The 141767-nt window shown below is 41.9% G+C and overlaps 4 protein-coding genes and 27 non-coding genes across 34 annotated transcripts in view; 27 read left to right on the top strand and 4 right to left on the bottom strand.

The window, feature by feature from the left end:
- Positions 1-42552, bottom strand: part of prkar2aa (protein kinase, cAMP-dependent, regulatory, type II, alpha A) — a 42591-nt gene extending 39 nt beyond the window's left edge. The window contains exons 1-11 of one of the 2 annotated variants that reach the window (XM_070840298.1): positions 41876-42552; positions 40683-40966; positions 13215-13250; positions 10058-10194; positions 8344-8450; positions 5329-5470; positions 4668-4769; positions 4182-4256; positions 3978-4043; positions 3328-3466; positions 1-1404 (exon numbers count right to left, since the gene is read on the bottom strand). The exon at positions 1-1404 is cut by the window's left edge and continues 39 nt beyond it. In XM_070840298.1, coding sequence (XP_070696399.1) covers positions 1280-1404; positions 3328-3466; positions 3978-4043; positions 4182-4256; positions 4668-4769; positions 5329-5470; positions 8344-8450; positions 10058-10194; positions 13215-13250; positions 40683-40929 — 1176 coding nt within the window. In that variant the 5' untranslated portion in view covers positions 40930-40966; positions 41876-42552 and the 3' untranslated portion in view covers positions 1-1279. The remainder of the gene's footprint in view (positions 1405-3327; positions 3467-3977; positions 4044-4181; positions 4257-4667; positions 4770-5328; positions 5471-8343; positions 8451-10057; positions 10195-13214; positions 13251-40682; positions 40967-41875) is intronic. The other variant, XM_070840299.1, reaches the window with a different exon arrangement.
- A 2942-nt stretch (positions 42553-45494) lies between these two features.
- mgll (monoglyceride lipase) lies at positions 45495-86227 on the bottom strand. Of its 2 annotated transcripts, XM_070840301.1 has the most exons (8): positions 86150-86227; positions 83980-84115; positions 69002-69108; positions 63641-63777; positions 56844-56954; positions 56226-56315; positions 53160-53375; positions 45495-52223 (listed from the first exon to the last, which is right to left on the bottom strand). In XM_070840301.1, the coding sequence occupies exons 2-8, from the start codon at positions 84105-84107 to the stop codon at positions 52092-52094; spliced, it is 921 nt and encodes a 306-aa protein (XP_070696402.1). In that variant the 5' UTR covers positions 84108-84115; positions 86150-86227; the 3' UTR covers positions 45495-52091. The 2 variants fall into 2 exon arrangements, with proteins under 2 accessions (XP_070696402.1, XP_070696401.1); XM_070840300.1 differs by lacking the exon at positions 86150-86227 and having other exon boundaries at positions 83980-84265.
- A 2334-nt stretch (positions 86228-88561) lies between these two features.
- Positions 88562-104014, bottom strand: slc26a6 (solute carrier family 26 member 6). 2 transcript variants are annotated; one of them, XM_070839620.1, is made up of 20 exons: positions 103452-104014; positions 102981-103120; positions 101937-102076; positions 101657-101767; positions 100648-100823; positions 100317-100481; positions 100071-100223; positions 99906-99988; positions 99663-99810; positions 99462-99575; positions 98195-98272; positions 97797-97892; positions 96563-96669; positions 96337-96406; positions 95545-95637; positions 92841-92963; positions 92397-92543; positions 91980-92034; positions 90800-90937; positions 88562-88931 (listed from the first exon to the last, which is right to left on the bottom strand). In XM_070839620.1, the coding sequence occupies exons 2-20, from the start codon at positions 103106-103108 to the stop codon at positions 88918-88920; spliced, it is 2139 nt and encodes a 712-aa protein (XP_070695721.1). In that variant the 5' UTR covers positions 103109-103120; positions 103452-104014; the 3' UTR covers positions 88562-88917. The 2 variants fall into 2 exon arrangements, with proteins under 2 accessions (XP_070695721.1, XP_070695722.1); XM_070839621.1 differs by having other exon boundaries at positions 88562-88938; positions 90810-90937.
- A 1335-nt stretch (positions 104015-105349) lies between these two features.
- On the top strand, positions 105350-105422 carry trnar-ccu (transfer RNA arginine (anticodon CCU)). The gene has a single exon. It is a non-coding gene; the product is annotated as a tRNA-Arg (tRNA).
- A 1036-nt stretch (positions 105423-106458) lies between these two features.
- On the top strand, positions 106459-106531 carry trnar-ccu (transfer RNA arginine (anticodon CCU)). Its single transcript has one exon. It is a non-coding gene; the product is annotated as a tRNA-Arg (tRNA).
- Positions 106532-107137: 606 nt separating this feature from the next.
- Positions 107138-107210, top strand: trnar-ccu (transfer RNA arginine (anticodon CCU)). Its single transcript has one exon. It is a non-coding gene; the product is annotated as a tRNA-Arg (tRNA).
- A 609-nt stretch (positions 107211-107819) lies between these two features.
- trnar-ccu (transfer RNA arginine (anticodon CCU)) lies at positions 107820-107892 on the top strand. The gene has a single exon. It is a non-coding gene; the product is annotated as a tRNA-Arg (tRNA).
- A 603-nt stretch (positions 107893-108495) lies between these two features.
- On the top strand, positions 108496-108568 carry trnar-ccu (transfer RNA arginine (anticodon CCU)). The gene has a single exon. It is a non-coding gene; the product is annotated as a tRNA-Arg (tRNA).
- Positions 108569-109167: 599 nt separating this feature from the next.
- trnar-ccu (transfer RNA arginine (anticodon CCU)) lies at positions 109168-109240 on the top strand. The gene has a single exon. It is a non-coding gene; the product is annotated as a tRNA-Arg (tRNA).
- A 605-nt stretch (positions 109241-109845) lies between these two features.
- Positions 109846-109918, top strand: trnar-ccu (transfer RNA arginine (anticodon CCU)). Its single transcript has one exon. It is a non-coding gene; the product is annotated as a tRNA-Arg (tRNA).
- A 609-nt stretch (positions 109919-110527) lies between these two features.
- Positions 110528-110600, top strand: trnar-ccu (transfer RNA arginine (anticodon CCU)). Its single transcript has one exon. It is a non-coding gene; the product is annotated as a tRNA-Arg (tRNA).
- Positions 110601-111205: 605 nt separating this feature from the next.
- On the top strand, positions 111206-111278 carry trnar-ccu (transfer RNA arginine (anticodon CCU)). Its single transcript has one exon. It is a non-coding gene; the product is annotated as a tRNA-Arg (tRNA).
- A 609-nt stretch (positions 111279-111887) lies between these two features.
- On the top strand, positions 111888-111960 carry trnar-ccu (transfer RNA arginine (anticodon CCU)). The gene has a single exon. It is a non-coding gene; the product is annotated as a tRNA-Arg (tRNA).
- A 609-nt stretch (positions 111961-112569) lies between these two features.
- On the top strand, positions 112570-112642 carry trnar-ccu (transfer RNA arginine (anticodon CCU)). Its single transcript has one exon. It is a non-coding gene; the product is annotated as a tRNA-Arg (tRNA).
- Positions 112643-113247: 605 nt separating this feature from the next.
- trnar-ccu (transfer RNA arginine (anticodon CCU)) lies at positions 113248-113320 on the top strand. Its single transcript has one exon. It is a non-coding gene; the product is annotated as a tRNA-Arg (tRNA).
- Positions 113321-113929: 609 nt separating this feature from the next.
- On the top strand, positions 113930-114002 carry trnar-ccu (transfer RNA arginine (anticodon CCU)). The gene has a single exon. It is a non-coding gene; the product is annotated as a tRNA-Arg (tRNA).
- Positions 114003-114601: 599 nt separating this feature from the next.
- Positions 114602-114674, top strand: trnar-ccu (transfer RNA arginine (anticodon CCU)). Its single transcript has one exon. It is a non-coding gene; the product is annotated as a tRNA-Arg (tRNA).
- A 609-nt stretch (positions 114675-115283) lies between these two features.
- Positions 115284-115356, top strand: trnar-ccu (transfer RNA arginine (anticodon CCU)). Its single transcript has one exon. It is a non-coding gene; the product is annotated as a tRNA-Arg (tRNA).
- A 605-nt stretch (positions 115357-115961) lies between these two features.
- trnar-ccu (transfer RNA arginine (anticodon CCU)) lies at positions 115962-116034 on the top strand. Its single transcript has one exon. It is a non-coding gene; the product is annotated as a tRNA-Arg (tRNA).
- A 566-nt stretch (positions 116035-116600) lies between these two features.
- trnar-ccu (transfer RNA arginine (anticodon CCU)) lies at positions 116601-116673 on the top strand. Its single transcript has one exon. It is a non-coding gene; the product is annotated as a tRNA-Arg (tRNA).
- Positions 116674-117278: 605 nt separating this feature from the next.
- trnar-ccu (transfer RNA arginine (anticodon CCU)) lies at positions 117279-117351 on the top strand. Its single transcript has one exon. It is a non-coding gene; the product is annotated as a tRNA-Arg (tRNA).
- Positions 117352-117960: 609 nt separating this feature from the next.
- Positions 117961-118033, top strand: trnar-ccu (transfer RNA arginine (anticodon CCU)). The gene has a single exon. It is a non-coding gene; the product is annotated as a tRNA-Arg (tRNA).
- Positions 118034-118638: 605 nt separating this feature from the next.
- On the top strand, positions 118639-118711 carry trnar-ccu (transfer RNA arginine (anticodon CCU)). Its single transcript has one exon. It is a non-coding gene; the product is annotated as a tRNA-Arg (tRNA).
- A 566-nt stretch (positions 118712-119277) lies between these two features.
- On the top strand, positions 119278-119350 carry trnar-ccu (transfer RNA arginine (anticodon CCU)). Its single transcript has one exon. It is a non-coding gene; the product is annotated as a tRNA-Arg (tRNA).
- A 605-nt stretch (positions 119351-119955) lies between these two features.
- Positions 119956-120028, top strand: trnar-ccu (transfer RNA arginine (anticodon CCU)). The gene has a single exon. It is a non-coding gene; the product is annotated as a tRNA-Arg (tRNA).
- Positions 120029-120633: 605 nt separating this feature from the next.
- On the top strand, positions 120634-120706 carry trnar-ccu (transfer RNA arginine (anticodon CCU)). The gene has a single exon. It is a non-coding gene; the product is annotated as a tRNA-Arg (tRNA).
- Positions 120707-121315: 609 nt separating this feature from the next.
- trnar-ccu (transfer RNA arginine (anticodon CCU)) lies at positions 121316-121388 on the top strand. The gene has a single exon. It is a non-coding gene; the product is annotated as a tRNA-Arg (tRNA).
- Positions 121389-121993: 605 nt separating this feature from the next.
- trnar-ccu (transfer RNA arginine (anticodon CCU)) lies at positions 121994-122066 on the top strand. Its single transcript has one exon. It is a non-coding gene; the product is annotated as a tRNA-Arg (tRNA).
- A 609-nt stretch (positions 122067-122675) lies between these two features.
- On the top strand, positions 122676-122748 carry trnar-ccu (transfer RNA arginine (anticodon CCU)). Its single transcript has one exon. It is a non-coding gene; the product is annotated as a tRNA-Arg (tRNA).
- Positions 122749-123353: 605 nt separating this feature from the next.
- On the top strand, positions 123354-123426 carry trnar-ccu (transfer RNA arginine (anticodon CCU)). The gene has a single exon. It is a non-coding gene; the product is annotated as a tRNA-Arg (tRNA).
- A 3338-nt stretch (positions 123427-126764) lies between these two features.
- On the bottom strand, positions 126765-141036 carry LOC139209378 (solute carrier family 26 member 6-like). The gene is made up of 18 exons (XM_070839055.1): positions 140741-141036; positions 140490-140629; positions 139577-139687; positions 139121-139269; positions 138275-138439; positions 137157-137309; positions 136345-136427; positions 135548-135695; positions 134394-134507; positions 134140-134217; positions 133617-133712; positions 133322-133428; positions 132662-132731; positions 129707-129796; positions 128975-129127; positions 128393-128447; positions 127860-127984; positions 126765-126873 (listed from the first exon to the last, which is right to left on the bottom strand). The coding sequence occupies exons 1-18, from the start codon at positions 140884-140886 to the stop codon at positions 126844-126846; spliced, it is 2013 nt and encodes a 670-aa protein (XP_070695156.1). The 5' UTR covers positions 140887-141036; the 3' UTR covers positions 126765-126843.
- Between the last annotated feature and the right edge of the window lie 731 nt (positions 141037-141767).

The raw sequence follows: 141767 nt of genomic DNA, 5'->3' as shown, positions 1-141767 counted from the left end.
TTCCTTTTTTAATCCAGGACAACTCATTCAAGGATAATCGAGGAGAAATAAGCACTACTGTTTTTATTAGAATTTTTTTTCTGTTTTTACATTTTGTCAGAGATGGATGGTGAATTTTATCAGAATTGGTCAAAGTAAAACAAAAAATAATAAATGAATATATATATAATAACAATACATTAATAATTAATTCAATACAATGAAGTGTGGCGTCAATGACAGAATAACAATGGCCCAGAAAACGTAGGGTTGTTATTGTTTTCACTGCTTCTTCTGTGGTACTGCAATAATCACCAGCACTAACTCAACTCAACTCAATCAACAACAGTAGAGGAAGAAATGGAGCGCGCCCACAAAGTTGTGCACCCCGGCCTCCCAAAGAGGAAACACTTTTTTTATTTAAATAATATTTTATCAAAGCTTCTGTTTTTTTATCTTCATAAAACGTTTCTAAAACTTATCTTTAAACTTTTCTTTCTCTTTTTTTTTTTTGCATTTTTAATTAGTTTTCCTTTTCAGAGATTTTTTAAGATTTTCGTCTCCATTTTACCACATTGTGTCCATTTTTGCAGGTGTGATAACCTATGTGTCTTTGAGTATCTGTATCTGTACCCCTGTGTGTGTCTGCATGTTGCTGTGTCCTTTGCCGAGGCTTGTCAGAACAACTTTGAGTTGTTTAAGTGTTCAAGTGAATGCAAAGCCTGCACGTATGAAGCATGATGATGTGTTTTAAAGGTGTGTACGGAGTGTGTGCACGTTTGTGTGTACATGTTTGTGTGTGTGTGTGTGTGTTTTATGTCCTTGAACTGCGGTACCTTCATTAAGGTTATTGCAGCAAAGACATTCATACTGAGAGGTTGAAGTTGGCTCAAGCAACAAGGTGTGTGACCTTTATCTAGCTCTGTGGTGTGAGTGTGTTCATCTACGCACTGAGCTTATCAAGGAGTGTGTTGAGCCATCATGTGCGCAAGGGTGAGCAGACTAAGTGAAGTGGACGTTTCTCGGTGCCTATATAGGTGTGTGTGTGTGTGTGTGTGTGAGCGAGTGAGTTTGTGAGTGTGTGTTCATACTGTGTGGGCATTAATGTACTTGCAGGTGGATCAAGTACAGTGTGTTTGCATGACCTGTGTAAAGCTCACTATGAGTCTGTATAGCCACTGCATGATGTGAGAGAGGGCATATGTATATGTGTGTGTGTGTGTGTGTGTGTGTGTGTGTGTGTGTGTGTGTGTGCGTGTGTGTGTGTGTGATAGAAGGCACGGAGGGTGGTGTGGCAGGCTCAGTCTCTCAGGTCCATGCTGGAGCCAAACAGGGCCACCAGCTGCTCTTCATAGTGGGCGATGTTCCTCTTCATAATCTCCTTACAGGAGCCCAGGAGGCGCTCGAACGCCTGCACGTCTATTACTAGAGGGAGAGTGGGGGAGGGGGGGGAGATGTTAGATGGGCCAGTGTAGAGTTGCTCAAACAATCCACTGTGCTCATTGTCAGTGGCTTTAAAAATGTTACAAGAAAGTGACACATATCCTGACAGATGAAGATGTGTTTGGTCGGTTAACTGCTCAGGTTTTCCTCTTTGAGCGCCAGAACTGAGGCAACGACTTGAATCAACAGTAAGCGATAAGCATTGTTTTAAATTGTGCTTCGACATTCGTTTGGCACAGGTAAAACAAGACATTCCTGGTCTGGTGAGAACAATCAGAGTACAACAGACAGCATCTGTTGCTGACTGACATTTTTCTCTGCTTCAAAGCAGAGCAGCTGCTGAAGACGCGCTGTTGTGCTGTGTGTCGCTGTTCTCACCCACCTGTCTGTTTTGTCTTTCAGTATACTTTGTGTTCACTGTACTGTGTGTGCATGGTTAATACTGAACGGGAGACTGTAAGGGAGCACCAAGAGTGAGGGTGACACTACATCTATGAAAATAACATTTGAGAAAACAAATAAAAGCTGCGCAATTAGTGCTAATTAAAAAACAAAAAAGAGCTTAAACAGATTTCACAACAGCGAGAAGAGAGGTGACAGAGAAACGTGACCAGCTGTTAACGATCCTGTGTTCATTTTGAAAAGTGAAGAGCTGCTCGTCTACTGTAAAGCCCGAATTGATGCATCTGCTTTCAAAGCAAAGTAATTGCTGTAGTAAAAGTAATCGACGAGACAGACGAGATGAAGAGCCCAACACAAATTGTGAATTAAACAAAACTCAAATACCATAATACCACAATACTTGATATCCCCCGAGAAACTGTACGTAACTGTTCAATAAGCTGAAATTTAACAGACATTGTTGTAAGGTTGAGTGGTGTAATTATTGCTCATTACGTAGAGGATAAGGCCCAATGAGGTTATCAGGAATTAATTGGCGATTCGGAGGTCATGGTCACTTGCCAAAGAAAAAAAATTTGAACATTTTTTAATTAATTCATTTATGTCTTCATGCGTTTTAAAACCAAAATCTGAAATTTTTCAGAAGCCACAACTTCGTTTTCGCTAATGAGGGCCTGAGGGTTTCAGTGGTGTTACATGGAATGACCATTACCTTCCCATTAGGTTCTTATGCAACAGAAATGTTGTTCACTACTCCAGGAAACAGGAAGGATCATTAATACGACGTGGCAAAGGGAGATATTTTTAGTCCCTCAGCTCATAGATCCCTTTGGCTCAGCTGTTAGCGAGGAAGCTAACATTATGCTAGTAAGAGTCATCGTAAATAACACTGTGCACGGTAGACAATTTCACAATGTGCTTAACTATAATAACAGCTAGCTAACCAGCTATGTCACTGTCGCCAAATCAACATGAAGATTTTCACAGACGAATGAATGGTGTCTAACGTTATTGTCGTCTGCAGCCTGAAGCTGTGAGCTGAATGTGAGATGAAAGTGAATAGACAGTTTCACTGGAACTACTTAGTAGGTCTCCATTAACCCCTTTTAAAAGACACCCAGCAGCCAATTAGAATAGAGTATTCACTCAGAAGCACGAGTGCTGTTAATTTCACACTTTAACTCTGCCAAGGATTTGTTGAATCTGTTAAATTATAACTTTATAAAGACCTTGATGTACAAACTCGTTAAGAATTAATGGTCTGAATGCAACACATAAACACAAAAACCTAAGCAACAGAAATCTTTGAATCTTTGTATAATCACGTAAAAATGTTCACATAGTTCCTGTAGATGCAGGTATCACATTGGAGGAAATCTAATGTTGAAACAAAGCAACTTTACATACACATCTGACCTCGCTATCGTTTTTCTTTGTGAGCAGCATTAGCATCAATGCTGACAAATGTGTTTAGCGAGTGTGTGTGAGTGTGTTCTGTCTTACCCAAACACTTGATACTGCCCACTGCGTAGGCTGAGGCAGCCCGGGGCTTGTTAGTGACCAAGGCCAGCTCCCCAAAGTACTGACCCCTGCTACAGCGCGTTATCTCCACCTCCGCATTGTCTGCATGGTCTGCCTTCGTCTATAGAGAGAGGAGAGGAGAGGAGAGGAGAGGAGAGGAGAGGAGAGGAGAGGAGAGGATTAAAGGTTAGGAACCAGAGAGCGCCTCAATTTTTCCCCTCTCGTGATAAGCACTCAGCAGCTGAGCAGGCAATTGTGACTCCTGCCGTTGCTAGGCAAACCCTGGAGACACTTTTGTGCTGTAGTGGTCTGCAATGGGGCATGTGGGTTGTCACTGTCAAAATGTTCTGCATAGAAACCACCTGGTAGAAAAATATGATCTGTATTTATCCTGTACCAATGAAAACATTTTTTTGCCTTTCATTTATGTAATCTGGCCTTTTTGTTGAGCAGTTGGGTCTTTACATTAAGCTAAGCTGACAGAGAGGTGACTGTAGGGGAAAATGTGTTCACCTACATGGGCCTCTGTGGGATGCCAGGGAAACTGTTTCACCCTTTAAAAACCCTTAAATAAAAATACAGAATGGTGAAATGGAGAAATGAAATCAAGAAGGTGAGGAGGAGTCTCTTACTTTACTCTTCATCATGATCTTCACCTCCCCTGTTTCTACAATATAGAAGCAGTCTGCCTTATCTCCCTGTGAAGGGAAAAAAACAGACAATTAATAAATACATTTAAAAGTATTTATGTATTTGTATGTCGAAATCCTAAACATTTCAATGCTAAAGTCAAGCCTTCTCCGTATGAAACCACATCAGCGGTGTCCATGTCTTACCTGTGTGATGATGCGCTCACCATCTGAGAACTGCTTCATTCCTAACACGTCCACTATCTTCATCCTCTCTGTCGCCTGGACAGGAAAAGAGGGCGGTGAGGTCGAGGAGGGAAATAATGAGAGACACTGCGTGAGCACATAGAAGTCTTTAACAGGCTACGGCCGTGTAGGTCCCTCAATCCCTTCATCTTCTCAACTGCTCTCTTACGCAGCAAGACCATTTTTAGATGTTTTAAGCTAAGTGGTGTAAAAAAGTAGGTAACTAATTCTTAAAAACAGTTATTATCTAAATAAAAGATGTTTGTTGGCGTGCAGTATCAACAGAGTGAGTGGAGAGCAGGACTTTTTCCATCATAAACTTGCTGTTGGCTGGATGGCTAGCTCACTATGTTGTGAGCCTGCGAAAGAGAGAGGGAGGGGGGACAGCTAGAAAATGCTGGAGGCAGTGAGAGGATTTTCTAACAAGCCTACACCCACTAAACTCACCTCCAGTGATTTGAGTAAGGGCACGGACTCAATGAAACACTCGTACATCCTCCTCTTCTTGGCATTGTTCTTCACAATGAGTCTACGAAACGTGGCGCGATCCTGAGGAAAACAAACACGAGTAAAGCAAAGACCTCCTGGGGGCAGATTCTCTCAGACAGAGACCGCTGCTGATTTGCCTCTGCTCGGCCACTAGGGGGAGCTGCAGCAGCGTTAACCACCAGAGCCGAAAACCAGCTCCATTCACAGATAAGGTGACTCCATTCTTAACATGTCTGGGCATCACAGCTCAATGTAATGTGTCTCACAATGCACTTACAAGACAACTAGAGGGAAAAGGAGTGAAATAAAACTGAGCTTGTAAGACCAAAAAAAGATGTAAAAAGGGTGACTGACAGAATAGCATTAGAAAAAATGCTGTGCTGATTGAAATGTGACTGAACATAAATGGGATCATTTATGACTTAAAAGCATTGAGAAAAACTTCCAGGTAATTAAACAATTGTTTACACTGACAAAAAATGTCACCAGAGTATTCCAACTTGAACTAAAGCTGAACTAAAGCCCTGTTAGAACCCACCAGTATAACTTATCCTATTAACGTCTACAAAGGCCTCTGCTGTTGCTGTTGGTGTGTGTGTGTTTATTTGCGTGTTCTTACCAGTCCCCATAGTGCCCCCTCCTGGGTGGCGACGATGGTGGCGGCACGTGGCGTGTTGTACATGAGTGCCAGCTCCCCGAAGCTGCCCTTATTGTCATACTGACCCACGCATTTTCCCAATACCACGATGTCATACACACCCCTGGAGAGAGACGGAGAAAGAGAGGGTCAGGGAAAGGGAAACAAGTAAAAAGCAAACGTGGAAAGAAATCAGACATAAATCCAACACAGAAATAAACTAAAATGACTTTGATCTATTTAATTGAGCCAGGCGTTTAGAGGTAGTTGGTGTTTTGTTTATTGACCTACTGACTGGTTTGAATAGACATGTAATTGCAGATTATCTTTAGCCTCTGGACAGGAGACTGTGCTAGTTTGGCACACTGGGTGAGAAACTCATTGACTATGTTTGTGTGGGTGCACTAGTGTGTATAATTGTGTGCATATATCTATTCAAGTAGATGTTTTCATACATTTAAAAGTGCTTCACGGTGACACTGTGAAGGTGAGTGAAACTTAGCTCATCCGTGAGCATTGTTGTAAATCTGCACGTACAGTAAAAGATGTTTTTTTTTTTTTTTATGTTTCTGACAACAATGCTTCAGCTGAGCAGCTCTGTCTCCCCCCCATCCCTCCCTCCCCCATTCTCTCCCTCTCTCTGTATGGGGATTAAACCTGGAGACGGTAATTTGCAGCGTTGTTTCTTGGCAGGATTAACCAGTCACTTTGTGAGATAGCCTGTCCTCCCATTGGCTGCGTAGCAGGACTAAAACCCTTGTCGCTGGTGGAGTATTAACTTGGGTTGACTGGATTACCATGACGATGGGGACGATGATCACTTCTGTTGTCGAGTACCAGAGCACAGTTAAGCGCAGGCGATCTATGCACTTTTGAAAATACTGTGCTGCTCTTTATTAAAGAAACTAAGCACGTGTGAAAGCTGTAATCATTTGTGTATTTCACACAATAAATCAGCTTGAGCCAAGAAGGACATTCTCTTTTAATAACCATTTTTACTACTCACTAAGCCACGATCAGTTACTACCCTGAAGAAGTTTAAGGTTTAAACTGCTCGAATTTTGAGGTCTTACTCTAAAATGGACGTGCTAGTTAAAGGCTGGAAAGTAAGTGACTGGTATATTTTGAGCTGTTCCTTCCTGCGCTGCCATGATGTGTGCATGATAAGGATTTTCTCTGCCTAGTCAACCCTTGGGCAGTGCCTTCAGGGACTTTTAATCTCTTAAGATAGAAGATGCAACATCGCAGTATTAAGACGTTTAAAAAAAACAAATGTGTCTTTGGGGGTTGAGCTTCACAGTGATTAGATGTTTCAGCGTTATTGGAAAAACACAAGCACTAAAGCTGTGATAAAATGCATAATGCAAGACTGAGTGGCTTATTGATTTCAAAACGTGTTCGTAGCCAATCAGAATCAGAGGACAACAATGATCCTTTTCACACCACACACGTCACCACTCCCACTCCCCTCGTCCCTGAGGGCTTCTGAGTGATTTCCTGTTGCGTCCTGTCTTCAAGGCTTCAGAGCGGGATTGTTTAGGTTTGTTTGTGAGGGGGGCTTGTTACCATTAAGTAGCACACAGGCCAGCTCAGTTGCTTTTTATGCCTCATAAAATTAAAAGACCATTTTTGAGTCAGCTGACAAGACGCCCCAGTCTGTTTAAGTTAGTGGTTAACATTATGATATGCTAACAGGAGTGCACACAAGATTTGTACATATGGTTCAGTTACATAAAGTTTAAATGGGAAACATTTAAACAATGCATTACTCCTTCCTGTTTTCTTTCCTGCTTTTCTTTACTCGTTTCTGTTTATCCCTCCATCTCTGTGTGTGTCCATGCTCCACCCTGCTGGTGACATTAGCGACCACCTACGCTTTTTACAGGCCAGGGAAAACCCCGGGATAGTATATGACCAGGCAGGCGTGCTGCTCTTAAAGGTCATCGCATGTCTCTTGTACAGAGAGCACGCTGTGTTAGAAAGTGTGTATGCAGATGGAAAGATAGCTCACAACAAGTGGAACTAAACTGCTGCGCTGAACTGATATGTGCCATGCTGAGAATGAATAGAGGCCAGAGAGGGATAACAATGACCAGGCAGCAGCCAAACTCTGCTAGGCCCGTTCTCTCTTGGGTTAAACCCTTTTTCTATGCTAAGTAATCGCTCGGGCTAGTAAACTAATGTAGATGTGGCTGTTGAACAAAGAAACGTTAATACCTCCGAGTGCAGTGCAGTCTCACAGATGATCAAAGTTGCCTCCATTATTCAAAAATAATAAATGCAATACTCGAACCTACAATGTTTTCATTTGACCTTTTTAGACTACAAGGAGCTGGGAATGTTATTGTTGTCATTAACACAACCGGCTGCAGCTTGATGCATAATTATATTTTCCAGCCAAAATGTGGGTTTTTTCACATCAGGCATAGTAAGGGAACTGTTTTAAACACTATTCCAGCCCAGGCAACAAAACCTGCCCTGTTAAGGTCTCTGCACACAGCAACAGTTTACATTAGCAATATGACAGGAAAATTACACTCAGCAGGTATAGATGTACACTGTAAACATGGACACAAACATACACACCCCCATAATCATAAACAGTGAAGCGGAAACACAAGCCAAACTGTAAAGACGAGCAAAGAAGTCCCCGCTATTGTTCCCCTAAATACAGCAGTCCTGTAATTAAAGACTTCCTTTTATGAACACATTTTTACGTGTTGTTACTTTGTCAGATTCAACTTCATGGTACAGCCCTCAGATAAACAACAGATTCAACACACCAAAAATGTAAGTATTACAAACTAGGGGTTTACGTAATACGCGTGATTCAATTCTGTCCGATCATTCAGTGTAATAAATACAAACATAATAACAAAATGTGCACACAGGGGTCAGTTTTACACTAACTGTGCTGAAGAATATCGTCAGCTCTATACTTTCCACAAACAGTATTTGAATAAACAAATTTAATCAAATTTGACATTTGCCTCCTACCTTTCTATGACGTAGAAGTTGTCTCCATCGTCTCCCTGGTCGATGACGTGCTCCTGGGGCTGAACCCTTGACTCAAACATGGCGTCCAGCACCTCTGAGAACTGCTCCTGGATGGGAGATGACAGGAAGGACGTCAGATAAGGATGAGGTGGTGGGAGGAGTAGCAACAGTGGAAAGGTTTATGTGGAGTTCAACTAGCAGCTCAAAATGTTAGTGCTGCTCCTGAAGGGAGACGAGATGAAACTTCATTATCCCAGTGGAGGAACTTTGAGAAAGTACACAAGGGAAAGAAGAGGGGACACTTTTTCAATTTCAACAATTTCAGGACAATGTTGCTGTCTCTGGGGTTTGAGTCCATCATAAGGTCACAGATTTATAACAGTAGATGCCAAGTGGTACATGGTTCACAATGCGAACAGATACAGGATTTAAAAATAACAAATTCATTTTTAAGCCAAAATAAATGTGGATAAATTAAGTGTAGTGACATCACACAGACACAGATGATTTGTGGAATTGCTTTATGGAAAACAGGCGAGAAAGTCTACTTGAGTCCAAATACAGGAAGGTTTAAGCCTGGTAGTTTTACAGTGCCAACAAAAATCAAGCACATAATCAAAACACTGTAACATGGCTAACATGTTACAGTGTCATGGGTAACATAATACAGTACATATAGTCAGGTAGCAGCAGGCAGTAGTCTATTACACAAGCTTTTGTTGAAATATTTTCACTCCACTCCGAATGACTTTGCAGAGGCCTTAATAGTTCTTTAAATCTAATAAGTCATGGTATTAATGCCAGATGATCTTGGCCTGTACTGCTGCAGGGATACTGATCTCCACTGTATTACAAGGCACCGTGATTCGTATGGATCCACGGCACATACAGGTGCCTACTTAAACAGGGTGACTACATGCATCAGCGAGGTCAATTTCAGACTTTTTAAGACTTATTTTGTAATAGAAATAAACATCCAATGAAAAAGATATTGTCATGCAAATGCAGCTGGTTAAGGTAAGAAACAACATTTATTGCAATATGTTTATTAATGTAATATACTGTATATATATATATAATATATAACATATTGTATATTATATATAATATATTATATTATATACATATATATATAATATATTATATTATATACATATATATTATATATATATATATATATAATATATTATATATATATTATATATATAATATATTATATATATTATATATATATCATTGACATTAATCTCTGCAACTGTCTTACAGCCGGCGTCACACATGCTATGTTTTCAATGAAGCTGAACTGAAAAAGGGCTGATTTTGTAAATATTCAGGCGTTTTGTTCTTGGTGTGGATTTTACACCAGGCTGACAGCATTCAATAGATACATATTTACCGAGCAGAATTTAAGACTATTTAATACTTTTTAAGGCCTTTTAATAGTTAATGTGAATTCACTAAGAATTTAAGACTTTTTAAGGACCCATAGCCACCCTGTTAAAAGAAAAACCTTATTGAAAGAGTGGAGAAACATAATGAATATGCAGATGCTTTCATACACGGCACAAAGAGTCACAGAAGCTGTTCTGGATGCTAAAATCTCACTAAGACACTTTACGTTTGGTTTTGCTTTGCACCTGTGTGTGCACAATGTTAGTGTGTGTCCAAGTATCTCTTCCAGAGTATCGGACTCCAGTTTGTATGTTTTACTTACCTGATCTAGTGTTTTGAAGAGTAAGATGTCTCGGCAGGCCTCCTGCAGTCTGCAGCGCTGTTCATCTGTTTTTGGGTGAACCACTCTGGGCTCCGTGTCCTCGTCATCGTCATCTGGGTTGAACGCCTCCGCACACACTGGAGGGGAAGACATGTATACTCACGTTACATACTGCATTAACATCTCCTGTGAGATTACACTGTAGTTAGACAAACAATTCAGGTAAGGAAATGTTCTTTGGACACACTCAGACGTGCATTCAGCCACAGTGACAACTAAGAGGAAGGAAATACAAGCAATAACCTTGACAACAAAAAGAGTAAAAAGAAAACTACAAAAAGCAAGAGAACAGGTTGCAAGCAGGTAATTTAGTGACAAACTTTGGACACAAGATGGAAAAGGTGAAAACAAAAAAAAAAGGGATTCGAGGAATCATGTTACGTTTTCAACACACACAAGCAGATGAGCAAAAAAAACCCACAAAGATGCTTTCTACACGCAGTCAGAGCACAGGGAAAGGTAAGATATTACACACACACACACACACACGAGCAGAGAAGAAGATATTGTATAACACAAAATGAGGCGATGGCCTGCAGGAGAAGGGGAGAGAGGACATCACACGACACTGAAGCAGCCCAGAAGTGAGGAAATGACACATGCACAGAGACATGTTTTACCACACTGGATGACAAACACTGACAAGGTCATTTCAAATTGTCACTACGTATCTGTGCTTCCTCCAACTCTGTAGAGACACACGCAACTTCTCACATGACATTTATCGCAAAACACAAGTATCTAAGTGTGCGTTTGTGTGTCTGAAATCATGAGTGTAACATCTTATCTCTCAGCATTCATACCAATCATGTTTGGAGCAGTCTGACCTCTGGTGTGTCAGCTTGTTAACTCCTTTAGTGCAGCTTGATCAGGCAGGTAAATACAATGTACCAAGTAAAAAACAGCTCAAACGTGTGCCTCAGTGCTCTGCCAACCAGAACGCGATGTAGCTAATTAGTCTAAACCAACAAGATACGACCCCAGAACACACAGGTTTAATGTGTATGAGAGACAGACTAAACATTTGTACTTTTTGTGCTCTTCACTGGTATGAATCCCATTAAAAATCATATAAGGCACACAAACGAGGCAGGACCTTCATGCTTAGCTTAAGTTTCAGCAATCAGATGCTTTACCCCTTGTGCTCTGCCAAAACTTGTTACAAATATATAACCAAGTCATCATTTCCACCTCGTTTTCGGCCAAAGAAAATAAACCTTAGACTTGATCGTGTCCTTGTTTCCCATGTGAGAAAACACATTCTTAATTCCTAATAACTTTGATGCTGCCGTCCCTCCTGAATACTAAATTAGCCCTATGTAACCCTCTCATGACACATAACAGGTTTAACTAATCACAACATTCGGATAACTTTTCAAAAACAAACAAAGGACCTGGAAGTGTTTAAACCACCATCAATGTTGAGTCCACCTCAACCCCAGGTCAGGATCTCAACTGTGCCACTGGATCATAACGAAGCAACCACTTTCCCTTAACCTGTCTCATCTACAAATTCAGTTACTGAGTGAGTGTGGACAGGACCCACTGCGTTATTTCAGAGAAACTGACACATAAATTGTAAAAATCACACTGACGTGCAGATTGTTGGACTCTGTTGTACAGTCAGTGGCCGAAAAAAAAAAGAAACTCCCGGATAATATAGTGCAATTCAATACAGTAACCCTGCATTAAATACTACTGCTAAATACTATAAACTAATGCCATTTAAGTGTTTATCACTGCCAATATGCGCCCACACTCGGTTATAGAGAATGAGAAGTGCCTTAAGTCTACATTTCAGTCAGTCTGTTGTTGTACCAGCGCAAGCTGCAGATGTTCAGGAATCATCAACAGGTCAGAGGACACTTATTTATTTTTTTCCTTACTGACGATATGCCAGTGTTTGAGTTTCTTACATGTTGCAGCAAGAACTTTGGCAAAGGAACCACTGCTGAATGTTTTTTGTAAAATGTCATTTTTTTTCCCAAGTAATAATTCTTGGTATGTAAATATTTCTTATTGTGGACATTTTGTCCTGTACATTTTACCAATTATCTCAGAAATATCAAAAATACTAAACTAAACGGGTCCAGGAAAGCAAAGCACATCACACGAATCCCTCTTTAGTCAAAACACCATTAAGGTGATAAAAGGATGGGCTTTTCCTTTAAGCTTTAAAAGAACCTTCTTCCCTTGGAAGAAGTTCAAATGCATCTCACACCACAAAAAAACACCATACGCGTCAGAACGCCTGCAAAGGAAAATAACTTTGTAAAATAACTTACAAACTACAGACGGGAGTCTTTGTAGTAACATCTCCTTGAAACATGAGAATCACAGTGATGCTCTTTTGTTGTTGTATTAACACAATTTGTCTTTAGAACTTCAAAAGGATCATTATGTCTTACATCATAACCACTACGAAGAGGGTCTATACTTGTACCACACAAGTCAACAGAGAAACTGAGTTTGAACAACTTTGTTTAACACATAATAATAACAAGGAACTCTATAAAATCCAGCTGTGTACGGCTACAAAACAGTACAACAAAGTGGACAACTTGCACAAATCCAAACCACATACTCAGCGCCAAGCCTTTATGTCGCTGTGGCATGGAGAGCAGGGACAGTAGGACAGCAGTAAAGATAACCATCAGCCGACACACCCAGAGCCTAATCAAAGTGCAGCTCTCTGTGACGGCTGACGACATTCAATTACTCATATGTAAACACTAGACGGGTACGATGAAGCGTGAGAAAACAAGAGCACCGTACACACAAACCACAGACAAGGACACAGAGGCAGACACTCAAAACCCAAAACACACCGCAGAGATGCCTCTTAACACTGTCTTACATCCATGACATACGCAAATATACTCGTTATGAAAATGCTGCCTAAACACACAAACACGTAAGTCTACCATTTGGCCTCAGCGTGCATGACACACACAATAACGCACACACAAGCTGCAGGTGAGCCACTTAGGCAGTGATGTATGCAATGTTGTCTCTGGTGTGGGTTACACTTAAGGGACATGACGTCAAAGACACACACACACGCGCACACACGCGCACACACACACAGACTCCTTACCTGACACTCTCCTGTTGAATCTGCTGGGTGGTGGAGCTGTGGAGAGAAAGACAGAGAGGTGAAATTAACATCATTGTTTTTACATAATGACATTTAATATGATTTTGAGATTGCTTTGAAATCCTCATTACCATTATCTGCTCTGAACAGACAGTGTTCATAACAATAATTGATGTGAAAGAGGGGGATTTAGAAAAGAAAAAGGTACCAAAAGGCAGACAGTGAGTCAGAGTGACAGTCAGCATTGGAGAGGAAAAGATACAGACAGTCAAACAGATGAAGGCAACAAGAGGTAAAGAGATAAAAGCTCAAAGATATAGGCAGACGTGATGGAAAACAGGCAGACAGAGCGTGACCAGCAAAAAAGATGAACTAAGAAAGGACTTGAAAATGGAAAAAAAAAAAAAGTAGAAGAATTTTCAGTACTGCAAAGTTAATATTTTCTACGTACACGACTGCTACTCTGAGCAGTGGCTACAGCCTCCAGCATTATCAGACACACACACACACACACACACTTTCCCTCTAACAAATGGCTATAATTTTTTGACTGCAAACTGAAAACTAATAAAACAAAACATGATCAAACTCCAGCAGCAATAATCGTACAATGACAGCCTGAAGGCGGACATATATGAGTGGATTAACAAATATCTCAATAATAGCCCTCATAATTACATGTTTATGTGTTAAATATTTATGAGGAGTGATGTACTTGGAGAGAGAAAGCATGAAATTGAAACAATGGTTCTTTCCCCAAACACTGACAGGTACCCCAGCTTCATATTTGATGTCAACTGTTCCCAATTTTCGGTGTTTATTATGGGGTTCGTGGTTTGTTTACATTTTTGCTTGACAAGCAGACTTGTCTGTGCCAGTGCAGCCGGCTGCAAGCTGTTGCAGTGCACTGTTTGGATGCACAGATGCTGCTGGGACACTGTTAATGTTCCTGAGCCACCAGGACGGCACATCTGATGTCGCTCTCTGCTTTCAAATTCAGCATTCAAGGACTCACAACAGCAGGCTTCTGCCCAAATGAAGTGTTTCCTTGAGCAAAACACAGAGCCAGGAGAGCTGTTGAGTAGCTGACCCCATCTCTGAACCTCTTGTAGATCTCTGCCAGAGACATTACTAATATTTCAAATAAAAGTAATATACCATCAAATTCCTGATGGCTTACTGTAAAAAGTCTTATAGCTGAGCCTTGCAGCATGCTCTTTCAGACACTGTACCTCGATCGGACCCTGTAATTGAAAAGTTACACATCTATCCTAACAAAAAAAAAATAAAGCTAAGTAACCACACGACATATCTTGTTCAGAAAGCAAACGCTACGCAAATGAAGGTGTCTGTATTCACATTAACACTCATATTATTCAAGACACTAATCTATTTAATTGTTGGCCCATGAGAACGCGTCGTGCCTCTGACGCTAAGCCAGAAGAACTCATACCCCGATTATGTGAGACAGAAATATAACAAGTGAGAGATGGTGATATTAGTCAGCAAAGAACATATAGCCTTAATTAAGATTTGAATTTCCTAACCTGTTGAGTAAGGGAGAAAGGGATCTTTAAATTATACAGAATATGACACAGACATGTTTGCAATCAGGTTATTAAACTGATTAACGGCCTAACCCGAATCTTCACATTTGAGCACATTTGAGTATTAACAGGTAAAAATAACAGCATCCAATACAAACAAATGCATTTTTATTCATTAGGTTAGTGGGTAACTGTTCTGCTGCTCTTATAAAGTCTGGTTCCATTCATTTCCATTTTCTGTACGCCTACTACTTGCTTTTGCTGGTTTTGCACCCACATGGTGCCAGCCCAACTTTGTTTTTTCAGGCTTTTTCCAACTGAGCCCCATGACTACAGGCCAAAACACAAGCCTCTTTCCGGCAAGCTTTGCACAGGCCTGGCTCCAGGCAGAGGCCGGGGACACCCTGGGGTGAGGTGACTTATGCCCAACTTGGCCGATTAACAAGGGTAGTTTGCAAGTAAAATACTGAAGGTGGTAGATTCAGTGTATATAAAAACACACTGTAAACAGTTCTTAATATCAAATGACTAATGTTTATGTTTCACGTGTCAGCAATCACGTTTGATGACAGAGAACGCAGCTTTAACCAATGTTTGTAACAACATCAAACCAAACACAGGGGGAAAACATCCTGTGCAAGGCAGAGCATAGTTCCTGGAAACCTCTAAACAGCAGCTGTAATCAAGTTTAATTTCTGGTCATGATTTCAGTGCTGTGCACTTGACACTAGACAGTGTTCATCAGGGTAGCTGCAACCTGGAAGGACACTGCTGGATGTGAATATGCATCAGGACTAATAAAGTGGCAACTCAAGAGAGAATTAACTGTGTGCATGAGGTAGAAACGAAACAGCTGTGTATGTATGTGTGTGTGTGAATGTGTACAGTATAGTATCTGTGGTTACACAGTGCAAGTCTGCATTCAGTGTGCATGGCTTGTGGCTCTCTGCAGCGTTTGTGGGCATCTATAGGGGCATCGTGACCTTGTGAACGTGTGTAAACAGGGTGCTAATTTACGCACACAGAGAGTGAGATCAGGGTCCTAAACACCTGCTTTCTAACACTGGGCTGTTACTAGCCAGCATGGACATAGCTTACTGCTGCCACACACACACACACCTACACAGTGTGTGTCCATTGCTACCTTATTACCATCCTGTCAGAGCCCATTAGATCTGGACTGTGAGGACGGGAGCCTGGGGGAAACTCACACATACACACCACTTTCCCCCGGTCACCTGGGGAGATGGACAGAGTTTAACACTCTACTCTCCGTGGAGATCACTCTCACTATCACTCAACACTGATAAAGCAACAGGATGGTTTCAGACACTGCTGTACTGACATTTGTGACATCTGCAAGGGAGATTTTCACAAAAAAAGTTTCTTTTTTTTTTTTTTAGGGAATTACATAAAACAGTCTTGTAACTGAAAGGAAATTTGTTTTGTACAGCACATATAGGAGGAGAAATGCATTAAGTGTGACTTCTACATTTCAACTATTAGTATACATGTGTTAACTCTCACATGCATACAATACATTCAGAGTCGTTTGGCATCTGCTTTACCTACTTGGACTCTCACTGGTCCCGTCCACACGACAGGCTTTAGTGCTGTTTAAACACAGGGCAACAATTTACAACACGACAAGTGGCACTATTGGGGTTGTAACTCATTTGGCAAACACCAGCCAAATTTGTAATGATTTCCCTGCAGGCCATGGTACATTCTGACCATTACCCAATCAAAAAACAAAACAAAAACACGGCTCTATCAAAGTCTGTTAGGCTGGCTCTAAAGCAATGGCAAATAAACTCTTGGTTTCTCAGAAGTCTGGATTGTTAATGAACATTAGTGGAAACAGGAAGAGGTCCATTCTAATTCTGTCAGCACTCGATGCTGGAAGTTCACAGTGAGTTACAGTCTATATGAGACTGACGCAAAACCAATGTCTGGTATAAAGACAAATGCCTTACAAGTACAGTTCACTTCAATTTATTCTAAACAGTAGCATCATTTCCTGTAGTTTTTTGATTTACAGTTTGTATGATTAAACAACATCTAGCCTGAGCATATTTTAGATCATTGAATCAGATACAATGCTGAGCCAAGAAGATGTTAGGAACGACAACAGATACACAATACATACCTAAACTTACCTAAAGGTTCAAAGTCAACATAAAGCCTGTGCCAATGTACAGCTCGAGGTTTTTCACTGGCCTGCTAGATGCTACAAGGCACAAATAATTCAATCATTTTATTGAGGAAATAAGTTGTGGACCCCCTTGTGCGGCTCAGATGTGACATTTGCATGCGATGAGCTGAATCACAAAATTGGGGCCCTGTTGAGACCTGGCATTATCATGAGTCTTTGGAGATCCAACTCAAGCCGACAGCTTTTTCCAATCCCTTAACCACAGTCGGAAGTGGTCTGGGTCGGACATCACCACATTCCTTTAGCACTGTGTACGTGTGTGTGTGTGTGTGTGTGTGTGTGTGTGTGTGTGTGTGTGTGTGTGTGTGTGTGTGTGTGTGTGTGTGTGTGTGTGTGTGTGTGTGTGTGTGTGTGTGTGTGTGTGTGTGTGTCAACTGACTTCTGCATAAGGGGAAGGTACGCCGATAATGAGCCCATTTCAATTAATTGTCAGAACTAAAACATGTTATAAAATAATCTCTAGAATCTGCGTCCAGCTTTGCATTTAGAGATGTTTCTGGTGGAGGGTCATGTCTGCCTGATGGGTCCTGTTAATCAGCAAAAGTGAATTTTAAATCCTTAATGTCTGTTTTCTATGGATCTGATGCTCCTCATCTCAATTCTCCCTATGCCTGCTCACCAAACTTTGCTCTGTGCCCCATCAGAGTAGTTCACATAATGGATATGATTTGGATTGTGACATTACAGTTACGATAATGATATTTAATGGAATATGATGCTGTGACATTGCCGCACCAAGCATAGACACACAGATTTTTAAAAGCGAGCTGTTGTCTGACTAGGAGACATTGCTATTTAATTGTTTTTTAATGTTTTAACATTTTAAATAACTGTTTGTACAAATGATGTACGTGTTTATTTGCATACAGATCTGATCACAAGTGGTCAGTCGAGACTCAATAAAATACATTTTATTGCCAAGTGGACCCAACTCTACACATGAAAACGCTTTAGGCGCCATGTGAACCCAAGCAAAATTCTATTAAACTATTCAAAGAGCAAAAGAAAGATATATGGAGGTGAAATATATGGATTCTAAAAGTACTCACATATTAATGTCTCCTTTACTTTGCTTGACAAAAGATCTGCTCTCTCTTTCTAGATATTTTCATTCAGGACAGCCTATTCATCGACCTATTCCTTCCTGGTCTATGACTATGCATCAGTAGGCCATGTGACGACTGATTTTTCTTAAATCCCACCCAAGTACAAGCTGCTTGCAGAGTAAAGCAAACATCTTGTATCCTTCTAGCCATTATGCTCACAATGAGACTTTACTTAAAAATAACAAAATGCGATCGTTCATAGCAAAGACAAATTAAAAAAAAGACTTTGAATTTGGTCACAAGCCAGTAAAACATAAAACACATGTTAAGATTTAATTCTCCATCAGTGAGATTTTTCTTGTGCATACAGAGGATCTCTTTCTATTTATGTGTCAATGTCAACCCTCTTTCTACAAAGGGAATACAGTGTAAGCAGTACTAGTACACTCCCGTGAGTTCAACACTATTCTCAATTTCACTGGCTCCCTCTTCTCTGTCATTTGTCGTATACGTCGCCCCCTCAGCTGTCTCAAAGGAGCAGACCTTCCTCCCTCGTGTTGCTCCTGAAGCTTCACGACTCCTCTCCCTTCCTCCAGTCTGGTGTCTCACTTTTTTCTCCTTTACCATGGTTCGAACCTCTGGAGTTGGCTGTTGGGGATTGTGATAAGATAGCAAATGCAAAACAGAGACTGGTGTATTGCCTGATAGGTTTCCTAATTTAACATCTGTTGGCTGAGATTAACAGACATTAGCCTCCTGTGCAACGTTGGTGCATAGTAACGTTGTTTACTGAACATTGCAGGCTCTCATGCTCAGCTACAAAATGCTACTCATACTGGATTTTCTTTAGAGACCTTTTTTTGTTTATGTAAGCAAAGGGTAATGTCAATGTGAATAAACAACAATGTCAAAGAGATGACTAGAGCAACAAATACAGAAACATCTCTGCTTTTATTTTGTGATGATCGATGGAAGTTTACATCTTTCAATGAAGACTGAACTGAGGCTTCTTCCCAAATAAAAATCAAATCAGTTTAATAGCAATTCAGTACAGTTTTCCTCATATAGTTGTTTGTACTCTAGGCTAATACAAGCCCACCTGAGCTGTGTGGTGCCAAAGTCATGACTACTGTGTCTGGTAAATTACTTCATATTTACAAATTTTCATGGTAACACAAACAGTAGTCAGGCAGGGCTACCAGATTACAGCTCTTAGACCTGACCCTGACCTTTGACCTTCCTGTCCTTGGTACATGTAAAAAGAAAAACAAGTGTATGCATAGAAAAAATAAGAAAAAGTGTTAGGCTAGATTCAAAAACTCTCTAAATGTCTCATGTTTGACTTGATTTCAGCACAAAAAAAGCAATCAATATATGTCAATGTGTAAGTATGTCATCTTCAAGGGAAAATTAACAAGGCACGCTTCCTAAAAACATACGCAGCAACATATTTAACATAAGTGAACCTTCTACCCATTAGTCATTAGTTATCTATGATCTTATCCTGATGCCTATTCCCCATGACTCCCACTTAACCCTAAACCTCCCTCCCTCCCTCCTTCACTGCTAAATATTTTATTTATCGTATGCATTTCACAATATAAGGGTATTGGTCGTTCAGAAAAAATGGATGACGCCCTGGTGGCCGAAGGGGTTTAGGAGCCACAACAATCCCTGGTTTGTGTTTTGTTGCATCTCTCTCTCTCTCTCTCCCCCTCCCTCCCTCTCTCCCTCCCTCTTTCTAAGAACATGGGGGCCTGAGGAAAGGCAACATGCTGCTCAGTGTGATTAATTACCTACCTAAGCAGAAAGTTGATTTTTCACACATCAATGATATTACCTGAAGCAAATGGCTGCTTGAAAGTTCCAGAAATACATTTATTTTATTTATTTAGATAAAGGTTAGCAGTTAGTGGAGAATCAGCATTTTGTGATAAATAGAATAAAACATGTAACCCTAGGCAGGCTCATTTAATGTTTATTTACAGGAATCATGGTAACAACACCTGGGAAAATAATGAGAATTATAATTTCCCTCCACTCCAAAACTCCATTATCTGCAGCATAACCACCTACCAGGACACATTCCAAACTGCTTAAAGTGATTTGTTTTGATCCAAGTCAAACTCATGAACAGGTCAGATCGCTGCAGGTACTGCAGAAAAGAGGCAATAAGACCAACACACACACACACACACTGTTGAAGATGTACACTTAGACCCGTACAAAGCAGGTCATGCATGGGAACACTGATTTGTTGTGAATCAGCAAAAAGGTGTAAAACCACTTATCTTACAGATAATTGCTATACCTAGTTCAAGTCAATATTTTGCTCTGTATGTACACCTTTATATCTTTATTAGGGTTTGTTGGTTTGCTCTACTTTTACTCTTTATACTGTTATGTACCCTACATTATGATTGTAGCACACAGTAACTGTGGGGCTCGCATTGGTTCCACATTTTTTTCCCCCCGGTTAGACTCAAGGTTCAGGTTACTTTACAGGTTAGCGTTCAGGTTACTTCACAGGTTAGCTCTAAAACTCTAGCTGAACATATTATACAACTGGTGAACCACATGAACACATAAGCCCTGTGTTTGTTGGGAAATAAATAATAGTACAAAATAAACACTTAAGAGTTTGTCTTTCTTGTGCGAGTTGGGCACTTCAAACCAAAAGAGGAAATAAGCTAGCTTAGTCAGCACAGACTCACTCCCAATGTTTCGGGCGATTTGAAAATGAATCATGTATTGTCTCCAACAGCCACATAAAATGCAGTTTTGTCTGTCAAGAGCAGGTGGACATAATAAAAACAGTGTGTGTGTGTGTGTACATGCTTTTGTATGCTTCAATGTGTGGGTGCGTGAGTCTGAGTGTGCAATGTGTGAAGTGCTCTCCCTACAGTCATGTGGTTGGTGGGGGAGGGGGGTGGGGTGGTGGTGGTGGTGGTGGCTGTATCAAGTGTACGCCTAAAGTTGCCTTGGCAACCTAACACAAAGAAGATCTCATCACCATAACAACTATACCCCCTTCACCCTCCCTCCATCCCCCCTTCTCCTCTATCCAAGTGGCAGATCCCCCCCCTCCCGTTCTCTATCTCTCTCCATCCCTCCCCACACACCCACTCACTGTCATAACTGCATTAACAGATGGAGAGAAGAGAAAGATAGAGGACAGAGGGAAAACCAGAGGGGGAGAAAGAAAAAGACAGACCAGAAGGGGTGAGAGAGATATATATTGTGATGTGAAAAAAGAAATAGACAAACACAGTGAGAAAAAGAGATGAGAAAAGACATAATGGCAAATGCCAACACGATGGCAGTAACGAGTAGTAAGCTACTGTGCACGCCTGTTGATAGACAAAGAGAAAGGAGAGATAAAGAAAAAGGAACAGAAAAAGGGACAGAAAGCAAACTACCTAGACGCGTTATGTGTGTAGGGCAGGTAAATAAGGGGATAACTATTGCATGTGATAACTGGTGATTCAGGACATGTGGAGAAACAGTCACAAAGCAAGAGAGAGATAATCATTTAGAGACAGAAAGAGAGAGAGCCCACTGAGTGAATAAGTGAATAAGGGAAAAAAAGAGAGCAATTCATTCGTCCCTGCCTGGTGTTTTCCATTGATTTCCCTTACAGCCATTCTCAGTGTGTGACTGTCTATCTGCTCAGCCCATCAATACATCAGCCAATTAGCTGTAGGGGAGACCAAAGCATGACTGTGTCCACTTCGCCTCAGACTCTTCAAATTTCAATATTTTACATTTTGCTATTTTTGCTTCAACAAAATGGCTACAGAGTGGTTACAGTGGTAAGATGGATGAGACAGGTGGGAACAGACGAAGAAAAACACATGACAGAGAGACAGATCCGGCGACACGGTCGGTGAGGATTAAATGAACCCTAACCTAAACTGAGGAAGCGACGGCTGGCTTTTAAGTGCGAGAGCTAAAGGCTGATAGGCGACGTAAAATAATTTTGGAGAGGCCTGTTATTTGTCCGCCCACCTGTTGCTGCTCACACCTTCTAACCACTCAGTTTCCTGGAATAGAAACAGTAAAACACAGGGAAATTTTGGCTTTTGCAAAGGAAAAGTCTGTCCATTACATTAGCTACTTTGGCAGCGTGTCAACCACCATTTGGAGCCTTTAGTCTATTTGACAGAATGAGTTTGGCAGAATAAAACAGTGGTAGCGGCTGGATCATGTTTGAGGATGGGTGTGCTGTCACTGAAAATAGTCATGTAGACTATGAATGGTGCTTGCCTATTCATTTGTTGCATGAAATGTAGAAGATTAAGCAGTTGACTTCCCAGTTCTAAAATTTCAATACACACGCAAACACACACAACCTGTTCTTGTGACAGTAAATTATTTAGAATGGCAAATATCATAAACACAAGCCTGTGAGGAGTGGAGGCACTCTCCCATCGCTTCAGCAGCTCACTCAGTGACAGTTCTGTCACCTAAATGGCCAATTTGTGTCCATTTCTAGCATCGGGGGAAGCTGACAAATTCTCCAGTCATTTATTGTTCTTCCATTTTACCCTGATTCTTAATACAGTACAGAGCATGGTGGCATTTTTTATTTGCTGAGAAATGAGTACGCAACTAAGTACAATCTGCAAAAAATAAATACCAAATTTTTCTTTTTATTTTTTAACCTGAGATAGTAACATAACTTTTTTCATAGCCTTTAGGAATAGTTTAGTGTTAAGTATAACTTCAGCATTTATATATCTTGGGTACAAAATGAGGTGACACTATGCTTGCAGCAGCCAACCTGAGCTGAAATAACTAATTTAATCATTTGGGGCAACCATGTCCATCTATGAAAATTAAAACTGCTTGTTTTTGCCACTGACCAGCTTAGATCGTTATTCAAAGTGTCTGGCAACATTACGGAAAGGATCCCTGCAGAGACTGACCTGCAGGATCCTTTTTGTTAAACCAGAAACAATGGTTATATCGCTCTCTTGTAGGCCACCAGACTCCATGAGTGTTACACTTGTAGACACTTTCTGGATACAGTCTGTCAAATGTAAAAACCTCATATTAAAATGAATGAATACTCTGGGACTTTTTTGGGCTGCTGGTGAGAGTGAGTAATTAACAGATATTCCTTTGTTCTCTTTTAACTTCTACTTTAGCTTTTCATTTTTAACATTTTAAAGACAAACTGATTAATCAAGTTACAGTCACACTCATCTCTCTGTCCCTTACTCCATCCAGTCCCCCTTCACTCCCCTCACCTACAGCATCCCCCCTATAGTTTCCCCCTTCATGTCCTCAACAACAGCCCCAAACATCTGTTCCTCATCTATCCTCCCACTCTGTCCCTCTCTCTCTCTTCACCTCCTTCTGGCTCAGCCTCTCTTCTCTCTGCTTCTACTTCTTCTTCCCTCTCTCTCTCCTTCAAGATTCAAGATTCCTTCCCATAATACATTATAAGAGTGGGATTCTTGTGTTTTGGCTCCTTTTGATTGCAGCAATAATAACACAACAATAAAAATACAATATAAGTGACAGAAGTAATGTATGGTGTGTGTTGCACTCTCAAGGCCTGATTGATAATACCAGGGTTAGATGTGAAGAAGGGAGCTTCCCTCACATGTTGCTTCTCCTTCAGACCTAGCAGACTCAGACGTCACTGACAGCCTCTGCTGGCATGCACTCACACAAACATTCCCACATGCACACGCACACAGCGGCTTAATCATGCACTTGGGCACACAGTGAAGCAGGCAGAGCCGAACGCATACGTACAGTACATGTGCAATCTCAAACTGACACACAGGAGGTGAAAGACGCATAACGATTGGCAAGCACGAGAGCAGACTCAATAAAGTACATGATCGGTTCCTACTGCACACCCACATAGAAATCCCTCCAGAATCGTGCCTTCAAAATGCACACGTGCAGCTTGTTCCTACAGAGGAGAGAGAAGTGGCAGTGTCTCCTCGACTGTATCAAACAGCAACTGACTGTGAAATAAATGTGATGAACTAAAATAATATTAATAACCTCCACTCAAAACAGCTCATAGATGATTGTTGAAATTAGCAGTTGTGGCATCGCTTTTTGACACTCTCCAAGACTTAATCCAAGTCTTTCTCTTAATTTTTTCCCTTCTGCTTTGTGTCTTCTCTCCCCAAGACCCTTACAGAGAGGAGCAAAATAAATCCTAAGCCTGTATGTCCTCCCCAGAGAAGATATATGTAGTCTGGCTCTACACGTCAGCAGTCAATGCGTGCCGAAGTGCTGACCTAAGCAGCCTTAACTCCAGGTTCTACAGCTACAATACCAGGCTAATGTGGAAATCGAATAAAAAAAAAATAAATAAAAAAAACGCATAATGTCTGCACTACATAAGTTATATAAATTTGCACACAATTGAACAATTATACAAGCAAGCTGCAAACTTGCAATATATGTGGAGAGATGCATAATAAAAGGCACAGAAAGCAGGTGGTACAAAGGAGGAGTTACAAAACACACACACACACCAGCCTGATTCATAAACACCACAGTGCCACCGCAATCTACCGCTGCTTTCATTACTGTCCACCCAAAAACAGATTTTACATTCATTTCTATAACTGAATGTGGGGATGGGCAATATGGAAAAAATCATATTTGTATAATTATCATATCATTTAACTAATAGTGACATATTTTACAGACATAAATGCATCTTTTGGAATGTATATTTAGGTGTTGCAGCCCACCAGAAGTGAATGAATATGACAGAAACCTCTAAAAGTTTGTGTGAGGGATTTCATTGGCTCATCATTTTCAGTTGAAGCTTATTATCACTGCAATGTACTTATTCTTAAAAAGGATCATATCGCAAGAAACTTCACTTAGATTAATTTGGGTATCGTTTAAATATAATCTGTTTTCAACTTGCAAAAACTCTGAAAAAGCATCCATCGTCTTAAAAATAACATTGTTTGAATTGTCAAAGCTCACAATAAATGCATCAATAATCAGATTTATGATGATCAGTGATCTGGATTCTGAGGCAGACAATTTAACTACTACACAAATGTCAACATACATAGATACCCAGAGAGAAGCAGCAGATTGTAGATAATAAACCTGATGCCATCTTTTGTGTCATTCTTGGTAAAATATGTAGTGCAATGCAGGTATCAGGACTGCTGATGCATCATGTCTGCTGGCAGTGGTGCGTCATACCAGAGCCAAATTATGAGTGTGGAACAACATGTCAATTACTCCCTCCAGCAAATTGGGGCCTTACCAAAAGAATTGGGCATACACTCAAAATACTGAATATCAAAACCGTGCTTTGGATAACATCAATAGGATTATGTTGGTGGTGGAATTCTCCTTTATCATAAACACAAGGAGTTATGTGTATCATTAGTACTGGCCGTATCCTGCCAGCGGCACTTTGTATCATATGAGAGTCAGCTGGGAAAATAGACGTCATATCATTGGAGTCGACGGTGAAGAAATAATGCATTGTAATGTGGGTGGCATAGAGCAAGGCAATATGTTCAGTGGAGCTCCTTGAAGAACTGAGGTTATACTGAGTAGTAACAAAGCAACAAAGACTTGAGACAGAGACTCGACAGTGTAGCCAGATAAGATCAGGCACTTTGATCAGCAGAGATGCTTTTGTGACGAGTGCAGATATTTAACAACTCCAAAACTGAGTCCAGGGGAAACAGCTTTTACACATTTGATGATAAAGTACAGTACGTCTCACATAATGACATAGTTTTCTGGATGAAATGGTAGTGTCAGTAGGTTATACCGTACACTCCCTGTCATGTACTACCACTTAAACTAATAGGAGCCTCCCTCTCACTATGTTGGACACATGCAAACACAAATGGCTGACGCTGTAAGCAGAAGACCTGCATGATATATGGAGTATAAACATGAGGACATACATGAGTTCAATAAGCAAACTCACTGTGCCAAGCTACAGCTTCTCAGCTCTGTGATTTATGGTATTGAGAACTTGTTTGAATGTTGAATTTATTACACAGAAGTTTTAAACAAACAGAGATATGAAGTTACAAGATATCCCCAACAGTGGGGAAGGGAAATACATAAATATACAAATGTATTATAACACACATGAATAATATCTGCACTACATATACCTAAATGACAAAAATACACAAAGGCATTCCCACAAAACATCAACGCAGACACTCCACCATGGCAGATGTACAGCAGGGGTCCATTAGATAACTCAAATGATTGCTAAGTTTTCACCCTGTGTGTTCTGGATTTCCCTCTACTCCATCATGCTGCACAAAAACACTTTAGCATTTTTTTTCTGTTGCACCCATTCTTTTCCCTCGTCATTTCTCCTTTTTTCACGATATTCCTATTTGCTTTCTTGTTTGCTGTAACCTTTATGTATCTTTCAGTTCTCTGTTTAAGCCCATTTCATTCTCTCTCCTCTCTCACAGCTTATGCCTCCCTCGTCCTATGTCATCAAGCTTCCACCATTATTCTCACGCTCAGCACTGTTTCTGTTTCAGTCCCTTTTTCCCACCATGAAACTCCCTTCTCACTCTCTTTACCTTTCCCATTATCTAACTCTGTCCATTTCCCTCCCACAAAAACTGTCTCTTTTTCCCTCTCTCACATTCTCTCTCTCTCTCTCTCTCTCTCTCATTGCCCCATATCCGACTCACTTTCCCAGTATCTCACTCTCTCTCTCCCCCTCTATTGCACTCTTCAGAGGACTTAAGCCCTTAAAAGGAAGTAGCCATGTCCTGCTTATAGCTGCATTGGTGTTAACCCTTTCCCAGCGTCACCAGGTTTGCTGATGCCACTTAACCCCTTAAAGCTTAACATGACCCGACACCCTTTTCTATATTTATCACTGTCTATACTTTAAAATGCCACAAGCAGAGGGCAACATCATCATGTGAAATTATGTTCAGTTGTGTATTACCACATAAAAGTAACAGTATGGTCAAAGCATCTGCAGAGGGGATGTGATGGTGTGTTCAAAGTATCCCCGCGGTTACCACCAACCCTAACACTAATGAAAACAAGAACAAACAAAATGGGATGGACTGTGGACAAAACCGTAAATGAACATGGACAAGTAATGTATAAGCTTCAAGCAAAATTACAGCTTTACCAATATTAATAATTAGGCTTTATCCTGATTTGGCTTTTTTAAAGTGCAACATAAAAAAGGGAACATATTCATAAATTACGTTATGGGTATATTAATGTTGCGGTGATGATGGTAATGAACATAGCTTTGAATTCCTTGAACATAGTTTTTAATCCCTTGAACATCATAATCTTATGCGTGTATACTGTATGTATACTGTACTCAATCCCGCATGGCATTGAAGGCGAAAGGGCAAAGCAAGAATTTCATTGTGCGGTGAAACTTGTTTTTATCTGTGCATATGACAGATGAGCTCAACCATTACAGTAGGCATCACATGACCACAGTATTACGGTAATCTCCATAGGCCTAATCTACAGTAACCCAGCTTGGCCAGTAACCCACCAATAATACTTGAATTGCTAGATAGTTTTTGACCAATAGGGAGAAAATACACACTGCAAATTGCAGTTGCTGCAATGAATCTTACGCATTTGTTCTGGCTAACCTGTTGACAAGCTGCTACTTATTTACAACAACACGGTTTTTATGTACCTGAGCTGCATAGAGCTAATAATTGTTGTATTGATTCTCAGTGGTATCTGCAGTTCTAGGAACCCTTGTAATGTGTCCATCATGCCATACCATCCTTATCACTTATACATGGTTTACCGTGTGACCCGAGCGGATAACACTTACACACATAAAATAAAATCTGACTAAGTGGTATACATACAATGAGTAACTCACAAAATAGACAAGTAACCAAGCTTTGCTAAATAAATGAAGATTACTTCGATTACGTCCCTTGCAAATAACATAATCTGATTAAAGCGTTTACATGACTAATCTAAATTATCACGACATTCACACAGAAATTCCACAGGTTGTATAGCCCACACAATATCAGCCGACAGCAGCTTCTGTTTTATGCTTTGGCAGCAGCAGTAATGGTAGTACACACATGCACATGCCATTTAGCAGAGGCTTTTTGAAAGTATCGTGGAGAATCGTGAGAAAGTGCTTATTTAGTGTCTGTGGAAATCCCCATATGACCCTGATAAGAGTTAATACTATGCCTTCCCAAAGTTACACAGTCACAAGCAGAAGTGACTGTTTTACAAATATCATTAAGTGTGGTATTTTCAATTACTGGACGCTGCATCAAAAAATAAAAATAAAAACAGAGCATAGAGACAAACTATGCTGCATGGAAGCAAGACTTAACAGCTTTCATTATCATCTTAATTCACGGGCACTTACTTACCCTGCTAATTCCTGACCTGACTGTACCACTTTCCTACAGAGGACACGTTGCTCTGAAAGTGAACCAAGTAAGGTCACAGTTCATTGACGACTGCAGAGATTACCGTCTGTTCAGAAGAGTAATGGTAGACTATGGCATCTCATCTTCTTCTGATGAAACAGGATATATCACAATACTGCAGCAAGATAGACTGCTTTGTGTGCTTGATGTCCTGTTTCAGAAAATCAAACTGCAAAAATACTTAATCTGTTCAACAATTACTACGCAAGTCTAATATGTGAAGCATGCGCCCTTGACAGCATTTCCATCTTCACTCAGTTTCTGTTCACAAAATCCACCATCTTATCAGCAACAGCCTGTAAGATTATAAACCTGCAGAACCTGATGAATGTTACCTGTCACCTGTTGAATGTGGGTGAGAGGAATTGTTTTTCTGACCTTATCTGGCATTGAGCTTATGAAACTGGATGCTACAGTGTTCCTGCAACATTCACAGTCTCACACCCAACAAATGATTTATTTCTATCCCCCAGGAGCTTGTTTCATTAAGACATATTGCCTCTTTTGACATAAGGAGAACCCACACGAGTTAGGGGCCTGTAATTATTTTGAGGTTCTGACACATAGTTTAGGAGATGAGACCCTGCAGCCATTACATGAACCAGTATTATCCTAGTAGCCTGGGATGTGGCAAAGGAAAACTGAAAGACATTGATAATTACAATGATTTGGGCCTCATCATGTGGGTCTAAAATGCCATGTCCCCACATGACAAGTACAGCAATACATTTTCATATCTGCAGAACTGTGCTCAATTTATTCACTTGGGCTCCCAGGAATTAAAGACTCTACAAACACACAGACTAGGAAATTAATGGAATTAAAAGCACTGCACAATATCAGCTAAAAGTCCTGTGTCATTGTACAAACATCAAACTGCAGAATAACATTTACGGCCAGCCTGCGGGTAGGAGAGCGCAACATGCTCTCATCAAACCACTGGGGTGTAACATAAACAAGGCCAATCTGGTCTCCCGTTACGTGACCATTTACAGTCACAAAAGAACTCCAAACCACCACATTCTCAAGCTTAAGTTTAGAGTTAGGCCGTTACATAGAATTTGAATTGGAGCTCATGAGTACTACTAGCTGTGCAATGGAACTGAAGAATGTACAATTTTAAGCTTATTACTACAACCAGACATAAAAAGACAGCAATGTTTGACCAGGCACCTGAAGCTTGTGTACGACATGCAAATTGGGTTTCAAGGAGCACAGGCTAGTACAGGAAGGAAGGTTTATACAATACACAACTATAAATATACAACCTAAACAGCAGGGGTAAAGAGTTTACAGTTTATGCATGCTCTCTCCCTCAATGACAACTTTATTCATCACAGTAAACAGTGTAACTGCCCTTTAAGAAGATAAATAATAAGAGGGTTACACAAACACACATTATCAGAACTGCAATTCAAAGACAGTGATATGAAAGTCTGTCATATCAAGGCTATGCAAATAAACTGATAAAAATACTGGTTAAAGAGTTCACTGGAGGGCTGTGAACTACTAGTGACCTCCCACACTCTTTATCTGGATCATGATTAAGCAAGGCCACTGCCTATCACTGTCGCTTTCAGCAGTGATTGGTTTAAAGCAGTTTCAATGTCAGTGGTTTCTATGGGGACCGTGGCTGTGCCAGTTTAGGACACTACGTTAAACCCACTTTTAAAAAGATGGGCTGGTCAGGCTTTTCACTAGCTGGCGAGTGGTGAAAACAGCTGGTGGGGTTTGGCATCCATCAGTAACTCTTACTCTCTTATTGGAAGAAAACAAGTTTTCTGTGCTAGCCCAGTCACAGCCCACACTATACAACATTAAATGAGAGGAAGTGAAACCTCTCATTGTCTCCAACAGTGATGTTACGTTTTCAGCTGTCTTTGTCTGTGGTTATTAGCAACATATCTCAAAAACCAAGTAATAAATTTGAATACCATTTGGTGGAAAAGCATGCCATACTGTAGGCAACAAGGACATTTGTTTTTGATGTGTGTACAATATGATCTTCCATATGACCTAAACCATGTGCACTAGGCGTAGTGTTATGTAAAAGCAAAAAAAAAAAAAAGAAAGAAAAGAATTTATAAAATGTACCCCTATTTCACATGTGCTCGACTGTTCAGTTGACGAGTCTGAATGATGTCTGAGGCAGGGTGTGATACAACCATCAGCGACATGCTGGTCTTTGTCTGTTCAGCTGTCTGCTCCAACAGTCAATTTGGCAGAAAACCAGCCATCATCCCTTTCCTAAAGCTCATACTAGCTGGGGGCTGGGAAACTCTTTTGTTTACTCGATACAGACGCAGGTAAACATGAAAAGTGCACTCTGTTACTTAAACAGATGAGGTGAAAAAGTGCAACAAAATAATCACCATTTCCTATATAGTATATCCTGACACACACCATCACATATTTCGTGCACATTGACATAACCTAACAATCTTCTTTTAATGGAATCCACATTCCAAAATGACCCCATGTACCCGTGAGACAAAACATCTTCACAGATGAAGACATATCTGACAAATTCCAAACACCTTTTTTAAAGAGTTTGCCATCACATACCACACCAGAGCTATGCCACCTCTCCAACCTGACCAATGCTCTGAAAGGTGTGATTCAGTCTGTTTCACCAGGCTGGATTTCAAGAAAGCTCTGAACTAAAGCGCTAAATCGGAATTGATCAATCACAATTCTCCTCACACAGAAATCATGTTTTGCTGTGCAGACACTTGAGCGACATGGATAACCCCGGTTGGCTGGAGTGACCGGCTGTCTGTTTAATTCTCAGTGCCAGCGAGTTTGACAAATCTCCAGCCAGCCGATCCACCTGAGGCCGGTCTCTCACCTGTCTGTCCGCGTGTCTCTCTCTAAATGAGTGGGTATACTGGTAGGTTAAGAAGGGAAAAACAAAGTTCACAAGACAAACATATTTTTAGGAATACCTCTCAACAATATCTAAATCCTGTCTGCCAAAGTAGCTGAAAGGGTTGGTAAACTCAACATCTAATGTCAAAAATGTACTGTATTTGGCTGGTGTTTGACATTGGCTCTAACGGACTAGTTTCTCTCTCATTCAGTGTCTTCTCATTCATGTTTTCCTTCGTTCTCTACACTTCTCCTTCTTGTTAATTCTCTCTTTCTTACAGTGCCAAAGACGCTTTAACCCTAACCCTTTCTCTCTCTCAAAGCCATCTTGTCTAATGAGATTGGGCCTGTACAGCGAGACCAACACATGCAGAGCGGGAGAGACGGGGGGATTGAGAGAGCGAGCGAGTAGGTTCAGAGGACAAAGGATAAGAGACTGATGGCCGACATGTAACAACAGACTGACAGACAGATTAAAAACAAAGATGTGACTGTCAATGCTTTGGAACTGCAGAGACCTAAATGTGTCTGAAGGGTGAATTTGGGGGGGAAAAAGCAGCCAGGGATGTGCAAGAGCGTGACAGAACCATGACGTGTTTTGTCAGTCTGTCACTCTGACCATGCTTAAAACCAATGCAACCAACCCCACAATGGAGGACAAACTGAACGTGTTACTGTGACCCGTTTTCACAACCTATTTTTGTACAAGTGCAGGGTAGAAATTTATTTTAAAAAGGAATGCTAAGTAACCAAGTAGTGCAAAATCCTTGGCCAATTCACTCTTATCTCACATTGCTAGGTTGGGAAACACTGACAAACAAGAAATGTCGGTGGTAAGTTTATCTACTCTTACGGCCACCATGTTGCGTAACCCACCATTGTTAATGATGTTCTGGTGAAGCAGGATAAAGGGCTAAATTTTTTAATCCATTCATTGACTATATTTACATTACCAGCAATGATCAAACTATTGATCTTATTCTAAATAGGCCTAGGCCTATTTGTAAGCTGCATCCATGGTTTTCTTATAGAACCACCTCATTTATATTCATGCTCATGAAAAGCCTGATAAATGAGGCCACCATCTCCACATTACAACATTTCAATTTGCCCCTAGTATTCAGCCTTCAAATCTTTGCCATCATTTTTCTACTATGGTTTACCCTTCATGCAAATTATGCAAAAACATTGCCCCAAGCTCCCTTTTTTTTTTTTTTTTTTTTTTAAACACACATGAGAAAATTCAACTGGGAGAGATGATTGTCCCGAGGAAAGACACAGTGGATGGAAAACTGCCACACAGGAAGGATGTTTGTAGAGAATTAAGTAGCGGCAAAGAGTGCTTGTAAATGACAAAACAATGGAAGATAATAGTGATGTGTTTTCGCAAGGGACAATCTTGTATGTATCTGCCATGTATCATAAAACAGTTAGACAACCAGATGCGTAACATGCAGTATCGTTCTAATTGGGTGGAATATTGTTGTGCTTGGAGGAAATGAAAACAACTGAAATAACTGCCATTTGTCAAACAGGATAGTTTAAAGAAAAAAAAATCTTTGTTTCTCATAAAAGGCTGAGGATCTTAAGCTCCCTACTGAAGTCACTCCTCCAGCCGTCTGGCCAAATGTAGAGCTAGTCACAACATTGATTGCTGGAGGACTGATGCTCACATCCTCTGTAATTTGACCACCTCCTCAGTCCTATTCTGTCTTGTTTCTTCTCATTCATTCTCTCTTCATCTCTACATCTCCCTCCCTATCTTTGTTCCCATGACCTCCTCTTTTACCCCCCCAGTTATATATATATATATGTATATATATATATATATATATATATTTATTATCTCCAATAAGTATTTCAGTGAATGCATTAATCAAATTCGCAACTGTGCCGTAATTATTCAGTAGCAAAGTGCTTCCATTATTGCAAAAGCATCTTTTGTGCCTGAATTTATATAACAAAATGTACATTAGTAATAGCCAACTGTTATGCTAATGCTAAGCCAAAGGCTGATATTCAGTTTTAAAATACTGGATTTTAAGATTAGACTTAAAAAGGTCTTACAACCCCTCTCTGTAAGAGCATCGTCCACTGTGACTCTATGCACCCTCCTATCTCACTCATCCATAAATGTCTCTTTTTTTCACCCCCTGCCCTCTATAACAGGGGTCATTTGGGGTCCATGGCCATTCAGTGTTTCTCTTTAAACATCACCCACTTGTACAAGGCTTTGATGCAAAAATTTAACACAAACATCAAAGTTATAAATCGCCATCTGAACCTGGTGCTGAAAGCAGCGGTTCTCCACCAATAATTTGCACTCCATTTCCTCTCCTTTTTCTGGAACACCTTCATCCTCAATTATTTGTACAGGAATTAAAACAAAATTAAAAAATACGCAGGAGATAAGATCGTCTCCATTAATGGGACATGTGGCTTTTATCCCATGTCCCTGTCGTAACTAGCAATGCAGTCTGAGGTCAGGGGTAACTTAGAATGGTTTGTAAATTCACAATAACAAAATGCAGACAGAAAGGAAACACAACATATCCTCTCTAATCTAGATGACCCGGAGTAAGAGGTTAACAAATTTACATAAATGTTTTGGATTATTTTCATTTACAGTCATTCCAACCTTCATCTGGTTCAGTAGGTGGTATGTCAGAGAAAGCTTTAAACGGACTGGCGAGGCAGTGGTCAGACAGCATCATGACCTAGAAAGACAGTGTGTGTTAGATCAAGGGGGCGGGGGGCGTGTGAACTCCAAACAGGGGCACCGGAAGAGGATGCACAGCCACTGGCTAAAGGCCTGCCAGCCCCCTCCATTTCCTTGTTTTTCTGCAGTGCCACTAGAGATGACTTGAGGACAGAAAATGAGGAAGTACCAAAGTTCAAATGATGTCTATCGGTAAATGCAAGCAAACCAGCCCGCCCTCACTGCCTCATCTATCTTTTCTCCATTCTCATGAGGGGTTTTGTCCTTTCTTTTGTCTATTCCAATGTGTTCTTTCATTGGCTCAGGTATCTGTATTTTTTTGTTTCATTTCTCCTGGTTTTGACTCTGAACTCCAGCTTGTCACAAAAGTACTCTAAACTCCTAATGACAAAAACAAACAAACATGCAGCTCTTTTTACGTATTTTCGGCAACCACAAAAATGACAGCTTACATGAAGATTAGATAAAGACGGCTACAATATTCGAAGAATCTTTGAATAGTTCGCAGTGACTACTGAATGGTATTTTTGCTTGAAATGCACATCCCCAGTCTCTAGGCATCATCGTTAAGGAACATGTTAGAAAACATTATTGTAACAAACTGGTACAGACAGGGATACAAATGCAAATGATCCATCCAAGACCAAAGAGTCACGTACAGAAATATGCTGACGGGAAGATACAGATGTAGAAAAATGCAATGGCAAGATAGAGAAGAAGACAAAGTGTGACGCAGAGAAACAGGTGCACAGAGAGGTAAGATTAAGAGATAAGACTAAAAAGAAATTCAAAGAAACGGACTCAAAAAGATAAGAAAGACAAAGGTGGATGACAGCGAGCAGGTAAGCAGAAAAGTAGACGTACCAGCAGAGTGGCTTTCAAAGGAATGACGCAAAAGTAGAAAGACAAATAAGATTAGAGTATAGAGAGTGTGACCAACAGGTAGAGAAAAACAGACATGCATGTACTTTGGTAAGCAGAGGAAACAATATCAGGAAAAGGGACTCATACACACCCAGAAAGTTCAGTTAACAAACATTCAGGTGAGACACTCAACTGGGTGGAGAGCCAAAATGAATGTTCCTAAGAGTTTTCTCTTTCAAATGTGATAAATACATATACGACTGAATGAATGAGTACAGGCAGAGAGAAAGCATGACAAGAAGTCAGAGAGACGGACAGGTACGTATTAAAAACAGTCAGAAAGCCAGGCTGAGTAGCATGAGCCGTCTGAGGGCTTTTCCACTTAGCGCTGTCACTCAGCCAGTCCGGCAGGTCTCTGTAGGGATGCTAGGCTGCATTATATTTGTCTGCAGGCTAAACACACGCTGGACACACACTGCAGCCTGCTAATCAGGTCACCTGTTGCACAACACTGCAATGAGACCAGCCAAACGCACGCATGTACACACACACACACCTATACAGACATACACATGTAAGCACACAGTGACGGGCATTTGCACACGCATGCGCTCCCGCTCCCTTTTAATCGCTCATACAACTGTGAACACACACACACACACACACACACACACACACACACACACACACACACACACACACACAGAGTAGGGAAATTAATACGGACATCTCAGCTCTGCTTATTGCACTAATTACCAGTGCCTATAGGGGCTGACTATAATGTCCATTTAGACTACTGAAGGGAAAATGTCAAAGGAAAACTGGATTAAAAAATAGCAAAGAACTGAATGACAGCAATATGTGGACTGGAAGGCAATACGATACAATCAAAACAGATTAGAAAATAGAAACTAGGACTGATAAAAGAAAAATATAGGGCTCCGTTTCTGCCCTTGCTATGTATGTTATGTCATTTTACTTGATCTACTGATCACACAGCCTAATTGCTATTATAGTGGAGGTAAAGAGAAAGATAAAGAAAGAGGGAAACAGAACAGCAGGGGGTAAAGGGAGGGACAGAGCTATGGAGTCATTGTGACAGAAGCAAAGTAAAAGAGTACAACAATGAGGAGGAGGTTATATTCTGAGGGGGGAGACAGAAAGAGGTCAGAGAGGCAGCATTTCACCACACTGTTTGTGATCATACCCCAACCCACACTGACCCCAGGCTTGACAACAAACAAACACTGTGCATACATGGACGTGTGTTTGTTGGTGCGTACAGTCCACATAGACTCTTGAATTTTTGGCTACACTGGGAGCCTCCCAAACATGGGTAGATGATAAATCTGTCATCAGGCAGACCTTTGCAGCCATGTGGACGCAGAATCTATAAATAACGCTTCGGAGTGCGTCTATTGGTGCATGATGCCGTCAAGTTAACGGAGAAGGACATTTATATTGAGATCATTTATATTCCATCACAAAAAAAAAAAAAAGAACAAAAACACCTGATGGCACATATAATTTCTCACCAGAAGAATAATACAGCAACTGAATTTAAGATCTAAAACCAAATGCTGTGCTGTATTTCAGATCATGTCAAAGTCTTGAACATAGTTAACAAAATTACAGACATTTTAAAACTTCTCATAGTTCTTCTTATAGTTAGTTTTGGTTGAAGTCAGTGAGGAATGGGCCTCGTGTCATATTTTTACTGGAGTGTTTAATAACAACAGAAGAACGCCGACCATCTGGGAAAACTTGCACTTACTGGCGCAAGAGGGCTGCTGCAATGAAGAGTAAACACTTTCCTGGCTTCTGTTGATATCATGCATCTTCCCAAGACCTCTGCTTTCAGAAAGCCAGCGCTTATAAATAATCACAACACAGCACACCTAGGTAGGATTTTGAAAACACTGACTGATGCTTTTTAGGAGAAGAAAATACTCTGCCAAACAGATTAAAGCATTTTGGAGGTAAATCTTCCAAAGTTCTTTGATAAATAAAGTTTGCTGAAATTTCCCATTCAGCTGTGGTAAACACTGCATTGTCCAGGATGAACAAGAGCTAAGCTTAATGTCTGTTATGTATCCAAGTGACTCGTCATCTAGCTACAAAGCTTTGTTATGTTCTGTTGAGAGTTAACATGAGCTGATTTTTTCTAAGAGTCTCAGCCCCTCTCCTCCCTCAGTCGCTTTTTCATATAGCTTCTGCTTTCTCCCTGCTGTCTTTCTTGTAAAAACACATTTCACTCTTTTCCATTATGATTCCTGGGACTCATCTGTCCCTCCATCCATCTTTTAATAAAAGGCCCCACTCATTTAAGTCAGAGGCATCCATTCATCCCCTCCCGTTTCTCTCAGCGAACACACACTGCCAGACTGACACGGGACCGGCCACCTCAAAGGAAAAGAAGACCTCCCTTGTACTGCACCTTTTTGCATTTCCTCTTTGCATAAAGCCTGCACTTTCCTCCATGGCTCTTTGTAACTCAAGTGGACGCTGAGTAAATTGGGAAAATCATACATTTCACCTGGATTGACCAGGTAAGCCTATTTAAAGAAGACAGCAGGTAATATTTAGAGCACTCGGTTTTAGTCAAACTATGCTAAATTCTTTCTTACATCTCTTAGTTAACAGAGCCCATGTCTCAGCCTTTAAGTCAACTGTTCAGCAAAATACAGCAGCTCTGAAATAAACATTTATTTCAACCTGTCGACCATTTGTTAACTGAAGCTCAGCCTCGACACAGAGAGGGTTACTTAAAAATCTTTGGCCCAACATGACTAGATATGATGGCGGTGCAACAGTTTGTATTCAAAACAAGATCTACTTTTGTAAAGCAGCTTAGGCCTGTGTAGTGATCCTGCAGTGGATTTAAGCAGGGAGAGTTCGGAAAACAAAGCATCTAAAATAGGACGTCATGTTTTAGGAGTATACTGCACTATCCATGGGAATACATTACCAGCTATCTAACTCATTTTCATTTTAGGCGTTTTGTCAGAACACTCATACACAGCGATTTTCCTGCAGCACAAATGAAAGGTTAAGAGCATACTGGTGAATCATCATAACTGTAAGTAGGATAATAAAAAGACAATAAAAGGGGTGTCAAGATTTTTTTTTACATACAACAGATATAACAGATGCAAATTATGTTCATGTTACACAACTGGCATTTCACCTGGAAACTCTCTAGACTTTTTTAAACAAATCCAGTCTTAATCATAGATCTAGTAAACACTTCTCCCATTACTAAGGGCTGTTCTTTGCCGTCACAGCTCAATACAATATTTCACAACGGCCATATTTCTTAATCAAGAGGTCAGAATCCAAAATGAGTCATTGGCCTACTTGTAGAGGGTCACTGCCTGGCAAACACAGCATTAGTTTTAATGAGCTGTGCTCTAACAGCGAGCAAATGACTTCCTCTTAACTCTTCAGTTGAATTAGTTTTCAGACCTCTAAAAGACTTTATCAAAGTCAGACCTTAAAGACTGTGCTCAATCTTGACACTAGAATAAAACATAAAACAATATTTTGTTTGGTATGTGCATTTTTTCCTTTTATGGGTAGTGTATGGTGGACAGCTGAGAGCAGAGGAAGAACTGAGATAACATCCAACACACTGCCCAAAACAGACTCACGCCAGGAAAATAGTGGTTACTTTGCCAGCGTCTGAAAACCCTCTGGTACAGAACACCCATATAACTGTATTACTGACATGCTTTGCTTTCAGCTGCATACAGAAGTTCGTCCTTTGTACTCCAGCATTTGTATTCCTGGTAGTGTGACAGTACTGTTTTATTGTCAGTAGACAGTTCTGTGGTGCAAGGGTTGAAACTAATACAATCAGGTCAGGTATGTATCATCGGTGGGAATAACTAAGAATATCCATCCACATTTTGCAATCCCGAGTTTAAAGTTATTTTTGTGTTTTCTTCACAAGACCAAACTGTCTTGGAGCATGTGCTGTTGAACTAGTGGCACTATAGTACTCTTTATACCTATAGGCTACAACAGTGGTCAGGCAGGAGCACATGATGTCTTTCATTATACAGGCCTGTGTTGTTCCCGTCAGAAATGAATGTCCCCTGGGGGCAGTGAACACAAGCCTGGCTGGATAATCTACTGTCATGGAAGTCATGTGTGTGACCCACAGCATCCTGGCAAAAGCCTCTCCCTGGAGCACAACAATATCAGCTTCCTATCTTTTACTGCCACCTTGGATGAGGTGTGGAAAATGCTTAACAACTGATCGCTAATCAGAATGTACTTGGAAGAATTGCTTCATGGCGTCACCAGACTGGAATTTGAACGGGCTTCAAATCAAGCCATAACACATCTGTTAGCCTTCACAAGCATGCATGTACACACACACTCACAGACACAACATGTGTGCGTACATACACACTGCTCCCTGAGCTGAGGTCACAGCTGTTTGACAGCAGCCAAACCCCACTTGTGAGAGCATAGAAACAGAAACTGTAATCCCCCTTTTACCCTGAGCTAGCTTGTACCAATCTACAAGGTTAGCCAATACTGCTGTCAGCAGAGATGCACATGCGGCATGATAAATACAGTAAAGAAATAAAAGTAGGACTAAAGTTAAAAACAAAAAAATACATTGCAAAAAAACCAAACTTTGATGAATTCCTAAATTCACAAAGCTGTTTACTATTTTGCCCAGCAACTAGATACTAGATACACTCCACCAGTGCTTCAGTATCTGCCAGCCATACCGACAGGAGAGCGGCCGTGTGAGCCATAATTAGTCTCACTCATACTACTAGATATGAAAAGCATTGTGACATTTCATCACTAGCTTAAAAATTGTTACTTGCACTTCAGATACACCTACGATAGATTCACATATCATCACATTGGATCATCACAATGGATGAACTCATTGAGAAAACACAGAATCCCCATTCACAAGGTGACAGCCCCTGGCTCCACAGCACACTGATGTGATCTAGGCCACACTACTCTCAGCAGCGCAGAGGAGTTGAGCTATGGGATAGCTTACATCTTCTGCCAGTCTGTCAAACAGAGGGGAGTGATGCAAAAGAGGCATCGCTTCCACTGAACCATGACAGTTAGAGCTACAAAGCAAAAGTTATACAGTTCATGAACTTTGAAATACGTTTAAGAAAAGATGTATGCATCTTATCACCAAGATTTTCTTAGAAATTCCAACTCTACTTCGATCATCAACTTACTACATAAAATGTTAAAGTGGTAAAACCAGCTTGTTTGCTGATAGCAGTTGTAAAATTTGGCTGGGCTGAAATATTTTCCTCACTACTTCAAAAATACTTCACATTTTTTAATCCCTGGTCACTATAGCTCTCAGTGTATCTACAAGTTGACTATTTTACAAGGCTTTTCAATTTCACTAAATTGAAAAAAGTGGAATGCTTTCATGAAGGTGTTGTCTGAAATGGTTCAACTGGAAAGCTATGCTAAATGAAAGGGACCATTTAAGGCCTTGAAACTAGAGAGTTCAAATGAACACATACAGAGTACAATTTTAGATCCTTGCAGCCACATAGATAATGAGAATGGAGGAGACCTAGATTAGATGAGTGGCAGATGAGGGCGGCCTAGCTCAACTGTCTGTCAAGCAGTCCTCACCTTTACCTTGTCTCTTTCACTCTCCAACCCCCCCACACACAAGCACACATACGTTCTTTCATTCTGTCCTGCTCACTCACATAGACGTGTTCAGCGTGACGATCATAACGACAAAACATCAACTTACGCTCAAAGTCGGAATCGTCATCTTCATCATCCTCTCCATTGGACTCTGTTTGCATCGGCTCTCCATCAAACATCACTCCTTTCCCCGTCTTGCCACCAGCACCGGCCCCATCCTGACTTCTGGTGTCCCGCAAACGGGTGAAGTACTGTACTGCAAAATCCACCAGGTCTGACGGCCTTTGTCGCAGCACCTCCACAGTGTAGCCCTGAAGCAGTTCTGTCAACCCCACTGGTATCTCAATACTCATGGCTGCGCGTGGCTCAGTGGCGGCGTTTGCTATCTATCTACAAGAGGAAAGAAAAATGAATAAGACTTTGAAACAGAGTAATACTTGTGTTGGAATAGAGGGCTGAGATGTGGTTATGGATTGGCCAATTGTTTATGTGAGCAGCTGACTTTGACTCCCACTATGCCAGTACACAGTGAGCAGCATGTGAATGTTAAGTGACTGATGACAGCTCTGCATGGCAACTGGACTGATCTGGGACAGCCTGGCTAACTGAAGAAATAACCATCAGGTTTGACAGCTGAGCAGACTGCACAATGACATTTATAAGCAAGGTAGTGTAATGCCGTTCATGAAGTGCTGCTTTGACATTGTCACTGAGCGGCCACTTTATCAAGGGTTGAGCCAGGGAACACACAGTCCCCACAGCTGCACCAAACAGATATGAGCCCAACGTTTGCCATGAAGGGAACAGATAACCAGTGGTCTCAGTAACACTAACAATACTGTTTTGCATCGTCAGGAACTGGACTGTCAACTTGGGTGTGTGGCCGGCTGGAAGTAGCTAGCAAAGCAGCTAATGAGCTAATACTCATGACAACTGGTTTAACGCGCTGCTCGATCCACAGACAGACGAGTTGATCACTTAACTAAATTAACCTATCCAACTTAACTAACAAGGAATGGCTGCAGCAAACGTACAGTTAGTCAAGCTGCGATTCAAGTGCAGTCTCACTTGCAGCCCACCGGGCATTAGCTATCTTGCTAGCTTATGTGCCACCTTCAAGGAAGCCTTTACCGTTAGCTTACGCTAGTTATAGTATGGCGCACAGGCTGTGGCAGCTAGCCTTAAGCCACAGATAAGTGGCAGGCTGGATAAACGTTGCCATGCAAGCGCAGCAAGTTGCACCGGGCGGGTAAGCCGTTTGGTAGGCTAACTTAAGGTTACCAACTGTGTGTCACTTACATGAGATTCTGTCTCCCCGGCTAAACTAGCCAGTCCCCTCCTTCTCGGTGTCTTCCTTGTTCTCTCTTATTTCGCCTCTTCTTTTTAGCCAGTCTCTTTGCCAGTGTAGCGCCCGTATCCCTCCACAGAAGACACTCGTCCAACGGTAAAGCCAGCAATTTTACGTTTTGGCGTCACCTAGCTAACGTTTAGCTATTTTAGCCAGTCCAGCTGTACGGCGATGCTGGCTAAGTTGAGAGGGGGGGAGGAAAAAAAAAAAGCTCTCGACTTCACCGCTGCAGCTTCTTACGACGTCCACGCACTTGGTGAGGGTGGGATTTGCTGTGGCAGCAGGGAGAGCGGGCTAGCTGGCAGGCTAACTGGCGGACTTGCTAACTACTTGTTAGCAACTGCCTGTCTCCTTTTGGCAAGTGCCTCAGCGACTCCACTCCTCCTCAAGACACAAGTAAGTCAGCTGCTGCAGCCGGGTGACAAATCCTAAGCTCAGCGTTTACGGCGTTGCGCCACACGGCCGCTAAGTACAACCTTGAAGTGTCGACGGAGCCCCCTTTTTTATTCGCGTTATTCCAGCAGTATGTCGGCTAATTTACAACAGCAGAAGCCTGCGGAAAATGAAGTGACACCACGTTTTCTCCCTCCCGGCGAAGTACTCCGGCTTTACACGCACGGATGAACCGCTGGCTCCAGCAAGCGTGAGGAGGCGCGGTTAGTCAGTGAGCAGAAAGCGTTTGACATTGATTGGCAGGAAGCGTGGCCAATCAGAATAAGGGATGAAATCACCCCAGCCAATTGGATATAGTTATGTAAGTAGAGGCGGGATCACAGGCAGAGCCACAAATTTTGTACCCTCACATGAGGGCCACACCTACAGAGGTGGTCTTGATGATTTGGTAGAAATCTATAGAAATTATACTATAAGAGAAACATAAGAGCTCAAAAACAAGTTGCAGCCCACGTGCATCGATCTGTAAAGGCTGTAAGAAGGTATGTTTTTAAAAAATGTGTTGTCTAACATGCTTTCTGAGTACTTTCATTTGTGTTGTAATTAGTGGGATGTTTCCTTTAAAATATACTTGTGCTGTGATATAGAAAGGAGTCACACATAACTGTCATCTTAAAGGAAAATGCTCAACTTTGTTGCACCTTAACCCAAGAAACTCATCACTTCAACGTAAGTGTTGGTTTTATTGTTTTTGTAAGTGTGGTTTGACTGAATTGCACATTGATAACACATTATCAGTCAGACATCTTGGTACAGCTGCAAGTCTGCAGCTGAATGCATTTTCCAAAAAGCTTAACCTTAATAGCCTTGAATGTAGACTCAAAACCTCAGATTATCTGCTGTCCTTCTTTAGCCTTATCACTCGCTTTTAAATGAGACATCACACTCTGCTCGTATCCTCAGAACAGAAAGATCAAATCGTCATGTAACCCTCTAAATTGCACTTCATCTGAGTAAATTAATCAGTCTGACTTTCTCTCTATTTTTTGCACACATAGCTTCAGTACATTTCTACTAAAAAATCCCATTCCCCCCTCCCTCTTTCTGCCCTTGTGTTCTGTGCTTGAGTCCAGGTCCAGAGTCCCTTGCAGAAATGAGCCACTGAGGGTCGCTGAGGTTGAATCTATAGGTACCTTCTCTGACAGGTTTGCTGAGCACCTCTACAGCCCATGTAGCATCTCCTCTCTTACATTTCCATTCCTCAGCTGTCACAGAGGTAAAGCCGTTGCCATGGCCACAGCGAGCCCGGATTTAATTTCTCCAACTGTTTTCTGATTGGCTTAGGTCTTTGTTTCTAACAAACACAGAGGGAAAACAGACCTCCAGGCTCCCTCTGCTGGGAGAATAAACTTCAGAAAAAAACACATTCTTGATTATAGTGTAACACTCGTGCTTGCAACCAATTCCAAACTGTGTGTGTGTTTATGTGTTTTTCCCCCAATAAATGGGTCAAACAAAACAAAATAAACCACATAATTTCTCAGTCTCTCAGGGTGGATGATGGAGGTTGATTACACTGCTGAAACCAATTATCTTGTGAACCTCTCTGTTCTCTCTTGTCACGAATAATCATCTCTGTATGTGCTATTTGTGACTTGGCTTCCCATACAAGTCATGTCTATGTATCTCCCATTGGACTGCAATTTTCTGTGGAGGGATTTCCCACTGGACCCACAGCAACATGAACAAGTGGCTGTGCAACCTTTACTGAAACTAACAGATTGATGTTCACATTTACAGTTGGGGCTCTGGTCTTGGCTTTCTTAGGAGCGCCATCCTTTGGGAGCTGCTGCTAAAGTGGTTCCAGCGAACGCCAAAAATGTCTCAAGCAGAGCTGCTAGCCTACATTTTCAGAGAGTGAGAGCGGGAGAATGAGTGAGAAAATGGGGCAGAGAAAAAAGAAAGCAAGGGAGATGGAGATAGATTGAAAAGATAGCACATACTGTACGTGGATGTGTGTGTGTGTGTGTGTGTGTGTGTGTGTGTGTGTAATGTGTGAGTTTTAGTGTCTGTCCCCTCTAAGCATCTCCGTCTTGTACTGCTGATGTACTGCCAGTTTTCTCTTTACTCGCTGTCAGGTGTTGACATGAGGATGGATGAGGGGGAGGAAGATGAGAGGAGAGAGATTTACCAGGAGAAAACAGAGTGATGATGAGTCCTGGATCATATGCTTACAGCGATCCGTCGCCTGGCTTGTAAACCTTGTTGCATTCCACCCTTACTCTGCCTCATCGGTGCAGTCACTCCTCAATGTATGAAGCCAAATAAAAGCAGTAATTACTCATTTAACAATCTCAAACAACACTACTGTCGAATTTGTTGACTCTACATCTAAAATTTCTGCACTGTTCAGAATGAGTAACTTAATTTGTGAGGGAGGAAAACACCACAAAAGATAAATAAAGTAGAGCATGTGCTTGACTTTTTATTTGTATCAAAATGAGTGCTTTGTAAACTACTGCTGGGCTAAAAATGGTCATTAATAAGAGAATAGAGCAAGATTTTATTACATTAGGATTTCAGACAGAAGTCAAAGCAAATTCATGCTATGAGATTGAAAAATTTGAGTCAAAATGAATTTAGAATTTGAGTGTAAATACAAATCTCTGTATTTTGAATATTCAGCTCAATCCTTCATTCATGCCTTTAGTTCGTGTCCACTGATCTGGAAACACAGCTCCACCACTACATTCGTAGACCAGAACTGTCGTCAATGAATTTTGATGCAATGCCACCACCTACTGGCTTACGTGTGACTCAACTGCTGGGACGTTTGAACCATCTCTGTAATCTTACATTGCATCCATCCTCAGTTCTCAACATGAAACACCACAGAAATGAGGTTGACCAAGTCCACAAGCATACAGACCTGAGTCAAACCCACCTTCACTCTGCTGCATGTATTACCTGGTCTGTATCTGATGATTAGTCCCCCATCAGCAGGTCAGTAATAAGAGTTTTCTCTAACACCACAAATAATGACTAATTAAATCATTTGCTTGGAATTTGGGTGAAAAAAAACAATATGCGAGATACCAGATGTTAGAAATAACTCCTCTTGACTTGCGTTTAGAAGCTGTGAAAGTACTCAAGTCAGGCTGTGCAGTTTAACAGTCATATAGTTTATTCTGTAAGAGAGTATGGACATTATGGACATTCTAGTAACAAGCAGTTTGACATTCAGTAATTTGGAAGTAATTCCATTATTACATGTTATAAACATCTTATGTACAATATCTTGTCACACTTGAATTAAATTCTATAACGCTGATACTCAATTTATTATAATAAAATTGATTGATAATATTTAATATATGAGTTTGAGTTAAATTAAGCTTAGGGTGTGTATTGTTTGTAGAGGAAACAGAGGTGGCCAGTTGTTGAACATCTCTTTTTTGTCACTTGATAGTTGAGCATCAGCACTACTCTATTCAACTCAAGTGTCTCTCAGTATCTAATCAACTGTTAAAACAAGCAACGTATTACTTTACAAGGAAGACTGGAGAATGAGAATGAATGAAATGATGCTTCAACGTAATGTTATGTGGTGCTGCCTATGAACACAAACTGACTTGATACCTTGTCAATGCAGGATCACGTTAAGGTCTGATTTACATTGTCCCATAATATCATGAAAAACGGCAGCCTTCTTTTCTCCATCACATTCACACTGTATATCTTGATGGGATGAACATTGCTCTTGACAACAATTCACACTTCTTCTTCCCAGTTTCTATATCACATAGCTGAGTTTTTCTCTACAGCTGATTGAAAAGAGGCATTTAAAAACATTTAAAATATAGATCTTTATCAGTAGCTATGGCCAGAAGTATTAGTTTGTGCATGAATGTTGTGTCACCTGACAAAAGTGCAGAGCAACTGCACAGTATGAGCACTGACAGTGTTAAAGTTTGTCTCTGGTTCTGCCAAAGATACAGGAGCAGGATATTTCAGTGCTATGATATTGTCTAGTTTTAGCTCAAATGAAATCTAAATCATACTTTCAACCTTGGTCCAAAGACATAATCTATCATGGGTTCATTTGAAACCTTTGCATTAACTCAAAGTTTCGAATGTATTATCATTTTTTCAACAGCCTCCCTGTATCTCGACATGTACAAATAACAGCAAGGACAAATAATGAAAGTATTCAATTCAGTGTTATATTACAAACCTTTGATCAGCTCTCTCATAAGTTCCAAATGTTATACAGTCATTCAGCGATTATAGCAACCCAAACAGGGCAAAAGTCTCATCTTTAATGTGAAGTACTGTGTTTCTTTATAATTGTGGCTGTCTTTGGGCAGACTAAAACAAAACAGGTGTTTAAAGGAGCTGGGAGGTATTTATGAGCTGTATCTCAGCCTGTACTGTAAGATTTAGAAATAGTTTTTGACCCAAGTCTGCTTCAACCCCTGACTGGCTTGAAATTGAAACAGACAGACACAAATAGAAAGACACTGACAGCAGACAGACACAATTACTGACCCAGAACCAGAAACAGATGTGATGACAGACTGCCAGAAAACCAGAGTAACAGAGGAGCAGATCTGCTTAACCAGCTCTGCACCTTTTAGCTATATCAAAACACACACACACACTCATGGACTCACTCACAAACATGCTCAGAAACACATTTGTTACAGTAATAAGGCACAAACACTAGACCACTATCCAAAAATAAACATATAATACACAGACCCATAAAAAAACGTCTTTGTCAAATGAATCCGCGGCTTATTTTTCCCAGAAACATCCTGTTGTTGGGAGAAAACCTGAAACCTGTAATTTAGTTCTCAAACATATTTTGACCAAAAGGTTTTATAGATGGAGAGATACTTTAAATCTCCAACTCATGCTCATGATGCCCAAGAAATTTGATTTTCTTTTTTTTTTTTTTAGAAGAGATACATCTAGATTAAAGTGAAAGTTCCTGAAGAGCAAATTTGGGAAATAAGAAGAAGACGTTCCCAAACTTGCAGCAATAACACCCTGGTTGTTACGATCCTGTTACAAGACAAAAACATTTTAATATCAGATGGTTTAAACATTCATTGTTCTGTGACAAACTGCAATGAGACTCGAGTTTTTTTTCAACAAGACATTGACTTAAACACACAGTAGTAAAATACTCTCTATGCAAAACCATATCAGAAACACTGTCATATTTTTTGGGGGGTTGCTGACTGTACATACATACAACCTTGAACCAGTTTCCATCTCAAAAAGTATTATGGAGCTTCATGTAGAGGAGCATCAACAGAAGAAATGACATAACGTGACTGGTTTATGGTATAAAAAGTGCCTTGTCATGATGTGTAATCAATATATAGTATCCTATACATACAATAAATCCTATAAATACTCTAGATAAGATAAATAGAATATTTGTAAAAGACATCGCAGTCTTGATTGGTATATTTCAATCAAGTGTTGTTAGCAATGCTATGCTATCATACAGTGTATTACAATTATGTTCAGTAATCAAGCAGTCTGGCCACTAGAAATAAATCAGATCAGTCATCATTGTGGGTAACACCAGCAAGATATGACTTGAGGTTTTGTTCCAAAATGCAACATCAACCATTTTAAACTGACTGAGGTGGCACATTTTTATAGTCAAACTCAGATTCTCAGGGGAGGAACTTTTACAACTTGGATCATCTGTAATTCGCAGACTTAATGCTGAACTTAAGGTGTTGACAGCATTTTGGAGGAGACCTCTTCAATTCTTGCTGTACACTTAAGCACTGACGCTAGACTTAATTCTAAAGTCATTCCAGTGCAGTTTAATCTCATAAAATTCCAGAAAGACTGGCATGTGCTGCTTTGTCCTCATCATACATAACAGCTCCTTTCTTAGAAACAGTCATAAAGTCGAGATGAAAAAAAAAAAAGAAAAAACAACGGCCCCATTGACAAACCGGCAGGCCAATTACATTTTGGTTTGTTAAGAAAAGAGGCCCAACTAGATTCAGATTTCCTGCCTTTGCTTTCTTTCCTCCCTCACTTAACATTGAACTCTTGTCCTAAATAAAACAAGATATTAACAGTCGAGCGGATTATTACATATTAACAGAGCAATGCATCTGCACATGGCTATCTCTCAGTATGGCATGAACAGGAGACGTACAGTACGTGGCTTTACAAGATGTGAGGAATGTGTCAGGGATTACACACCTTTAAGGCAGGTGAGTAATGAATGAAATGTAATGAAAAAACATTGGATTCTTCCTTAATTTCACTCATTTGTCCACCACTTTTTATCAAGACATGGTATAGATCTGGGCAAAAATATACAAACTCCCTAGAAAAAGAGAAGCATTTTTGCCTTACCATCTCTGAGAAATCCCTTTTTGCTAAAATGGAAATTGTGTGATTTCAGTACGAATGGCAGACCAGCTGATTTGAATTCAGTGAGTGTGCACAGCTCATATTATTCACTGAGAGCTGATGACGGTAATTGTTTGCTCTTATCTCGACACTCACACAAAAGGGAATCCTCCAGTGAGCAGCAAAATGGACAAGCTCTGAAAGCAAAGCAACGTCTGCTGTACATCCTGCACTGTTAATAAATACACTTCTTTCACTGGCTGATTTCAATGAAAAAAAAAGTGCTGCCATGGTTACTAACAGCTTCTCTCCAGTCTCTTTTTCTCTCTTCTCCTCTCACTCTATCTCCACCTCTCTCCGCCCCCATAGCTAACGATAGCAGTAATATGCACCCATGTAGTCTGACAGGTAGAGCTTTTGGAATGTACTGTAACACAGGATCCTGCGAGGCTGACTCCATTGTGCAGCAGGGGTGCTATTAAGAGTCTGAGTGCGGCTGGGACTGTGACGCCTTTGTGTGCGCTGCGCCTGATGCAGCCCAATCAGGAGTCGATTGTGTTTGAAGTGCTTGCGATATAAACCGCTGCAGTTCTGGTTGAGGTTAAGGGTCTGACTCCCACTGGGACTGATGAGCACATTACATCTCAATCTATGTTGGCACCCGTGACAATGTATTCTGACATTTGGTCTGGAAAATGTGTTCTGAAGCCTGAGAAAACAGAGAAGAGGATGCACTTTACATCCCGAAGCCCCTTCTATTGATTTCTCTTGCCTTCCTGTTATTGATTTTAAATATATGTTTAATGTCTTGTGATTTCATTCTTATTTAATGCTTTTTATGCATTATGTTTGTCAAGGAATGTGCTACATAAACTTGCCTTGCTTTACTTTCACCATTGCTCTCAGTTAATGAAAATCTTATTTACAAATGCACCCCTGCAGGTCACAACGTTTTATGTTCCTGAAGAAAGTGAAGTGGGTCGCATACAGCAATAAGCTGAGCAGAGTCAGTGATGTGTCCCCTGTTAGATTAGTGGCCGCTTTATGGTCAAAAGAATTAGAAAAAAGCTAAAAAAGATGAGTAATGTAATCTGTTGCTCCTCTGATAATTGACCACTGGGGACAGTGTGGGTGGCTGTCAGTAGAAGATGCTTGAATCTGTTGTAGAACAAGGGGCTCTGTGATGGACAGAACAAAGACTGGTCACCACAGCAACTAAAAAAAGAAATGAGAAATGTGGTGAAAAAGGGTGACACAGGGTGAAACAGGGAGAGACAGAGAGGGTAAGAGTAAGGAAATAGAAAGTAAGAAGTAAAAAAAGAGTGCAGGCATGAAGCCAGACGCTCATCTCATTCTGTCAGCCTTGCTGTGATCACCCTGGTTACTACACATGTAGTAAGAAAATGGAATGAAAAAAATTTCTGCCTCGCCGCCGGCCTGCTGCCGTGGTTACACGTGAGTAACGGTCACCGTGGCTACCGCACCATGCTTCCCTTACACTGTCTGCATGAGTCCTTTTGAACTCTGAGTGACAGAGACGCTTGATGTGTGTTTGAACTGCCACAAGCATCAAAACGGTTGTTACTTTTCCATGTTTGATGTTGGGGGTGAACGAACATGTGCAACTTTAAAATTCTTGACTCGCTCTGCTGATAACTTCTCATGCTTGATGAATAGAAAAGTTAAGCATGTGTAGCTATACCTGTTAATTGTCTTCCTGACAATGTATTAAGGTTTGCTCAGTGTGCGTCTGTCTAGCTTATCATTAACGGCTACCAAAAATATAGGCTACCACGACATTATTGCTATGTTTTCATTTTGTTGAAAACCAATTTGAGGCCAGAAATGACTTCAAGTACAGAACTCTGCTGCAAACATTGTGAGAATGTACTTTGAAAACATAGAAAGAAAAAGTGAAGACCATCGCTCTAGTCACTCTTACTGCAGGTGGGATTTAGAGGTTTGAAACTCATGCTGCACTATTCCTCTCACTAGTTTGCAGGCATTAAACATGTGCCCTGGGTGGAAGACAGAATTTTAGAAAGGTCATGAGTCAAAGTTCCCCCAAAATGTGACTAAAAGTATGGTATTATTCTTAGATAGGGGTTGGTTTCCTGCTGTGGCCACCCATGCTAGAAATGTATGCCACCGTATTACTGTAAGACGGTTTGGATGAAAATGCACCAAATGGTAGATGTGAACAGAGAAGATCTATTCTTTTGTTCACAGCGTCAGAGCGATGTGTTCTCTCTCGTTCTCCAGATGGGCTCTAGTCTGCAGTCTGAGCCTAATGAACTTGCGGCTCCAGAGAAACACCCCAATAGCGCAGTCAACTGTGACCCTAAAGGTCAAAGGTCACGTAGCGGAGAGCCCTTTATCCTCTCCCCCTAATTCCCACCTGCAGAGAGACAGACGGAGCAGCTTCACCTGGATAATTTCCCTCCTCTTCTTTCCCCCACACTCTTAAACAGATTTACTGAAATAAGTAAGTATAGTACTTCATAGTCTTAATTTGTAAAACAGCATGCCAAATGAATGTAACTATTAGGACTTGATGGATTTGACCCATCTTCATATGTAACACATCAGTGCTGTGAAAAGGGGACATATGGAGGAAGCGGGGAGAAGAGAGGATTTGTTACATATACAAAGAGTCACGTTTACTTTCAGTAAAAGTTTCTGAGTGACTTTTCAAGAGCTGCCTGTGCCAAAACTGGTATTTTAGATCATTCGCAAAACAGTACAATCAATGAGGAAGCAGAGGAGGTGGAAGAGAGTTTGATGACTGAGAAGATGAGCCAAACCAAATCAAAGACAGCGCTGTCCTCTAGCTGAGCTTGACCTCTGACCTGTCTGTGAATGGCAGATGATGTGTTACATTATTTTTGTCATTACTACTTAAAAGATCTGCGTATAAACGAGGAGATGGAGACTTCATTATTGCACGTTCAACCCCAGCATACGGTAGCTTAAGCCTTGCTTTACTTGAGTTGCCCTTAAGTGTTGTCTAATGGGGATAATGAAAATAATAACCCAATACGCCAGCTGCTGGAAAAAAAAGGAGATACATCCCCGGTCACGAGTTTTGCAGGGAAACTCATCACCGCTGCTTACTATCTAAAATGAGAAGAGGTTTCTGACCCCATCACCCAATTGAAATCGGTGTAACTTGATAGGTACACAGGAAAGGTTATACAATAGATACCCCGAGGATAACTTTTTATACTAAGAAAATAATGTCAGTCTATATGCCCAAATGTATTTCCCAGACCAGAGACTGTAGTAGTATTGTTATGCCTGACTACTGGAAAGTGAGCAGGCCTCTTGGGACGAGGTTGGCGGTTGCGTTGGAGCGCTGACTGGGTTGTTCCGGCCACGGTTCTAGGAGCCTTTTGGTTGGGGCGATGTCGTGGCGGGGAGGCGCTCTGTGATCCAGCCAGTCACCTCCTTCAATGCAGACTCGGCCACTTCTGGGAGGTCGTGGTGAAGGGCGTGGTACCCTCCCTCATAGACCTGAACAGGAGCAGTGAGAGAGAGTCAGAGGGATGGGATGGATGCAACAAGGAAGCTGTTCAAAACTCGCTTATTTCAGCTCAAAAAGAGGTAATTTGAAATCTAAGCCATTTGGAGAACCGATTTCCTAATGCTGGCTTGGAAAGCTGCTCACGTGTGGTACACCAAATTGGTCCACTTTGAGAAGACTTGATAAAGCAGCTGCACCTCATAAACACCATTTGATTCTTTACAAATGTCTCGTAATGCTGAAATAGCAAAAAAGAAATGAGCATCCACAAAGATATGAAGTGAACAGGAACTCTCTTTAACTGTCTTCTCTCTTTTCACTACCTCTCATTTCAGCTTTTTTTTTCGCTTTTGTCTGTCACTCGTGATTAACCATGTGTAAAACGAGCATGTGAACTTCCCTCTTTACGAATCCACATCCTCCTGCAGAACAGGGCGAATCAAGCAGCCTGCAGTCAGTCTGTCTGTCCGTGAATGAATTACATTTTAAAATGCACTATTTAATTATTTAAAAGGATATTATGTAGCCAAACGTGTCTATTGCTTCTTTTAGGTACTGGCCTTTCCCCATATGCTGAGTATGTTGCACTGAGTTTTCAGGTGTCAAAAGCAACAGTGAAAATCATTACACTGCTTGAAGTTGCAGTTTCTGTATCAGTTAATTACTTTTTTGCCCTCAAACTGTAGGAACTTCCCATGTGTCATTTAAATGTCAAAAGGCAGCCGTGTGATACATTGTTCCCCAAACAAAAAGAGTGTTTTAAACAAAGGAGCAGTGTGAACAAAATGAACAATGCTCACTTGATGCATCTTTCTTCTTACCTTATTTTACCAGACAGACCCACTGACCTTTCAACAAGCCTTTTAAAAAAGACTTATCTGATAGTGTTCAAATAAAATCTATTGTGAACAAACCACTGAACAAACCTTGATTTTCTTGTCTGAACTCGCAGCGTTCTCGTACATCATCTTGGAGCCTCTGATGTCGCAGAGCTTGTCAGCGTCGCCATGCAGGAGCAGGAAGGGCCAGCTGATGGACGGGATCTCTCTCTCGATACGCGCCGCCGCCCCCATCAGCTGCATGCCGAACGACACCCGAATGCCGCCGTGGAAGTTCAGCTCATCAGCATCGTACGCCTCCACCTGGCAGGACACGAAGAGAGGTCAGCGTTAAGTTGGTCACCTTAGATACAGGCCTGATTCTGATGTAAGCTCTTCTGTTTCTTTGAGTTCACAGACTACATTTTGAAGCCTTTGCACAACACAGAATCAACTCACAGCAAAAACCTTCTTTTTTTCTCTGCTTTTTCACTGAAGACACTTTGTACTTTGTATTTTGTATTCAACTTTTATATTGTTGCTTCAACTTTTGTATTGTACTCTGGTAAAGTAATTTCCTTCGAGATCAATAAAGTTGATCTTATCTTATCTTATCTTACACATGTCTGAGAGGTTAATTTATCCTTTGGTGATTTGCAAACACATTGCTTTTACTTAAATTCTCCATTTCTTTTCCTAATTTGTTTCATAATGTAATCATTATGGACATTCAGAAAGTGATGGTGTGAGGCCTGGATGTTTGTATCAAGCGTCTATATTTAACAAGCACAATACATTTTCTCTTTTAATGCAAATATGGAAGAAAGTCCAGAGAAAAACTGCCTCCATGGGAAAAGAACTATAAAAAGACCTCTGGGAAAAACGATGAGAGTTGTTGGAGAAAGGATCGTAAATAAATGGATGGAAGGCTTTTTGGAAAGAAAAATAAGAGACAGAGGAGGAGAGGGACACAGAAAGATGAGAGTAGATGTGGCACTTTACATTAATTTAAATCAGAGCTGAACAGCGTTTCTCTGACATAAAACATGAATACTTTCAAGTTCCACATGTGTTCCCACATAAGTCACACACACAAACATACACACACACCTATTCAGCCTTTATGTAAACTCAGCTGACGGCCCACTCTAACAGAAGCAGCTTCTCTCAGGAAACACGCGCTGCGGCTTTGAATAATAAATGACTGTAAGCTGAGCTGTGACACAACACGAGCTGCTCAGACGAGTCATGACACTCCTTAACAGAAAAGTTCTCCTTCAGAACTGAGATAACATCATCGTATAAGATCATATCACAAACATGCAGCTGGAATAAATGTGTTTTGAAGTGTTTTTTCTGACTACACTGTACTTACGTTTCAAAATAAAAGTACTCCATCCACAGAGAAATGGCTGCTATATATATATATATATATATATATATATATATATATTATGATATATTTTAGTACTTTTGCAACATGGCATAAGCAGAATTTCACTGTTGTAGCTGGTCAATATGTATATTGACCATATATATGTGTGTGTGTGTGTGTGTGTGTGTGTGTGTGTGTTATCTTGTGATGTGTAGCGCAGTGGAACCCAGTCTGGGGTCACGACCCTCCAAATGGTCACAAGATACCATACAGTTGTGAGATGATGACTGAGAGTGTAAAGAAGAAAAACAAGTCTCCTTATATTAATTTCTTGGACTTTTCTCACATCTTAGCTTTTTTTAAATGAAATATTGAATATTTTTACCTTTTTAGGCATCAAACAATTATGTAAATGAAACCATGTGAGAACTCTAGAGGGGAAATGACCCCCTACAGTGACTGCACAGAACAATCTCATAATCAGCAGTGAAACAAGGAGGATCTTTTTAGCGTGGCTTATATCCAAATGCACATAAGAGAATGTAAACACAGTTAAGAGTTAAGAAAGAGAGGCTGGCTAGCTCAGTCTCTCATTTCCTCTCATTTTTGTGTCTCTCCTTTACACATTCCAGCACAGACTCAAGGACAGTTACTAAGGGGATGGATATAATTAGAATATATAACTAATTAAAATCCAGCTTTACGTTGAACAAATCCAGTCAAGAACATTTGTCATCTGCCATCTTTCTTTGCTGTTAACTATCTTTTTTCTTCCAAAGATTCAAGCGCATTTGAATCTATTGTATCTGTCTATTATTGCAACAGGGAGATGAGCTGACACTACTTCCTCCAACGGACTGTGGGAAGCAGAAGCAGCAGGATGTGGGATCCTATTGTTACTATAAACTGTTTCTGAAAGGCAAGCTTTGGTGTGTCAATACTCACAGACGCACACAGGTATGAAGTGTATACACACACCGCCCCAGCAGTACAAAAACCACAGAACACGCACACACACGCACACCGGCACAAATATGTGCCGGTGTGCGTGTCTTTTGTCTCGCCTGTGGTTCATCTTGAGGTTGTGGTTGCAAACAAACTAAACTGCACAATTTTGTTTTGTGATCGCGTTGACCTGTAGGTGACATGGACGTCATCTGTTTTTATACTTACAAATAACACAATACAACCTTCCCAAGGTATTCCACACACAGAAACATTCACACACGCACGCACGCACACACACACACACACACTACAGTATGTGTCGCTATCTTTGTGGGGACTTCCCATAGACACAAAGTATACTGTTCCTAAAAAACACTAACCTATCCCTGAACCTGACCCTGGCTCTAACCTTAACCATCACCAAAAAATATTTTGACAGTATTAATTTTGTCAATAATAACAACATAGTTCAGAAAAACGATGCTCTCCCAGTGGGGTCCACCCAAATGGCCCCACAGAACACTGTGGGCCCCCATACTGTGGGAGTTCTTCCTGTTTTCTGATCCCATTAAGTATGTAATACAACAGCACGCACAGACACACACACACACACACACACACACACAAACTTGTTTATGTTTGGAAAGGAGCCAACGTGTGTCTTGTGGGGTGGACCGTCTAAAAAAAGTCAGTGCATGGCTTCACACACACATGCATATAAAACACACGCACATTTCCCCCTTGAGACCATTCTATTTTCTGCAACACCCACAGGTGATATTTCAGTTATATTTCAATTACAATACAGCCCTCCCAGCCAAACACACACCCACCAACATTTTGTCTCTCACCTGCTTCTTGTCCCGTGAGACCCATTTGGACTCGATGGAGCCCAGAGTGAGGCTGGGCAGCATGTGGTTCAGGACCTTCGCCAGAAAAACCTACAAACAGTGAAAAACAAAACACATTAAGCGTTTCAGTTTATTTTCACACATCAACACCTCCCTGAAAAATCTCTCTGTCTTTCTTTTCTCTCGCCATCTGCCTTGTGTTACAAAGAGGCACAGTCATGAAATTTTTGTGTGTGTGTGCTGCATAATTTCACTGCTTTCAGTGCGTTTCCACTGTATGTTTATGTCAATGCAGGTTGTAAAAAAACACGTTTTCTCTTGATTCAATGCAGATTCTGACACCACTTTTCAGTGTCTGGCCTTGAAAATTGGACACACCTGTTTATGTGATTCAGTAAGAGACAGCTAATGCTGCTCAAGTGGCACTTTTACTGATTCTCGAAACTCACAAAGTAAAAGGTGTCAGTATTATAGTCATCACCCGCAGCGGGGCTGAGTGGAGTAAGACGATTGATTCCTGGGTACTCAACTGAACAGGGTGACTCAAGTACAAAGGAAGGAGGAGAACAGAAGTGAAGAGCGGCGGAGAGAAGGAGCAGACAAGCGATTATGCGGTACCTTGAACGGTGTGGCTGAGTCTGGGTTCATCTGGACCATCGGAGCTATCAGAACCACTCCAGCAAAATCACTGGGCCTCTCACAGGCCGTCAGGATGGAGATAGCACCACCCTGAGAAAAGGCACAGAATATATATTTCATAAATGAACTGGAAATTCAGAGGATGAGGTATTTTTTTCCAAAGAAGAAAATAACAAAATCTTAATAAAACCCACGCGAGTTTCTTGTACCAGTTAGTTTATATAAAATGATACAAATCTATGTGCATCAAATAATCTACGCCATGTGCCGCAAGCATTCTGATTGTATTTTGATTGATATTTGTGTCAAACAAGAATTGCAAATGGTCCAGTTTCAAGTTATAAATAGCGGGTAACCTGTAAAAGTTAGAAGTTGCAAGATTTTTGTTAATGCTAGTCTACATTATTACATAGTAGGAATTGGACGGAGCAGCTTGAAATGAGGGCAGACTCTGCATGACTTTCCAGATCTTCAAAGGTAAAAAGAACTAGCTGTGAGCAATTAAGTTTCCCAGTGACCTGGACTGATGATGGACAACTACAAAGATAAGACATAGCAAAACACTAAAAAAAAGTGAATTAAAGCAACTTGAAGAGTTAAAAACACAAAAAAACATCCTGTTTCAGTGAGGGAAAGATGATATGTTACAGAGAACAGGGAGTGTCTTTTGTCTTCTAACAGGAGTGGGAAGGTCTTAGTAAAGTAGGTGAGAGGTTCTGATGCTAGGAGCAGTGGGAAAACTTCTCAGAGGTCAAGACGAACATAAAACAATCCGTCTTTTGTCCAAACGGGCCTGAATTTCCACCCTGCTCTTTTGTTGTTGTTGTTCTACAGACTGGGAGAGAAATGCGAATGTGAACCAACGGCCTTCGGGGCGTGACGTACACTGTCTGGCCGCGGAGAACAGCAGCGCAAGGCCACACCTTGGCCCCCACGCTGACATTTGGGATTGTGATTTAAATCCTGTGATGTAGGGCCGTGATAATTAGCAACTCCGTGGCAGCCAAGACTCAAATCAATTTGCCATGGTCCACTTTTTGTCGTGGTTTCACATATGCAACAAGTGCAAATGTCTTGCAGACAGACAGACACACACACATTTGAGCCCAGCGATTCTGCATGGGGGAATGTGTCCCTCTCTCTCTCTCTCTCTCTCTCTCTCTCTCTCTCTCTCTCTCTCTCTCTCTCTGGACACTAATTGGCTTCAACTTTGTTTATGTGAGTGTTCTTTGTCACTTGTGTGAATATTCATCAGGCTGGGGCCAATGACAGGCTCATTTCATGAAAAGAGGCACTAAAAGACAGAACATTTCCCACCAGAAAATCTCCCTTTCTATAGCACACACTCACTCGCTGCTTCCAGCATGCATATGCCCACACAGAGTTAAGAAAAAGAGGCTGGCTAGCTCAGTCTCTCATTTTTGTGTCTCTCCTTTACACATTCCAGCACAGACTCAAGGACAGGCTTAAACTGAAATGTCCACGTGTAAACACCACCACACACACACACACACTCGCAAACCAATGGGGAAATATCTCTTGGATGATTTAAGCTTCCCAAACTGGCTGATCAGCTCAACACATCTGCTTCCCGATAATTACAAAGATGACTGAGTGTAATTTGGTAATTTGGTACAAAAGCCCATTCTGGGTCTCTCTCTCTCTCTCTCACTCTCTCTCTCTCTCTCTCACTCACACACACACACACACACACACACACACACACACACACACACACACACACACACACACACACACACACACACACACACACACACACACACACATTTTGTCTAGTGGGCTCCAATGATAGAGAGATAAGTGTGAATAGGGAGGAGAAGAGAGAGAGAACAGGGACAGAGAAACTCTTTCTCTCTCTGAACTTTGGTTGAGAGGATGAATGCTGGTATTGTATGCTGTCTGTCCACTGACAGTGGGTGGACTTCAGCTGTCAAAAATTGCCTGAGGACCTCACATCCTGACATTATATGGATCATATAGATATCACGCTAACATCGCAAGCTTTAAATAGCACATTGACATTACATGAACTGAGGCTGCTGGTTAATGGACGTCTTAGACTAAATGGCTACATTATATAAATGAACAGCAGATAAACAGAGAAATACACTGACATGTTGCAGGCAGGCAAACTACTGGTGACAAACTACTCCTCCCAGTCAGAATTTGAATTTGAGATCTTATGCAAATAGTATGGAGATGAGAGACAAATCTCCCTCTCAGGCTGCAGCTGGAATAATAATGATAATAATCAATGATTGGGTCATTTACATTTGTGGCTATGTGAGTCTGTGAAGATTTATCTCAGTCATCTATCAATCGATCAGTCTTCATTCAATTAGCGCCAGTTCATAACAAGTGTTACCTCAAGACACTTTCCATAAAGAGCAGGTCTGGACCAAACTCTTTAATAAAGAGAGAGTGGTCCAAGTGGTACAATGTTCAGAGAGCGTTGCCTTCACTGGACTGGAGTTTTAATTAAAAATGTATCACTGTATCATCTGTTTCTTCATAACAGTCAGAAATAAAGAAGCTTTTTGTTTGACAGCAGTCGTGTTCATTTAAAAAAAATGAGTGATTTGGATTCAACAGCAAGATCATTCAGTAAAAACATAAATGATAAATAGGACAACAAACACACACAAAACATGCTAGAAAAACTGAAATACGGTTTAGCATGAGAAGAAACTGAATGAGTAAGAGAGTGATAAATGGTTGAAGAGCTGAAAAACTACGCTGAAGGCCCTGAATAGCGACAAGCCATTACATAAAACTCTGGCACTGAAGAAGTGGGACAAATGAGGCTTGGCCAGAGATACTTATGGAGAAGGAGAGAAATGAGGAAGAGTGAGAAGGAGCCAGAGCTGAAGGCATTTGTCAGATTTCCCATGAGCTGATACACATAAAAGTGCACCACTTCTTGTATTACTGCTTCACTGAACAAGATGCAGACAAAAGTGTGAGATAGTCAGTGTGGTGAACCTGACACAGATGCTGCAAATGTGTAAGTGGAGTTTGTGTTTTGATGAATTCAAGCTCAGTGTAAACCTACTTTGCTGAAAACTGACTACGGTGCAGGTGATGTATGAGGAGTGGGACTTCTTTACTGAATCTACACCGTGACTCTGCTAATTGCTCCACGGTCTCCTCAGGATGTTATCATTGGAGCAGAGTCTCTGCACGTATACAATCCACAGGCGGTTTCCATTGTCCTCATACAAGCAGAGAAGCAGAGGAACAGGCTTATAGAAACAGGATGAAGACTCTCAACACTGGGAAGCTGGGAAATGAAGCCTGTAAAAACACGGTAACACAATATTTGATTTGGGTTGGGTTTCCCAAACTCTGAGACTAGATTTGATTTGTCAAGGAAAGGAGAGTAGAAGAAAGGACAGGGAGGACAAATATGAAGTAGGACGAAAGGAGGAGAAAGAAATATAATGAGAGCATTAAATCAAAGGAAAATAAATGACAGTAAGAAATCAGAGAGGTACTGTGGGGGAGAAGATGACAGGAAATGAAAGCAGATGATGGCAGGACAGGTGGAGGGGCTTACATGACAGCTCAGAACGAAAATCTGATGAAATGACGCAGATGGAGGGATGGGCAGAGGGTAGAAAAGAACAGAGAGGAAATGAGGCAATGAAGAACAGTGACTTTGGTCAGCTCTGCATTAATATTTACAGACTCAAATGTCTAAACAGGCTCTCAGCCTCCATCTGGGAACCCGCAGTTGAATTTACACAAAACTGTTTGCGTCTGTGCTCCTACAACCTCGGATTGTTTTGATCACAGCCCTCGTCTTTGTATAAATAGAGTGCTGCTGCACAATGGGCCATAAAAGGTTAGCAAGAATTAAATGGAGTCATGTGAAAAGCATCTAAAAGTCCAACTGATGGTGATGACCTAATTTACACGAAGAAACTCTCATCTTGAAAGGAAAACAGTTTGATGTCACACATACAGCGTAAAGGCTCCTTAGCAGAAAATAATACATGGGAAGTAAAAAACAATGTTTCTATCTTGAAAACATGCGGCGTCTTTTCACAAATCATTAGACAATGTAGTAAATCCATTAAGCACTGATGGTGTGCTCGCTGTCTGAGAAGGCATTAAGTCTGCAGATACAAATGACAGCAAAATCATTCGTGCAATTTAACGTGTTTCTCACTTAATACGCTATCAGGTCATCAGAAACATTCAAAGTTATTAAGTGATAAATAAAAACTTCTTTCACTACATTATTTGACCTCGACAGGGATGGGTTTTTTAGCAAAAATAGTTTGGTTATTGGTAAAATTGGCAGGAATTTGAACATTTTTGAGAACACAGGATATCCCTAATTCAGCATGATCTTGAATTCCTGAAACAAGTGACAAGCTGTTAACACACATATCTCACTCCAAATGCTTTCTTCCAAACAGGTAGGTGATGGAGCAATCCATGGTGGCAGTCTTCATGATAAATTAAAAAAATATCTAGCTATGAAGACAAAGGTACTGTTATGATGAGGGAGTACATACACTAGGAAAAAGGCATTTCTCTCCAACCCAAAAGTTGTTCTTATAAATGACTTATTACTGAGCTACTGCATTAATGCATCATTTATTACTATTAAGAAAGATACAAATTACAACATATAAACTATGGCTTTATAGACAGGGTTACGAAACAAGTTGTGTTGAAGCAAAACGCTCGGTGTCTCGAACATATAAAGCGTTCGGTCTGTGAAAGTGTTCAAGTACTGTCGCTGCCAACCTTTCCATAACCAGTGCAATCAGAGACATATATTTTCAAACAATGTCAATCTCATTTTTCCACTAAGCTCGTCATATGTGCCGTGAAAAGCGTTTTTTTCCCCACTGCTGAATCCAACATGCCCACTGAGGCACTGCTGTGCTGCGAGATAACAAGGCTCCACGCTTCTCATGGCAGAATGGCTCTGTAATGAATTTGCATTCATCCTCTGAGTTCCCCGCTGAAAACTGTCTTCCAGCTGTGAGCTAAAAGACTAAAAACAGTTTGTTTGTGTTTGGCTGTGACTTACACAGGTGATGCCTGTTTCATGTTTTGTGACAGTGAAGTTTCCTCCTTATGATATTGCATGAAAAAAAACGGTCTTTATGAATAGAGTCTGAACAGAAACAAGTTCATGGGAGTACGCAGTGACTCGGTGTACGAAACACAGAAAGTAATCATTTATTATATAACTCAGCACTACTGTTTGTGCTCTGTTAGCTGCAGGAGGAGTTAGTGGGTCACAGAGCACAACAGTGAGAGGCTGTGTTGTTGGATGCAGCTCTGTTAGAAACTGAATAAACTGATGAGTTGAAAATAGTTCCCTGGCAGGCTGCGATGCTTTTTGTGTCCTCACCTAATGTAATTTCTCTCAACGAGAGCTCTAGTAGAGTGTGTATAAATTTCTTAACACCGCATTTGAGACTTTCTGATGCTGACTGCGTTGAATTTAACACCCGTTTAACTCCCCAAAAAAGCTTGTTTTACATTAAATTCAGCTGATAAAAGATCTGAAGCAATTAGAGGGAAGCTCAAATGGAAAATCATCATCAATCAAATATGTTAGTATGTATGATAATAAATGAAACTTGTGTGTAGAAAGAGTGTAGTTCCTAAAATGTCAAACTATTCCTTTAAGACTTAATGATCAAACTTTTCATTGAAAAATAATTGATGTAATTAATGAAACTAATCCTTAATTGAAGCCCTACATTATTCTCAAAGAAGGAAAGTTACATATTAGATATTTGGACCCCTACTGTTGTATTTACTATATTTCAATAGCTGTAGAAGAGTACATTTTTTGAGAAATTGAGGATAAAGGTGACTGTTTGCAGACTGTGCACACAGTCACCACAAAAGGTCAATAGAAATTACATGACATGTAACATTACATAGACTCCTGAACTGGCTGGGAAAACTGAGCACACACTCTCTGCTCTGTCAACAAGTGCAGCCACGTTGCCCTTGAGCAGGTCGCTGAACCTGTAACTGCTCTGTTGGAGGTTTTCTGTGACCAGCAGGAGCAGCTGCTGCAGGCTGTGCAGAATCTGTGTCACTGTGTAAAAGGTAAGCAGTTTTTTGGAGAAGAGCCAACTTAGCAAACCTTTCCTAAACTGTTTTGCTGGAGATGAAAGGTGGCATTTGTCTGTCACACTTTAGCACTGTGTCTGGTGCTTGGACTGAGCCAAATCCAATCAAACATCATTAAAAGCAGGGTATTAAAGTATTTTAGCACATAATACATTTCCTCCTTGAAAGTGTCAGTAATGTTAAATTGGATTCTATTGTTATTCTGCTGCCATTTAATCCAGACTTCATTCACTTCTGAGCAGAACACCATGCACTCTAGGTTTTCATGGCTGACTATTTGGGGACATAAAAACACATCATTCTGTACTGAGAAAGGAGCGTGAGCCATTGCTCTCATTTTAGAATATCACAGTGTCACAGAAAACCTCTTAACACTGATCTCGGTATTTTTCATTCCTGTGCTTGAGCAGGGCTTGGCATTCAATTTCATGCAGCTGTCGCTCTGTGTGTGTCAAGCACACTGCACCAGGAGCTCTGAAACAATATCATGTAATCACACGAAACAAAACAGGCAAACGGACCTTGATGATCCTTATTTGAAATACAATAATGTGATTGAAATAATACAAACCCACGTACTAACACGACAATCCTAGAGTTTAATTTGCAATTAATAGAGAAATACTGCCTGGGAAGTGTCTTACCATGGAATGACCGACGATGAAGATGGGCAGGTCGGGGTGACGGGACTTCATCAAGTCAATGTGCTGCAGGGAGTCTCTGATGTAAACCTGGAAGTCTTTGATGTTCATCCTGTCTCCTTCACTCTGACCATGGCCAACTGTGGACGGAAAGAGTGAGGAAGAAGAAGAAAAGAAGAAGAATAGATTGGTGTAAGGACTGCTGCAAGATATTTGCATACTCTGTAATTTTACAGTTTTGAGACTGTTTTAAGACCTCTGAGGGACAAAAATACACAATTTCTTTGGCAGAAGAGGCAAAGACAAAAATGTATTTAAGGTTTTCCTTGAATCAGAGCCACACAAGGCTGCACCACCGCCCACTACTACATAACATTTGAACAGCTGTCGTAGATGACTAAACAGAAAAAGCATACATGTATGCAGATGAGTATATTACTTCTTAAACTTGCATAGACAGACATTTGTGCGCCGTTATTAGATGTTTTTGATGTTTTAAGAACTAGCTGAAACTATAAACTAGGGATATCAGAGAAGCTTGAGACAGTTTCTCAGAACAGCTTTCCTACAGTTAAACTTTCGATTGTTGTTATTTCCAATATTCAGCAGGATTACAAAAAAAAAACTCTGTTATGTCAGCCAGATTTGCTCTGCTTTTAAGACATTCTCTCCCAGGGGTGTTTATTTCTGAACATGTGACAAATTGATTCATCTTTCTCTTTCCAAAGTGTAGGAGAGGTGGATGAAAGAGAGGAAAGAGAGACAGCAGTGAAAATAAGGAGGGAGGAAGTAGCAGGGAGGAGAAGGGTGTGAGCGAGATGTATCAAGGGGCAGGGAAAAGTGTGAAGGGAAGCAGGGATGAGAGGCTGCAAATGAGAATAAGGAAGGAAGGAAGGAGGGGTGGGGTGCATCCCAATTCCTTTAACCTCATCCACATTTATCTCACTTTTGTCTTTTTCCTCTTTCAGACGAGGTGTAAATTATATTTCACCTTCAACCATATTTCCACACGACGCCTTGTGATTTTCAGCCTCACATTTAAATGGAAAGGACGCTAACCAATTAAGATGTGTTTATTGCTGAAGACTCGACTCTTGTCCCTGACCGACATTATTATTCGTGATAAATGGGGAAGGTAACAGGAGGTCATGAGGAGAAAAACCTTTCTAATGAACGAAGAAAGTTCTTTATGGTTCAGCTCCACGACTCTGACCTAGATTGGAAAACAAATAAAAGTTTCTCACACTTTCTGTTATTTGTTTGTCCACTTCTGTATAAAACTTCAGTGATGTTGTTATGTGGTATCAGATCAGCCCAATCAGCTGAAGCGTCTGATCGCTGCCAAATTTCCGATAAAGTGCCAAGGTTGGTTTGTGTATCCAGAAATCCTTCCTCGCTCCGCAGAGCAGAAATGAGAGCAGTGGGACAGCCTTCAAGATGGTGCACCGGAAAGACCTCCAATCAAGCGAGGAGTGATCTTATTTCTGCAGCAGATAAAATGATGATTCAAAATGCCAACATCGATTAGTCTTCGTACTTTGCACATTTACTGTTGGCTTTGTGCTACAATCAACTCTAAAATCCAATTAAGTGACCAAGAAAATCTGAAAAATCATGTATATCAGAAGTGGCTTGCTTGTTGCAATCATACAGCAATGGATCTCTGCTCTGTCCTGCAGTGTTTGTACGTCTGTGCATCAGCTGTCTGAATGGCAAAGTGTGCTGACTGTGTGTGTGTGTGTGTGTGTGTGTGTGTTTGATCCAGCGTAATGACAAAAGATGTGGGTTCGGTGGAGTGTGAGTTCATCGATCTGACTTTTCCATCTCCATCTCATCGATATGAAGTCTCGCTCACTGCTGCCGTTAGTGGACATTGATTCAATGAGGGAACTGGCATGCACCCCTGGATAAGGGTGAGAGGAGGGCGAAAGGAAAGAGAGGGATGGAGGAAAGAAAAAAAGGGGGACGGAGGAAACAGGAAGACAAGAGGGTGAAGAAGACAGAGAGCGAGGAAGTGAATTGACGACCGAAAAGAGAAGCCAAGAGACAACGGAGGGAAGGCGGGAGTGGAGGAGGAGCGAGAGGACGAGGAGAAGACGACAGAGGAGGAGAGGAGAAATGCGAGTGACAGATGAGAGGAGGAAAAAAATATATGAAAATGTAAGTGTGCATGCATTCATACATTGTGCGAGCGCTCTCCTCGAGCTTTCTGCAGTAGCGGCGGAGAGGTGAGGCGGGTTGCCATGGCGACTACTGAACCAATAACACCACCGAGCTCCTAAACATTCGCAACATGTGCAGCTCACACCTTCTCGCTCTGTAATCCTAAGTGTGTGCGCATGTATTTATAAACACTGTGCATGTATGCGTGCTGTATATCCGAGGATGTCATCACACTGCATGTTTTTCTCCTCATCATCACAGAGTGGAAATCAATGTCCACTAACGGCAGCAGTGAGCGAGACTTCATATCGATGAGATGGAGATGGAAAAGTCAGATCAATGAACTCACACTCCACCGAACCCACATCTTTTGTCATTACGCTGGATCAAACACACATAAACACACATGCACACACACACACACACACACACAGTCAGCACACTTTGCCATTCAGACAGCTGATGCACAGACGTACAAACACTGCAGGACAGAGCAGAGATCCATTGCTGTATGATTGCAACAAGCAAGCCACTTCTGATATACATGATTTTTCAGATTTTCTTGGTCACTTAATTGGATTTTAGAGTTGATTGTAGCACAAAGCCAACAGTAAATGTGCAAAGTACGAAGACTAATCGATGTTGGCATTTTGAATCATCATTTTATCTGCTGCAGAAATAAGATCAATTGTGCGTGTTAATTACATACAATCAGACATCAACAATCATCACACCCATAAGCGGAGGCTGGTGTTCAAACAGAAAATAAAGGATAATGTAGTAAAAACGGTTAGTGATTGAAATAAGCTGGAAATATTTGAGAGACTGAAACCAGACAATGTTGCTTCATCAGTGACTTAAATGAGCCAATTGTTGTTGCTATAGATGAACTAATTGGCCATATTAATAGTTTCAGCACTAATCATAGCCTCAGTTAATCTTAGCAAAAGCGGCACTTAATGCACTTCAGAGTTATTGTAGCACTGCCATAACAGTCTGTGTAAAAGATGGTGATAAACTTCTAACTGTTTTTCTGGATGTGTGTTTCATGATGTGTTGAGTAGTTGGTGCATACAATGGCACAAAATGATGGATGATTTATAGCTTATTAAATGTCTATATTCCATCATTTTCTTGTAAAGTAATGAAAAAAGAAACATGAGCATCACCAAACCCCATCAGGCAGTTCCTGTCTACTGCTCTCTTATCTGTGCCTCTCCATTCTGATCCATTATGAATATCTCGCCACTGTCTGATACTAAAATGTCAGAGCAGAGGCAGTGTGAGTGTGAGTGTAGATGCACTGTGTGACAGAAACCTCCAGTCTGTGAGGTCTGGAAATGAAAAAGACCTAAAAGTCCTAGAATTAGAGAGAAAAACACGAGATGGGAGAAAATGTGCACAGAGGATGGAAAAGCAAAAGATCTCAACTGCTGAACTGTAACAGGAGCTGCCCAAGGCAACGTGTGTGTGTGTGTGTGTGTGTGTGTGTGTGTGTGTGTGTGTGTGTGAGTACAGGGACTTGTTCCAGTTCAGTGTGACATTTTACTGCCAGTTACTGAACAAACTGCTCCTGTGTGAGCAGCCTCAGCCATCCTCATCATTCACTTCCAGGTCTTTATCTCTACCTCTGTAGATATTTCCACACTTACTGTACAGCTGAGACTTTCTTTGTCTTCTCGTCCTTTGGCTCTATCTTCCTTTTGTCTGTAGTTTGCAGAACACACATGCTGCTCTTTTTCAGCGAGGCTCTTCTGCACAGTCACTTCACTGTTCACACATTCCTGTTGTATCTACGATCTGCCGAGTACAGCCACACACTACAGCCTCTGAGCTGAGCCGGAGGGGGGGGACTGCCTTGTCTTTGAGCACCTTGGTGCTGGACTGTATCAAATATTTACCTAATTGCAATAATCTACCTAGCAAGTCTTTGTGAGACATGAGCATGTTTCATTAATCATATCAACTGAAAAACATGCTTTGTACAAACTGTGGAATTGGTTTCATCCGTTTTCCACATAAAAATAATGACTGAGAGTCTACAGTTACTGAAATTCCTCCCAAGGGGAGACATGAATGTCTGTACTATAACTTCATCAGTCTAACGGTGAATAGACATTTCACCCAGAATCAGATCAGTAGGATTCATCCTCTGGGGACCATGAATGTCTGTACCAAATGTCATGGCAATCCATCAGACTGGACCGAACTGGTGGAGTAAGTGACAAATCAACCTCCTCAGAACCACAGATTTAACCATGATAGATATACACAAAAAGTTTTAGGAAGCATAATCTTCAATCTTGGATATTGAAGTGTCCTTTAACAGACCTTGCATTACCAGAGAACAGTAATATGCGTAAAAAAGGAAAATCACGATATCTATATCACTATGATAACTTGAATATCAGACTGCAATGAAATCAGTGGATGTACAAATGGAAGAAACGAGCAGCGTAAAGACAAACCTCCCATCAGCAGCTGTACAACAGCGTGTGCTGACTGCCTGATTATAACCCCTTCGCTGTGTTTTTGTGATTATTCTGTTACAACTTTCTGTTCATTTTTGAGTAATTTCCAGTTAACAGCTGCTACTTCAGCCCGCTCTCTATCACTTGCCTCTTGAAAGCTTTCATCTACTTTTTACTTGATGTATTATGGATCTTTGGGTTGTTTTTCCTTGTCTTAGTCATCTTCTGCTGCCGTGTGAGCATTTGAAGCCCATTAAGATGCTGTATGATATTGCAGCTTACAAATAAACCTGACTTGATGTGGCCTTGACCAAGGTGCTGAAGTGTTGCCTGCTTATGGTTATTAACTCAGAGCTAAGAGCTAAGAGCCTGGACCACAGTTAACTATGTGACTGGTCTGTCTGGAAACCCGCAGAGAGCCATAAGTTTCACTCACACTCAGCAAACTATCACTTGTAAAGTTTTCCTTGACAGTGCATTCAAAGCCTACACACACACGCAGGCACTGCAGCAGAACAATAGAGCCATGTACCACAGAGCCTAATTAATGTTACAGGCTTTATTCACTCAACAATTACCAAGGACAGAGACGGGGATGATAGGTTTTCTCTGAAGCTCGGCACAAGCTATTCTGTGTTTGAAGCACCGATGAACACATGAACAACCATGAGTGTTGTGTAAATGTATGCATGCATTAATGCAATGTAATGTGTGAGTGTTAGTGACTCACCGTGGTCGTGTGCAAATACCAGCAGGGACAGTTCCTTCAGTCTCTGTGCAATCTCATCGTACGGCCCACAATGCTCCCCGGCCCCGTGGACAATAAACACCAGAGCTCTGATGAGAGGAGGAGAGGAGAGGGAACAGTTGATTCATGTGTTTACAGAGCTACACCTGACTGCTTTTTAAAACAAACAGCATCTTCCTTCCTTGATGTATCAGACTGTTCTGGTTGAGGTACATCTCTCAGATTCCTCTCCCTCAGTACAGGAGGAGGGTAGTGGGATGGAGGAACTGATGGGATGGAGACGAGCTTAAAGCGCAAATGTACATGGAAGGAAACAAATACAATCTGATGCTGCGATAATCTGAATGAATCATCACTTATGGGCTGTTGGGGAATTTACTTTCAGGTAAAATGTGTATGTGTACTGTATATATAAATCTGTGTATCTCTACTGTGGCTACCTGTGTGTTTATGTGGGGGGGGATTAAGAGGTAGGATGATAGAAAACAAGATGAGCATGTTTCCAGAGATTAGCTGTGCTTCTGTCTGCCTCAACACATCCCTGCCTGCCTGACGACTAAACACACACTGAGAGATCCGCTGAAACCCGACGTGGCTCTTTAATACACACAGAGCTTTGACATTTCAGTTCTCTCCTTATGGAACATTCACATCTCCGACTTAAAACTACAGAAGTTATGGTTTGGTCATGTGAGAGTAACAAAGGCTGTATGCAAATATTTCTTCAGGACATTCAGTGGCTCAGTTCCCATATCCACATGCTTTTTTTTAAAAATGGAAATAAACGCTTCAAAATATCTAAATATCCTGACATTTCCTGCTGCTTTGAGGCAAAGCCATTTTGTTGATGAGGAAATGATGCAGGCAATTGCACTGGAATTTCATATCTTCCAAAAATTATATGGTATACTAATTTTTATTCGCATTTTTTTTTTTTTAGTTGTATTTGCTGATGTACAGTAGTTGTGTTTTAAGATGAGTGAGTTAATTCTGTGGAGACATACGTTGTGTGAAAGCAAAGCGGATCTGTGTTTTAAAGGTGTTTTCGTTTTATTATGAAACTGCAAGTAATTGAACTGGTTATTGACATTTCTATAATGAATGTATGAATGTATGAATGTATGAAATGGCAATGTGAAAACAGTGAATGAAAGTGTGGTGATGAACCTGCACGGAATTACCAGCTGAATCTGAAGCTCCCCTCAGCTTTACAGAGCTTTGAAGTGAGTTTCAGCTTATTGCTGTAAGGCCACAACTTTAGGGTTTTGGTTCACTCTCACTGCTCTCATAGTGTTTTCGGCCACAGCAGGTAGCTGTTTTCCATTAAAAGGTGCTAAAACGTATCTTATACTATTTGCTCAGCACCAGCACATTGTTAGTGAGTAACTGGTGAACATAGTGGAGAACAGATATAACAATGAATACAACAAAATAAGAAAGTAAGTGAATGATACTCAAAGGCTATGTAAGTTATATGTATTACAATACTTAAACTGTACTTAGACCATAGACTTGTGCTTTGTATAGGAAGCTTTGTAAGATGTCTGCTTTCTTTGTGCCTTGCAAGTACCTTGACAGTCTCACACACTTTGCGATTAGCACTTTTTCAAACGTGCCCCAAAGGTAAAGCTGAAACCAACTGTCAAAAACATGCTCTTTTCACAAAATAGACACATTATACAAAAGCTAACAGGAAGATCCCCTCTTAATTTCACCTATTACTTCCATTTCAGTCGGGGTAGGGAGATGATGACAGAGAGAATAGAGGTTCAGAAGGTATCATGTAAAGAAGTACATTCTCCAGAACGGGGCTTTAACTTCCATGTTTCCTCAAAAAGAGACACCTTTCTCTAATTAATGCAAGGTTTAGGTTTTACTTTGTCTATTGGTGAATACTAAGCAGTGGAGCAGCAGTGAAACGCTCCAGTGTTCTTCCTCTAAGCAGCAGCAGTGCTGAGAAGCCTGTGAGAGCTTCAATCAGCAGCAGCAGACAATTAGCCCAAATGTATTCAGCGACAGAGGGAAAGGGAACGGAGTGAAACGGGGAGAAAGTGAGTAAGAGAGTGAGGCGCGGTAAGACAGAGCAGAATAAGAGTAGCTGTTCATCAGGCTTCTTTAGCAAATCACTCTGATTTCACTCGCTGCTCTTTTCCTCCTTTTAGAAACCCATCGCCTCGGGCTGAGACTTCCTCTGCACTTGTTGGCTCGGAACAAGTATGTGTGTGACTGTCTGTGTGTGTGTGTGTGTGTGTGTGTGTGTGTGTGCTCTTGTATGTGAATGTGTATGTGAATGAGTGTCTTTGTGTAAGGCACAATGTTCTGTAACACACATGCCGAGGGGCAGCAGGGGATTAATGGGGTTAATCTGGGTTCATTGTAAAGACAACTGTACAGAGAACAATAAGCTGCACACTCCTCTAAAAACCAGACTTGTAATGGGACATTTGTAATTTACCATTTTTCTTTGTCTAAGATTCTCTCCATCCATCATTCTCTCTATATATCTTTGGTCTGCTTGACAATCTCTCTTTCTTCTTGTCGCACTTTTTTCTCCATCTTTGCTTCCTTGTCAACCTAAATTGTAAGTACGTCTCTGTCTAGTAAGTAATTACTAAGTATTCGGCTCAAGCGATAAGGTTTTGTGGATGTTTTTTCTTTAAAAGAAGGAGCAGTTATGCATTAACACTAAACTTTATCCTATAGTGTTCAACCCAAAGTGCACTATCACAGATGTTTTGATTATTACTTTAATCTTCCAGTAACAAGAAAAGAGGGTTTTCATTCTTCCTCATTATCTCTCTTCACCCTCTCTCTAATCTCTGGGAATTGGAGAACCACTTGTCTCCTACAGCAGTTTCAGTTGCTGGACAAACACGACTTACAACCGGCCTTATTAAAACAGAGAGCAAGAGCAAGTTAGTCCTCCCTCTGGCTCTGCTCAGAGCTATTGTTGCAGCCACAGAGCCTATTGCTTTGAACCTGTGTATTGTGTGAGCGTATCTTGTGCCCTGCAGGTCCTTTGCCGGGGGGTTCTGTGGCATTAGGCCGACTGGGAACAGCTTGCCTCATCTTGTGTTTCCATGCTACTAAGCCTCCATGCCCACATGCCAGTGTGTGGGTCTCTTCACCCTGCACCACACTGCTTGTTCATCCCTGCATTGTCTTTTGTTTTTTACACACATGCACCTTCTATCAACCACTGCATTCACACACCTGCATACAACACTGACACTGACATACACGCTAAAATACCAGACATGTAATGGGACATTTGTAATTTGCCATTTTTCTCCCTCTCCATCCATCATTCTCTAACTACCTCTTTGGTCTGCTTGACAATGTCTCTTTCCATCTTTGCTTTCTCTTGTCAGTCTAAGTTGTAAGTACATCTCAGTTGTTTCAAGTTTCAAGGTCTCGATTAATAATTACAGTGAAGCAGTGAAAATGAAATCTTTGTTCTCAGCCTTCAACAATGGTAAAACAAAATGTACAAAAGACAATCACACAAGTCAGAAAGGGGAAAATATATCCAATAGAGGTCTAATGACTGTAGGAAATAAAAAAGTCTGCATTTTTTCAAAGTTAGGAGGGTTTAACTGTGCAGAAACTGAATCTTAGCAGATATCTACATTAAGGCACTAGGCATCTTCCACATGCATCTGCAGGCCAGCGGTATTCAGGCATCATCATTATGTCAGCTGTGCAAAGCCAATCCACTATAGCTAAAAGTGTTCTAGTGAAGCTCAAGAGGCATTTGATCTGAACAAGTGTTACTTCAATAGACTGTGACATTTTACCACTTTACTTCGGCATCAACCCGAACGCCTCCTTACCCTCCCTCATGGGTCTTTGCTACAGAGAGGAACAATGACAGTCGTGTAAAAAGACTTTTTTTTTTACCAGAGCAGCTTTTAAAATGTCAAATGTCTTTTAAGCATTCCAACGAAAAGCAACCCAACATGGTTTCTACATCAATTTCACCCAAGATTCAAAAGTCTGAAGAGGTTGTGAGTGGCATCATCATCTACACCACTCTCCACACTCTCATGATTGGTTTGGCTTCTAGCTGCCGGACTCGGCGGAGAAAAAGAATCTTTAAAAGTTAAGATCTAGGGCCGTATTCACAAAGTGTCTTTACACAAGGAGTCCTCCTAAATGGTTCCTGGCAAAGAGTCTCCTAACGAAGGGGAAGTATTCACAAAGCTGCTGAGGCAAACTTTCATTGAGAGGGCGGAGTGGACACTGTGGTTTTGGATGACATCGTGATTCACTGCGTCTTCTGTGATTGTTTGACAGGTGACTGGTCTATGTCAGTGAATGTCAAATCAAAATATTCATCAATACGTAGGAGCATTGATTACATTAAATTAGATTAAATCAAATCAAATTAAAAGGGAAATTATATTACAAATTAAATTATATTAAAATAAACTAAATTAAAATCTTAAATCAGTGATTGTGTGAAATATTCTATGGTGACGTCTCAGGGCACATGAGCTTGTGCCTGAGGCAGCGGTTTAGGAGCTGGAAAATAGGCGACAAGTCTCATCTGGAGTTTATTCATGATATGTCCACTCATTTTGATCGTTGGGGTGCTGCAGGGGAGGTTCACTCTTATGAGGCTCTGCACAATTTGATTGTTCTGGAACAATTTAGAAACTCTGTGCCAGGTCACATCACAACTTATAATTTCGAGCGGGGTGTCAGGACAGCAGCTGAAGCCGCTGCTTTAGCTGATGACTACGTTCTGACGCTGAGTGCTGAGTGTCCTACTGCTCGGGGTGGCGGAAGACGGAGAAAATTCTTTGGCTGTTGATCTGGTTTAGAGAGGAAAAACAAACGCGGTGCTCCCGAGACAGGGCAGCGGAAAAGGGATTGTTATGCTTTCAAGGGCAGGATTTAGGAGACTGGAGTTGATGTTAATCCCAGGCCAGTGATGTTTGTTGCACCAATTTCTGAGTTTTCACATTGTCTTGCTGAGGGTTGAGGTCTTATTTGTCACACGTCTTGATGTTTCTTGGTCTGTTTTGATTTGGTGACAGGTTTCAAGGTTTTGCTGGAAATTGCATGTCACTGATGAGGTGAAAAACCACCCTTCAGAGTGATGTGTTAATGAGAAAGTGGGTGCCTCAGTGGGAGCTCTTTGTGGGTGAGCATGTTTACCAAGTTGTAGTGCCTTCTAGGATCTATAGCACAATGATTCTGGCCAGTTAGGTGTCGGTTGGCTGAAAAGAGACGTTTCTGCAGACATAAAGTCATGCCATACATGCCAGCTAACCAGCAAACCTGATCTTGTATTTTGTTTACGCCATTTGGAACTTTTGAAGGACAAATGGACCCCACAAAACCTAGTATGTCCATTTGACATATGACATATGACCTCTCCATTTCAGCATAAATTTGCTGGTCCATATTCTGTTGTGAAGAAGCGGTCGGATCATAACTATGTGATCACTACTCCTAACTGTAGATCATCTACTCAGCTCAGTCACGTTAATTTGTTAACACACTTGTTCTACACTCATGCACATCAGGAAGCAGAGTTATCTGGTAACCACCCAGCTTGTTTGTCAGTGTCTCTGAGTGTCAGGCAGCTTTGGAGAGTGTTAAAGTTATCATTTGTAATGCTTCTGTTTTAGCTGTGAAACAGTGGGGAAAAGCCCCTCAAACATGCAATAGATGCAAGTCATGTGGGAACAGGAGCAGTGTTGTTGCAGCCTAATGACTTGGGAGTGGAAAAGCCTGGAATGTTTCTTTCTTTTCCAAGAAATTAAAAAAAAACACTAGATTAACTGTTCTGTTATTGAGAAGGAAACACTAAGCTTTGATTTTTCAGTGTGTCCATTAATATAAGACAGCCTATCAGACAACCACAGGCCCAAAACAAAGCCAAGATCCTAATCCCCTTAATGCAATGCTGACTGGCTACTTCAAGATTATACAGGAACTCACAAACCTTCTGACGTCGAATTTTACACACCAAGTGAAAAATCTCAGGCATTTTAAGCATGCGGCTGACGATCACACTTGAAAGGAGGAACAAGAAAATCCTAGCAGGGTCCATTATTCCCCACAACATAATCCATGTATTTCCATGTATTCCATGTATTTATCTGGTTTTCATTACAGTGGCACAAACTGCTTAGAAATCAAAACCACCATCCAGAGTAAAGCTGTGATAGCTATTCTTCTACATTCCTGCAAGGGGGTCCATTGTTCTGTCTTTAATCATCAGAGTAGCAAGCAACCAATGAAGAGGAATATAACAATTTAACACAAAAACAGTGTGGGAGCTAAATAGAGGTAAAGCATGTCTACTGTCAGTAAAAGTCCTCCTACAGTGCAGCTCTGCATATTCCAATTTAACAAGTTTGATAGAGCAAGTGGATAACTATTTATTCAGTGAGTAAATTACACTCAAGATTTGATATGGCAATAATGTTCATACATTCATTCATTAACTTTATAATATGGAGCAATGAGGTAAAGGTTTCGGAGGGGAACTGGAAATGTCTTTGCTGGCTACTTGACCAAATACGTATTTTTCTGGGCCAGGCTGACTACCAAAGAAAGAGACAGTTCCTAGAAACTGTACATCAACTCCCGTGGCATCTCTGACAGAGCTGCAGTGATTCCACAAACAGCACTCCAGAAGCACAAATTCAGCTAATTTGCATCCTGAGTCATGAAACGTCTAATGACAGTCGACAAGAGGTGAACACAGCATGAGGACTGTGTTGGCGTGTGCAGGCAGAACGACAGGCCTTTTTCCACCGAAGACATGTTGATGTGTCATAGCAGGAAAAGCACAGATGTAAATTATAAAATTAACGATTCGAGCTCACTTCCATTGAGCTGCCTTAGTTTCAGGGTCCTGCCACTGTCTCACTGTCAGGGCTTACTTGAATAGAATAGAGCCATCATTTTCCTACTGTGATAAGTCAACATGTCCACTGTGAAAAAGGCTTATACAACACTGACTGCTTAACATTAGCACATTGTTAGATCAACACTTGATGCATAGTGACATGAGAGAATAACCGTTGACTCAGAGCCACATCAAGCCTTTCACTGCCCACTGGTTTGACATTTTATTTGACACTGACATGCTGATTGTGGCAACTGTTTAGCTTTTGCTGATGCCACCTTATACGAACATACTGCTAAATAAATTAACACTGGAGATTTTGGTTTTGTCCATGTGTCCAAACTGGAAAGGAGCCAAAGGACGAGACAGAAGGAACGAACACTGGCATGATAATCTGATTAATGGACTTAGACTGCCAAGACCTTAATGGTGTGCGTGTGTGTGCGCGTGTGTGTGTGTGTGTGTGTGTGCGTCTATACTCTAATCTTATGTGCATCACAGTGCGAGTGTAGGAGAGACAACCACAAATTGCTGAGCTTTCTTTGAAGAGCTGCCCACGGGATTTGATGTATAGTGTGTGTGAGTGTGTGTGGACATATATGTACTCTATGTGGGTGGGAGACCACATTAGCGCTGTTAAGTGCCGACTCAGTGAATGTGCAGTTATAGGGGTATGTCTTAAGTATAGAAATATAGACCCAAAGATTAAAGGAAAAGTGGAGGGAGAGAGGCCCAAACATAGAATTTACAGAAATACGTTCGACAGAGAGAGGAAACAAGACATCAGTGGGTTTTGGAAGCACATATTTAGAGGCTTTTTAAGACAACTCAACTAAAATTAGCTGAATGAAGAGTATCCCTGGTGAAGTGGAGTGAGTGTACTTGAACTAAATTTAATTAAAGGCCAGTTCACATTAGCATTTAAAACGGAAATGGTCACTCATGAGAGCAAAAGAAGTCAGCACAAACTTTTGAACTTTGGTGAATTTAAAATGTGAATTCATGCTGTTGCCCAATAGCAGGCTGTCTTGACAGTGCTGATCTTTGATGGGGGAGGGAATCCAAAAAAGAGGAAGCTATTGTAGCCTCGTGCTTTGCGTTACCATCAACTTTTGTAGAACTTTTTCTATTGGAACATAAACTGCTCCATCAAAGATGAATGGTTTGCGAATGGTTGGAGAAGTCAGTGGGATAAATATTGTCTTTTGAATAAATGCGTTAGCAAGCTTGTTTGCTCTTAGAGCTTATTTTATCTACGCCTGATTGAATCCTCAGAACAAAATGCCAGGGAGAGAGAGAACTGTATGGTACAGACAAAACGGAAAGAAGCTTTTGTGATTGACTAGCGTTAGCATTGTTGCTGCTGCCGTACTCACAGTTTGCTCGTCAAGCAGTCCTTGCACTGTAACTGCATTCTGTTCAATTCAAGACATTTCAAAACTGTTTAAGACACCGTCAGTCTTTCTAAGAACCTGTGAACTCCTACGTGACAGTGAGATGTGATGCATTAAGAGCAAAACAAAATGGATTTGACTGTGTGACAGGTGGAAAATTAGATGGAGTCAGAGAAGAGTATGAGGTGTGACAAGAAAGCAAGAAATGTCATTATAGAAAGTGTGTGAAAAAACTAAACAGTGGATGGACAGAAATGGAGGCAGACAGACAACAGCAGGACAGTTTATACCAGTGATACAAAAAGACAAAGACATACTATATTGATAAAACTTCAGGCACATGTTGTCAGTCATTCCCTCTATCTGCATGTGGAGACAGAGCGTACTTGTCTTATGAACATTATGCACCGTATAAATATAAAAACAAACATTACCTCTCATAACTCTGCTGCTATTTTTACTTCTTATCGCTGTTGGAATCCTTCATTTACGCATTTTCATTTTAGATTTCACTACTTGCTCTTACATCATTCCACTTTGCCAATCAACATCATCAATATTTTCAATTAACACATCTGTATAGCAGCAGAACACAATCAAATGTATGGAAATTGTAATTATCATCCAGAATACTTTGATAATTATTTATAATCGTATTTGCACGATTAGTGTCTCAGCTTATTCTAATGTTTAGGCTGTTGCTGGTGATTAGTGATGCAGGAAGTGTAACTTGCTGGGACAGTATTAATGAAATCACTAAGTCACTGTGAATATGAGCAACAGCGAAATGAAAAAAAAAAAGAAAACTGAAGTGCTTCTTCTCTGTTTTCTCTTCACATTCATTTACTGTAAATGATCACAGCTGGCACTTGGAATCACCTACTCATGAATTTCACAGGAATACGAGAGGCCCTAATATGTTATACACTCCGTTACTCAGGCAAGCCGAAGCACGAACACGAAAGGAACTGTGGAGCTTTTATCTTGGCAAAACTCTGCGGCCGACAGTAACAGTGGCAGCGAGCAGAGGAGAAATTAAACAGTCTGACCATAGAAAAACAAACAGGGAAGGAAACTCATCCGGAGACCATCAGCAAAACTTCGATAAGAGCGTGACCTATTTACACAAGCTGTGTGTGTCTGTGTGAGTGTGTGTGACTACTCTTGATGTGAAAACACAGGTGTGGTGTGCAGTGAACGAATGGCTGGTGTGCTGGTCTGCTGGTGTGTTCAAAGCCTCAGTTGGACGTCTGTCGGGCGATTAGTCAATCATTGTTGATGCTCCGCCCCTCCACCCCTCCACCTTTCACCTACTTCCTGGTTCTAGTGAAAAGGTTTTTCAGGCACCCACATGACCTTTGACCCCATGTCATTCTCATGCCCACGAGGATGATTTTAAATAAAGACAATATCATTTCAAATCAAGATTTGCGCATTATTAGGATGTTTTATTTTTTATGTGAGCAACATGGTGGACATGAATAACAGAAGAGTTTGTCTTTTCTTCCTCAATCTATTTTCAGATTTCTATACAGAAGTGTACGTTTGTAGGAAATGTACTAGTCAGCAATAGTAGTTTCGTTCCCTACCTACAGCTTCATGCTCAGTCATTCATGTGAAAACATCAGGGCTCCGTATTAAATGACACTTGTGAACTTCTAGACCTTAGAAACATGTAAAAAAACATGAGCGCAGTTGCACATACTGTGCATAACAGTGATATCTGCCACACAAAACAAAGCAAGCACAACAGAAAAAAAGTCAATAAAAAAAAATATTTCCAGTTTTCGAAATTTAAGCAACAATCTAAACAAGACAACTTTGGATGAAAGATGAAATGATGAAAGGAGACACATTTAAGACCTGAACCGTAAAAAAGGGTGTGGCAACAAAAATCAATGTCAGACAGGTTATGCTGATGTTTGCGCACTCAATGTATGTCACTCACTACCAGCTGATATTTGTCCTTAAAACATGTTTTTTGTGCCAGAGGACAAAGCACGTGACTGTGGTGATTTTTACTCCATCACCTGCACTCACATGCTGTTACTACAACGTTCTCTCATTCATCTGAGCGTATTTAACTGTTCATTAAAAGAAAGCTATGCATAGAAACAACCATTGCATGTTGGGGACTTTCTGGTCCACCAGCAACAGATGAATTGATTCCCAAATTCATCAGACAGCTTTACTATTGAACTAAAGACACATGTTTGATGGTTGATGGACAGATTTCTGCTAAAATCATTAGTCAAACAAACTTTAAAACTAGCGCATATTATAATCTGTCCTCATTTGCCTGCAGGTGCTTTCCCTGTCCCTCGCTGCCTAGAATTTCTTTTTCCACGGCCTCTCAACCTCCCTGTTGCTGCTTTATATAAAGAACAAACTTTGGTTTTTCCCATCCACTCAGTCGGAGGTTTTACATTTAACAGTCAGCTTAATTTCCACTTTTTTTTGCTGTCTGGCCTACAGTTGGTCCACTCAGTTTAGTTAATATGTGCGGGCCTGGCACTCTCAAACTGCTGCCTGTCACCATGGTTACAGCACGTCACATCACAACTTTAGTGGTGTTGACAATGATGGTGAATCACCAGCAACGTCTTTGATAATCAATACATCGTTAAAGCCATTTTCAAGCAAACACTCGCTATCCAGAATCTCAACTGTGAAGACGTGCAGCCTGTCTTTCTCTCGTGCCACTGTAAACTGAAAACCTTTAGGTTTTGGACAAAACAAAAAACATAAAGATGCCACCTGGGTCTTTAGGAACTTAAAATTTTCACTATTTTCTAGCAGTTTATAGACCAAACAGTGAATCTATTAATTATGTAAAATAATTATCAGTTTATAATTATCATCCTTTTGAGAACTCACTCACCACATGGCTTATTGGCAATAGTAGCATATTACTGAAAGCCAACACGCCTATATTATCACTCATTACCATTTTATTATAATCAAATTATAATCAAATTATAATCACACAGACTTCTAAAACATGTAACGAGTCTTTCGGCCCCGAGGCGGAAAAACTGTCAGTTGTCAAATCTTTTGTCTGTAGATTCCTTCCTCAAAGCTTATCAGCGCACCAGCTGCTCCTGTGGCCGGTATGAAACCACTCCTATCACAAACATTTAAGATAAATGTTCTTGCTGCTGGCAGAAACAATGAGCTCCACAACATGTGAGGATGGTGTATTATTATGAGCATGGACCCACTTGCGTTTATTAGTATTGAGTTACTGAGTTACAGCTCTAAAATCTATAACAGCCAGTGTTGCTCCTGTTAATGTAACCCAAGGGAAGATTAAAACAACTTGTAAATTTTAAAAACAACAACTTTTGATCTATAAGCCTAAAATTAATTCATCCTTCCATAAAGTATAGAAGTAGTTAATGAAATGGAGCTTCCACAGTACATACTAATAGCCTCTAATTCCTATTTTACATTCATGCCAAAGACGACAACATTTTACCTAAAGTACTTAGGATGCTATAAGCTTCTGGCTAAGCTGGATCTACAGAGCCCAAGGTTTCATAAATTTGGTTCTGACACGCTGTGTCACAGTGTGTTAATTTACTAATCTGACTGCAGCAGTGAGTGGGTTGCTGCAAGCCTGGAGGCTGCATCCATCCAGACCACAGAGCACTCTTTTATTTTGAAACATCAGACTGCAGGGGCAGTTTGTGTTGAAACAGGAGGTGTGTGTCAGAGATAATGGTAAAGTGTAGATAGACAGCAGGTTGGAGTGTCTCATTTTGCAGCACTTTTACCCTCTGATAACATCCTGTGTGTAACTTTAACTTTAACATATTTAGAAGGCATCGTATTCAGAGGATGCTGATTTCACTCAACAAGTATACTCCGATAACATGAAGCACACACACAACAGCAAATTAAGACCAATAAATCAGTGTTAGGGTGTACTGGCGAGGTTGTGGCTTTACCCAAGCCTCTGTTTTATCAGCTTGTAAAACTATAAAACCTACCTCACTCAGCTTTAAGGAGCTGCTAGCTCAGCTAAAAGAATTTCATTAGTCTGAGCCTCAGTGAAGAATTTTAGTGTCCTGTGAAAGTCTAACTACAGATTCAAATTTGATTCCACAGAGCACAAATCATCAGCAGCATCAGTCCACAAATATTTGCATCAGCTATTAAAAGCACACACTGCTGGATGGATATACACACCATGATAAATGGCATTTCATGGACTCTAGCCTGCCTCGCTGTACATGCATGCATTTTTAGCATGGTCAATGGCTGGCCTCCAGTGAGAAAGCTCTTATATAAGCCATCCAAAGCCTTGGCTCTAAAACAGTTACAAAGCAGAGAGCTATTTGCAGCTATTTTAAGCCTGCAGTGATTCAGCTTTTTACTTCCAAAAAACATGATTTGAAGAAGAAAATGTTATGCCAATGAAACTGCATTTGCCATTTGGTTTATTGATGCTTTTGGCCGGATGAGTAGAAAACATTTTTAGAACTGGCTGTTTATCTCCAAGAGTCTTTGTTGGCAGGATTGAAATATGTGAGCAGGTCGCTGCATGAGTGGATGTTTGTTCATATGGGGTTGTGGGCTTTGGGAAAGGGCTTCTGTGTGACCACAGTGAGCCATTAGGCCTCAGTGGCATTGTGGGAAATTATAAAGTCAAATATTAGCTCCACTGCCTATGCAGAATTATGCATATTTACATGTTAACAAGAGCTGCCAGAGCGTTTCAGTCCAACAACAGAACCAACACAACCACACAGAGGTTTGCCACCAACATACACAGATATCTACACATCTACACACAAGTACACAAGCACCCGAATGTACGAATGCAGAACAAATGAAGGATGACTGCAGAATAAACACACACACATACACACATGCTGTTGTAAACCATGACCCACAGTTTACGGAGCAATCATACAGCAGAGACACAGACACAGTGTCAGTTAATGAGTCACTGCTCTACACAGAGGTGTGAGCCGTGTGTGTGTATGTGAGACAGAGAGATCAGTAATATCTTGACTCCAGATGTTCCTGCTTCTGTCACATCTCTTTCCGTCTGTGCTCACGCGCTGCATGAGGTTTTCTGAGCTCGCTTCACTGTGACATCTGTGTTGCATGATCTGCTACGGCCACATGTGTGGAGGGTGCACAGGCTCATAACGGCTCAGAGTGCATACCAAGGGGGCCTCCAGCAGCAGACTGTGGAAAATACCCCTGTTAAACTTTTTTTTAATCGTCTAGTTATGAGGCAACATTACCATTTATGTTCTTTCGCACACCAGATGAGTCAGGATCTCAGAGCTTTTACAAATGAACTACGATGCTGCTCATTACGATTCAGAATATAATTCAAATCAACTACAAGGAACAACTTCAAAGCACAAGGGTTTGTGGGTATGAAGAAACAGATGTTGACATGTGATAGGCACATTTTCCTCGTGCTTGGAAAGTCTCAGTACAGTGAGGGGGAAACTACAGTCTGTATACTAGTGCCCAGTCAAATTTGTGCTGGATTGTCGCTGACTTTGTTAATCTAATCTAAATAAATTGGCTTTTTCACTGCAGCTCAGGCTGAGGGAACATACTGTATATTAAACGTGAGATTCTGCAGGACAGTTTGTGATCTTCTCAGGGTGTTACATTTGTGCCGTTAAGATAAATCTGCTTCCATGATGACTGACTAAAGCTGAATCTGTCATTTTCTGCATTTTTTTTGTTCTTCCAAACCCCCATAAAGCTGACAGTATTCCCCAATGGTGGCGTACGGAGAGGATCTCCAACCGCAGTAGTTGTTAGATCAATCAACAATATGTTTGCTGGGTTCAACAAGCAACTGTTTTTTTTTTTTTAATGGGGTCATGACCCAGTATGAGTCACTGGTGCATCTGGTAGTCACCACTGTGAGGAGATTAACATAATTATGGTGTTTTTAACGAGCTCGCGTCACAGAATGAGACTAAACTGCCCTGACATTTTAACAAACTGATTTTATTTCATCTCATTGTTCCTTACTGACATTGTTTTGTTGTTTTGATTTGACCTAGTGATGCTTTTGTCTTGCATATGGTTAAAAACCTGTGTTTATTAGTGTTGAGTTACTGAGTTACAGTTCTAAAATCTATAACAGCCAGTGTTACTCCTGTTAATGTAACTAACAAACTTTGTTTTGTTTTACTGTGACAGTATTTGGAAGATGAGGAGTTAACTGGAAAGTTGTTTGACCAGTTGACTCCTGGGCAGCCGTTTGAAAACAAAAACCTTAGTAAAGATTTTAACTGAGATTGTGTGGAGAAGGGAGCAGCAGAGACTAGAGCTGGTGCTGTTGGTTTTACTCTCTCAGACATAGCCCAAATGTGCACTGACCAACCAGGGTTAGAGACTATACCAACAGTGCCAACAGTGCACTTTTATCACAGCTGGGTCCCTGCACACACACACACACACACGCACACGCACACGCACACGCACACACTTGTATAGATTAACATGCAGGAACTCAGAGGAATGCCCTCATGTGACACAACCATGTGAATAGGGCCACTTTCACAGGATAAAGATTCTTACATTACTAAAAAATGAACCCAACTCTTTTGGTATACACTCCATCTCCCACACAGCCTGCACACAAAGGGAAGACACACAGATGATGAAACAGACACACTCTTTCCGCTAGTTTTCCCGCTCCGTTCCCCACTGACCTTGGCGGGCCGACGGGCTCCCAGTAGCGGCAGAACAGGTGCAGTCCGTCGGCGTTGACGATGTGCTGCAGGTCGGCGTAGGGGACTCCCTGCGGGCTCCGCCGCGGAGCAGCTCCCGGCTCGGGCATGGAGGGGTCTGCAACAGAGACACGGAGCAGCGATAACAACACGTCGCTGCCGTACAGATAGCAGCTGAAGCCGGCGACGAGAAGGCAGGTGGCGGCGGTCACGGCGTTCATTGTTTGTTGTTGTTTGTTTATTTGGTGCGTGTTTTACGCGCGTATCGGAGATGACACGGTGCGCAGAGTGCGTTTGGATACACCGGATCTAATCCTGAGCTGCACGCACGCACGCACACATAAACACACGCACACACACACACACACGCACACACACAGAGGCAATGTTGTCAGAGCGTCCGCAGCGACCGGCGTTACGTCACGAGACCATATGCCCTGTTTTCCACAAGGTCTCTCAACCACTCTCTCTCTCTCTCTCTCTCTCCCTCTCTCTCTCCCCCTCTCTATCCCCATCTCTCTCTCTCTATTTTAAATCAGTGTTATTGACATCATTGTTATCATTTGCACACTTTAAAGTGCAGCATTGCCAAAGGGGTCGTGGCCTGTATGGTTTAGGCCCACAATAACAAATGGTTTGCACTATAATACAACAATTCCATCACTGAGCTGTAATTAAAAGAAGACATAAATCATACACTCAAAACTTGAATATATGGTAATATGGACATAAAAATGATGAATTAAGAACCAATGACGGAAGGCACATTTCACCTGGATGAGATATTTTTGTTTCACTTATTCATTTAATTTCTACTATTCAGCTATTTCTATCTCAGTGTTTAGAAATTACATGCATCTTTAATTTCATTTCATTACACACCTATTTGTCACCGTCGCACACAAGCACTGAGCTGATTTACTGACAACATCACTGCTGGCAAAGCAAATAGAAATAGCCTTTGTTTCTCTGCCTCTGTCAAACCTCGTGCATGTGGATTGTTTATCTGTGTGTGTGTGTAGCTTTGACACACACACACACACACACACACAGATAAACAATCCATATGCACGTCTCTTTTTGCACTGTGTGTATTGCACTCCCCCTTCCCCTCTCTCCCCCCTCTCTATCTCTGGCACTACACACATGAGGCTGCCCTGGCACAGCCTCTACCACTGTGGTGATGGCATGTGCAGCATTACAATGAAGTGGACAGCGTGTGTACCGCCTGACACACCGCCGGAGGTAAAAATAGCGCCGGTGTGAAGCTATTTCCTGAAATGATAGGGTGTCGCCTTTCAGGTTTAGTGACCTGACAGCCTGGAAGCTCGCACCTCAGCAACCACTGAGAGCTGATCAATGAAAAGATGCATGTTGGTGAGGAACATGGAAAAGCTCATTGTTTGAAACACCAACACCAGGTGTTATTATTTCTACTATGCATTTTTATCATTAGAAGCCTGTTTGTTTTCCCGAGCATCAACATGCGGCTTTTCACTGATTTTCACCCTAAATAACAGGCTACATTCCTGCTGTGCAGCCAGTTCTGTCCGGACGAGTATGGTTCATTTCAGCTGCACATTACTGGATCATGAGAGAGCGCATTAATCACAATAGATGGGCATCACACACGGAAACAATCGTTATCACTTAAGTTGCAGCCATACGTATGAGTGGATCATTACTGGAAGCTGCTCCAATGACATGTGTGCGCAAAACCTCCGTCCTACTCTCATCTCTGCTGCAATCACCCGTTTCCACCTTCGTGCACATGAGACTGCACACGGCTGGACAGTGGGATAAGACAATGCAACTGTTTCTATTTAAGCTGGTGGTGTTGCATCGTGAAGGAGCGATCCATCTGGTTTGACTGGTGATGTAGATACCAGTGCCCGTGGTAGCGCATTACGCGCAGTAGCATGACATCAATATGAGGGTCTGCGGGGTTTATATATATAAAAAAAAAAAAGATGAATGGAGGAAAGCCAGAGAATGTGCCACACGTGCAAACATCTCTGAAAAACTGCAAGTTAGATTGATTAAGACCCAAAAGCTAAAGGAATACCACCCTGAAGCTGGAGATTAAACACACAGGAGTGTCCATCAGACGCACTGTTAAACATCATAAGAATAATACAGAGATGGAACCAACCTGAGCAGCAGCGTCTGCAGTGAAGTTCAAGCTTCTTCTCGGACTCCCCAATCCCACTCTTTCTCTCTCTCTCTCTCTCTCTCTGTGTGTGTGTGTCTCCGATGCTCCACTCTCGCCACCCGCCAAGAGAAGAATGCAGTCAGCGACGATTGGGGAGAAACTAAATAAGTATTCACACACACCCTCTCTCTCTCTCTCTCTCTCTCTCTCTCTCTCTCTCTCTCTCTCTCTCTCTCTCTCTCTCTCACACACACACACACATATGTATACACACTTCCCAATTTCCCCAGAGGCAGAGATACAGCTCAGCTCCTCTCTCCTTCTGTTGAGCCTCATTTACTGTTAGAAAAAAAGGGAGAAAAAAAAATACTCACCATGCTTGAGTCCACATGGTTCACATTTTTTGCACACACCAGACTCACTGATGCTCATTTATTAATAGTATTATGTGTGGATCGACCCCTTTCTCCTTATTTACAGTAAAGCTCCCACCTGATGTGACAAGAGCTGCTCCAAATTAAATGAGAGGATAGGTTACATGACTGCATTTGTCATTTTCTTCCAAAAAAAACCCCCACATTTTGATTTGATCTAGCCCAAATAAGTCATTTAAGGACATTGTTTCCCATTACAAAGCACCCTGTCACCATCTATTGATTAGTTAAGGCAAGTAAAACTGTGGTAAAGGCAGCATCAATTTTTGGCCACTTGGGGGCAGCTAAACAAGCTGTAAACGCAACATTGACATCATATGACCTTAAAATGTTGTTATATTGTGTGTGTTAGTAAATTACCTGCACACACCACAAAGGCAGAAGATAAGAATCAGCTGTAAGATAGAAAGCATGGATGTAAACAATAATTAATGAATTAAAAAAAAAAAAAACACCCTCTATCCTTCTACCCTCAGTCTGAAATGTTTCTGGCCACCAAAGCGGGTCCAATATTCGCCCTTTTAGCTCTGATCCTCTCTCCACCAAGTCCTGCAAAGAATACATTCTTCAGCTGGTGAATGCTCCACTGTGTTCCCATTCGCTAATTTAGTCTCTCTACAGTGGATTTATCACAGCGAACCAAAACAGTACAGTAACGAGCCAAAAGATGCTAAAATGCACGTCAGAGCTGTGAAGACTAACCGTCTCTAGTTTGTCAATAAAAGCAACTGATTTCACATCACACACAGACAATTGATCCACGTCAACCCAAAAATATTGATTAGTGTAGGTTTAAGAATAGAGAAACATCTATTCTAGTTTGAGCCCTGCTATTGATTGGTTAGAGCAAAACCCTCCATACACACACACCTTACATACCATGCATGGTGACATCACTTTTTGGCGTTTTTAGGTGCAACACTTGAAACTTTGAAACACTGCTTTTCTGCATCCACAAGAGCTTCTTATCAGGAACATGTAGCCATAGAATGTTTTGAGTATGAACGAGGCCAAGGAACATAAAAGTGTGTTAGTGTAATCTGTTACGGGAAAATCCATTTGTTTTCTTATACTTATGATTCAGCACGTTCCTTTTCCAATCAACAATGACTCATTGGAGCTGGTTTTAGTTAACAGAGGATTGTTGTTGTTGCAAATCTTTGTGCTGGGACACTGGAAACAAATCCCTTCCCATTTCTCTAACTGCTTACAGACGCATGCTCAGAAATTACTCACATTTCCATTTCTCTAAAATTGAAACAGATGTGGAAATGACCAACTGTCAACTGAACAACATTTTTCTCACATTCTGTAAATATTTGTAAATATCTCTATTTATTGTTTTTATATCTCATATTTATGCTTATTGATTATGCACCAATACACCCAGGTAAATAATGTGAAAACTTACTTGGCAATAAACCTAATTCTGATTCTGATATGTGACTTTAAACTGGAAAAAATAGTCCCTGACCAAAAACAGGTGGATTTTATCTGTAAATATGCAGTTTCATGAGTGACAAGTGGAAAAAATGATACACGATGCATTGTCTGCTACAATGTGGGCGCAACTATGTTGGTTATGGGTTTGATTTCCACTGTAGCTTTCTTTACTGTTACATTATCCCTGCTTGAACTACTAATAATTACATCTGGCAGGAGAACGCGTCTCAGGGAACAACTCCTTATACAGTATAAACAAATTCACTGAACACGTCTGTAGATAAACAAGGTGCAGGCTGGAGTTTGAGTGTGAATGAAGCAGCCAGTCCCAGTAAGACAGGAAAGGAGGACACCCTGCATCCATATGTGAAATGTATTTCAGTTTCAGCAATCCAGAGCTATTTGAAGATTTCCTGTAGTTGCGTACCCAGATCAAAATGTCTCCCTAGGAAAACTTAAATCAAGACTGTATGTGTTTGGAAATGAAAAGAGAAGCATTTCTCTGAGTAAAATTATCTTTATTTTTCATGTAAGTACACAAGCACTGGCAGAATTTTGGATTTTCATAAATAAACCATATGTAATGTAGATTGGCAATGTAGATGTTATTCATATTAATATGCTTTAATTGTGAGTGTGTGTTTGTGCTGTTGCTTTGATTTATATAATCCTCAGAATTTAAAACGGTTTCGGTCCACATGTGCAGTCATTTGTCATGTGGTTGGATTGCAGTTGTTTTTGTCTTTGTATTTTGTAGTTGTATTGTGCTTGTGTGTGCGTGTCTGTGTGTGTGTGTATGTTCCAGTTATCTGAAGCTCACTGGATAAAATCCTCATGCAGACAGAGTGTCTGGCACTTCCTCTTAATATCGTTCATCGTTCCTCTCAGGAGTTACAAATGTGTCGCTGTGATCTGTGAAACAGAAGGACAGGAGTGATCAAAGCAGAGAACCAGAGAAAGAATAGGAGAGGTGCAAAGTAGTATGACTGGTTTTTCAACATATATACCAGATTTCTCTTTTCTCTCCAGTGGCATGAAAGTCTCAGTAGAGGTTAATGAGGAGGAACAGAGTGTGACTGTGGACACGATGCATGAAACTTTGGCTCAGCATACCACAGTCTATGAAATAATGGTTCTGAGTCAAACTATTTTAAATCTGATGTCTTTACTTTACACCATGTGAATTCACTCGTTCATTATATTTAACCTTAGATATTATATCGCTAATGGGCCTCTGGGATGGATGTAAGGTGCTGCTTGCTTTCCAATATGCTGAAATGCTCCTGTAATACTGTCTCCTTATTATTATAGATTATTTTAATGAATGAAATTAAATAGATTTGAAATTAAGTGAAGTGGAGATACACGATAGGCCAGGTGGATTTCCAAACCAACATCCTCTGAAAAACTCTCACTCCCATGTAAAATCATTTTCATGTGAAATATATTCATGCAGTATGGGCTGCATATATGAATATATAGGCATGCATGTACATGCTTGCATGAGTGTTACATTATGTGTGGGTTCCTGTTCTTTGCACAGGTCCCTTGACCAACAACACGCTCCTCTTACCATCCACTCTATTACATTGTCTGTAGTTTTGTATCCCTATGTGTGCGTGCCAGTGACTTTATTGCTGTGTGTGTGAGCTTCCTAGCTCTCCCATGATAAGCCTTTGCTCCTGTAAACTGTATTTCATGGACCAGTGCCACGTCTTTGTTCTTTGTTAGATTTCTCCTATGGGAGCAGAAGCAGAAAGTCACGCACCCAACTAAATACTAAAACAGAACAGGCAGAAACAAACGCACACAGGCTGAACAATATGCAGACATACATGCAAGGACAGGTGTATAAATGAGATTAACAGACACACACACACACACACACACACACACACACACACACACACACACACACACACACACACACACACACACACACACACACACACACACACACACACACACACACACACACACACACACACACACACACACACACACACACACACACACACACACACACACACAATTCCCTCGTGTCAAAGCTTCAGACAAAGATTGATGGTGTGATGGCGGATGAGTAGAATTTCTTGTGCATATGAAATACATAATGTTTAGAAATTTGTCTTTAACTGTGTATGAAATAAACACAAAAGAAATTTGTAGGAAAACACATTAATATGCATCAAAATATATTATCTAAAAAATACCCATCTCACCCACCCCCAACCTTCTTACTGTGTGTAATCAATCTGAAGTCCAGGTCATGCTTCCTGACAGAGCAGAGATCAATGAACCATCCCAGAAGCATTTTAATCTTTGTCCATTACAATTACTTAAATACTTCATTCCCACACTCCAGGCTGCTGAGTGAACTCGGTCATTTTCCCATGTGGACTTTCTACATTCACAGTCCAACATTCATTAATTTAAATGTAGTATTTTGCAGTTAACTTTGGTTGCATTTGAATTTTGTTGTTGTTTTGTTGTGGCTGTAGCAGGCAGCTGCTTTCATTGACAAACCTCTAATAGTCCACTGGACACTCAGTTAGTGACTGTCTGTATTGTACAGCTAAACAGACAGATATTTGCCTTACAAAGATGGTAGAGATCAAATATAGAGCTAAAAGGACAGTAAATATATGATATATAGAGAGAGAATATAGATATATAGAAAAACGATATTGAGACTCCTGTGTCAAGTAACATCGGAGTTATCACTAAAAGTAGAAACTTGTCATCACTGATGTGTTTGTTTGAATGCTCACACAATAACTCACCACATCATGGCTCTCTGTTCTGGAGGACTGACTGTACAAAACAGCATCATGGACGGAGGGGAAGAGACAAGACTTTGTCACTTTGTCATTGAAGAAGCCTCCGGTCTGCAGGTTGTCCACCACACCAGCTAGAAAAGGGAGAGAGAGAGGGACTAATGGATAAACAGGCTTGAGTGTACGTGAAAAGTTGTGGGGAGATAGAAGGAGACAAAGAGAATGTCAGTAGGAGAGAGCAAAAAATGGAGTGAAAAGAGGGGGATAAATAGAGAGACATTGTGGAACATTTGAAGTAGGAGGAATAAAACGGACCGAGAGGGAGAGAGAGAGGGGGATGGGAGGGTTAGTCCTTGTGTTAATATGAACATTGTATAATTCTTGGCCATATAAATGTTCTTTGCAGTCCCTTTGCGAGCCAAGATACTCACAATAAACCATTTTTCTCATTACAGGCAATCAGCCCAGTACGGGCTAATTAGAGCTGCGATCCTGCGGTGGTTGTTAGATTCTTTTCCCTGAAGACCTTCATTTTTTCCCATCCAGCAAGTGAGACCTAAATTTGTGGGCTATTATTTAAGAATAATCACTGAGAGTAGATGCTTTTTCTGCTGTAAAAATACAACTGGCCCACCAGATTTCAAGGTTGTTGTTTTTTTTTTTAGCTTTCCTTTGGAGTCATTATTGCATATCATACCAGACTTAGAAAACCTGGAATAGTGTTTTCTGGGAAATGTACCAGCTATTGACTGAATGGCTTCCTTCACAGAAACGTTACAATAACACGAGAATACAGCTAAAATAACAGGCAGTGTTGCATGAACTCAAATTGTGTATGGCTAAGCGGGTCTGGAACGTGAGTATAAAAATAAGTCTACATGTGGGTTATAGTATGTAGGACAAAAAAATCCCAGTGGGATCTTGGAATATTTCCTACAAACTGTCAGCGGATCACTAATGTCTAATGTATCACGTGCCACTAATTTGATAGAATAAGTCGTACTGAAATGGATTAAAAGCTAATTTCATAATAGAAAGTCAAATGGAGTTCCAACAGAATACAAAATACTTTGAATTTCTTTATAGCCCTGATACATACAAAAAGCAGATCTATAGTCACTCAAACAGCTCTAAACAGCACAACTGCGTTAGTGTAAGAAAGTCCAGAGGACTTACTTTGGCAGCCAGCGAGAAGCACCTCTATACCAATTTCCCCGTAGTCTCTCCGGATCTAAAACAGACACAGAAGCACAGAGCAAAGGTCAGACTGGGGATCATTTCATTAGTCTGACAATTCAATTTACAGTAATTGAGAGCCTGAGGAGCTAAATGATAAGGAAAAGGAAGGGATGAATGGAGGATACGTTGTTGTGGGGAGAGATGAAGAGAGTTACAAGGGTTGGTTAAATAAGAAGAAACATATACATGTATGTATATATCCTCAAAGAGACAACTAAATATCTAATTTGGGATGCATTTAAGATGAAAATAATGATGAAATTCTTTATAATCTGAATCTGTTAATATGTACATTATCTATTTCCCTCTCTCTCTCTTTGTATATGTGTGTAAATGTGACTGCTATAATCATACGCTGCGTAGCGTCTTGACTCCCACAGTATCCAGGAAGTTGACAGGACTGAGGTCGAGGATGATGGCGGTGGGGAGTGAGGGGTCAGGCTCAGCATTCATCTCAATGATGGCAACGTCCCTCTGCTCCTCCCTCTCTGGCATCTCCTCCTGAACAGGAGGAGACACGACACAGTTCAAAGAGACCCGAGAGACGTTGGCTAAAGTGAAATACCGGTATTGGTGCTTTAGGCGATGAATCACAATTTAAGGTAACTGCATAACCAGGAATTCAAATGACCATCGCGGTTCAGGGTTTCTTTAATTTGTATAAGAAGAGAAAAGTTGCATCTGGAATGGGCCAAGATTTTTATCAGGCTCAGCGGGTGTTCAGCAGGTCAGAGAAAAATGGAAAAATCATCCTTTTGTATCATTTACAGTAAATATCATGTCTCTGGTCATCCTCACAATGTTCACTGCGTTCCTTTTGGCAGCTTTCTTGGCTTTCTTGGCATTTTCCTTCTCATGCCTCTTCCTTTTGGCCTCTAGCTTCTTCTTTGCTGACAGGATCTTGGTAATATCAATGCCAGACTAAAAGAAACAGCAAAAGACAATCACACATTTTAACAGCACTTACAGTCAGTCAACAGCCAGACATAACCAGTCAAACCTTGCTTCCTCCTGAGGTAGTCATTATGACTGCAATACATCTTGGTTTTACTTTACGTTTTTAAATGAATTTGCTGTGTTTTATCTCACACAAAAACATTATCTTAAAGAATATGAAAAAGGACTTTTCCCAGAAATCATGTCAAATGTTTCATAAACCACTATTGTGTTAGAACAATAGGTGACGGACAGCAGCAAAATTAATGTTTGTTTAGTTGAAAATGTTTTATTGTTTATAGCTGTAACTGTTAATACCTGTCTAATACCTGTTATTATGCTGCTACTACTACTGTCAGACAGAAATATAAATGTTTATTTTAGCTAGCCGGTTCAGCCAATTCAACCAGTTCAACTAGATGAATTCCTGAGCCCAAAAAACAAAAAAACAGTACAGACAGGTGTGGCAGTTTTTTTCCTTTCCACATGAAACAAACACAAGTTAACAGAAGTTTCTCAGACTCTAAATTGTCCGTTCTCACTTTTGTTTGTTGTTTGATCTTACACTTTTTAAAAGAAAAATACTGATCTTTTAGATGTCTAACAACTAGTACTCCCAGTTTATTCCAAAAAATGTTGTTAGGTATGGAATTGATTAGGCTTTTTCTGGTTTTAGTGTCACATGAATGAATTTAACAATTCAAATCTTTGAATTGTTAAATTCATGTAATTTGAATTGCTCTCCTGTCCACAAAAAATGCAATTACAACACCACATACAGCTCTGAATGAAATACTGTACTGTACTGGTCTTCATCTAACTTTGAAAGATACATCTAACTCAGACAGCTGAAGCCTCATATTAACTTTAGATAGACTTTAATTAAACTAAACGTGTTTGCACAGATGGGAGGCTGTGGATTTTGTTTCCCTTCACTTAAAGTGAAATCACTTCAGGAAGAGATATCTAATGGCCAGTATAAACAGGTGGAATGGTCACAGCCAGCAAAACCTGTTTCATTATACATATGATACAAGTGACTATTGTTTTAAGACTGACTTGAAAAATTGTGAACCTATTAGTGAAAATTAGTGCAACCGAGGTCAGGTGACTGTGGCCAACTCTGAACTTTTTTGAAGCGGCGCAAACGAGACATCGTTGGATCATTTAAGCATCCCATTTGAATTTAAATGATCTTTACACAAAGTAGTTTTCATACCAAGTGTGTAGAAAAGACCAACTCAAGCAATGAGTAAGGACTGATGAGCAACCAGGAAATGGAAATGCCAGGGAAAAATGTCATGGTCATCAGTCACCAACAGCCAATTGGATTTTCATTTCTTGTTTTTGTGATTTCCATTCCGGGAATAAAATGTCTGCCTGGCAATTGTAAAGTGAATCAGAATCTAATTCTGATCCAGAAACAAAACTGAGCAATTAGCATCTCAAAAACACGGCTTGAAAGTTTGTAGGATATTTTAATTCATCGAGACAGTGTAATACTACGGTATCGGTAAGAATTCATGCAAAGACAACGTATGATTTGCCATTTCTAGCTTTACTAGTTGATGCAAATACAGCATTAGTAACCTCTTACACAAGTGCAACCCATCAGCTTAGCTTCTCAGCACCTCTCACTATTTCATTGAAAAGAATCCCTAAAATTGAGACGTCTGCATACCACAGTGACTTGTGGAGCAGAAACACTCTTGATCCACATCCAAAAAAAATTACCAGAATTCATCTGGTTGCAATTTCTCACCTAGTAAACAAACGTGCAGCCTCTGCCAGTCAACAACAGCTCTGTGAAAGCTGCATCAAATATTAGAAAGAAAAGAGCGACCCTTTGGCTCTGACATGCTGACATTTTAATGAATGAGACGTACCATTATCTCCCTTCCTTATTCAGTCTCTGCTTCTCACCCTCCCTCCATCTTTTGTCATCCTTATTTTCTACCTTCCCTCAATCTGTCTTCCCATTCGCCCCGCACAGACGTGACAGAAAAGGAGGAGGAAGACAGGGGGGGAGGAAGGAGAAGGAGGGGGGTGTTTAAACAAAAGTGTAAAAACAGAAGAAAGGAGAGGAGAAAATGGTGGGATGGCATTTTGAACAATGTCTGTCACGGCCGTCATGTGTGAATGGGAGAAATGTGGGGTCAGTTATTAGTGTGTCAGAAATAATGTTTGTAAGAGAGGAGTTAATTGCACGGAAACTGTGACAAGGGGGATTGCTTCTGTCTTTTCTCTGTATGTGTGTGTATGTGTGAAGCCGTGGTGTGTTTATTTCTAAATTCATAAAAATCTGGGCCTGTGTGTCCATTATGGTGTGTTTGTGTGACTGATACTGTTTTTTAGGGGGCGCCCACGTTAATATATTAATACACATATTCCTGTGTGTGAGTGCCATCTTTGTGAGGACGAATCTTACTTTTAGATACTGAGCACAAGGATATTTTTGGTAAGACATCTTATCTGTCCACACTTCTTTAAAGAGCGGTTTGAATGTTAAAACTTGGTTTTAGGGTTAGGTTGAGATTACAGTTAAAGGCGAAGTGTGTGTCCTCACCTTCTCTCCAAGGGCATCTTGGTACATCTCAGCATTGGCAAAGTAGAGGGTGGCTGATGAGCGGAAGATCAAAACCCCTGGCACCTTCTTCACCTAAAATGAATCCATCAGCTAATCATTTAAACAGTCAAATAAATCATTCAAATACATTTTTATTTATGTTCATGATATTGTAGCAGACTTGCAGTGTCTTAATTAAGGTACATCTGAACTGTCCATCCTAATTATCTCCTATTGACAGTTTTTGTCTTAGAAATAAACATGTTGGCTCACACATCGTACAGGGTACCCAGTATGCTGACTGTCACACAGTGGAACTGTGACAAGACTGCCACACCAATTCATTAGGGTAAATGTTGTTTTTAAAAAAACAGATCAGTGAGAATTTAATTATCCCCGTTGCACTGTATTATTAGTGAGCTGTCAAGTTCATCTTTACTCTTGTTTTTAACTTCCTTTAACTTCCTTATATTCTTAATTAATTTGATGTGATGTGATGGGATTAGCAGATCATGTCTTAAAAACTTTGCAATACGACTGGCTATGTTTAAAGTTCAAAATTTAAATAAAAAATAGAAAATTTGACAATGTAGGTGTTGGGAAGGAAAGGTCAGTGTGGACTGGACACTGAGTGGTACATAACTCCCATTACTTTATCTAGGTTATTTAGGTATCTAGCTTTTTAAACAGCTCTCCTCTAACAGTCTACAGACTCAGACAGGTGTTGAGGCTCTGTTGATCTCTGGACCTGTGCTCAGTACTCACTTTTGCTTTTAGGCTACTTATAAATACCTGATTGTACTCCTTCAGTGGCCTGTAAATGTCGGTGTCAGGGACCTGCCCTAATAGGGAGTACTTAGGTCTGGAACACACACACAAAACAAATGAGCACTTTGCTTAGTTGTGGTCTGAAAGAGAAGGACTGAGTGAAATGTTGGGTGTGTTGATTGTTTCTCACACTGTGTGTGCGCTTATTGGTGTATGTATTAGTGGGGTCCCCGTGGCTATGTGTTCTTACAGCTGTGTCCTGAAGATGATGGTCATCATGGAGAACCCGATGGAAGCAGCCAGTCCCAGGTCAGGGTTTAACAGAATAGTGAAGATGAAGGTGGCTACCCAGACCACCTGGAGGTAAAGCACTCATGTTAACAGGTTAACTTTAGCAAGTCAGAGGGATGTTATCATAACGTCAAAATACAGTATACAGTACTGATGATAGTACTTTGGTCATTTTAATCGATCATGTTTGTTTATTTCCCATGTCACTATTAAGCTCCCATAAACTGTAGTGTCCCCATTAGAGGTAATTTTGCAAAGTACTGACTCGTTGACGTTAAGTACGTAAAGTTAAGCTTGTTAGCAATTTACATGCAGTTAGGATACAGTTAGCATAGCATGTTATCATTTTAACTGTGGCCTAACAGTATCATGGAAGTACTATAAGGACTGGATACCGGACCACTGCTCCCCCTCAGACCGCCACTGTAGGTGGTTTGCACCGCTGCCTCACAGCAAGAAGGTTTCAGGCTAAAATCCGCTGACCGGCAGGTTTGAACCTTGAATCTTTCTGTGTGGAGTTTGCATGTTCTCCACGTGCTTGCGTGGCTTTTCTCCAGGTAATCCAGGTTTCTCCAGGCTTAATTGGTAACTCTAAATTGCCCATAGGTGTGAATGGCTGTCTGTCTCTATTGGCGCTTTTCCATTACGCAGTTTTAGCAGCACTCGACTCGACTCGGTTTCGGTCGTTTTCCATTACAATTGCGTCACACCTCAACGTGGGTGGGGTCGTCATAGCAAGGCGGCCGGAAACTCCAGTGGCGTCTGAATACAACACTAAATACAACACAACACAAACACAACACAACACAACACAACACAACACAACTAAGGACATCGGGTCGCTGTTGCCAAGGTTTTAAAAATGGCGGGTTTGATTCTTGTGAACGAGTCGCTCTCATGACTCATCCAGTGACGTCACTCCCGACCAATCAGTGGCCTGCAGTATGTTGACGTCACATTTTCAGCCCGGCCGAGTAGGTACTAGTGGAAAAGCGCCAAAAGTACGAGTCGAGTCGAGTCGAGCCGAGTAGAGTAGGTGCTAGTGCCATATGTGTTGGCCGTGTGTTTGACTGGTGACCAGTCCAGGGTGTACCCTGCCTCTTGCCCAGTGACAGCTAGGATTGGCTAATGGTTTATGGCTCTGTCTTTCCAAAACATTAACCATTTCTTTGTCTATTTTATAATAAGCTCACCATGTCCACTTTGTTACTTTTCCACAGTGCAGGGATGTCCAGGAATTGCTTCATCATGCCATGGAGGTTGACAAAGATAATAGCAGCCAGAACTGCCTGCAAAGTGAGTCAAATATAATACAAGGTTAAAGGCCCAAAAGATACAGTTTCACCTTAGATATGGTACTGTGATTAATTCATTACTACTGTTTTTGTCAGCTTTTTTGTTTTTAAAAGTAGGTGGTGGCTTTAGTCTGAAGCTAAAGAGGTAACACAGCCTCTCTCTTACTTTGGCTGAGTGCCGAGGAGAGCTTATAATTTTGGAATCACTCTCAGACTTGGACACGTAGCTTCTGCTGGTGCACAGATGTGAACAAATGCTACACACACACACACACACACACACACATGCGCGGTACCTTCGGCAAATCTTCAAAGAGAGTTCCAATCCAGAGTGTGATGAAAAGGATAACTATTGCTGACAGAGCCCCAGCAACCTGCAGTGAAGAGAGAGTGAGAAACGAGGCTTGATGAATGGAAATCAGGAGTGAGGGATCAGAGGAAGAGAGTTAAAGAATAACTACAGAAAAGATGAATGATGAAGTGGTTATTAGAGTGAATTGGTACATGATTATGAGAGGAGTCAAGGCATCATCAGTTAAAGTCTCCTCTCCTTGCTCTGTAATGGGCCTTAGCTGATTAATGGTGTTGTCAGACTAAATCGGTTTAGCCTTTCAGCAAATCTGTGTTTGTGTAGGTGGACTTCAAAGATGTGAGCGAAAAATCGATACTCTGAGTGTTTTTTAATGATGCCACTTATCCGAGTAACATTAATTATGTGCGACTTTTCACTCTGTTTAACCTTTAAGACTGCCCAGGTTTGCAGCTAAAGGCAAGGTGAAGTGTTGGGATGAAAATGCCGATTTGAAAAATGATCTCATGAAATTTCCTTGTCAAAAAAAAATGGAAAGCATGAAAACCAGTAAACATTTTTCTAAACATTGTTAAAAATGATTTTCAGTTGTGTGGAATAAACACAGGAGACAAACATCATGCAAATTAAATAAAGAAAACAGGTCTCCCAGTTGTAGAAATGTAACTTTATAGTGGTGCATCAGTAGCAGGATGTCGGTCAAAAGCAGAAAAACAAGTGTAGTGATTTTGTTTTCATGTCATGTGTTCATAATGATTTTGATGTGTTGATTTTACTTATAGAGAAAATTACTGCTGGCCTGTACTAAATATGAGACAAAATCAGCATTAATGTACATACAGTAGATATTTTAATATCTCTGTCTAATATGAGGAGCTAAATTCAGCTTTTTAGGAAGTGGCATTTTCTTTACTTTGTTAGTTTTGTAGTGATTTATGCAACATACTTGTGGTTCACTTACATGACAAAAAAAAACTTTTTTTTTTCATTTACCTCAAGTGTTGCCATGCAGATTGGTTTGATTTTGATTTTCTGTATGGGAACTGGGAGGGGTAAGTGAGAAAATATGTTTTATTTTTGTAATTTGTGTGTACTGACCTTTTAAAAATTAAATGTCCTACTCACTTTGTACAGCGTAACAGGCTCAAAGGAGATGTTAATGTTGATACTAGATGCTCTCTGCACATGTATCTTAACCTGCCTCCACAGTGAGATAAGACTGCAATGTGTTGCTCAAGGGAACTCATACCAACCTGAGTCCTCCCTCCTGTGCTCTCCTGAACCATGGTGCGAGACATGGAGCAGCTAATGGCAAAACACTGGAAAATTCCTCCAATGGAATTACTCAGACCCAAAGCGATTAGTTCCTAAACCAGGAAAACAACACTATTTATATACAAGACATCAACCTTAAAGGAGCAATTCATTCATGATCCCATTTGTCACCTCCCTACCTGGTTGCTGTCCACCTTGTATCCGTATTTCAGGGCAAAGATTCGTCCCATTGAGATGGCGATACCGTAGCCAACCACAGACAGGGCAAAGGCGTCTCCAATGACCTGACCGAACAAGGAGGCAGTCGGGAGAACAGGCGGCTGGAGACTGGTAGACACGGACAGAGTAGATTACATCACCCATTACAAATACTTCTCTTTTCACACACACATTCCTGTTTGTTTGCTGTGTGTGTCTCTCACCCCGAAGGAATCAATCCCACCACATCCACTCCATATTTCCCCTTCAAGTTTACTTGCCAGGAGACAACTGTAGCAATAACAACCTGGAGAAACACATAGGAAGAGCTGTATTAGTGGGTATAAGTGTGTATTTATCTTATCAAACATATATTTCTGTATACTCACACCAAGTAGCTCCACAGGTATAGGAACAGGTAGTTTTTTACTCAAGTATGTATTGAGCTCCTTAGCGAGGATGAGGCTGATTATAGTGACGATGCTGACTACAAGAGTACCGATATTTGTCTCTGTAATGAGATAACACAACTCCAACACAGTCTGGAGAGAAAGAATAATAGTATTATTAGTTTTAGCCTGTATAAAATTAAAAAAATATGTAGAAGCAATGATTGTGATTGTGTTCTTTCTTACATATATCAATGCGAGGGGTCCACTGTGTCTCACAGGGCTGATGCCAAAGGTGTATTTCAGCTGGGACACGATGACGTGGATGGCAGCTCCTGTGGTGTAACCCCGAACCAGCGGCTCAGACAGGTAGGTCACAACAAAACCAAACTGGACTAGACCAAGCAGAATCTGCATACATAACACAGATAGATAAACACATGGAAACGCATCAGCCATGCACTCATAGCTGAATGACTTGAGAAGCAACATTTATAGAAAGATCAACAGCCAATAGGAAGATCACTCTCAAATGTTTAACTTCCAGACCAGAGAATCCAGTAAACCAGTTGTGTACCTGAAATACTCCACACATGAAGGTGACAGCTGCGGCCACTCTGACCCTCTCTGCATCTCGGGAATTGACATCAATTACACTGGAGTTGGTCACATTGTCCCATGTCATAAAGTTTGCATCTGGGGCTAATCGCTCTATCACCCCTCCTATCATCACACTCAGCACAGCATAGGTTCCTGGAGGAAGGAGATGCATCATTTTTGTTGGCCTTATAACAACATATTGGAAATATTGTTTTATATTTTTAAAAGCACTTCCCTCAACCCCATTTTGGTCCTGAAACACAATTTTGTCCCCAGAGCCTAGCTATGACTGATGGGGTCCTACATGGATACAGTATCCTCTGCCATTTTGGTTATTTTACACTTATTTTACACTTCTCACTGGTCTGTTGGAAAGTGATACTGCATATTTCCAACTACCGATCAGAAATTTCTCTGGAGAATTTAGACCAGTCCGCCATGTCAAACTGATGAAAGTTGAGATAATTAGAACTGGTGGCCATAACTTCTAAACTCATTATATGGGAAAATCACAAAGTAGTGATCAATAGAGGAGAATGTAAGGACTGAAAAGTCTTGAGCTTCAGCTAAAGATCAGATACTGTACGTCTATGCTTAAAAACTCAACCTTGTAGATTAGAGAAGACTAAGAGAGGACTGTCTCAGTAAGAAAGTGCGTAAAAGCATAAATATCCAAATGCAAATAATCCTAGTTGCAGACAGAATTACATGCTAATCCGTGCTCTAGATTATATTTCCATTAACGTTTATTGCCATCATAAAGACATTGCCTGTATGTCTTAAAAAGGGCTTTAGCCTGAAATGTTACATGGAAGCATAAATGTTCATGGCAGCATATCCTAGAGTGTGGATCTTTCTGGCTGTCTCTTGGTAACTCTGCTGTATTTTCTATTTTTGAAGTACTATCCATGCAACGTTATGGTGGATTAATTCCCACCTATCAAAATGACCCAGTGTGCATATACAGCAAGTGTTAAAGTACAAACCGACTGAGATGTGCCTAGATGTGCCGAAGATGAAGTAGACGAGGACTGGGTAGAAGGAGGAGTAAAGGCCAAAGACTGCAGGAACAGATGCTAGCAAGGCATAGGCCATACCTGCAGGGATAGGAGAGAAAACAGCTTTAACAAAGAAGAGATTGACTAGGAGGGTGTGCGAAGAAACCAGCAGATTACCGTGTAGAATAAACAAGTTACACCTCTACCTTTGTCTCTTCTACCTGTCCAGCCCTCACTTAATCTTTATCTCCTGAATCTCCATCCTCACCCTGCGGCAGCTGCATGATCCCCACGCTGATTCCAGAGATGAGGTCACCCAGGGCGTTTTCTCTGATGGAGTATCGAGGTAGCCATGACACAACAGGAATGCTACCCAGCAGGCAACTCTTCAGCCTGGGACCAGAACACCTGAGTTTGTGTGTCAGAGTGACGGTCAGAGACAAAGAAGAGACAGAGGGACATGCTTTGATGAAAGCTGAGTGGTATGTGTCAAGTCTGCCCTTGTTTTTCAGCTTAAACTCCACTCCAGGCCACTCTTTACCACTTCTGATGTTGCCTTTTTTCCAGCAAACCAAAAATAGTTAATAAATTATCTTTCCTCCTCTCAGAGTAAATCATGCATTTTTTTGTCCTCATCTAATCATTAAATAACTCACTTAACTGTTCAGACATGAAAAGACATGACTTTCTGCTTTTGGTCTCAGACATGAATGCTTGTGTAGCTCTATTATATTTATTTAGATATGTCAATAATTTATGACGTTATAAAAGCACTTGGACTTCAGGTAGCTGCAAGTATGTTAATGTATTTTACAGTAAAAAGGAGCACATTAAAAAAAAGTGACTGTTTTAAATCTAAAATGTGGACATTAGTGGAAAGCTGAACTACACTTTACTCTGTATCACTCTTCCTGGCCAAAGACCTTTTGACATGCACACATTGGTATTTAATATGCAAGAAGATAACAAGGAAAAGATAGAGCCGGACTTGTTACGCAAGTTGTTGATTCTAACATGACACCATCATATGATGGTCTTTCTATTTGGTTTATGTAACAAGGGGACAGACATTCTTGCTTGAACTAAAATAAAAACACTTTACATTAAGTGCTTTATTTGTAATGTTAAAAAATCTGGTTTATCAAGAATAGTTTATTCTAAGAGTAACTGAATAAATACTGACTACATGGGATTGGGTATAATTGCTGTATGTTTTGTTTTTCAATACAAAAATAAAATATACAAGACAGGATACTGAATATGTAGAGAGATTAGCTGAGATGCATAATAGATCAGACGTGGGGAATTTTACCTCATGGATTTTTTGAGCTTGTCAGACAGAGTGGTTTTTGAGTCAGACTTGTCAGCCAACTCCTCCACTGCTCCTTCATCCAGGACATCCCTGTTGATACTGTAGCCCATTCGTCTCTTCTCTGCCATGGCTCAAATTAGCTGCAACAACACAACAGTTTCATTCCAAATGCTGGGATTGTTTTGGCAGAAAACGGATTGCTTAAAATTGTATTATCATTGCTGTAAAAATACTGCTGTTAAATCTTCAGTAGTGTTTCCATTTTTCTAGAAAATATATCAGTAAAAACTCATCACATTTTACAATATCAATAAAATGTTATTTTCTATATTGTTTCTGCACAAAAAGAGCCATAAAAAATACAATTCTTGATGTTTCATGTGAAGTCAAATCCTGATCACGATCCCTATGGGACTGAAACTGTTCGTCTCAATGTGAGAGCAACAGTTTGAAACTTTTGATAATAATTACCTTGCTTCTTCCGGCTCTGTCAGAGTAAATGTTTTATTATGATGAAAAGATTTAACACTCCAAATGCTGTTCTATTTACAAAAACCCCAGAACCAAGTGAAGCCTTGAGATGAACCATGCAATTTCAGTGTAGGTTTTCAGAGGTTTTCAGATAATGTTTTGTCTTCTATGCTGGTGTCTTTTATTGTTTTTTCCAGTTCAGAGGAAGTAGATCCAACTCCAAGTCTCTGGTCTGGGATGAAATGAAAAGCGTTCACCTGAATTAACGTTCCTATAGTCATACAATGGCAGATCCCTCCTTCAGAAGAATCCCTGTGTGCAGTGGTCTGTGGGCTTCAAACTGCCTCTGCTGTAGAGTTTTCCATCAGATCCAAGAGTGGAAACCAAGCAACAAATGGTGATCGCTTTTTGTTGCAGACGAAGGTAAGGTTTTCTTTTAAAATCCACAACAGAGAGAATTTCTCTGAAAAATAAACACAAAGAAATACCCCTGCAAATAAATGTCCCTCTTTCTTCTGTCTACTCTCTGTATGAGATTGAGATAGTCTCTGTGTGTGTTGTGGCTCCTCCGCTGTGGACCTTGAAGAGAAATCTAGATATGACATTGTGGACGGAGGGCAAAATCCAATCTGTGAGGTTGCAGTTATGGAAATTGAAACAGAAGTGGTAGAATTTGGTAGAAAGATGCAATATGTACTTATTTTATCAATAACAAATGGTAGACATTAGGGTGCATTATGTGCTTATTAACATTTATAGAGTGAGATAAATCACCGATTTTGTAGTTATTGTCATGGCTTTTAATTTACAGTGTCAATACCCTTTTGCCTTTGAAGAACAATGTTCTAAAGGAACCAACACACTCTAATGTAAGTTTGGGTACATACAACTTGGGTATGCAAAAAGTCTTGTGCACACACACATGAGAAACTAAACACAAGTTCAGATGAATGTGGACAGAATTGCAATAGAGTAACATATTCACAGTCTGAGATATGTCTTATCTGAGTGTTTTATGTCTCTTTGTGCGATTAGATTAGTCAGCCATTTTAGCTCAGTCAGGGCTGTTCTTGTTAATTTATTACACCACAGAAGAGTAAAAGGGAGACCTGCTTAATCACTGGAAGAACAGATACTGGTTAACTAAACAGGACAAAAAATATGCTTCCTTAAAGAGACACTGTGATTAACAGATACAGCTACAGGCCTTGATCTTTTTTCTAATTCAAACTTTCATCTTGCTTCTTTCCTGCAATTGCATGTGAGAGGTGGAAAAGTAGGTTTGACACATGATTATAATAGTTTTCTGATTATCAAGAGTGTGTGAAATATTTGAACATGACCTGATGGCTCTGATGGAGAAAACTGTGCTCTTTCTGACCGACACAGTGAACAGGAAGAAACCAGTCTCTCTGAATGGGTCAGTGGAATAATCCAACAAGACAAAGATCTTCATCTTCTGGCTTGTCAAAGAGCAAGGACAGGTTATCTTGCATCTCGATGGGGTTCCGTCATAACTTGGTTTCGTTAATATGTGTAGCTCATCTTGCTCTTGGGAAGCCCCACAGGCATAATGGATAAGGCACTGGCCTCCTAAGCCAGGGATTGTGGGTTGGAGTCCCATCTGAGATGCGCATTCGCTCTGACATTAGCAATGATGAAACCCACGTTGGTCAGCGGCGTGATCCTCATCCAACATCCTGTAACACAAAGTCAGGGCAGTTTTGTTGGGCTGTCTTTGGGTTGCCTAGCTTTACTGAGCGTAGCCTAGCGTTGTCCAGCCGAGCGTTAATGGTAACTCGGTTTGGTCAATATGTGTAGCTCTTCATTTTGTGTCTCTCTATCTGTTAATGTTGTCACTGTGCACAGAACTGGTGACTTTTTTTTGCTCTTTTGACGCCCCAGTGGCCTAATGGATAAGGCACTGGCCTCCTAAGCCAGGGATTGTGGGTTCGAGTCCCATCTGGGGTGTTTGACAGCAGAGTGGCGCAGTGAAAGTGTGCTGGGCCCAGAGGTCGATGGATCAAAACCATCCTCTGCTATCTGCATTTTACTGGGACCTGGCCATGGCTTCCAGCACTTTCTCTCTGACATTGATGATAATGAAACCCACGTTGGTCAACGGCGTGATCCTCATCCTCATCCAACATCCTGCATCACGAAGTCAGGGCAGTTTTGTTGGGCTGTCTTTGGGTTGCCTAGCTTTACTGAGCGTAGCCTAGCGTTGTCCAGCCGAGCGTTAATGGTAACTCGGTTTGGTCAATATGTGTAGCTCTTCATTTTGTGTCTCTCTATCTGTTAATGTTGTCACTGTGCACAGAACTGGTGACTTTTTTTGCTCTTTTGACGCCCCAGTGGCCTAATGGATAAGGCAGGGATTGTGGGTTCGAGTCCCATCTGGGGTGCTTGACAGCAGAGTGGCGCAGCGGAAGCGTGCTGGGCCCATAACCCAGAGGTCGATGGATCGAAACCATCCTCTGCTATCTGCATTTTACTGGGACCTGGCCATGTCTTCCAGCACTTTCTCTCTGACATTGACAATAATGAAACCCACATTGGTCAACGGCATGATCCTCTTCCAACATCCTGTATCACGAAGTGAGGGCAGTTTTGTTGGGCTGTCTTTGGGTTGCCTAGCTTTACTGAGCGTAGCCTAGCGTTGTCCAGCCGAGCGTTAATGGTAACTCGGTTTGGTCAATATGTGTAGCTCTTCATTTTGTGTCTCTTTAATTGTTAATGTTGTCACTGTGCACAGAACTGGTGAGTTTTCTTGCCTTTGTGAAGCCCCAGTGGACTAATGGATAAGGCACTGTCTTTGGGTTGCCTAGCTTTACTGAGCGTAGCCTAGCGTTGTCCAGCCGAGTGTGAATGGTAACTCGGTTTGGTCTTCATTTTGTGTTAATGGTAACTCGGTTTGGTCAATATGTGTAGCTCTTCATTTTGTGTCTCTCAATCTGTTAATGTTGTCACTGTGCACAGAACTGGTGACTTTTTTTGCTCTTGTGAAGCCCCAGTGGCCTAATGGATAAGGCACTGGCCTCCTAAGCCAGGGATTGTGGGTTCGAGTCCCATCTGGGGTGTTTGACAGCAGAGTGGCGCAGCGGAAGCGTGCTGGGCCCATAACCCAGAGGTCGATGGATCGAAACCATCCTCTGCTATCTGTGTTTTACTGGGACCTGGCCATGTCTTCCAGCACTCTCTGACATTGACAATAATGAAACCCACATTGATCAACGGCGTGATCCTCTTCCAACATCCTGTATCATGAAGTGCGGGCAGTTTTGTTGGTTCGAGTCCCCTCTGGGGTGTTTGATAGCAGAGTGGCGCAGTGAAAGTGTGCTGGGCCCAGAGGTCGATGGAGCAAAACCATCCTCTGCTATCTGCATTTTACTGGGACCTGGCCATGGCTTCCAGCACTTTCTCTCTGACATTGATGATAATGAAACCCACGTTGGTCAACGGCGTGATCCTCATCCTCATCCAACATCCTGCATCACAAAGTCAGGGCAGTTTTGTTGGGCTGTCTTTGGGTTGCCTAGCTTTACTGAGCGTAGCCTAGCGTTGTCCAGCCGAGCGTTAATGGTAACTCGGTTTGGTCAATATGTGTAGCTCTTCATTTTGTGTCTCTCTATCTGTTAATGTTGTCACTGTGCACAGAACTGGTGACTTTTTTTTGCTCTTGTGAAGCCCCAGTGGCCTAATGGATAAGGCACTGGCCTCCTAAGCCAGGGATTGTGGGTTCGAGTCCCATCTGGGGTGTTTGACAGCAGAGTGGCGCAGCGGAAGCGTGCTGGGCCCATAACCCAGAGGTCGATGGATCGAAACCATCCTCTGCTATCTGCGTTTTACTGGGACCTGGCCATGTCTTCCAGCACTTTCTCTCTGACATTGACAATAATGAAACCCACATTGGTCAACGGCGTGATCCTCATCCAACATCCTCTATCACGAAGTGCGGGCAGTTTTGTTGGTTCGAGTCCCATCTGGGGTGTTTGATAGCAGAGTGGCGCAGTGAAAGTGTGCTGGGCCCAGAGGTCGATGGATCAAAACCATCCTCTGCTATCTGCATTTTACTGGGACCTGGCCATGGCTTCCAGCACTTTCTCTCTGACATTGATGATAATGAAACCCACGTTGGTCAACGGCGTGATCCTCATCCTCATCCAACATCCTGCATTACGAAGTGAAGGCAGTTTTGTTGGGCTGTCTTTGGGTTGCCTACCTTTACTGAGCATAGCCTAGCATTGTCCAGCCGAGCGTTAATGGTAACTCGGTTTGGTCAATATGTGTAGCTCTTCATTTTGTGTCTCTTTAATTGTTAATGTTGTCACTGTGCACAGAACTGGTGACGTTTTTTGCTCTTGTGAAGCCCCAGTGGCCTAATGGATAAGGCACTGGCCTCCTAAGCCAGGGATTGTGGGTTCAAGTCCCATCTGGGGTGTTTGACAGCAGAGTGGCGCAGCGGAAGCGTGCTGGGCCCATAACCCAGAGGTCGATGGATCGAAACCATCCTCTGCTATCTGTGTTTTACTGGGACCTGGCCATGTCTTCCAGCACTTTCTCTCTGACATTGACAATAATGAAACCCACATTGGTCAACGGCGTGATCCTCATCCAACATCCTGTATCACGAAGTGAGGGCAGTTTTGTTGGTTCGAGTCCCCTCTGGGGTGTTTGATAGCAGAGTGGCGCAGTGAAAGTGTGCTGGGCCCAGAGGTCGATGGATCGAAACCATCCTCTGCTATCTGCGTTTTACTGCGACCTGGCCATGGCTTCCAGCACTTTCTCTCTGACATTGATGATAATGAAACCCACATTGGTCAACGGCGTGATCCTCATCCAACATCCTGTATCACGAAGTGAGGGCAGTTTTGTTGGGCTGTCTTTGGGTTGCCTAGCTTTACTGAGCGTAGCCTAGCGTTGTCCAGCCGAGCGTTAATGGTAACTCGGTTTGGTCAATATGTGTAGCTCTTCATTTTGTGTCTCTTTAATTGTTAATGTTGTCACTGTGCACAGAACTGGTGATGTTTTTTGCTCTTGTGAAGCCCCAGTGGCCTAATGGATAAGGCACTGGCCTCCTAAGCCAGGGATTGTGGGTTCAAGTCCCATCTGGGGTGTTTGACAGCAGCGGAAGCGTGCTGGGCCCATAACCCAGAGGTCGATGGATCGAAACCATCCTCTGCTATCTGCGTTTTACTGGGACCTGGCCATGTCTTCCAGCACTTTCTCTCTGACATTGACAATAATGAAACCCACATTGGTCAACGGCGTGATCCTCATCCAACATCCTCTATCACGAAGTGCGGGCAGTTTTGTTGGTTCGAGTCCCATCTGGGGTGTTTGATAGCAGAGTGGCGCAGTGAAAGTGTGCTGGGCCCAGAGGTCGATGGATCAAAACCATCCTCTGCTATCTGCATTTTACTGGGACCTGGCCATGGCTTCCAGCACTTTCTCTCTGACATTGATGATAATGAAACCCACGTTGGTCAACGGCGTGATCCTCATCCTCATCCAACATCCTGCATTACGAAGTGAAGGCAGTTTTGTTGGGCTGTCTTTGGGTTGCCTACCTTTACTGAGCATAGCCTAGCATTGTCCAGCCGAGCGTTAATGGTAACTCGGTTTGGTCAATATGTGTAGCTCTTCATTTTGTGTCTCTTTAATTGTTAATGTTGTCACTGTGCACAGAACTGGTGATGTTTTTTGCTCTTGTGAAGCCCCAGTGGCCTAATGGATAAGGCACTGGCCTCCTAAGCCAGGGATTGTGGGTTCGAGTCCCATCTGGGGTGTTTGACAGCAGAGTGGCGCAGCGGAAGCGTGCTGGGCCCATAACCCAGAGGTCGATGGATCGAAACCATTCTCTGCTATCTGCATTTTACTGGGACCTGGCCATGTCTTCCAGCACTCTCTGACATTGACAATAATGAAACCCACATTGATCAACGGCGTGATCCTCTTCCAACATCCTGTATCATGAAGTGCGGGCAGTTTTGTTGGTTCGAGTCCCCTCTGGGGTGTTTGATAGCAGAGTGGCGCAGTGAAAGTGTGCTGGGCCCAGAGGTCGATGGAGCAAAACCATCCTCTGCTATCTGCATTTTACTGGGACCTGGCCATGGCTTCCAGCACTTTCTCTCTGACATTGATGATAATGAAACCCACGTTGGTCAACGGCGTGATCCTCATCCTCATCCAACATCCTGCATCACAAAGTCAGGGCAGTTTTGTTGGGCTGTCTTTGGGTTGCCTAGCTTTACTGAGCGTAGCCTAGCGTTGTCCAGCCGAGCGTTAATGGTAACTCGGTTTGGTCAATATGTGTAGCTCTTCATTTTGTGTCTCTCTATCTGTTAATGTTGTCACTGTGCACAGAACTGGTGACTTTTTTTGCTCTTGTGAAGCCCCAGTGGCCTAATGGATAAGGCACTGGCCTCCTAAGCCAGGGATTGTGGGTTCGAGTCCCATCTGGGGTGTTTGACAGCAGAGTGGCGCAGCGGAAGCGTGCTGGGCCCATAACCCAGAGGTCGATGGATCGAAACCATCCTCTGCTATCTGTGTTTTACTGGGACCTGGCCATGTCTTCCAGCACTTTCTCTCTGACATTGACAATAATGAAACCCACATTGGTCAACAGCGTGATCCTCATCCAACATCCTCTATCACGAAGTGCGGGCAGTTTTATTGGTTCGAGTCCCATCTGGGGTGTTTGATAGCAGAGTGGCGCAGTGAAAGTGTGCTGGGCCCAGAGGTCGATGGATCAAAACCATCCTCTGCTATCTGCATTTTACTGGGACCTGGCCATGGCTTCCAGCACTTTCTCTCTGACATTGATGATAATGAAACCCACGTTGGTCAACGGCGTGATCCTCATCCTCATCCAACATCCTGCATCATGAAGTGAAGGCAGTTTTGTTGGGCTGTCTTTGGGTTGCCTACCTTTACTGAGCATAGCCTAGCATTGTCTAGCCGAGCGTTAATGGTAACTCGGTTTGGTCAATATGTGTAGCTCTTCATTTTGTGTCTCTCTATCTGTTAATGTTGTCACTGTGCACAGAACTGGTGACGTTTTTTGCTCTTGTGAAGCCCCAGTGGCCTAATGGATAAGGCACTGGCCTCCTAAGCCAGGGATTGTGGGTTCGAGTCCCATCTGGGGTGTTTGACAGCAGAGTGGCGCAGCGGAAGCGTGCTGGGCCCATAACCCAGAGGTCGATGGATCGAAACCATTCTCTGCTATCTGCATTTTACTGGGACCTGGCCATGTCTTCCAGCACTCTCTGACATTGACAATAATGAAACCCACATTGATCAACGGCGTGATCCTCTTCCAACATCCTGTATCATGAAGTGCGGGCAGTTTTGTTGGTTCGAGTCCCCTCTGGGGTGTTTGATAGCAGAGTGGCGCAGTGAAAGTGTGCTGGGCCCAGAGGTCGATGGAGCAAAACCATCCTCTGCTATCTGCATTTTACTGGGACCTGGCCATGGCTTCCAGCACTTTCTCTCTGACATTGATGATAATGAAACCCACGTTGGTCAACGGCGTGATCCTCATCCTCATCCAACATCCTGCATCACAAAGTCAGGGCAGTTTTGTTGGGCTGTCTTTGGGTTGCCTAGCTTTACTGAGCGTAGCCTAGCGTTGTCCAGCCGAGCGTTAATGGTAACTCGGTTTGGTCAATATGTGTAGCTCTTCATTTTGTGTCTCTCTATCTGTTAATGTTGTCACTGTGCACAGAACTGGTGACTTTTTTTGCTCTTGTGAAGCCCCAGTGGCCTAATGGATAAGGCACTGGCCTCCTAAGCCAGGGATTGTGGGTTCGAGTCCCATCTGGGGTGTTTGACAGCAGAGTGGCGCAGCGGAAGCGTGCTGGGCCCATAACCCAGAGGTCGATGGATCGAAACCATCCTCTGCTATCTGCGTTTTACTGGGACCTGGCCATGTCTTCCAGCACTTTCTCTCTGACATTGACAATAATGAAACCCACATTGGTCAACGGCGTGATCCTCATCCAACATCCTCTATCACGAAGTGTTGGCAGTTTTGTTGGTTCGAGTCCCATCTGGGGTGTTTGATAGCAGAGTGGCGCAGTGAAAGTGTGCTGGGCCCAGAGGTCGATGGATCAAAACCATCCTCTGCTATCTGCATTTTACTGGGACCTGGCCATGGCTTCCAGCACTTTCTCTCTGACATTGATGATAATGAAACCCACGTTGGTCAACGGCGTGATCCTCATCCTCATCCAACATCCTGCATCACGAAGTGAAGGCAGTTTTGTTGGGCTGTCTTTGGGTTGCCTACCTTTACTGAGCATAGCCTAGCATTGTCCAGCCGAGCGTTAATGGTAACTCGGTTTGGTCAATATGTGTAGCTCTTCATTTTGTGTCTCTTTAATTGTTAATGTTGTCACTGTGCACAGAACTGGTGACGTTTCTTGCTCTTGTGAAGCCCCAGTGGCCTAATGGATAAGGCACTGGCCTCCTAAGCCAGGGATTGTGGGTTCGAGTCCCATCTGGGGTGTTTGACAGCAGAGTGGCGCAGCGGAAGCGTGCTGGGCCCATAACCCAGAGGTCGATGGATCGAAACCATCCTCTGCTATCTGCGTTTTACTGGGACCTGGCCATGTCTTCCAGCACTTTCTCTCTGACATTGACAATAATGAAACCCACATTGGTCAACGGCGTGATCCTCATCCAACATCCTCTATCACGAAGTGTTGGCAGTTTTGTTGGTTCGAGTCCCATCTGGGGTGTTTGATAGCAGAGTGGCGCAGTGAAAGTGTGCTGGGCCCAGAGGTCGATGGATCAAAACCATCCTCTGCTATCTGCATTTTACTGGGACCTGGCCATGGCTTCCAGCACTTTCTCTCTGACATTGATGATAATGAAACCCACGTTGGTCAACGGCGTGATCCTCATCCTCATCCAACATCCTGCATCACGAAGTGAAGGCAGTTTTGTTGGGCTGTCTTTGGGTTGCCTACCTTTACTGAGCATAGCCTAGCATTGTCCAGCCGAGCGTTAATGGTAACTCGGTTTGGTCAATATGTGTAGCTCTTCATTTTGTGTCTCTTTAATTGTTAATGTTGTCACTGTGCACAGAACTGGTGACGTTTCTTGCTCTTGTGAAGCCCCAGTGGCCTAATGGATAAGGCACTGGCCTCCTAAGCCAGGGATTGTGGGTTCGAGTCCCATCTGGGGTGTTTGACAGCAGAGTGGCGCAGCGGAAGCGTGCTGGGCCCATAACCCAGAGGTCGATGGATCGAAACCATTCTCTGCTATCTGCATTTTACTGGGACCTGGCCATGTCTTCCAGCACTCTCTGACATTGACAATAATGAAACCCACATTGATCAACGGCGTGATCCTCTTCCAACATCCTGTATCATGAAGTGCGGGCAGTTTTGTTGGTTCGAGTCCCCTCTGGGGTGTTTGATAGCAGAGTGGCGCAGTGAAAGTGTGCTGGGCCCAGAGGTCGATGGAGCAAAACCATCCTCTGCTATCTGCATTTTACTGGGACCTGGCCATGGCTTCCAGCACTTTCTCTCTGACATTGATGATAATGAAACCCACGTTGGTCAACGGCGTGATCCTCATCCTCATCCAACATCCTGCATCACAAAGTCAGGGCAGTTTTGTTGGGCTGTCTTTGGGTTGCCTAGCTTTACTGAGCGTAGCCTAGCGTTGTCCAGCCGAGCGTTAATGGTAACTCGGTTTGGTCAATATGTGTAGCTCTTCATTTTGTGTCTCTCTATCTGTTAATGTTGTCACTGTGCACAGAACTGGTGACTTTTTTTGCTCTTGTGAAGCCCCAGTGGCCTAATGGATAAGGCACTGGCCTCCTAAGCCAGGGATTGTGGGTTCGAGTCCCATCTGGGGTGTTTGACAGCAGAGTGGCGCAGCGGAAGCGTGCTGGGCCCATAACCCAGAGGTCGATGGATCGAAACCATCCTCTGCTATCTGTGTTTTACTGGGACCTGGCCATGTCTTCCAGCACTTTCTCTCTGACATTGACAATAATGAAACCCACATTGGTCAACAGCGTGATCCTCATCCAACATCCTCTATCACGAAGTGCGGGCAGTTTTATTGGTTCGAGTCCCATCTGGGGTGTTTGATAGCAGAGTGGCGCAGTGAAAGTGTGCTGGGCCCAGAGGTCGATGGATCAAAACCATCCTCTGCTATCTGCATTTTACTGGGACCTGGCCATGGCTTCCAGCACTTTCTCTCTGACATTGATGATAATGAAACCCACGTTGGTCAACGGCGTGATCCTCATCCTCATCCAACATCCTGCATCATGAAGTGAAGGCAGTTTTGTTGGGCTGTCTTTGGGTTGCCTACCTTTACTGAGCATAGCCTAGCATTGTCTAGCCGAGCGTTAATGGTAACTCGGTTTGGTCAATATGTGTAGCTCTTCATTTTGTGTCTCTCTATCTGTTAATGTTGTCACTGTGCACAGAACTGGTGACGTTTTTTGCTCTTGTGAAGCCCCAGTGGCCTAATGGATAAGGCACTGGCCTCCTAAGCCAGGGATTGTGGGTTCGAGTCCCATCTGGGGTGTTTGACAGCAGAGTGGCGCAGCGGAAGCGTGCTGGGCCCATAACCCAGAGGTCGATGGATCGAAACCATTCTCTGCTATCTGCATTTTACTGGGACCTGGCCATGTCTTCCAGCACTCTCTGACATTGACAATAATGAAACCCACATTGATCAACGGCGTGATCCTCTTCCAACATCCTGTATCATGAAGTGCGGGCAGTTTTGTTGGTTCGAGTCCCCTCTGGGGTGTTTGATAGCAGAGTGGCGCAGTGAAAGTGTGCTGGGCCCAGAGGTCGATGGAGCAAAACCATCCTCTGCTATCTGCATTTTACTGGGACCTGGCCATGGCTTCCAGCACTTTCTCTCTGACATTGATGATAATGAAACCCACGTTGGTCAACGGCGTGATCCTCATCCAACATCCTGCATCACAAAGTCAGGGCAGTTTTGTTGGGCTGTCTTTGGGTTGCCTACCTTTACTGAGCGTAGCCTAGCGTTGTCCAGCCGAGCGTTAATGGTAACTCGGTTTGGTCAATATGTGTAGCTCTTCATTTTGTGTCTCTCTATCTGTTAATGTTGTCACTGTGCACAGAACTGGTGACTTTTTTTGCTCTTGTGAAGCCCCAGTGGCCTAATGGATAAGGCACTGGCCTCCTAAGCCAGGGATTGTGGGTTCGAGTCCCATCTGGGGTGTTTGACAGCAGAGTGGCGCAGCGGAAGCGTGCTGGGCCCATAACCCAGAGGTCGATGGATCGAAACCATCCTCTGCTATCTGCGTTTTACTGGGACCTGGCCATGTCTTCCAGCACTTTCTCTCTGACATTGACAATAATGAAACCCACATTGGTCAACGGCGTGATCCTCATCCAACATCCTCTATCACGAAGTGCGGGCAGTTTTGTTGGTTCGAGTCCCATCTGGGGTGTTTGATAGCAGAGTGGCGCAGTGAAAGTGTGCTGGGCCCAGAGGTCGATGGATCAAAACCATCCTCTGCTATCTGCATTTTACTGGGACCTGGCCATGGCTTCCAGCACTTTCTCTCTGACATTGATGATAATGAAACCCACGTTGGTCAACGGCGTGATCCTCATCCTCATCCAACATCCTGCATCATGAAGTGAAGGCAGTTTTGTTGGGCTGTCTTTGGGTTGCCTACCTTTACTGAGCATAGCCTAGCATTGTCTAGCCGAGCGTTAATGGTAACTCGGTTTGGTCAATATGTGTAGCTCTTCATTTTGTGTCTCTCTATCTGTTAATGTTGTCACTGTGCACAGAACTGGTGACGTTTTTTGCTCTTGTGAAGCCCCAGTGGCCTAATGGATAAGGCACTGGCCTCCTAAGCCAGGGATTGTGGGTTCGAGTCCCATCTGGGGTGTTTGACAGCAGAGTGGCGCAGCGGAAGCGTGCTGGGCCCATAACCCAGAGGTCGATGGATCGAAACCATCCTCTGCTATCTGCGTTTTACTGGGACCTGGCCATGTCTTCCAGCACTCTCTGACATTGACAATAATGAAACCCACATTGATCAACGGCGTGATCCTCTTCCAACATCCTGTATCATGAAGTGCGGGCAGTTTTGTTGGTTCGAGTCCCCTCTGGGGTGTTTGATAGCAGAGTGGCGCAGTGAAAGTGTGCTGGGCCCAGAGGTCGATGGAGCAAAACCATCCTCTGCTATCTGCATTTTACTGGGACCTGGCCATGGCTTCCAGCACTTTCTCTCTGACATTGATGATAATGAAACCCACGTTGGTCAACGGCGTGATCCTCATCCTCATCCAACATCTTGCATCACAAAGTCAGGGCAGTTTTGTTGGGCTGTCTTTGGGTTGCCTAGCTTTACTGAGCGTAGCCTAGCGTTGTCCAGCCGAGCGTTAATGGTAACTCGGTTTGGTCAATATGTGTAGCTCTTCATTTTGTGTCTCTCTATCTGTTAATGTTGTCACTGTGCACAGAACTGGTGACTTTTTTTGCTCTTGTGAAGCCCCAGTGGCCTAATGGATAAGGCACTGGCCTCCTAAGCCAGGGATTGTGGGTTCGAGTCCCATCTGGGGTGTTTGACAGCAGAGTGGCGCAGCGGAAGCGTGCTGGGCCCATAACCCAGAGGTCGATGGATTGAAACCATCCACTTTCTCTCTGACATTGACAATAATGAAACCCACATTGGTCAACAGCGTGATCCTCATCCAACATCCTGTATCATGAAGTGCGGGCAGTTTTATTGGTTCGAGTCCCATCTGGGGTGTTTGATAGCAGAGTGGCGCAGTGAAAGTGTGCTGGGCCCAGAGGTCGATGGATCAAAACCATCCTCTGCTATCTGCATTTTACTGGGACCTGGCCATGGCTTCCAGCACTTTCTCTCTGACATTGATGATAATGAAACCCACGTTGGTCAACGGCGTGATCCTCATCCTCATCCAACATCCTGCATCATGAAGTGAAGGCATTTTTGTTGGGCTGTCTTTGGGTTGCCTACCTTTACTGAGCATAGCCTAGCATTGTCTAGCCGAGCGTTAATGGTAACTCGGTTTGGTCAATATGTGTAGCTCTTCATTTTGTGTCTCTCTATCTGTTAATGTTGTCACTGTGCACAGAACTGGTGACGTTTTTTGCTCTTGTGAAGCCCCAGTGGCCTAATGGATAAGGCACTGGCCTCCTAAGCCAGGGATTGTGGGTTCGAGTCCCATCTGGGGTGTTTGACAGCAGAGTGGCGCAGCGGAAGCGTGCTGGGCCCATAACCCAGAGATCGATGGATCGAAACCATCCTCTGCTATCTGCGTTTTACTGGGACCTGGCCATGTCTTCCAGCACTCTCTGACATTGACAATAATGAAACCCACATTGATCAACGGCGTGATCCTCTTCCAACATCCTGTATCATGAAGTGCGGGCAGTTTTGTTGGTTCGAGTCCCCTCTGGGGTGTTTGATAGCAGAGTGGCGCAGTGAAAGTGTGCTGGGCCCAGAGGTCGATGGATCAAAACCATCCTCTGCTATCTGCATTTTACTGGGACCTGGCCATGGCTTCCAGCACTTTCTCTCTGACATTGATGATAATGAAACCCACGTTGGTCAACGGCGTGATCCTCATCCTCATCCAACATCCTGCATCACAAAGTCAGGGCAGTTTTGTTGGGCTGTCTTTGGGTTGCCTAGCTTTACTGAGCGTAGCCTAGCGTTGTCCAGCCGAGCGTTAATGGTAACTCGGTTTGGTCAATATGTGTAGCTCTTCATTTTGTGTCTCTCTATCTGTTAATGTTGTCACTGTGCACAGAACTGGTGACTTTTTTTGCTCTTGTGAAGCCCCAGTGGCCTAATGGATAAGGCACTGGCCTCCTAAGCCAGGGATTGTGGGTTCGAGTCCCATCTGGGGTGTTTGACAGCAGAGTGGCGCAGCGGAAGCGTGCTGGGCCCATAACCCAGAGGTCGATGGATCGAAACCATCCTCTGCTATCTGCGTTTTACTGGGACCTGGCCATGTCTTCCAGCACTTTCTCTCTGACATTGACAATAATGAAACCCACATTGGTCAACGGCGTGATCCTCATCCAACATCCTCTATCACGAAGTGCGGGCAGTTTTGTTGGTTCGAGTCCCATCTGGGGTGTTTGATAGCAGAGTGGCGCAGTGAAAGTGTGCTGGGCCCAGAGGTCGATGGATCAAAACCATCCTCTGCTATCTGCATTTTACTGGGACCTGGCCATGGCTTCCAGCACTTTCTCTCTGACATTGATGATAATGAAACCCACGTTGGTCAACGGCGTGATCCTCATCCTCATCCAACATCCTGCATCACAAAGTCAGGGCAGTTTTGTTGGGCTGTCTTTGGGTTGCCTAGCTTTACTGAGCATAGCCTAGCATTGTCTAGCCGAGCGTTAATGGTAACTCGGTTTGGTCAATATGTGTAGCTCTTCATTTTGTGTCTCTCTATCTGTTAATGTTGTCACTGTGCACAGAACTGGTGACGTTTTTTGCTCTTGTGAAGCCCCAGTGGCCTAATGGATAAGGCACTGGCCTCCTAAGCCAGGGATTGTGGGTTCGAGTCCCATCTGGGGTGTTTGACAGCAGAGTGGCGCAGCGGAAGCGTGCTGGGCCCATAACCCAGAGGTCGATGGATCGAAACCATCCTCTGCTATCTGCGTTTTACTGGGACCTGGCCATGTCTTCCAGCACTCTCTGACATTGACAATAATGAAACCCACATTGATCAACGGCGTGATCCTCTTCCAACATCCTGTATCATGAAGTGCGGGCAGTTTTGTTGGTTCGAGTCCCCTCTGGGGTGTTTGATAGCAGAGTGGCGCAGTGAAAGTGTGCTGGGCCCAGAGGTCGATGGAGCAAAACCATCCTCTGCTATCTGCATTTTACTGGGACCTGGCCATGGCTTCCAGCACTTTCTCTCTGACATTGATGATAATGAAACCCACGTTGGTCAACGGCGTGATCCTCATCCTCATCCAACATCTTGCATCACAAAGTCAGGGCAGTTTTGTTGGGCTGTCTTTGGGTTGCCTAGCTTTACTGAGCGTAGCCTAGCGTTGTCCAGCCGAGCGTTAATGGTAACTCGGTTTGGTCAATATGTGTAGCTCTTCATTTTGTGTCTCTCTATCTGTTAATGTTGTCACTGTGCACAGAACTGGTGACTTTTTTTGCTCTTGTGAAGCCCCAGTGGCCTAATGGATAAGGCACTGGCCTCCTAAGCCAGGGATTGTGGGTTCGAGTCCCATCTGGGGTGTTTGACAGCAGAGTGGCGCAGCGGAAGCGTGCTGGGCCCATAACCCAGAGGTCGATGGATTGAAACCATCCACTTTCTCTCTGACATTGACAATAATGAAACCCACATTGATCAACGGCGTGATCCTCTTCCAACATCCTGTATCATGAAGTGCGGGCAGTTTTGTTGGTTCGAGTCCCCTCTGGGGTGTTTGATAGCAGAGTGGCGCAGTGAAAGTGTGCTGGGCCCAGAGGTCGATGGAGCAAAACCATCCTCTGCTATCTGCATTTTACTGGGACCTGGCCATGGCTTCCAGCACTTTCTCTCTGACATTGATGATAATGAAACCCACGTTGGTCAACGGCGTGATCCTCATCCTCATCCAACATCTTGCATCACAAAGTCAGGGCAGTTTTGTTGGGCTGTCTTTGGGTTGCCTAGCTTTACTGAGCGTAGCCTAGCGTTGTCCAGCCGAGCGTTAATGGTAACTCGGTTTGGTCAATATGTGTAGCTCTTCATTTTGTGTCTCTCTATCTGTTAATGTTGTCACTGTGCACAGAACTGGTGACTTTTTTTGCTCTTGTGAAGCCCCAGTGGCCTAATGGATAAGGCACTGGCCTCCTAAGCCAGGGATTGTGGGTTCGAGTCCCATCTGGGGTGTTTGACAGCAGAGTGGCGCAGCGGAAGCGTGCTGGGCCCATAACCCAGAGGTCGATGGATCGAAACCATCCTCTGCTATCTGCGTTTTACTGGGACCTGGCCATGTCTTCCAGCACTCTCTGACATTGACAATAATGAAACCCACATTGATCAACGGCGTGATCCTCTTCCAACATCCTGTATCATGAAGTGCGGGCAGTTTTGTTGGTTCGAGTCCCCTCTGGGGTGTTTGATAGCAGAGTGGCGCAGTGAAAGTGTGCTGGGCCCAGAGGTCGATGGAGCAAAACCATCCTCTGCTATCTGCATTTTACTGGGACCTGGCCATGGCTTCCAGCACTTTCTCTCTGACATTGATGATAATGAAACCCACGTTGGTCAACGGCGTGATCCTCATCCTCATCCAACATCCTGCATCATGAAGTGAAGGCATTTTTGTTGGGCTGTCTTTGGGTTGCCTACCTTTACTGAGCATAGCCTAGCATTGTCTAGCCGAGCGTTAATGGTAACTCGGTTTGGTCAATATGTGTAGCTCTTCATTTTGTGTCTCTCTATCTGTTAATGTTGTCACTGTGCACAGAACTGGTGACGTTTTTTGCTCTTGTGAAGCCCCAGTGGCCTAATGGATAAGGCACTGGCCTCCTAAGCCAGGGATTGTGGGTTCGAGTCCCATCTGGGGTGTTTGACAGCAGAGTGGCGCAGCGGAAGCGTGCTGGGCCCATAACCCAGAGATCGATGGATCGAAACCATCCTCTGCTATCTGCGTTTTACTGGGACCTGGCCATGTCTTCCAGCACTCTCTGACATTGACAATAATGAAACCCACATTGATCAACGGCGTGATCCTCTTCCAACATCCTGTATCATGAAGTGCGGGCAGTTTTGTTGGTTCGAGTCCCCTCTGGGGTGTTTGATAGCAGAGTGGCGCAGTGAAAGTGTGCTGGGCCCAGAGGTCGATGGATCAAAACCATCCTCTGCTATCTGCATTTTACTGGGACCTGGCCATGGCTTCCAGCACTTTCTCTCTGACATTGATGATAATGAAACCCACGTTGGTCAACGGCGTGATCCTCATCCTCATCCAACATCCTGCATCACAAAGTCAGGGCAGTTTTGTTGGGCTGTCTTTGGGTTGCCTAGCTTTACTGAGCGTAGCCTAGCGTTGTCCAGCCGAGCGTTAATGGTAACTCGGTTTGGTCAATATGTGTAGCTCTTCATTTTGTGTCTCTCTATCTGTTAATGTTGTCACTGTGCACAGAACTGGTGACTTTTTTTGCTCTTGTGAAGCCCCAGTGGCCTAATGGATAAGGCACTGGCCTCCTAAGCCAGGGATTGTGGGTTCGAGTCCCATCTGGGGTGTTTGACAGCAGAGTGGCGCAGCGGAAGCGTGCTGGGCCCATAACCCAGAGGTCGATGGATCGAAACCATCCTCTGCTATCTGCGTTTTACTGGGACCTGGCCATGTCTTCCAGCACTTTCTCTCTGACATTGACAATAATGAAACCCACATTGGTCAACGGCGTGATCCTCATCCAACATCCTCTATCACGAAGTGCGGGCAGTTTTGTTGGTTCGAGTCCCATCTGGGGTGTTTGATAGCAGAGTGGCGCAGTGAAAGTGTGCTGGGCCCAGAGGTCGATGGATCAAAACCATCCTCTGCTATCTGCATTTTACTGGGACCTGGCCATGGCTTCCAGCACTTTCTCTCTGACATTGATGATAATGAAACCCACGTTGGTCAACGGCGTGATCCTCATCCTCATCCAACATCCTGCATCATGAAGTGAAGGCAGTTTTGTTGGGCTGTCTTTGGGTTGCCTACCTTTACTGAGCATAGCCTAGCATTGTCTAGCCGAGCGTTAATGGTAACTCGGTTTGGTCAATATGTGTAGCTCTTCATTTTGTGTCTCTCTATCTGTTAATGTTGTCACTGTGCACAGAACTGGTGACGTTTTTTGCTCTTGTGAAGCCCCAGTGGCCTAATGGATAAGGCACTGGCCTCCTAAGCCAGGGATTGTGGGTTCAAGTCCCATCTGGGGTGTTTGACAGCAGAGTGGCGCAGCGGAAGCGTGCTGGGCCCATAACCCAGAGGTCGATGGATCGAAACCATCCTCTGCTATCTGCGTTTTACTGGGACCTGGCCATGTCTTCCAGCACTCTCTGACATTGACAATAATGAAACCCACATTGATCAACGGCGTGATCCTCTTCCAACATCCTGTATCATGAAGTGCGGGCAGTTTTGTTGGTTCGAGTCCCCTCTGGGGTGTTTGATAGCAGAGTGGCGCAGTGAAAGTGTGCTGGGCCCAGAGGTCGATGGAGCAAAACCATCCTCTGCTATCTGCATTTTACTGGGACCTGGCCATGGCTTCCAGCACTTTCTCTCTGACATTGATGATAATGAAACCCACGTTGGTCAACGGCGTGATCCTCATCCTCATCCAACATCTTGCATCACAAAGTCAGGGCAGTTTTGTTGGGCTGTCTTTGGGTTGCCTAGCTTTACTGAGCGTAGCCTAGCGTTGTCCAGCCGAGCGTTAATGGTAACTCGGTTTGGTCAATATGTGTAGCTCTTCATTTTGTGTCTCTCTATCTGTTAATGTTGTCACTGTGCACAGAACTGGTGACTTTTTTTGCTCTTGTGAAGCCCCAGTGGCCTAATGGATAAGGCACTGGCCTCCTAAGCCAGGGATTGTGGGTTCGAGTCCCATGTGGGGTGTTTGACAGCAGAGTGGCGCAGCGGAAGCGTGCTGGGCCCATAACCCAGAGGTCGATGGATCGAAACCATCCTCTGCTATCTGCGTTTTACTGGGACCTGGCCATGTCTTCCAGCACTTTCTCTCTGACATTGACAATAATGAAACCCACATTGGTCAACAGCGTGATCCTCATCCAACATCCTGTATCATGAAGTGCGGGCAGTTTCATTGGTTCGAGTCCCATCTGGGGTGTTTGATAGCAGAGTGGCGCAGTGAAAGTGTGCTGGGCCCAGAGGTCGATGGATCAAAACCATCCTCTGCTATCTGCATTTTACTGGGACCTGGCCATGGCTTCCAGCACTTTCTCTCTGACATTGATGATAATGAAACCCACGTTGGTCAACGGCGTGATCCTCATCCTCATCCAACATCCTGCATCATGAAGTGAAGGCAGTTTTGTTGGGCTGTCTTTGGGTTGCCTACCTTTACTGAGCATAGCCTAGCATTGTCTAGCCGAGCGTTAATGGTAACTCGGTTTGGTCAATATGTGTAGCTCTTCATTTTGTGTCTCTCTATCTGTTAATGTTGTCACTGTGCACAGAACTGGTGACGTTTTTTGCTCTTGTGAAGCCCCAGTGGCCTAATGGATAAGGCACTGGCCTCCTAAGCCAGGGATTGTGGGTTCGAGTCCCATCTGGGGTGTTTGACAGCAGAGTGGCGCAGCGGAAGCGTGCTGGGCCCATAACCCAGAGGTCGATGGATCGAAACCATCCTCTGCTATCTGCGTTTTACTGGGACCTGGCCATGTCTTCCAGCACTCTCTGACATTGACAATAATGAAACCCACATTGATCAATGGCGTGATCCTCTTCCAACATCCTGTATCATGAAGTGCGGGCAGTTTTGTTGGTTCGAGTCCCCTCTGGGGTGTTTGATAGCAGAGTGGCGCAGTGAAAGTGTGCTGGGCCCAGAGGTCGATGGAGCAAAACCATCCTCTGCTATCTGCATTTTACTGGGACCTGGCCATGGCTTCCAGCACTTTCTCTCTGACATTGATGATAATGAAACCCACGTTGGTCAACGGCGTGATCCTCATCCTCATCCAACATCCTGCATCACAAAGTCAGGGCAGTTTTGTTGGGCTGTCTTTGGGTTGCCTAGCTTTACTGAGCGTAGCCTAGCGTTGTCCAGCCGAGCGTTAATGGTAACTCGGTTTGGTCAATATGTGTAGCTCTTCATTTTGTGTCTCTCTATCTGTTAATGTTGTCACTGTGCACAGAACTGGTGACTTTTTTTGCTCTTGTGAAGCCCCAGTGGCCTAATGGATAAGGCACTGGCCTCCTAAGCCAGGGATTGTGGGTTTGAGTCCCATCTGGGGTGTTTGACAGCAGAGTGGCGCAGCGGAAGCGTGCTGGGCCCATAACCCAGAGGTCGATGGATCGAAACCATCCTCTGCTATCTGCGTTTTACTGGGACCTGGCCATGTCTTCCAGCACTTTCTCTCTGACATTGACAATAATGAAACCCACATTGGTCAACGGCGTGATCCTCATCCAACATCCTCTATCACGAAGTGCGGGCAGTTTTGTTGGTTCGAGTCCCATCTGGGGTGTTTGATAGCAGAGTGGCGCAGTGAAAGTGTGCTGGGCCCAGAGGTTGATGGATCAAAACCATCCTCTGCTATCTGCATTTTACTGGGACCTGGCCATGGCTTCCAGCACTTTCTCTCTGACATTGATGATAATGAAACCCACGTTGGTCAACGGCGTGATCCTCATCCAACCTCCCTTTATCACGAAGTGAGTTCCGTGTACTATGGCTGTCTTTGAGTTACCTGGCTTGACTGTGTTTAGCTTGACCTTGCCGTCGTCAATGTGAAATTGGTGATCCTCTTTGCCTGTAACACACACGGCAACGGATCGCAACCATCCTCTGCTGTGTTAGTCTTACTGGCTCCTGAGTAGTATCTTCGAGTGCTCACTGACCGACACCACCTAATGGATAAGGCTCTGCCATCTGAATTCTACTGGGACCTGGCCATGTCTTCCAGCGCTTTCTGTCTGATATTGACAATAATTTAACCCACATTTGTAGATTTTCTGAAGTTGCTCAACATAGGCCCTGTATCATTTTCAGCATATACAGTGGGGCAAAAAAGTATTTAGTCAGCCACCAACTTTGCAAGTTCTCCCACTTAAAAAGATGAGAGAGGCCTGTAATTTTCATCATAGGTATACCTCAACTATGAGAGACAAAATGAGAAAAAAAAATCCAGAAAATCACATTGTCTGATTTTTAAAGAAATTATTTGCAAACTATGGTGGAAAATAAGTATTTGGTCAATAACAAAAGTTCATCTCAATACTTTGTTATATACCCTTTGTTGGCAATGACAGAGGTCAAATGTTTTCTGTAAGTCTTCACAAGGTTTTCACACACTGTTCCTGGCCCATTCCTCCATGGAGATCTCCTCTAGAGCAGTGATGTTTTGGGGCTGTCGCTGGGCAACACGGACTTTCAACTCCCTCCAAAGATTTTCTATGGGGTTGAGATCTGGAGACTGGCTAGGCCACTCCAGGACCTTGAAATGCTTCTTACGAAGCCACTCCTTCGTTGCCCGGGCGGTGTGTTTGGGATCATTGTCATGCTGAAAGACCCAGCCACGTTTCATCTTCAATGCCCTTGCTGATGGAAGGAGGTTTTCACTCAAAATCTCACGATACATGGCCCCATTCATTCTTTCCTTTACACGGATCAGTTGTCCTGGTCCCTTTGCAGAAAAACAGCCCCAAAGCATGATGTTTCCACCCCCATGCTTCACAGTAGGTATGGCGTTCTTTGGATGCAACTCAGCATTCTTTCTCCTCCAACCACGACAAGTTGAGTTTTTACCAAAAAGTTCTATTTTGGTTTCATCTGACTATATGACATTCTCCCAATCCTCTTCTGGATCATCCAAATGCTCTCTAGCAAACTTCAGATGGGCCTGGACATGTACTGGCTTAAGCAGGGGGACACGTCTGGCACTGCAGGATTTGAGTCCCTGGCGGCGTAGTGTGTTACTGATGGTAGCCTTTGTTACTTGGGTCCCAGCTCTCTGCAGGTCATTCACTAGGTCCCCCCGTGTGGTTCTGGGATTTTTGCTCACTGTTCTTGTGATCATTTTGACCCCACGGGGTGAGATCTTGCGTTGAACCCCAGATCGAGGGAGATTATCAGTGGTCTTGTATGTCTTCCATTTTCTAATAATTGCTCCCACAGTTGATTTCTTCACACCAAGCTGCTTACCTATTGCAGATTCAGTCTTCCCAGCCTGGTGCAGGTCTACAATTTTGTTTCTGGTGTCCTTTGACAGCTCTTTGGTCTTGGCCATAGTGGAGTTTGGAGTGTGACTGTTTGAGGTTGTGGACAGGTGTCTTTTATACTGATAACGAGTTCAAACAAGTGCCATTAATACAGGTAACGAGTGGAGGACAGAGCAGCCTCTTAAAGAAGAAGTTACAGGTCTGTGAGAGCCAGAAATCTTGCTTGTTTGTAGGTGACCAAATACTTATTTTACCGAGGAATTAACCAATTAATTCATTAAAAATCCTACAATGTGATTTCCTGGATTCTCTCCCCCCCATTCTGTCTCTCATAGTTGAAGTGTACCTATGATGAAAATTACAGGCCTCTCTCATCTTTTTAAGTGGGAGAACTTGCACAATTGGTGGCTGACTAAATACTTTTTTGCCCCACTGTATCTCTTTAAAACCACCAGACTTTGCTGATAAAAACATAATTTTCCTTCACAAAATACAGGAGAGTCTGGTCTACCACTATTTTTTTATGTGCAACTTTAGTCTTTTAAAGGGTTATTTCAGATACAGCAAAATATTTGTGTTACACACAACAATTAACTATTATATCCATCCTTTAATTTGATATTTACATTTACATTGATGGTTTCTTGATATATGCATCTTTTCAACATTTCTGGTATGAATGCCACAGAAACATTTATGGCAATGAAACACATTAAAAAAGATACAGGGAAATCAGATGGTGTATTTAAAACACATTCGAACTTGACAGTTTGACCTATTTCAGTCAGCAAATTCTAGACAAAGACAGGTCAGTTCTTGCAAAACAGTGGACACTGGATGATTCTTCACAACACATCCTGACATGTAGTTTCTCCCTCTTTAACAAACTAATCAAAACCATCAAAGATGTCTAATCAGATGTAAATGTTTTTATTAGTTGTCCTACATATAAAAACTTTTAATTTGTTATGTTTTCATTCTAAATAAAGTTAGGAATAAAGATAATCTCATTTATCTATGCCATAAATCAATGGAATAAATCTCTCCAAAATCACCTCCCATCTTCAGTATGTAGCTATAGGAGAATAGGCGTACTTTTGTTGTGCTATGTTGTTGTGCCACTGTAGGAAGCTGTCAGTGTGGAGACTGTGCAGTCAGTGTTTCAGATTTAAAGGTAGTTTGTGTACAACACAGATTTAGCTGCAGTACTGTGGCTGACAAATTCATTTGGAATAATTTGTCTCTTTTCCTACCATCAGAGCCTAATGGATAAGATTCCGGCTTCAAGTCTACCTCGTGACAAAGAGGTCAGTAATGGTTGGAAACACTTGTCTGTACATGTGTAAGTATGTAGATATTGTGAATGGTGTTACTTCTTTCCTAAAAAAAAATCCTTCTACCAGCTTATATCCAAAGCTGTCCCCTGTTTTTACTACGAGATGACCTAACTGTCTTGTAATTCACATTTAAAAGCAGCAGTCGCATTGTAGGTTCAACATTCATTTGCATCTGGGCCGATTTCCTGAGAACAGATAAAAGAAATTGTGCAAACATTAAAATATCTCTAAATGCAATTTTACACTTCATATTCAATGAGATGTCATGTAAAAGTATAGAATCAGTACCCCTCTTATTTTGCATTGCACATTTATAGCATTGTAAATTTAAAATAAAGGATAAAAGTCGATGCAGTGGACCCGAAGATAGGGTATATATCTTATCGCCTTACTCCATTTTTCTCCTTTGTTAAAACCAGATCCCTATGTTACCCACAATACAATTCAACTGCTGACACTTAAGTTGATTGTGTTATGCTAGTGGTGGCTTATAAGGCCTCAAGCCATGAGCCCATAGATTGTATATAAAAAGTGGACACAACCACCAAGATGGCACCAATTGATCTTTTGACTGCAAGTTTTCCATTTTGGCGTTCATTCTGCAAAACCTACCTTTGACTGGTTATGGTTAGGCATGACTCATTTCTGAGTATTAAGTCTCAAAGTACCCCCTACGCCCTAAAGCATACACTGCTTTATTGTCTAATTTATTGAGACCATAAACTCCTTGGGAAAGTCTTTACTGAGGTAATAAATCATATGAGAAATGGGGTAATTTTCTCAGACTTCCATGCACCAGTGAAGTCACCTTCTACTGGCCATTAGAAAGAATGCAGGTTTAAGGCACTTATTCATTGGCACACTTATACACTTAGCCTTAAGCAGAGATGAGCAACGTGGTACAATGGACTGATGAGCTCACTTCTTTGTAACTTCAAACTTGTCAACCAACACACACTCACACAGCTCCCTCTGGAACCACAAAATACTTTATATAACTGTATTCACATATGCAGTAGTACTAACCAAGACTTGTAAATAGACTTTGATGTAAAAATACTTTGATGTTTAAAACCAGTGGAACTCTCTTTATAATGTGCCTGCAGACACCATGGAAAGTTACAGCTAAAAAAAACTCAAGTCAATGTAAGTAAAGCAAGTCAATGCATACCTCCAGAAGTCTGGGCATGGTGCTGAGGCAGTGCTGGACAGCATGATGGACCGATGGGAAGAGACAGGAGTAAGGCAGGCTGTCTGGTATACAACCCTGAGTCTTGAGTTTAGATAAAACTCCCTCTGTTGACACATAGAGGGCATTAGGATGATACACTTTATGTTTTGATTTTAAAGTTTCAAGCGTTAATTTGATGTATGCTGCACGGTAAACAATTCTATAATGCGCTGAGCTATTAGAATATTTGGGCACAGTCAACCTGTCTGATTGCATGTGTTGGTGTGATCTTAAGTACAAAAATATGACCCAGGTTGGATAAACAGCTGCATGAAGTTTACAGAGGGAAAACTATTTCAAACAGAACTAAGGTTTGGGAGGGGTGGTGGGACACTGACCTGTGGAAACAATAGCAGCCCAACATTAAAGGAACACTGTGTGTGTGTGTGTGTGTGTGTGTGTGTGAGAGAGAGATATGCAGAAGGAGAGGAGTCACTCTATATAGAAAAGTGAGCATGAAATATGTGGCTGACCTGAGCATGCTGCCAGAAACACACTGACACCCTGGATTTCCAAGTCTTCTACAACCTGGTGAATAGCACACACACACACACACACACACACCCACACACCCACACACATACTTTGTGAGGCCAATGAATTAATTCATCATTAAGGTCAAAGAGGAGGAAGAGATAGCAGAGTCAAATCTGCACAACTGGTGATTCATTCATTATTCAAAAACTTCAAAAAAAGGTGTGTGTGTGCAATCATAACAGGGTGTGTATCATATTTATATTATCTCATGTGCAATTACTGATCATCTACTCTAGTCTTAAATAAAAATTTCTTGTAAAAGTCTTTGATCAGCAGAAATGAGCCAACCAAAGCAATTATAATGAGTGGAAAGAAGTGCAGAATTGGCAGATTTGGATCTGGCCTAGGAAAGCTGATATCCATTCAAACCAACCTACACTGCTTCTCACATCTTAATAGATCAAAAACATTTTCTTTGCTACCTTCTAGTGTCAAATAAATAATTTCTTAGTTGGATTTAATGATTTTAATGTAGACAAAATGAAACTGAAGTTTTCCAGTCAGTTTGCTTTCCTCACCTTGCAAAGGCCTGTCATAGCTTCAGAGTCCATGAAATTGACCGAGCTGAGATCCAGAACCAAGCAATGAGGGGCTGAGGACGAGGACAAGGAGGAGGAAGGGGTAACTGTGTAGACTTCCGCTGGGATTTCCTTCTGTCCCCGACTCACTGTCTGGATGGGGTGAGGAAAAATTACAGGGGGAAAATTAGTTTATAACTTTTCAGTTGCTGTGTAACACATGGTGTATTGGGGAACATGCTTGTGCAATTTTTCTATTCCAGCCAGAGGAATCAAAGCAAACAGGGACATACACACATGTCAGCTGCATACACGCACCTTGTATATTGCCTAGCACAGGCGCTGGCTCTGAATCTAGTAAAATATTGTCATACTGTCATATTGATGGACTTCATGTAGTGGGGATGCACCATATATGTGAAGAAGATAGACCATGGAACTGAAACTCAACTGGATTCATTTATTCTCCTAATTACATTTAAAAACCCATCTCTCAATCTTGAACTCTTTCACTGAAAATCGTTTCTTATTTTGCTGTTGCTAAAAAGTCACTCTGCTGTGACTTTTTTCCCTCCATCTTCCCAGTTATATTAATCTCACCCTGGGTGTTTTCTGAGAGTTCAGATGTAGTTTTAAGGTTCAAGTTAGAATTAGGTCTGGGTTAGGGTTAGGGTCCTCACAAGTATAGAAATACAACACTGTGTGTGTGTGCTTGTGTGTGTGTGTTTGTACCTGTCTGATCTCTGTGAAAAGTAGTTCAGAGTTGGCAAAGTAAATTGGACTGGAACAGGAGAGTGTCGTCACCCCAGGAATTTGCTTTGCCTGTTAACAAAACAGAGACACGTAACATATTTAATATCCTACAGTACCAACAGTATGTAACTTGGCACAACAGTGACACTCTGGACAGAAGGTCAGAATTTGCAACAGCAGTCTAGTGCACTTCGGTGCATCAGACCTAAAGCAAATGTGTCTTTCCCTTTGCTTGCAGATCACCTAAGAAACACAGTTATGCTTGTTTCTATAATTTCTGTTCATTATAAACAAAATGAGATGAAAATGTGCTGTCTTGCAGGGACACTCTCTTTTTGTTTGTGATTGTATTTCTTTGTCTTGGCTTGAACCTAGAGGCCTATAATTGTTTTTCACATTTTAATTTCACAACTGATTTACAATTTCGCATAAAGAGAAGAGGAGATTTAAAAATATCTAATGTAAGAAACAATACAGTAATTAGCCCTTTATGCCGAACTTTCTCTGACAAATGTACTCTTTCTATCTTTACAGGATAGGTTCATGATTTTTCAAGTCTTACAATGATACCCATATGCCCATATGAACACTGAAAAAAAATGTCCTTCCTCATGTTCATACTGACCATAAAGAAAACCTCTGCTAACATGTTTCCAACATGAGTAAAGGAGAGTAACATACACTGTCCTCATTCTGCGTTAAAATGTATTATATGGTTTATCTGAAGTCAATGTGAAGCTGAGTTGGTTTTTAGATAAAGTCTTTTTTGAATGAAATTTCTACCATGTGTAATCCTGGACTGTGTTTCCTTGGCAGTCTGCAGTGGAGGGATTTGTACTAAAAAGACAGTAACTAAGATAACTATGTTTTTCTTTTAATTATACCCCCACAGCTACTGTTTAACCCACTTAATATTAACTGAATAGACAGTGATTATGCTACTTAATTGGCACAATCTCCAAAAGTTCGTACTGAATTAAAACACAAAAATGCACAATAAACCAGTTTGTTAAAAGTCCATTTCTGATCTTCTACAGAGAAAGCCACTGCACACACCATCATTAATGCATGATAGACACTTGATAAAGTACACAGAGGGGAGTTGTGCAGCAGCCCCCAGTGTAACAGACTGAGGAGAGAATCAAAAGGAGGAAACAGAGAGCGAGAAGTTGACAGGAATTCACTGATGCTCAGAGCCCAAACAGATTGCCTTTGGTGACAGTTTGGTGTTTTGATGTGCGACAGATGGTGGTTTCCAGCCAGGGATTTATTTCTAGTGTGTTTTGGCTGCATGACAGTTGTACTGTTCAGAGTGGTTGATTAAGTTAAGACTGACCTTCACTGGAGAAATTGGTCAGATAGTTTACACTTTGAGAACAACGTCAATTCAAAATCATTTCCTGTTTTTATATAAACTTCATGATTAACTTTTATTTTGTCATGTCTTTCCACCATGTTAAAAACTGAGTTTTATTCAGACTGATACTGATTCTCTTTAAATGCTTGCTGTGTTCATTTTCATTTTCATTTGCACTTCAGATGCCGTGATCCAGTTGATATCGAGATGTGTTTCATGTGCGGATACAAGACAGGCTGTGGAGAATTTTAGATATGTTAGTCCACGGCCTGTAGTTAGCAACGATCATGAGGGGTCATGTGAGGTCAGTATGTTTCATCTCTACCAGTCAGTAAGAGTTAGGCCTCGGCATAATACAGGTGAATAATGGCCTGCTGCACAGTTATGAACCATTACATTATTCAGTTCACACAGTGAAACATCATGTTGGTGTTAAATTACACAGACTGACTTTGGTCTTTCAACTTTTCCCTGCATTCATTTTGTTGATGTCTAAAGTGTTTGTCCCTAATCGTCCTATTATAACTTACCTTATTAATATATTACAGAAGTTGTTGTATCATAGTTATATATTAGCACAATGGTATAGTTTATAGTTTAAGTATAAAGAGGCTTAAAGGAATAAAATGTTCCCAAGCAAGTTCTGTGAGATCTCATTTACAGCTGCATGTGTCTGACTTTAGGTGACACAGAACAAGCTTGTTAAAAAGTTTTTGTGACTCAGCTAGAGAGAGAAAAAAAACCAGTAAAAATTCTTAGTGAAGTGGTGATTAAAAACAGAACCGACAGACAGATCCTAACAAAGGTGTGTGTGATGTATGAAGTACAATAAATGACAGATGGATACAAATAGAGAGTTGGATGTTTTGGATTTGTGACAAAGCTGCATTCCTGTTTCGTGTGTATGTGTGTGTGTGTGTGTGTGTGTGTGTGTGTGTGTGTGTGTGTGTGTGTGTGTGTGTGTGTGTTTCATTTAACATTAGAGACCCAGCTCATGTCATGTGACTGTATTGTGTATACTTGGCGCTGTGCTTTGTCAGTCCAGTCTGATGAAGATCAGTGGTGCTCGTAACATCACTTCAGCACAATAATAAGTGAACAGTGGACATTTTTTATCTTCATGATTTGTTTAAAGAATTTCTCCCCTAACAAAGATGTTGTGGCTAAAATAGAAGTATTTTAGGACGTGCATGACTCAGTTAACAGGTCTCTGACACTCCAGTCAGATCAGCTCTATCTACTTTGTCTGTGAATAACTTTTTTTTTATGGTTGTTACATATAATCTAAGCTCTTGTGGTCTCTTGTGGCTCTAACACTATGTTCCTCACCCAAGCCAGTCAAAAGAAATGTCAAGCTGATGAACACAGAACAGGGACGGCACAGCACATGGAGATAGAAACATGATGACGATACAGTGGGTTCGTTAAAAGCGCTGTTTGGTTGGATTGTGTTTTGTGTAATATCCTGATTACTGTAAGCCTTAAGTTTACTCAACCTAGCTTGAGCAATATAAAACATTAATCAAAGAGTTTGAGTTTTCTGTAAAATTGTTGCGAGACCTGTGAGACAAGTTTACCTCGGTGTAGAGTCCCACATCCTTATAACAGTCTGTACCAGGAATACGACCCAAAACAACACTGGAGGAGCTGAAAGACGAGGACAAGATGAAAGACAGGGGAGAGACAGAGGGGAATATTAATGAGAGTGCAAGTCTACCTGGGAGACAAGTGAGAGGAGGGAAGGAAATACAACACTTTTAAGATGCATGAAAAATATGATAAAATGAGTCAAAGAATAAATGAGTGAAGAGAAAACAAATCCACACATTATTATAGTTGATATATATAACACTGTTTTATCTTTGCACTAATAAAGATTCATATTAAAAAGAGAAAACAGCAACAATGCTCTTACTCCTATATTACTCTGATAATTTCTTATCAAATAAAAATACAGTATGTTCATAACTGGAGTAATAATAATTAAAGATCCCATATGCGGTTTGGCCTTGATTTTAAAAATGGGACATCTCACTTACATATTATGCAACTGCAGGACAGGTGCACATTTCCAAATTAAAAATCAGATTAGTGTGTAACGGGTGGATAAAATCAGATTAGTGTGTGACGGGTGGATAACTGAACAGTAGATGTGGATTTGTTTAATGTCAGAGCTGATGGTTCATCTGTTTGCACTGGACAGAAAACCATGGCCTTCACAAATTATATTTACTGACTGTTGTGTCCTGTAGATGAGCGTGAGCAGAGAGAAGACGACAGCCACGGCCAAACCCAGGTCCAGGTTAAAAATCAGGGTTGAAATCAAAGAGGCTACCCACACTAGCTGAAGGAAAGGAGGGAGGAGAGAGGACCAGAGGGGGCTCATAAGCTTATAACTTATATAGCTTATATCACAAGCTTATAAGCTTGAACAACAATAAGACGTGCTCAAATATGACTATTGCCCAAAGAAAAGATTTTCATGATGTATGGTGTGTGTGTGTATGTCCTGTATGTGTGTGTGTAGCCCACCAGGTCTAATCTGTCAGACTTCCAGAGCACACACACATCTTTGATCTGAGCCAGTATCCCCTGCAGGTTCACCACGATGATCACGGCCAACACTGCCTGGAACACACAGCAAGGCATTATTGGATGCGGGCTAAGACACATGAATCATCCTGACAGAGAGTCTGGTCCAGATGGAGCATGACTTGACATATCTTAAAACATCTTCACCGACATGCTCTATTTTTCAAAATGGTGGTTTATGAAAAGCTAGTGAACTGTCAACACAAACTTTTAGGACATGTGCTCCTGATACGAAAGCTCTGGCACGACAACCACAAATCCTCTGTAGGAAGTTATGTTCTCTCTGTTGTGCATGATTTGACCTCTTAGTGGCCCAGTTATGGTACTGGCTCTCACTGCATGGTTTGTAGATATATGAGCATCTCGATCATTGTTAACCAAGTCCTTTACAAATCAACAACACAATAAACTTGTCTTAAAAATATAAGAAAACTGTAAAAATGTTATCGCACATGTATTCTACCTTTGGCAGCTGCTCAAAGAGGTGACCAATCTTCAACAAGATGGTGAGAATCATCAGAGCTGATACCAAACCTGCCATCTAAGAAAAGATAAGAGAGGGACAATAAGTAAATTAGGAAAATATCCTTTAAAAGATGTATATATTAAACTCCATAAACAGTTTAGACATTATTTGATGATGCTTGCTTATATAGAATTTACCATGTAGCAGAGAAAAATTGGGTTTGGGTTTTTTTGTCTTTTGGAGTTGAATACCTGTGATTTGACACCAATACTGTCCTGGACCATACTACGAGAGAAGGAGCAGCTGACAGCGAAGCACTGGAACATTCCTCCTATGGTGTTACACAAACCCAGAGCCAGCAGGTCCTGAAGCAGAGACAGACAACAGTAGTTTGAAAAGTGCTCACTGAGGCTGCAGCACAGCTCAGGGATACTGCTGGTGAGTGTTTTCTGGGAGCATGACTGGCCTGGTAGACTGGTTATGATTTTATCCAGCAAATAAAATAATAGTATAACCTTGGAACAATACCACTCCAGGGTTTGAAACTGTTGGTTTGAAACTGAAAAGTTTACAGATTCAAGGTGATGGTACTGAGTGTGGAGTTTATTAAGATTAAATCAGGGATTTGTTACAGATCTGCAGCCGGTAATCATTAAAACAAAATAAATAAAATACTAAAGCATGAATGTACATCGTTCTGTATTTCTAATATACAGAGGATCATTTTTGGGATTTTTAGCAACCAAGGACTTACTTTCTTTTCACTAAAAGTCAGTTTGTTGAAGTAAGCATTACTCTTTTCACTTTATGGATATCTCACTAGTCCTGCACAATGTGCAGCGTGTTCATCTCAACAGATGTTCTCTTTGTTTGTCCTTCACTCGGACAAACTGACTGACAGAGCTATCCCTGCAGCTGCTTTCACAGTGAGGAAAAAGTCATCCTGCCTTATCATTATTTTGGAACTGAAGGAGCGTAAATACTTTATTTTGTGGTTTCTGTTAACCTTTGGAACCAATATGAACTACAATAGCACAGTAACAGTAGCTGTTTGTTGACACAGTGAACTCATAGTTGAATAAGACATGAATGAGCCACCCATAGCAACATCTGCAAAATCCAGTAATGGTTATGGTGTTTTGCCATTATGGCTCCTATAGCCTGAAACATCTTCGGGCTCAAATTTCTTTTTGTTTGTAAGGAAATCTAAACTCAATTTAAACCAGTTTCTATTCTCCACACTCTGAATCCACAGTCATGTGATTACAAACTTTTGTTTGCTGTCTTGTAGTTTGTCCTTCATTTGAATTACCATACATGCTTATTGCTTATGCACCTGCACATATTTTGCAGACCCTGCAGCGAAAGATCAATCTCAGCTGAGTTAAAATTCCTGTAAATGTACCTGACTGGGGTCCACTCTGTAGCCGTGTTTGTGGGCGAACACTGAGCCCATCGCTGAGTGGAAACTGAAGCCAACCAGAGCTACAGACAGAGCTGGAATGAGCAGCTCCCTGGCCTGAGAGAGAGAGGGAACGACAGGGGAAGACAGGCTAGAGAAGAGGAGGAGGAGGAGGAGGAGGAGGAGGAAGGAAAGAGATAACAGCTTGATCAACTGAATGACTAATTTATTATTCAAAGAAAAGAAACAGAATATACAGTAATATAAAGAATTATGACCAACACTTAAAGCTGAATCACCCCATGATTTACTTATCGCACACACTGCATTCTCTTAAAGCTATCAAGGAAAACACAATAAAGCTAACTGGCTCATTTTCTATTGACGAGAGCACAAGTATGAAAAATTGGAGGTTAGAAGGAGGTTAGAGTGTCAGAAAGATGAAGAGAAAAGAGTCAGAGAGCATTAAGGCTTGGACAAAGTAAAAGTAAAGTAAAATAAAATAAAATTTTCTTTGCATAATACATTGTTTCTCATTTCAACAAACAGTGATTTGTTAAAGGCTTGAAACTGAATTATTTCTTTAAAAGCAGTGTCATGTGACAATGGTTACAAAAAACATTTGCCTGTAGGTTCATCACTAAAAGAAAACTGTCTAAAAATCCACATTGAAAAATCCACATTCCTCAACAATGTAAAAACCAACACATAAGTATTAGGAATTCTGAAATTATTATTTTTTTAAATACAAAAAATATTGTATGACAAGGAAAAACAGCCAGTGACACAGTTCTACTGACCCACTGGGTATATGTCCCACCACCTGGACTCTGTGCTGTCCAGCCAGATCCATCTGCACTGACAGGATGGTGCCCAGGACAATCTGTCGGAGAAAAATAATGGATGTGACATTTTCTGCACAGAATGTCCAGTTTGGAAAACAACGATATACAGTACTCTAAATCTAAATGTCAGATCAATCAGTCTTTTCAAACATGGAAGAACACAAACATACTTTATCATAATCAGATGTTGTCCGTCCTCTGAGGTAGCTAGCTTTTCAGATCCATGACCATGACCTGCTAATTTTACATAATGTATATATATATATATCCAGATATTGTGTTGTGTACTGAGCTCACTGTTTATGTTTTGCCCTGCAACTGCCGTTGCCTCTGTTTTTCACTTTGTTTTTCTATTATCTGGCATCTTTGCACCAAAATCTTGCCATGTTATTACAGATTGAGGACTATAATCAAACATAACAAATAACAACACATAACAAAGTTTTGTTCGTTTTTGCAGTGACTTCTGGACAATTGTGTCTACATTCTGAGGTTTTAGTCTCACTATACATTAACTGAAAACTAAAAAGAGAAAACACCATCAGAAGACAGAATGATGGTTCATCAGTGACCAGGTGCAAAATTTTATTGTATGTGAAGACTTGTGGTTTGAGAGAAAAAAACAGATTTTTATGTAATTATGAGTCATTCATCAGTTCATCACTGTGGCATCTGTCCATCTGGGTGCATCTCATGGGCATGAGTCTACTGAGCATGTGTGTGTGTGTGTGTGTGTGTGTGTGTGTGTGTGTGTGTGTGCAGTATACCAGTATAAGTTCCCACGGTATGATGACAGGCAGCTTGTTCTTAAAGCGCTCATTCAGCATCTTGCCTCCGATGAGTATCGCCATGGAAACCACAGAGACTGACAGAGCTCCTGGTACAGCACCGGTCACTCCATGCAAAACGTCCTTTAAAGCCTGGAAGAGGACACCCACAAGTCGAGAATCAAAACACTTTGTATGTTCTTTTAAAAACAAAAATATAGTAACAGGTAACTTAAATCTCAACTGTATAATTGAAAAAAATGACCAATACTGTATGTGTACTAATTTCTCTACTTGCTATCATCCACTGGTGCCCTGCAATCCCCTTCCTGTCAGTCATGTCAGAAACATCCTCAATGAAGGAAGATCTTTACCCTGGAGGTGTGATTTGCAGGTGTGAACTGCTCCAGTGCATATTAGACGATATGGTCCAGTGAAGGTGGAATAAAACCACCGTCTGCACACAGCCGATAAGCAACTGTGACACTTTCCAAACTCAGCCTACACCATGAAATCCTGTCCACGTAGAGGTGATAGGGTGCATCCTTGGAGTAGTTCAATGCCAACCTTGAATTTGCCATGTGCAGCACCAAGCTATTGCTCACCCACAGCAGCAGTCAGAAAGAGATTGGTAAGACAAAACTTTGCCAAGATAATAAAATTCTTCTGGTTTTAACAGGTTAAAGTGAGGTATGGAGACGCTCTTAGGGTCTGCCAGGGGACTGAGAGCACTGAGGCCAAAACTCCAACAACTTTAAAGACTAACACTGCAGTTCAGACTCCTTCACCCCAAAAATGTAACACACTACCTTTTAGCTTTCACTGTTAAGGTCTACAATACTTAAATCTGCTTCTTAGTGTACTTTGATCCACCAGTTCAAGGAACCACTGAAAATAATGTATGATTAATGCAATTTATATCTATGGATTTTCTGTTCTTCATACAATCACAGAGAGAGTTTCTAAGAGAGGACTTCAGCTCTGCTTTTTTCCGCCACAGAGGTCTGTGGCGGAAAAAAAAGTTTACTGACGTGAATGAGTGCGTGTGTGTGTGTGTGTGTGTGTGTGTGTGTGTGTGTGTGTGTGTGTGTGGGTACAACCACAGTGTTTCCACGGACCCAGACTGAAGCCAGCAGTCCAGTGTGTCTCTGTGAAGGTATTCCAGTCATCAGTGGCAGCTGCAGGATGATCACATGCAGACCTGCTGCTGTGGTGTAGCCTCTAATTACAGGCTTCGACAGCCAGCGACACACACCGCCTCCATGCAACAGGTACAGCAGGAGCTGAGGGATCACACACACATATGAACACACACAGCTTTAGTTTATATATATATATATATATATATATGTATATATATATACAGACAGAGTGACCTCTGTCTCTCTATTTGATTATTGTGAGGAAAAGATATGTGCAAAATGCTGCCTCTTTGCCTCTGAGAGACTTGCACCAAACATAACAACCGATGTTGGTCACTGAAAAATCTTCTGCTGAGAATATCTGGACTGAACATTTTTGCCCAGGTCCCCAGAGAGGATTTAAATTCTCATTGGTGTGGGAACCCAGTGAGGGATCTTGTTATTGTCACTGGTGACGCCTACAGGTTGGAAGCAGAATCTGCATGGAGCAGGTATATTTTCATTAACAAAACAAATAACAATATGAACTCAGGGGTGCAAATTACATTATCAAATCCTTTTTTAACCCTCAAATACTTTTTTGTTCAGTGAACAGCAGGTTGTCAGGTTGCGTAAATTCCACAATGGATGAATTTACTAAAACAAATGTGATACTTTAGTGGATGTCTGAAATTCTCTTTTCCATTGTTTGTCTCCATGATGGGGCCAGAGGTCAGAGGTCAGTATCAGCTGCACAGCGGTGAGTGTGAACCTACACACACTGTTTGTTCATGCACTGTCAAATGTGTGTGCGTGCATGTGTGGGTGCATGTGTGTGTCTACCTGTATGAGGCCACAGAGGAAGGTCAGTTGAACAGCCACATTCACTTTGGCTGCTTCCACATCAATCTGACTCTTTTCAACACCGTTGCTAAGCAACTCCACGTTGGCTGTCACAGACCCAATCATGATGGCCAGGACGGCAAAAGTACCTGTTACATATAAACACATGCAACAACCTTTCACAGAACTTCTTAACTCACTGCAGTAAATTTAAGAATATCAAGTGGGTTTACATAATTAATTTTGTTTGTTTGTAATTCGTAATATAGTCACTTTTTTACAGTAACAGTTTAATCAGATTATTGTAAAACTGCTTTGAGATTTTTATACAACTAGAATTCTTATTTTCGTAATATATATATTTTTTGCTCCAGTGATAACTATTTTCAGAGCAAGTCCCTGAAATTGTATTAGACTGTACAAGGTCCTTCCTGAAAAAAAAGGGTTGACAGTCACCGATGGAGAGGTGTCTGGAGGTGCCAAAGATGACATAGATGATCAGAGGATAGAGAGAAGTGTAGAGACCAAACACCGGGGGAACTCCCACCAACATAGCATTGGCCATCCCTGGGAATGAAGGAAGAATGAATGAATAGCTAATGCATGTTAGTAACAGGAAAGGAAACCCTGTATCATTAAAACCTCACTGTAGAGAAATGTGTTTCATTTAGTTTCAGGGCAGTGGCTATGCATGAGAAAAGGATTTTTTTAGGGGACTTCATCTCAGACACTGCCAACGTGGAAAAAGGAGGAGAGGAATACAAAGTAGGCTACAACATGCTTAGGGTAATAAAACTAGGCAATTGTTCATTTTTTAAATGCATGATGTTAACTTAGAGGTTTGCAAATTGTTAAAGCACCACCCTTAACCACTTGATAGTTCCTTCCTTTGGTGCATATATTCATATTCATTCAGAACACTTTCACATATGACTACACCCACATCATAGTGGTTATGATCCTGGAAAAGTCCCATTATTTTGCTCTGGATGTTCTTTAATTAGAATAATAACAATAGAAAATATATATTCACAGATGTTTATCACATTCTGTGTGATATGATAAGAAGCTTCCAGGTTCAAATCTACTGGCTGGCTGGTTTGCCTTGAAGCTATAAAATACTGCAAAGTATTTTGCAAATGTTTGATCATTTTTATGGTAATTATATGTACATTTGTTGATGTCTTGGAAATCCTAATCCTAATCTCAAAGAAATATCAAAATAAAAATGCAGGTTTTATAGACCACTTTACGTGGAGCACTGGTAAAAAGAGTTTATGTGTAACATCTACTGAAAAGTGTCTTATTGTGGCAGCTTGTAGTTGTTTAAAAGCTATTATGGGATTGTTGTCTGTTTGTGCATCCTCACCCTGTGGCAGCTGAATGATCCCGACACTTACTCCTGACACCAGGTCTCCAACGGCGTTTTCTCTGATGGAGTAGCGGGGCAGCCATGATAGGACAGGAAAAAGGCCCAGCAGGAAGCTCTTTAACCTGGGACCAGAACACCTGGAGAAACACAGACACAGGGTTTAAAGTCATAGAGTTTCAGATGAAGGGCTTTAATCATCCCTAAAAACTGGCTGAGGGCCCAAAAATTAAACCCATCTTTTGACTCACCAACATTGTGCTTTCACTCTCTCCAAAAAAGACAGAGACTTCTTTTCTACCCGTTCTCCAAGGACATCCAGCTGTGCTTCATCCAGGACAACAGCGAGATAAGGCTGCCTGTAGTGAGGACGGCCATTTGGCTCAATGCTGTCCATCTGAAATCAGTGTCAAAGATTACTGGCAGTGCAGTCAAGTTAACTTTGTTCTTGTTTCAGTATAGGCTGTGTGTTTAATGTGTCTCATGAACTTTTCTCAATGTGTGTATTAAATTACATGACAAAGACAAAGAAGAGCAGTAGGCTAGCAACTCTATAGATAACCAACAGAAACTGAGCCAGTGAGAGAGAGTGGCTGACCTAATCTGTATCAACACGAAGCCGCATGAGCACAAAGAGTTCACATGTGCAACAGCGTGCATGTGTGAGTGCAACACACACACACAGACACACACACACACACGGCACCACAAAGTATCACACGTGAGTCGGGGAAGGTGGAGAACAGCCTTGAACTCTGCACATAACAGCGAGTTTACAGCCCCTTTCTCCTCCCCTTCACCCCCCTCATTCAGTACGTCTGAATGCCTCCATTATCACAGCCCAGCTTTCAGAGACTCATGATCTGAATGTGTGTGTGTGTGTGTGTGTGTGTATGAATGAATGAATGAGGGAGACAGAGAGAAAGCGAGAGCAAGAGACAGAAAAAAAGCAAATGGGAAAGAGATAATGCTTGAAAGCCATTCCAACTGAGAAAACGTGAGATTAATTGAAAGACTGACAAGGGGGAAATGAAAAATGAGAGGCACATATAGATAGAAAGAAGTCAAAGAGAATTAAAAGAGAGACAAAACTTATGCTTTATATCCACAGTTGTTTTTATTGTCCCTCTAATCTCACCACAATAAGAAACTGAAATGCCCTCTACAGAAACTTTATGAACAGATCATTTTCAAAATGAAGAAAAGCAACAGTCCACAATTTTGCAAACTTCAGGTTGTACAGAGGGTATATTTACTTTTACTGGGCAGCTAAAGTTA

Source organism: Pempheris klunzingeri, chromosome 11 (genome assembly GCF_042242105.1).
Source record: "Pempheris klunzingeri isolate RE-2024b chromosome 11, fPemKlu1.hap1, whole genome shotgun sequence".
Taxonomy (NCBI): domain Eukaryota; kingdom Metazoa; phylum Chordata; class Actinopteri; order Acropomatiformes; family Pempheridae; genus Pempheris; species Pempheris klunzingeri.
Note: the sequence above shows the minus strand (reverse complement) of the source record. Positions and strands in the feature narration are given on the sequence as shown.

What these genes read in the sequence shown, in the direction of transcription:
- mgll (XM_070840300.1), bottom strand. Translation starts at nt 84,218, where the DNA reads ATGAACGCCGTGACCGCCGCCACCTGCCTTCTCGTCGCCGGCTTCAGC. An exon ending in ACTCAGCCACACCGTTCAAG is followed by an intron (nt 56,316 to 56,843) that starts GTACCGCATAAT and finishes CACTGTTTGTAG; the next exon opens with GTTTTTCTGGCGAAGGTCCT. An exon ending in GTTCAGACAAGAAAATCAAG is followed by an intron (nt 52,224 to 53,159) that starts GTTTGTTCAGTG and finishes GCTCCTGTTCAG; the next exon opens with GTCTATGAGGGAGGGTACCA.
- slc26a6 (XM_070839620.1), bottom strand. Translation starts at nt 103,108, where the DNA reads ATGGCAGAGAAGAGACGAATGGGCTACAGTATCAACAGGGATGTCCTG. An exon ending in GACCCCTCGCATTGATATAT is followed by an intron (nt 100,224 to 100,316) that starts GTAAGAAAGAAC and finishes CTTTCTCTCCAG; the next exon opens with ACTGTGTTGGAGTTGTGTTA. An exon ending in GCACAGGAGGGAGGACTCAG is followed by an intron (nt 98,273 to 99,461) that starts GTTGGTATGAGT and finishes TCTTCACTGCAG; the next exon opens with GTTGCTGGGGCTCTGTCAGC.
- LOC139209378 (XM_070839055.1), bottom strand. Translation starts at nt 140,886, where the DNA reads ATGGACAGCATTGAGCCAAATGGCCGTCCTCACTACAGGCAGCCTTAT. An exon ending in GTGGGACATATACCCAGTGG is followed by an intron (nt 135,696 to 136,344) that starts GTCAGTAGAACT and finishes CCTCTTCTCTAG; the next exon opens with CCTGTCTTCCCCTGTCGTTC. An exon ending in ACAGAGTGGACCCCAGTCAG is followed by an intron (nt 134,508 to 135,547) that starts GTACATTTACAG and finishes TCTCTGCTTCAG; the next exon opens with GACCTGCTGGCTCTGGGTTT.